A 144,179-nucleotide genomic window follows, 5' to 3' on the forward strand; every position below is an offset into this window, starting at 1 on the left:
GCACGAATCAAAACCGGCCCGGGAACCGGTGAACGAAGTCATAATAAGGCACGAGCGGAGTCGTGAGCAAACAAATGCAAATCATACTTCAAAATAGTCTTTCAAAACAGAGTAATCCCATAAGTCATTTCATAATACAAAATAATCGAATACTTAGTCGATATAAGGTTTCATTTCACAAGACGTTTCCAAAATAGTACGTATAGCTCAAAACGTAACTTAGCGCATCGTAATATTCAAAACATATCCCGTAGGAGGAAGTTCCAAAATCGAAAGTAGCATGTCAAACTTTATTTACAAAGATAGCCCAATAAGACAAATAGGGCGTTTCGGGGTAGCGGGCCCACCTCGAGTCAAATTGAGGTGGCGAACATATTTATCGAACGTTTATAGGCCAAAGGTCATACATAATCATTTCTAAGTTACCCGACCACATTTCGATAGGTTTCGGACGAGTGGTGGCATTCTAGCCAAAATAGAGCCCTTAGGCTTCAATTGAATTGAATGAATAGTAACTTTTCTGTGGATCGGGTTTCGAGGAGCAGAAATGCTCCGGAAGTTCTCATATTCGCCTATCATACTAAGATATGCCAAACGAAGGAGTGGGAAGCTTTACATACCTTACAGACGTCGTATGCTCTCCCAAAAGTCAAGTCCCGTTTCGTCCGAAATCTGCAAATGGTCAAAGTTACCAATTGAGATTCTTAGGCTTAAAAATGCCTTTAACTTCATTTTTGCCTACCGAAATTTCGGCAGCATTTCCCCTATAAATCTAACATCCCCGAGGCTTAGCTCGGCTCAAAATACATCAACAACAACAACCCAAACATCATCAAACAATATAAACCATATTCAAACTTCAAAAGCCTACTTTACTACACAAGTTGGAAATCTTTCATTCAAACTTCAAAATTCCAAATCTATATCCATATTATTGTATTCATTCACTCATTCAAGATTATGCCATCACATTCCAAATGCATTCCAAGCCATACACGAAATTGCCCAAAATCCCTTACTTTCCATAATTCTCCCAAAACACCAAAACTTACAACGAACGTTCTAACTTGCGTCGTTTCATTCCGAATTCATTAACATCAACCATAAATCATATTTAAAGTCCTTAGCATCAAAGATATACAATGATATACGTAAATATACAAAAGGCATACACTTTCCGATAATGTCCGAAATCATTTTCCAACGCCAATTTAATTCATTAATCAATCATTTACGTCCTAAATGTTATAACGACGCCACAAACCAACTAAACAAGATAAAATTCCTATGCCTTTTCACTTCATGAAATTCACGGCTACAACACCAACACACACACACCCACGGCTTTCTATAAGCATCAAAGTTACGGGATTCTCGTCTATTCTCAATCCTTAACATATTCATATCAATTCTCTAACATTAAAGGGGAAAAATTCTTACCTTTTCTTGAAAACCCGACTTGTCGTAAACGTAGTTCTTGTGCCAAACTAATTATACCCCGTTGAAGAGGGTCTTGAGCACTTCACAACTATGTAGAAAGTAAGATTTTTGGATCAACAACAAAGCTTGGGAAATTTTTTTCTCTTCTTTTCTTGCCTTCGGCCGAACCCTTGTTTTGTGGTGTTCTTTGATTTTTTTGTTCTTGTTCTTGATAATTACAACCCAAGACTTGATATATATCACAATATAGGTCATGTGATAATCACATGACCATTTAAAGTGGGCTTAGACCATGTCATGGCCGGCCACTTCACCTCTTTGGGCCCAAGTTTTTGGTTGTCCAATTCTTGGCCCAATTCACAAAAGTCCCGTTTTGTAATTCCCGAAACTAATTTCCGAAATTCCAAATTTACCCTCGGCCTTCCCCGAGGTCTTGACATTAATGATTCCATAACCAACATAGTCATATTCACTAAAATCAAATTATGTCCTTATAACACACAAGTCGTAATTATTTCTCGATTTCCAATTATACGAAAACACGGGACATAACATTCTCCCCCCCTTAAGAACATTCGTCCCCGAATGTTAAATAAATCTTATGAAGACTCACAAACATAACGGGAAAACCATTTTATATATAAATAGCACACATGGTCCATCCGTTCATTGGTACAACAAATACAAAGTCTAGATTACAAGAGGCGTAGGGAATAAATGGGGGTATCTCTTATTCATCTCATCCTCCGCCTCCCAAGTCATCTCTTCCCGGTTACTGTTGCGCCACAGAACTTTGACAGAAGGCACCTCCTTAGTGCGCAATCTCCTCACCTGACGATCCAGAATAGATACAGGCTGCTCGTCATAAGACAACTGCTCCGTCACCTGAAGATCATCTACTGGGAATATCCTGGAAGGGTCACCAATACACTTCCGCAGCATAGACACATGAAACACCGGGTGCACGGTCTCCAAATCGGATGGCAAGTCTAGCTCGTAGGCGACTGCGCCTATCCTCCGAACAATCTGGTATGGCCCGATGTACCGCGGACTCAACTTACCCTTCCTACCAAATCTCATAACGCCCTTCATGGGCGACACCTTCAGGAATACCCAGTCGCCAATCTGGAACTCTAACGGTCGACGTCGTCTATCAGCATAAGCTTTCTGTCGACTCTGAGCAGCTAATAGTCGCTCCCGAATAAGCTTCACCTTATCGACAGCTTCCTGGATCACATCTGGCCCAATCAACTTAGTCTCGCCCACGTCAAACCAGCCAATAGGAGATCTGCATCTCCTGCCATAAAGGGCCTCGTACGGAGCCATCTGAATGCTGGAGTGATAACTGTTATTGTAGGCAAACTCTATAAGCGGCAAATGATCATCCCAGCTGCCCTGAAATCAATAACGCAGGCCCGTAACATATCCTCGAGCGTCTGAATAGTGCGCTCGGCCTGCCCGTCGGTCTGAGGATGAAAAGCTGTACTGAGGCTCACCTGAGTCCCTAATCCCTCCTGAAATGACCTCCAGAAATTAGCTGTAAACTGGGCACCTCGGTTAGTAATAATAGATACAGGGACTCCGTGAAGTCTGACTATCTCTCTGATATATAATCTGGCATAGTCCTCAGCCGAATAAGTAGTCCGGACCGGAAGGAAATGGGCCGATTTCGTCAGCCTGTCCACAATAACCCAAATAGAGTTGTACCTGCGTAGAGTACGCGGAAACCCAACAATGAAGTCCATATTAATCATCTCCCATTTCCAGGCTGGAATCTCCATCTCCTGTAACAATCCACCGGGCTTCTGATGCTCGATCTTGACTTGCTGGCAGTTCGGGCACTGACTAACAAACTCAGCAATGTCTTTCTTCATGCCGTCCCACCAATACAAACACCTGAGATCCCGATACATCTTAGTGGAACCAGGATGAACAGAATACCGTGCATAATGTGCCTCGCCCATAATCTGCCGTCGTAAGCCCGCAATGTCCGGTACACAAAATCTGTCGTCATATAATAATACTCCTTCAGGCGAGATTTCAAACTGAGTCTTTGCTTTATTAAGGGCCACATCTCTGTACTGAATCAAAAGAGGATCCTAAAACTGGCGCTGCTTTACCTCCTGAATAATAGATGACTCAGCAACTGGACGAACAGAAATCCCAGAATCTGCCAAACGAACTCCGAGGCTGGCCAGCTGATGAATATCACGAACCAAATCTCTCTTGTCAGATGGAACATCAGCCAGACTGCCTACGGACTTGCGGCTAAGCGCATCAGCTACCACGTTGGCTTTCCCCGGATGGTACAGAATATCAACGTCGTAATCCTTTAGTAGCTCAAGCCATCTCCGCTGCCGCAAATTTAGCTCCTTCTGCTTAAAAATATACTGGAGACTCTTATGGTCCGTATAGATATCAACATGGACCCCATATAAATAATGCCGCCAAATCTTCAAAGCATGAATCACCGCGGCCAACTCAAGATCATGAGTGGGATAGTTCTTCTCGTGCGGTCTAAGCTGTCGGGAAGCATAGGCTATGACTCGACCGTGCTGCATCAATACACATCCTATCCCAATACCAGAGGCGTCACAATAGACAACATACCCATCAGATCCCTCTGGAAGAGCCAAAACTGGTGTTGTAATCAATCTCTCCTTCAGCATCTGAAAGCTGCGCTCGCAGGCATCTGTCCACTGGAATTTTGCTGCTTTCTGGGTAAGCCTCGTCAGTGGTGCTGCAATAGAAGAGAAATCTTCCACGAACCTGCGATAATACCCAGCCAATCCCAGAAAACTGCGCACCTCTGTCGGTGTAGTAGGCCTGGGCCAATTCTGCACAGCCTCAATCTTCTGCGTGTCGACCAGAATGCCGTCTGCGCCGACAATATGGCCCAAGAATGCCACAGAAGTCAACCAGAACTCACATTTAGAGAATTTAGCATATAGCTTCTGCTGACGGAGAATGCCAAGTACCGTCCTCAAGTGATTTGAATGCTCCTCGGCTGATCGCGAGTAAATCAGGATGTCATCAATAAACACAATAACAAACGTATCCAGAAAAGGCCGAAATACCCGATTCATCAGATCCATAAATACCGCTGGAGCATTAGTCAGCCCGAAAGACATAACTCTGAACTCATAATGCCCGTACCGGGTCCTGAAAGCAGTCTTCGGGATATCTGACTCCCGTACTCGCACCTGATGATAACCTGAGCGCAGATCTATCTTTGAAAATGTCTAGCACCCTGCAGCTGATCAAACAAATCATCAATCCGGGGAAGGGGATACTTATTCTTAATAGTCACCTTATTTAGCTGCCGGTAGTCGATACACATCCGCAATGACCCATCTTTCTTTCTGACAAACAATACCGGCGCTCCCCAGGGTGATGTGCTGGGTCTAATAAAGCCCTTATCCAGCAAATCTTTCAGCTGCTCTTTCAACGCCTTCAACTCAGCTGGTGCCATCCTGTACGGAGGAATAGATATAGGCTGCGTATCCGGCATCAACTCTATAGTGAAATCAATCTCCCGCTCAGGCGGAAGGCCAGGAAGCTCGTCAGGAAAAACATCTGGAAACTCACTGACGACCGGAACAGACTGAAGGGTAGGTACCTCCGCGGCAGTATCGTGCAAACGAACCAAATGATAGATATAACCCTTCTGGATCATCTTCTTAGCCTTGAGGTATGAAATAAACTTACCCCTCGGCGATGCAGTAGATCCGAACCACTCGATAACTGGTTCCCCTGGAAACTGAAAACGGACTACCTTTTTCTGGCAGTCGACATTAGCATAACAGGAAGACAACCAGTCCATGCCCATAATGACGTCAAACTCAAGCATGCCTAACTCTATCAAATCAGCCTTAGTGCTACGATCATAAATGGTCACAGAACAATCCCTATAGATCTGTCTCGCTACAATAAAATCCCCAACTGGCGTAGCTACCTCAAATGGCTCTATAGGCTCAGACACTATCCCAATCTTACTAGCAACGAGCGGGGAAATATATGATAAAGTAGAGCCAGGGTCAATCAATGCATATACAGATCTGGAGAAAACCAGTAATGTACCTGTGACGACGTTTGGCGAAGCCTCCTGATCCTGGCGGCTGGCCAAAGCATATATACGGTTCGAGGGACCGCTAGAACCTGAAACGCCACCGCGGCGTCGACCGCGTCCTGCCGGTGCTGGCATACCTCGCCCTCCAGGGCGTGCAACAGATGGAGCAGATGATGAACCGGCGGCTGACCCTGTCTGCTGAGCAACACTACCAGAACCGCTAGCCAATGGACAGTCTCTCATAAAGTGACCCTAACCACCACAAGAAAAACAAGCTCCAGTCGCTCGGTAACACTCCCCGGGATGAGACTTCCCGCAATGAGGACAACGGGGCCTGGGTGGTCTGGCCTGGGTGGGACCCCTGGATACCTGTGAACCTGCCACTCTGGAGCTCTGACCGGCCCCAGGCGGTCCCGTACTATCGAATCTCCGGCTGCCTGACTGAGTACTCCGGCCGGAGGGAGGAAAATGTCTATCTGACTGCTGCTGCTGAGGCTGTCCGCCTCGAGAATCTCCAGAATAACCTGTGGACCTAGCCCTCTTGGGCGGCCTCCTATCTCGATCTCTGCCAGCAGGATCAGACCTGCGACGGTCCTCCATACCCATCGCATAGGCCTGAAGTCGGGCAATGTCCATGTCTGTCTGCAATGACACTGCCATACAGCTATCAACCAAATACCGGTCCAATCCCATAACATATCTGTGCATCCGATCGGACATATCTGCTACCACGGCCGGTGCATATCGGGCCAGAGAATCAAACTCAAGATTATACTCGCGAACACTCTGACCCCTCTGCTGCAGACGTAAGAATCGATCAGCCCGCGCCCGCCGTAACTCTGGGGGCAAAAAGTGGCGGGTGAATGCTATCACAAACTGATCCCAAGTGGCTGGAGGGGCACCCTCTCCCCTAGACAACTCCCAAGTCTCGTACCAGTGGGTAGCCACATCTCGAAGCCTGTGTGAGGCCAGCTCGACCGACTCAGTCTCTGAAGCCCTGACCAAGTCCAGTGAGCGTCGCATCCCCCGAATAAAGTCATGGGGGTCCTCATCGGGCTTAGACCCGAAGAACTCTGGAGGGCCACATAACAAAAACTCCCGAACTCTCAGGCTGTCCCGCCTGTCGTCGTCATCCTCGTCCCTCCGCCCGCGTCTGCGAGCCTATCCTGCCACCAATGTAGTCAACAACTGTACAGCCTCTCTCAGGGTCCTATCCTCCGCCCCTGGCTGAGGAGCTGGAGTCTCAGGTGCGGGTACACGGACCTCTGGAGCTGCTGAAGGTCCTGCTCCAGGCTGTACTAGTGGGGGTGTAGCAGACCCCTCAGAATGAGGCACATCCTCAGGCAAATCATAAACACGAGCCCGGGTAGCTCGCTGTGCCTGGCTAGTCTCTCCCATCCTCGCTTTGCCCTTCTGGGCCGCCGTTGCCTTCTTCGGAGGCATCACTGCAAGCACAATAGCGAGTCAGATCAAAATCATCCTAATAGCATAGCTCTATCGCACGATCTAAGATTCCAAAGAAAGTAACATCCTAAATGCCCTGTAGCTTCCTGTTTATAGATGTGGTGCACAACACATCGATAAACAAGACTCTACGAGACACGGCCTGTAGACATTCCGAGGACAAACCGCTCTGATACCACTTTTGTCACGACCCAGCCCCGTGGGCCGCGACTAGCACCCTACCTGGGTACCCAGACCGAATCACATATTCATTATCAAATCCAAACTTATTTCCGAATTTTACGAAATCATATCAAACGTAATTTATATCAAAATATGTCTTAAGCGGTCGCACCAAATCAAAATGCCATATCAAATACAAACTGAGCGTCGGAATAGACATCGCCGGTCAAAAGTGGAAACGTAAGCATAAGGGCCATTTGGGGCCATCATAATGAACAGACCGCTTTAAGACCAGAAAACGAAATCAAACCAACACATACAGGACCCTCATCCCACATATATGACTACAAGCCTTTACGAATTCAAAACAAAGACATATGGCGAGACAGGGCCCCGCCGTACCTAAATAGTCAAATGTACAGAATATATACAAAGCAAAAGGAGTCTGTACCAAAAGTGGACTCCGGATCAAAGAGGAGTACTCCGGAACGGTAAAGAGTGAAGCCTACTGTGGAGGATCACCAGTGTCTGTACCTGCGGGCATAAAACGCAGCCCCCGAAGAATGGGGGTCAGTACGAAATATGTACTGAGTATGTAGAGCACGGAGTACAGAAATATGGATCAAAACCGAAAGCAAACCGAATGACAAAGTGGAGTACAAATCGGTATGTCAAAATCCGTATCAAAATCATATATGTATACATAATGCAAACGAAATCATGCAAACGCTTAGAAACGTGGTCGCCACTCCGACGCTGGCGCCACACACAACATAACACCAGAAGGTTTCAAATCTCCGTACATCCCCGAACACAAACATAATCATAGGTGAGCGTATCGCATCACGAGCCATATCACAGCATAACTCCAAACGGAACCCGGCCCTATGGCGAAGCCTCGGGAATCGTAACACAGCATGCGGCCGAATTATCATAAACCGCACGAATCAAAACCGGCCCGGGAACCGGTGAACGAAGTCATAATAAGGCACGAGCGGAGTCGTGAGCAAACAAATGCAAATCATACTTCAAAATAGTCTTTCAAAACAGAGTAATCCCATAAGTCATTTCATAATACAAAATAATCGAATACTTAGTCGATATAAGGTTTCATTTCACAAGACGTTTCCAAAATAGTACGTATAGCTCAAAACGTAACTTAGCGCATCGTAATATTCAAAACATATCCCGTAGGAGGAAGTTCCAAAATCGAAAGTAGCATGTCAAACTTTATTTACAAAGATAGCCCAATAAGACAAATAGGGCGTTTCGGGGTAGCGGGCCCACCTCGAGTCAAATTGAGGTGGCGAACATATTTATCGAACGTTTATAGGCCAAAGGTCATACATAATCATTTCTAAGTTACCCGACCACATTTCAATAGGTTTCGGACGAGTGGTGGCATTCTAGCCAAAATAAAGCCCTTAGGCTTCAATTGAATTGAATGAATAGTAACTTTTCTGTGGATCGGGTTTCGAGGAGCAGAAATGCTCCGGAAGTTCTCATATTCGCCTATCATACTAAGATATGCCAAACGAAGGAGTGGGAAGCTTTACATACCTTACAGACGTCGTATGCTCTCCCAAAAGTCAAGTCCCGTTTCGTCCGAAATCTGCAAATGGTCAAAGTTACCAATTGAGATTCTTAGGCTTAAAAATGCCTTTAACTTCATTTTTGCCTACCGAAATTTCGGCAGCATTTCCCCTATAAATCTAACATCCCCGAGGCTTAGCTCGGCTCAAAATACATCAACAACAACAACCCAAACATCATCAAACAATATAAACCATATTCAAACTTCAAAAGCCTACTTTACTACACAAGTTGGAAATCTTTCATTCAAACTTCAAAATTCCAAATCTATATCCATATTATTGTATTCATTCACTCATTCAAGATTATGCCATCACATTCCAAATGCATTCCAAGCCATACACGAAATTGCCCAAAATCCCTTACTTTCCATAATTCTCCCAAAACACCAAAACTTACAACGAACGTTCTAACTTGCGTCGTTTCATTCCGAATTCATTAACATCAACCATAAATCATATTTAAAGTCCTTAGCATCAAAGATATACAATGATATACGTAAATATACAAAAGGCATACACTTTCCGATAATGTCCGAAATCATTTTCCAACGCCAATTTAATTCATTAATCAATCATTTACGTCCTAAATGTTATAACGACGCCACAAACCAACTAAACAAGATAAAATTCCTATGCCTTTTCACTTCATGAAATTCACGGCTACAACACCAACACACACACACCCACGGCTTTCTATAAGCATCAAAGTTACGGGATTCTCGTCTATTCTCAATCCTTAACATATTCATATCAATTCTCTAACATTAAAGGGGAAAAATTCTTACCTTTTCTTGAAAACCCGACTTGTCGTAAACGTAGTTCTTGTGCCAAACTAATTATACCCCGTTGAAGAGGGTCTTGAGCACTTCACAACTATGTAGAAAGTAAGATTTTTGGATCAACAACAAAGCTTGGGAAATTTTTTTCTCTTCTTTTCTTGCCTTCGGCCGAACCCTTGTTTTGTGGTGTTCTTTGATTTTTTTGTTCTTGTTCTTGATAATTACAACCCAAGACTTGATATATATCACAATATAGGTCATGTGATAATCACATGACCATTTAAAGTGGGCTTAGACCATGTCATGGCCGGCCACTTCACCTCTTTGGGCCCAAGTTTTTGGTTGTCCAATTCTTGGCCCAATTCACAAAAGTCCCGTTTTGTAATTCCCGAAACTAATTTCCGAAATTCCAAATTTACCCTCGGCCTTCCCCGAGGTCTTGACATTAATGATTCCATAACCAACATAGTCATATTCACTAAAATCAAATTATGTCCTTATAACACACAAGTCGTAATTATTTCTCGATTTCCAATTATACGAAAACACGGGACATAACAGAAAATGTGAGGTTTTCACAAGAAACAAATGAGAGACCAGTTCCCTCTTCACGAGGAACCCTTGAAAATGGACCTATGACAGCTCATGTGTGGGATGAGGCACCAAGATCATCTAGGAGAAACCTAGACCTGATCCTAAGTTCTGGGCTTGTGTGGAAACAAAAGATTGTGGTCCGTCTTGTGTCGCCTTCTAAGACAGGTTCCATTATTGTCTATGGCGTCTCTAATCTCTTCTAGGGTAGGAGTCACTTCAATATCACCGAAACGGAACAACATTTCTTTGTCATCCCACCAATACCTCTATTATCTCGGGGCGACCTTTCATTGTCATAATGGGTGATCGTTCTCTGGTGAGCATCCCCCAACCATTCATACCAGGCCCTCAATAATTCTGGAGCCTCAATGACAATGTGAAAATGGATTCTTCATTCCATCTATGAAACGAAACACAGTTAAGATTACCCCCGTCCCCATAGTATATTTGGTTCATCACATAGGCACGAACATGTTTCCACATAGCACATAAATGAGATGTGGTGTTTTTCGGGTCATAGACCGTTCGAACACAGGGTAGTCACTCTTAATGGGCCTTAGGTAGGTCTGCTATACCCAAGGCCCGTTTAGGTATAAATGCTCTAGTTCAATAGGGATTTGGCTTGACTCTATCCTAGTTTTTCTAGAGTGGTTTTTCACGAATGACCGGGAACCCGAGCGGACAACTGGGGATGAACCGTTAGGGCAGTTGGACGACCGCGTACCAACCCCACCTCAGAATTGTTCGAAGAGAAAATTTAGTTTTATAATGAAGGAACGACCGCGTGCTCCGCGAAGTCGCCTTTGGAACAAAGTGTAAAAATAAATGCCAGGAGTGGCGGAGTTATAATATGCATGCAATGACAGTTAATAATTGTAAGGAAGTAAACACATAGACAGTTAAGGAAAATAAAACTCATATTATTTTAGAGTCCTTATGGTTAGAGCCAGTCAGTCTCCAGCGGAGTCGCCATCTATAACGATTCTCTTTTTACGCGGGTTTAGGGTGGGAAAGGCTACTACGAACTCATTGGTGCTCTTTCGAACTTTGTTTTTAAAAGGAACGCCACCTAATTTTTTAGGAAATTAGGAAATCAATTTTGAAGGATTTATTCAAATACAGTGAAAAATCCTTCGTAATCCAGAGTTCTAGGTAAAGGTTCTGATAATCCCCTGGAGAAGGTGTTAGGCACCCCAGTACTAAGGATCCGTATTATACGGTTGACCTTCGAATTCCAAAGTATGAGCATTTGCCTAATCTGTCTATCTTGTGTTTATTCTCGCAAACAAGCAGTCAATTTTTTTGGTGATTTGCATATCATTTTTGGAAAGAAGTTTGAACATATCCGCTTTATATACACGGTATCATAGTTTTGGATTTATTATATCCGTATACAAATAATCTTCCTTTATATGAGGAATATATATTTTTAGGGGTTTTTATAAATAAAGTGGTTATGATTCTTGCTTATACTCATACTCCGTCTCGGGTTGATCCGTCTTAATACGTTCAGTCTTATTCGGAATTCTTTATATTATGACGGTTTTTATATGAAAATGGTGTTTTTCTATTTTAAGAGGTGATATATATTGGCTGTATATACTCACCTTTTGGCATTTTATTTGACCCAAATTTATTAAGGAGATGAGGGGTTTGTTTTTCAAAAGAGAGGGCATAGTGAGTTTTAAAAAAAAACAACATCTTTTTGCTTTATTGAAAATCATAAGCCCAATTCTGGTGAAAACTTACTTGCCTAATTTTAAAACGCTATATTTCTGGAAAATTTACATAAAGGGAGTATATGCCATCTGATTTAATAAAGTCTCGTGGCTTAAAACATTGTTGAACATTTTATTTCCTTTTTCTTTTCTAGAAAATGGTAAGAGTTTATCAGAAATCCCCTTTTTCTTACAGTAGCTTAAAAATCGCTAGCACTGGATCCAATTGCCATTCTAGTTTGAAAACGCAAAATTGATTTAAGACTTATTTAGGTAAAAAAAAAGCAGCTTGTGTACCCAATTTTAACTTAGCGGAGAAATAAAACGTTATAGAGATTTGTCGTGGTTTTGGAAATCGTTGGGGACCTAAGGTCGTCTAAACGGCGTAGGAACCGTTATCCTAAGACGTCTAATCCATAAGTTCACTATAATATGAGTTGCATACATTTACAAATACATACAGATAAAATCATGCATATATGGGATTAAATTTAAATTAGGGGCGTACCAAGCCCCTAGTGGCCATTTTCTCCCATGGTTGGGCCTTTTGCGCGCCTCGCTATCATTTTTCACCATAGACTCGATCTTAATGAGAATGAGAAGTCAAGGCCCAATAGGGGATGGTTTTGACCCGAGTGGTCATGCGAGTGAGGAGGAGGAAAGAAGAAAGGGACTCGGTTAGTTTATAAACACTGAACTTATCACTAAAATAATAAAACTATACACAATATAAAAACAAGAAAAGTACTCACATTATTCTATACTTACCCCATTTCTCCTTCAATGGATTTTCCTTGGTTGGGGATTTTGTAATGGCATGGGGATTGAGTACTTGCCTTATATTCTTGATGTCGCACAAGTTCCAAGGGGCTTCTAAGAACCCCATGCATGGCTAACACCAAGAAGGCTTGGACGACCCCGAACTACCATTGTTTATCCTTAACTAATGCATTCCAAACAAGAGGGAAAGAAAGTATAGGACTTGGAGGTGGTAACAGGTTTCAAGTAAACTCCTAAAAAAACAATAGCCCAATACCATACTCTAAAGGAAGGCATGCATATCAAACAAGGCAAATATCAACACCTAAGTGAGACTAAATAATCAGCATGCATAACAGTAATGGGGCGTATTCAGTTTTACAACTGGATAATGACTAGGATGATACACACAACTGCTGTTAGAGGGAACACATATAATGATCAATCAAAATCATGGACTTGTTACGATAGTCATGGAAAATAGAAGGAGTAAGACTGGAACCCTTTAGGTATATCAAAACAAGTTCAGGAGATTTTAGGTTCAAATGCAAACTAGTCTATTTTCAAACAATCATCTAGCCCAGGACTTTTCATAAATAAAAATGAGAGGTTCCAAATTCTCATGTTTAAACAGCCTATCCTACTTATTTGTTAAGGTTCAAAACCACTGCCCAGAGGAAACAAAGCTTGGTTACACTAGTTCAATTGAGTGCATTCATCTTATCCTAGTCAAACCCGAACCCCCCTCCCCCCTCCGAGTGGTAGGCACAAGTTTTATCGGCCCTGTAGAACCGACTTCCAAGTTGTGCCAGCTTTGGCGGGGCTTTCTGAATTAGTCCTGCAATCAGCAGCCTTTCTAGCAGTCTAGCCCTTGGTTTGAAGAGCGTCGTGAATTCCTTCACAGGTCTTTTCTTAAAAGCTGGACGTAGCGCATTATACGTTTGAGGCGGTGACTGATTTTGGTAATTCTGGGTTTGATAGGCTTGTGAGGGATTATTTTGTGGTGGACGATAATTTTGTTAGGGTGGTGGTTGGTATGTTTTTTGTGATGGCGGTTGGTTAGCAGGGGCGAATACACGGACACTGGGCGGAGCCGTGTATGCTAGCACAGCGGTGGTAAAATCTGGTTGTGTGTAATACACGAGTGCTGAGCTGTACGGAGGGGTAGAGTAATTCAAAAGGGGTGGAGCTTGGTGGGAAGGTGACCGTCCTTTTGGATTTTGGTTTGAAATGTGGGATATACTTGCCACGTCCTTTTTCTTTCTGCGGAAGACCCTCGCAGCAACCTGCCCAGATGCTTTATTGAAGATACTGACGATCTTTCCAGATTTGCGGCCATCTTCTATGGCCTCTCCCATATTTACTAATTCAGAGAATGGCCTTCCAGCCATGGACAACATCATATCATAGAAATCTGGCTCCTGTGACCTGATGAATATGGAAATGAATTCTCCCTCGCTCATTGGTGGCTGCACACGGGCCGCTTCGACCCTCCATCTGCTGGCGAATTCTCTATAGTTTCCCGTCGACTTTTTCTTGTCCTTCTCGAGGTAGTAACGGTCTGGTATGGTCTCGATATTGAACCGAAACCTTTCCATGAAGGATTCTGCCATGTCTTCCCAGCGGAGCCATTGGCGCATGTCCTGTTTGGCAAACCATTCAGCGGCCTCACCGGTCAGGCTACGACTGAATAACCGCATGATCAAGGGTTTATTTCTTTTTACTTCGACTAACTGGTCGTAGTACGAACATAGGTGGGCTTTGGGGTTTCCTGTCCCGTTGAACATTTTGAATTTTGGGATTTTAAACCCTTCTGGCAGGTCCAGATCTGGATGTATACATAAGTCGTCATATCTTAGGCCCGTCGCCTTCCTTGTGGACCTGTTGGACCTTTCCAATGATTTCTCCATCTTTCTCTCCATATCTTTCTCCCGCCTGTCCTGTTCAGCCCTCCAAATCCTTTCCATCTCTTCGTAGTGGTCCAATTCCTGGTGTCTTGGGGAGTATTCATTTAGGATGTTGGGAGTGAAGAAGGATACTTAGGGGATGGTATGGTTGAACGGGATAGTGGATTAAAGAACGCCGGCTGAGGGACTCGGTACGAGGGGACTGAGTGGGTGGTCCCTGGGACTTGATCATTTTTAACCGGCGGTGGCGTACAGTAAGAGGGACCAGTATAGTTCGGGTTGACGATGTTCAGTGGAGGAGGCGCAGTTCCTGGCGGGTAGATGGGAAAATAACCGAGCACTGTAGAGCTTAGCGAGGTAAAAGGAGGAGAGGTCTTTCTTCCTCCAGCGGAGGCATTCTTTTTTGCGTCGGCTGTTTCCCTTCTGACTACCTTCTCTTAGAGAGTAGCGACGGTAGTTAACAGTGTTGCAATTACATCCTCCTAGGATGCGGCCTCTTGCGAATCCTGGGTGTCCCCATTGCGGAGAGCGAGCTCATTTCTTGTTTCTTCGGTAATACCAATCATTTTGTCCTTTCCTTTGTCAGAGAGGAATGCTAACGTGGCTTTGGATCTTGTGAAATATGCCAGCTTTTAATATCACACTAATTGGCCCCTTTCTATAAGATAAGAATAACTTGGGGGTAAAGAAAGTTAGTTTCCGCACACCAAACATAAAGGCAGAATATCACATACAGGTATTTAATGCACAAATAGCATATAAGGTCGTATATTGAACCTTGGGTACTCTTGATTTGATGTTCTAAAGTCTTTGGATATCGCGGGCTTTTATGTTCGAGTGGATCTTGGTTTGGTGGCCTCGCGGTTGACTTACCATGGCGAACCTTTTGGGCTTGTCATTTAGGCGAATGGGGAATTTATAATTTGAAGCAGGACGGGACCGAGTCTTATGTAGACAGCCTACGTATCTCACCGTGGGAAATCAGGCCCTACGTAGTTCGATTACAACGAAGGATATGCATTTCTTCCTAAACATCTTTTGACTATTCCTAGCTACAGACATCCCCAGACCAGGCCCAACTAGGGCTTCCCGCATATCCCTCTATTGGAACATCAGGTCGGCGCGGTTCCTTTACATTTTTACGAGGGTGGGGGTAACATTTGTGCAAAAGACGGGACACCTAATATCTACCCAAAATAGTTTCTGCAAGCATCTGTCCTTACGAGCTTTCTTTCTCATGCTGAATCTTTCTTTACTCAGAACCATGGTGGGAGCAGGACCAAAATATATCTGGTCCTGATCATATTTTCGAGCTCAAGCTTGAAAGCATGGCATCCTTCAATATCATGCCCCCTGGCTCCAGTATGGTACAAGCAGAACTTATTTCTGTTAGGTCCTAACGGTGCGGGCTCGTAGACAGGTTCCACAGGCCTGATCTTCTTCAATGAAGCCAAAGTTAAGAAGAGGCGAGCACATCACTCCTAAAAAACTGTGAAATTGTACCGCCATACTTGGGTCTAGGGGGTAACTCCCTTTCCTGAGGTGATGGGGTCATGGACTAGGAAAGTATGTGGCCCCCCATAAAGTCCTGATGATCCTATCGTCTATGAGACTGACAATCCTCCTTCTTAACGCTAGACACTCATTCAAGGTATGCGCTGCCTGAGTGAGATGAAACGGGCATCTTTTGTAGGCGTATACCAAGTCAGGGACCAGTAATCTAGCCCTAGTGGTGCAATCCATCCCAGCGGCCATCATTTTCTTGAATACCTCCTTACAAGTGACGGGCAACGGAGCTACTCTGAATGGAGAAGATCGAGCTCTGAAGGCTATGCTCCATGGAGCTGGCGTAGGGAGATTTGCCCTTCCAAAGTTCTCTGAAGCCACAGCAGAGGCGGCAGGCATCAACATGGGCGAAGGCCCATAGAAATCTGTTCCTTCCTCAGTGAGGGCATATAACTAGACTAGTCGTTCGCGTCATTCCCTTGGAACTCAGGGAACATTTCTAATGGGTTCTCCTCTCCTTCGGTCTCTATGTTGATAGGCTCCGTCTCTTCTGTGTCTTGAAGTTCTTCCTCTTCCTCCTCAAGTTCCTCTTCCTCGTCTAGTTCCTCTTCTTCTTCCTCCGATTCCTCTTCTTCTTCCTCCGGCTCTTCTTCCTCCTCCGGCTCTTCTTTCTCAACGGGTTCAAGGTCTCTCTCCCGGGGCTCAGTTCCCTCCTGTGGATTCGGTACGAACATCCATGGGTCTGAACCGACCCTTTGATCCTCGTTGGTTCCCTCTAGGGTTCCTCCTCCGGTGTTACAGGTCTTCTTTCTCGTGGGATGTAGTTCAGCACCAATTCCCTCACCTCTTCAGAGACATTTTCATAATATTGTTCTTGGGGTACGCCCTCCGGCGGGTTCCCAACCATGTCCAGCAATCCGTCTACCTCCTCAATCTTTTTCGTTATTTCTTGGAGGTGTTTCTCCATTTGCAGCACTTTGCCTCATAGCATCTCGGCTGTCTCTCCTAGAGTCCGTATTTCTTTCCCACCTTGGTCTGCCATTGCAAGTCAACCTTTAGTGGAGATAAGTTCGGGTAAGTTTCAAACCTTATGGTTTTTTTTTCGGGTATGTAGTTTAGATTATTGGATTAATTTTTCCCAAGCTCAATACATGATCGTACACATAGCACGCAAGCATGCGAAGCACGTATCAGATAAGCACGTAGTTTATAGGCATATATACTACTCGCGTTCCTATGGCCTCTAGAGTCAAGGCCTTCCTAGTAGTTTGAAACATGTAGGTATCATTTGTGAAGGTGAACCATTGCCCCAAAAAAAGCCATCATAATTAATAATAATAGTAATATCTTTCCCAAAGGGATTACAAAAGTGATGACAAAAGCCGGCATGGGGCTTATATAAAAAAATCAGGAAAATCAGCAACCAAGGAGGTCCCCCGGCGGCTGATGTTGAGGCTTGGCTCGTTCTGGCCTTCTTGACCCTTCGAAGGGTAGTCTGGATACGAAGGCGTGCTTGATAGAGCTCCACTCTGACAATTACTGGTTTGTTTCTTCCAGGATCCTAGCCAAATGCTCGTATGTACCTACCAAGGATTCTTTTATGTGTTTTTTTCTTGGGCTTCCTGGGGAGGTGCGTGCTCTGGCTAAGGCATGAGAGCCAAGTGTCCCTTTAGCTATGCACAATACCCGGGGTCGCACCCTGCTAGCTATGCACAATACCTGGGGTCGCACCCTGCTTTGAGCCTGTCTGGAGCTAGAGTGTCTGGGCCCTAACTCACACGGCCATTCCATTCCCTGAGGATCACACCAGTGTGCCTGATTTTCTGTTCGGTATGCTCAATAATGAACTGCTCGGAGTTTCCTACCTGAGGTATCACTTGCCTCCTATCGAATTGTCTTAAAATCCTGTTCCTCGAACCCCGACTAGCATCACAAATGGGCAATTCTTGCCTCGGACTACCACAGTCTCATATATAAATCAGGGAAGATCCAATGGATCCGATCTTCAGTCAAGTCGGTGAAGAATTTAGCCTAGGAATTTTCGGACATCTACCCGGTTCTGTCGACTCCAACCCTCAACCTCTTTGGCCATGTTAAGGTGTTTGATGATCCACCATTGTAGCAATATATTACACCCTTGGAGTATCGAAAACGATTTCAGCATTTGTCTAGAGCTCGGAAGATGTCAGCTAATATGATGGGTGCTAGGTCAAAATACCTCGCCCCTTGATCTTTGGTTATCCCGTGGAAGATTGCATGGGCTAGGTATATCACCTTGGTGTGTATGGACAATGATTCATCCTGTGAAAAAACCATAATGCCTAATAAGGCTATGGCGAAGGCTAAAGGTCTAGCGGCTTCCCACTCTTCTCCACTCTTGAATTCTCTTCGATATAGGGTGTATCCAGTGACGTCTTCGAACCTTCGGCATAGATCCTTGAAGGCTATAGTGGGCCCTTGTGCCCAGGACGCTTCGGTTAGAGCAAGAAATCACATAATCTGGCTGATGGTAGGCGTGTGTGGAAACAACAGATGATGGTCCGTCTTGTGTCGCCTTCTAAGACAGGTTCCATTGTTGTCTATGGCGTCTCTAATCTTTTCTAGGGTAGGATTCATTTCAATATCACCGAAACGGAACATCATTTCTTTATCATCCCAAAATCCCACTAATAGCTCTATCAGCTCCGGGCGACCTTTCATTGCCATAATGGAGGGAAACTGTGCTAAAGTGCAGTTGATCGTTCTCTGGTGAGCATCCCCCAACCATTCATACCAGGCCCTCAATAATTCTGGAGCCTCAGTGACGATATCAAAATGGATTCTTCGTTCCATCTACAAAACAAAACACTGTTAAGATTTCCCTCGTCTCCATCGGATCAATGGTTCATCATATAGGCATGAACATGTATCCACATAGCACATAAATGAGATGTGGTGTTTTCGGGTCATAGACCGTTCGAACACAGGGTAGTCACTCTTAATGGGCCTTGGGTAGGTCTGAGATACCCAAGGCCCATCTAGGTATAAATGCTCTAGTTTAGTGGGGATTTGGCTTAGCTATATCCTAGTTTTTCTAGAGTGGTTTTTCACGAATGACCGGGAACCCGAGCGGACAACTGGGGTTGAACCGTTAGGGCTGTTGGACGACCGCGTACCAACCCCGCCTCAGAATGGTTCGAAGAAAAATTTAGTTTTATAGTGAAGGAACGACGGCGTGCTCCGCGAAGTCGCCTTTGGAACAAAGCGTAAAAATAAATGCCAGGAGTGGCGGAGTTATGATATACATGCAATGACAGTTAATAATTGCAAGGAAGTAAACACATAGACAGTTAAGGCAAATAAAACTCATATTATTTTAGAGTCCTTATGGTTAGAGCCAGTCAGTCCCTAGCGGAATCGCCATCTATAACGATTCGCTTTTTACGCGGGTTTAGGGTGGAAAGGCTACTACGAACTCGTTGGTGTTCTTTCGGACTTTGTTTTAAAAGGAACGCCACCTAATTTTTTAGGAAATTAGGAAAATCGATTTTGAAGGATTTATTCAAATACAGTGAAAAATCCTTCGTAATCCAGAGTTCTAGGTAAGGGTTCTGATAATCCCCTGGAGAAGGTGTTAGGCACCCCAGTACTAAGGATCCATATTATACAGTTGACCTTCGAATTCCAAAGTATGAGTATTTGCCTAATCTGTCTATTTTGTGTTTATTCTCGCAAAGAAGCAGTCATTTTTTTGTGATTTCCATATCATTTTTGGAAAGAAGTTTGAATATATTCGTTTATATACAGGGTATCGTAGTTTTGGATTTATAATATCCGTATACAAATAATCTTCCTTTATATGAGGAATATATTTTTTTGGGGGGGGGGGGGGGGGGGGTTTATAAAGAAAGTGGTTATGATTCTTGCTTATACTCATACTCCGTCTCGGGTTGATCCGTCTTAATACGTACAGTCTTATTCGGAATTCTTTATGTTACGGCGGTTTTTATATTAAAAGGGTGTTTTTCTATTTTAAGAGGTGGTATATATTGGTTGTATATACTCACCTTTTGACATTTTATTTGACCCATTTTTTTTAAGTAAAGCCACCAGAAAGGTGGAATTTTATTGAAAAGAAAATTATGTACATATCAATCCAAAAGTGATTGATCAAAGAAAAGAAACAACGAAAAAGAGGGGGCAGGGGGGTCAATCCAAAAGTGATTGATCAAAGATGGAAAACAGCAAAAGCTATGAAACAAACAACAAGTGAAAACGGAAATACAGATAGAGAATGTAACAGATTAGTAACAACTAATAATCTAAGGGCTTTGACTTGATAACATCTATCACACCTTCAAAGTCTCACAGGTGGAATGTTTCAAGTCATGTGAATCATTCTTCAGGCAATCTTGAATGTAGTTGTTTTCATCTATGGGCATCTTCTGCTGTATATGATCCAGGCCTCTCAAACGTGTACCACTACCAAACCAGCATGAAGCATATTATGGAATGTTATAACATCCATATTAAGGAATGAGCATGATGAGCACACTAATACCACCCTAACACAGATGCTACATCAGTCCATACTTCAGTCTGCATATTGGAAATGGCTCTTTTGTATGCCTGATCTTCAGTCTAAAGCTCTATCTTGTCTTGTTCTTATTCTCAAATTTGGAATTCCAGCCTTCTCTATGTTCAATATCCTCCTAGCTTGACTTGGTAACTCATGGAAACTATTAAAGTGAATTGTACCTGCAAATTCAAAAACCATGTTAGTTAAAAAAATCAGCAAGTCCATTCCCTTCTCTGTGTATATGCACCACAGTCACCATCTGATCTCTTCTCATTCTTTGAATGTCCTCTACCACCATTGAAATACCCCCATGGGATTTTCCATTCTGCAGCAAGGATCATCTTCATTGTCATTGAGTGCATCTCTATAATCAGTGGGAATAGTTTCTTATCTAAACAATATCTCAACCCCATTCTAATAGCCTCAGCTTCTGTTACCAAATTTGATCCATCCTGTAACCTCTTAGCAGCAGCATAGACCAAATCTCCCTCCTCATTCCTGATGTAGCAAGCAGCAGAACTTGGCCCTGGATTACCTTTAGCAGCTCCATCAGTATTACATTTAAACTATCCAGCTGCAGGTCTCATCCACCTGATCACTTTATAAACAACTGTAGGTTTATACTCTTCAAACTGCACAATTTGATGCCACCTTTTTGGAACATCCAGCCCAGGGTGTCCTTGCATAACAAGTGTATGTTGAGATTTATATCATATATTACCCTATTAAAAGTCATGGTGCCTTCATGTAATTGATTGTTTCTCCATTTCCATATTTTCCAAACAATAAAAGCAGGAACAGCTTTAAAAACAAGTTTAAGCTTATAATGACATTTTGCCTCCCACCAACTTCTGATAGCATGTTTAACTTAAACTCAATTCATGGTCAATCCAGCTGCTGCATTAAAGAAACTCCAAACTTCAGCAACAAATTCTCCACAAAGAAATAAATGATTAATGGATTCAGGCTGAGTAGAATTACAGCAGTAACATTTAGAGACTATAGCAATGCCAATGCTTGCCACCACCTCATCTACTGGCACTTTAAACTTCCAAAGTCTCCATAAAAAGAAGGAAATCTTGAATGGCACACCCTTGATCCACATGTTATGAAAAGGCACTGTTATATTGGCTCTTTGTCTCAGCAACTCCCATGCACTAGATACAGTAAACTTTCCTGAGCTAGTCATCATCCACCATGGTGTATCCCATTCATTAGATGCATGCTTAATGTCAGTTTCCTGCATTATATGCTGCACAATATCTTCAGGGAATAACTGCATGATTTTTTGGACATTCCAGGTGCCATTTGACATTAATTCAGCCACATCTTCAACCTGGTCATTAACTGGCCAGCTATGAGGAACCACAAAGTTAAGAGCACCTAGTTTAGTCCAATTATCAAACCATACATTAGAACTCCCAATCTTAGGTTCCCACCATATTTCTTGCTCAGTACTGTCTCTTGCCTCTAACATCATCTTCAAAACCTAAGACTCTCCCTTCCATTGTACTAACTGAGGGATCTATTCTCTTGCAATACTTATTTCACATGTAGTTAGCCCAGAGAGATCTAGAAGTTCTAAAATTCCACCAAAGTTTAGCACATAATGCTTTTGACATGTCAAAGATGGACTTGAACCCCAACCCTCCTTCATGTTTAGGTAAACACATAGTAAGCCATGATGACCAGTGTCTGCTTCTCTCTTCTTCCTTGTTATTCCAAAAGAACTTTGCAAAGATCTTATGCAGCTCTTTTATAACACATTTTGGTGGCCTAATAGCAGATAGTATATGGATTGGAATGCTTTGGAGACACTAGAGATTAATACTGTTTTTCCACCATAAGACAGCATTTTCCCTTTCCAAGTTTGCAACTTGTCCTTGACTTTCTTCAACAGATCAGTATAATCAACTTTTTTCTTCCTTGCATGAGTAATTGGACAACCAAGATATGTAAAAGGGAATTGACCTCTCACAAATCATGTTACTGCTTCCACCTATTGAATTAGCTGATTTGATAAATTGTTGAACATATAGAAAGAAATTTTCCTCTTATTTATCAATTATCCAGATATTCTTTCATACTCTTGAAGAGTGTCCATGATCAGCTGCAAGGAATTACTCTCCGCAGATGAGAATATGATGGTATCATCTGTATAAGCAAGGTGGTTCAATGCAGAACTCTACTTTGGCATCCCATAGCCTGTAAAAGCTGACTGATCAAATGAGAAGTTCAAATCTCTTGAGAGTACTTCTGCAGAAATGATGAATAAAGCAGGAGAGAGGGGGTATCCCTACTTGACTCCTCTTGTTGAATGAAAGAAACCATGAGCATGGCCATTCAACAGCACAGAATACCAGTTATTTGCCAATAATCTCCATATTAAATCAATGAATACCTCAAAAAATCCCTTTTTTTTTCATTACCTTACAGAGGTATAGCCATGAAACTCTGTCATATGCTTTTTCCATATCCAACTTAATAACAACATTGGCAGGATTCCCTCTCTTCCTTATGTCTGTAACAATTTCCGGTGTCAATAATACATTCTCAATAATATTTTTTCCCTTGACAAATCCTGATTGGTTAGAGGATATCACAGCTGGTAACAGGCTATCAAGCCTGTCATGCACCACTCTAGAGATGACCTTATTAATGAAGTTGTTAAGGCTTATAGGCCTCATAACAGGAAATGATTCCGCCACATTTTTTTTTGGCAACAGTACTAAGTTGGTGTGAGTAATTGACTTAGGAAGGGTCTGACCCTCAAAGAAGGTTTTAACTACATTCACCACATCAACTTTGATCACTTCCCAACACTTTTGATAAAATATCCCAGAGAAACCATCTGGTCCACAAACACTGTCACCTGATAATTAAAAAATAGCTTTCTTCACTTCTTCCATAGTAGGTTGGTCTGCAAGTGTCACAACCCAACCCCGTGGGCCATGACTAGTGCCCGACCTGGACACTCGTATACGTACCTATTAGATATAGTCAACTGAAGCTAAAATCAATATGGAAACTTGCAAAAGAACTCCAAAGGTTCATAACATCATCATATTTACATATATCCAAATAACCGGTCTCCTGGGGAGTTACAACTGATCAGAACATAATATGATACGCAAGCCGACAAGGCTGCCATAATATATCAACATGATACGCAAGCTGACAAGGCTGCCACAATATATCAACACGATACGCAAGCCGACAAGGCTTCCAATATATATCGTCACCATACGCAAGCCGACAAGGCTGCCATTACAGAAGAGCATATCCATAGCACATCGTACAGACACAGTTGAACAACTTATACACAACCCACACATATGTCTACAGACCTCTAAGAGTATCGATAATGAAATATGACGGGACAGGGCCCCGCCGTACCCCTGGAAAAGCATATATATATATATATATATATATATATATATATATATATATATATACATCATAAGATCTGTACCAAAAGTCTAGACTCCGGAACAACGGAGCACTCCAAGACAGCCGAGTAGAAGTCCTATGCTGAAGGGTCACCAAACCGACTATCTCAACCTGCGGGCATGAAACGCAGCCCCCCGAAGAAAGGGGGTCAGTACGAGATATGTACTGAGTATATAAAGCATGAAATACAATAAAGAGGATCATCACTGAGATAGAGATTACAGGAGACAAGTATGTCAATCAAAGATACCATTATACTTGCCTTATGAGATGTAAATCATGCATGTCAATATCATATATCATACCCGACCCATTATGGGACTCAGTGAATAAAGTCATATATTCCATCCTTGGCGCCATAAGCACATCATCATATCATCATATCATCATGTCATCATATCATCATATCATCATATATATATATATATACCATACTCGGCCCTCTAGTGAGGGACTCGGTGAACTATGCAGTGAAACGGTGCAGGAAAACATACCCAGCCCGGGACTTGATGAAAGACATATTAAGGCATGCACGAGCAGAGTAGTGAGAAACCATATGCAAACTAAGTCATATCTGAGACTCAATAGAATAATCAAAATAAACCATCATTTGATAATCAAGACAATAATCATATCAAGTACCCTTCGAATGTCACTATGGATTATATCAAAATAGAACTTCTGGAATCATAGACACGTATCAACACATAATGAAACAGCTTCTGGAAATCAAGAACATTAGCCATCCTACTGGCTCTAAGAATAGGAAATTCTTTGGAATCATATACACGTCGTCTGTTTGTTTCATAAAGATCACGCCAAAAAGAAAGAAGGGTTAGCTTTACATACCTGTTATAGGTTAACCGTAACCAAGTTCGCTTCGTCGACCCTTTGGCCTATTTAATATAAAATTAACGCTATCGTTAGTAAACTATACTTTCTAGCTTATAAATCTACAACCAATCACTTATAGGAATCATTCTTTAGTTCATACTTTCTTGATTAGGATTTTGGTTAGTTAAGAACATAACGGAAATCGGGCAGCATTTCCTTTATATAACTCGCCTAACCCGAACTTCCAATTAATCTCCTGTTATCACAGCAATACCAACAACAACAATAGCACCCTAATAACCTCTCTTAATTCCTTTTCAACTCACATCATTGACATCTAAGATTATACAATATGCAGACCATTATACGTTTCGTATACGACACCTCATGCACTTGTTTTCTTCCAAATTTACGAGCCACATTAACAACAACACAACAACAACATCAACTATCATCCATGTACAAGAAAATTACTTCGATATCATCTCAATAACAGCTTGAAACAGCCCACCAAGACTACAACATTAAAAATCAAATTTTTGACATTTACTTCGCCAAACTACAAACACACGAGGAAGAGTATAATTTTGTCATGGACAGCAACACCTATACATATTGTTGACACCTAATTTTGGCTCGACGTGCTTAAAATTAACGTTTTGGGGGGCCCTGATTCGTTAAAGAGCACAAAATACATTTTTTACACATTTTTACATTTTTTGACAATTTATTGATGATTATCCTTATTTTAGGAATTTTATCAATTTATTGTCCAATTTCAAGAATCATTATTTTGCATATGTACAGCGTAATATTACCATTTTTTGTGCAATCAATTGTTTCTTAATTTTATAGCAATACATTTTTTTATCCTATACATTAATATTTATATTTTATACATACATTATTATTTATACATGTATTAATAAACTATATTTTAGTACGATCTATCAGTGTAGAAAAATTGGAGCAATTAATTTTTTTTAACGCAGAGCAAAATTCAATCAAGTCAAGGTCTCATCACCTCTTTAAAAAAATTTGACATTTGAGGTGATGGGTGGGGGGCAAAGGGGTGTGACACTTTATGTTTTTTTGGATAATAAGATGGGCCATTTTGTCAATAAAAGAAAAGGAAGAGTCCATATTTTTCCATACACTCCAACATCAAATTTGTTTTTACTAAAACCTAAATACTTCTCTCTTCTCCTTCACCACAAACCGCTGCCGCCCCTCCACGCCGGAGTTCCGAGCTCCGGCGAGCTCCAAACCACAACCGAACCCCGTTACACCAGTCTCCACCACCAGCCACGCTCCACTAGCCCACTACGCCCTCCGTTCTCCAAACCACGCCCCGCTGCCCCACTTCGTCTCTTTCTCTCTCTCTTCCCGTCGCCACCGACAACCACCACAACTCCACTGCCAACTCCAGTGAACTCCACCAACAACACCACCAACACAACCAACACAATCTTATACACACAACAAAAACATTTTCAGATCTTGCTTTAAACAAAAACCCTAACTTTTTTGCCTCTAGGGCAGCCGCCTCTCCACCGTCTTCGCCGGCGAACTCACGTCGCCGGAGCAACCAATAACGCCACCACTGAACAGCCCACTTCGTCTTCTCCAACAACCCCACTGTTATGCGTTTTATTTTTTATTTTTTTTCATATATTATTGTATGTGTATCTATTTGTTTTATGTTTTTTTTTTTTTTGGACTGATTTCTTACAAGATTTTATGGGTGTTGTTGCTGTCATTGTTGGGCTGTTTTTGAGCATTTTCCGGTGACTTCTATGTTGCCGGAGAATCTCCGTCTTGTTTCTTGTTGTTGCTGCTTATTTTCACTGGTTTTGTTTTTTTTGGCTTTTCCCCGCGACGTGCATTTGTTTCAATTTTCCCTTCTATCTTCCTACACCCACTTTCTGCTGTGAAGTGTTGAATTATGTATTCAGCTGATGACGATACAACTCAGTGGTTACTTGAAAGCAAAAGCAAGAATGGCCTAGGACAGTACCTTAACACGCTATTTTGTTTCCACAAAGTAAAATAATTCATCCTTTTTCTATTTCCATTAACTCTATTTGAGATTAAAAAAAATGCTAACTTTTACCCTTGGTGTAAAGACTATGAATAAACCAGAGTTGATTTCAATTAGTTATTATCTCATAAAGTTACTGAAGGAAATTGGTTGATGAAGAAATTTCCGTCGATTTCCAAGGCCTTCCATGTACAAAGACGGGTTTTTTATTATTTTATTTTAAGTTTATTCATTATTTCTTTAATTCATCCAATAGTTATTTATTCTCTTACTAACATTTTTACTAAGTCTCATGCAGGTATCCGGAGTTACTTCTCGAAGATGACACTCAAAAGAAGTTCAAATAGCTTCTCAAATTCTTTGTTTATATTTTTTTTTACATTCTTAAAATTATACAAAGCATAAAATGTAGTGAAACTTTACTTTTTAGGGTGCAGGTTGGTGGTATTTATTTATGATCTGCTTATGTGATTTAAATTTTATGTGTTTTAGACAAATTAACATTAGGCAGTTATTATTTTTCGTAGCTAATATTCTTATAGTTATCACGTTTCGCTAGAGTTTTAATTTAGTAGCTTAGCACACTTAAGTAAATAAATAGGGTGATTTGCCTCAATATTTAGGCTTTAGGTACTCTCATAATTAATTGATTAGGTGTACATACTTAGCTAGTTAAATTAGTTAACTCACCTTGCGGGCAGAATAATTTCATGTTCATTCCTTACACCTTTTCACATACTCAAGCTCTTAAGTTGTAGATAACCTTTTTAAATAATTGTTTATATCACATATGTTTAAATCTGTTTTTTATTTTATTTTTTATTATTCAAAGAAAATCGTTCATTGTTAAGTAAATACCTTTATAATATATTCACTTAAAGCTAAAATTGTTAGTCACTGTAATTGCGCACTTTATTTACTTGTAAATAATCATGTAATACGTATTTTTATACATATGTAAATACTTACACCTCTTACTACATAAACATTCATGTTAGTTATTCTTAGTCTAAATTCTATTAATTTTTGTAAATAATAATCAGGCCTTTTAACACATCCCTCGTATAGTTAAATTGGTCTAGCCGGGAACCACATTTGTGGATTCTGAAGGATGCCTAACACCTTCCCTTCGGAATAATTTGAACACTTACCTAAAATCTCACTTATTTTCGTAGACCATGTTAAGCTGCATATATTAATAATTTATAGGTACCCTAGTATACCTTAAATGCTAGGTGGCGACTATGTACATAATTAATCATTTTAGAGCTCCATAAGTTGTGCTTTGTTTAGCCTTGGTAAAAATAAGGTGCAAGACATATCTATCACCATATCTCCAGCCCTTCAATCATGAACAAATCACCCTCAATTACCATACAACAATCACGACAACATTAATCAAATTTAATCCGCCATTGCTAAATTGAAACAACACCAACACGGTCCAACAAAACCTTAACGTTCACATATATAATTTCTTGCATCCAATCCCACTTAATAAGAGTTAATCCCTCAATTACAACATCATCTAATCCAATTACACCATAAAAAAAAGGACTTACCTTAATTTAATTGGAGCAAATTCTACACTCACTTGCACCAATTGCACTATCTCCTCTTCCTCAATTAAATTCCTTATGTTGCTTCCACCTCCTTGGACGTGTAAAGTACCTTAGGAATTTTATTTTTTTAGGAGGATTTCCATGGCCGTAAGCAGCCATGGCTAAACTTTGAATTGTTTTCACAAAGTGAGAAGAGGAACAAAGTGATAGTTCATTTGAAATGTAAATCCTTAGTCATCAAAGGCCACATATAGGCAGCCCCTAAATCCTACACGTTCCCCACATAATGAATCATCCAATTTTGTTTCATTTCATTGTATTTTTTTTTAAACCGGTCGGGCCCACTTTAATTATCTAATTAGCTACTTAATTAATCTTAATTAATCACTAATCTCCACTTAATAATCTAATCATAGTTAATTAATCCCTAATCTCCATTAATATTTCTATACTAATTGGAATTTATAACAAATCGTGCACTAATTAAAATCGAGGGTTAAAAGTCCTTGAACTTACGTTGATTAACTGACGAATAATTCGACGTACAAAAATACGGGGTATAGCATCCTTCCCCCCTCTGGAACATTCGTTCGCGAATGTTAAACTAATCCTGCGCTCCCAATATTTCCTTAAATGCCCTTTTTATTGAATTATGCCCTTCACGTGTCTCTTTCGTTTGTCGATTCCCTTCAATTTGTTATAATGCATTCCAGATCTCTAAGTAACCATTTCCATAATATTTTTTCTTTCTGTTGCTTCTCGAGGTAATAATTCCACGTCATTGTCTTTATGGTTGACAGTTGTATTGCCAGCTCTTCTGCTGAAATGTTACTCTCTCTCATCTGCATACTGCTCAGTTGTACTGGCACTGATTGATTCTGACTTGTATTCATAGTGCTCTCGGTCATAACTCGGCTCTCTTTCTTCTCCTATAGTTATTTTCCTAAGATGTATCGTTCACTTCACCTTACCTCTTAATCCTTAATTAAGATTTTATAACGCGCAGATGTTCCTCATCGATTCATTAGACTTTACAATCTTTGGAGTATTTATGTCTCCGGCAACCTGTAGACCCTTCGTAACTCTACGAATAAAACGAAATTTCCCAAGATGTAATATTATTTTACTTCAATAACCTTACATCGCTCTGCTGTTACAGTCCATATTCTGAAATCTTCAGCATCATGTATCACTTCTCGACTTCCTTTTAAAAGATTTTAACTGTCACTTTGCTTTTAGCACTTAATCTCCATCTTTAGAGTTGGTTATCAAGTAGCGCTGAAGTTTCCTCATATTATGACTTTACACAGCTGCCCTGTGCTCCAACTTTTATCAACTGGTATAATTCTGAAAGAATTTTTTTTGATTTGATATATAAGTTCATTGTCTTCTGGTAGCCAGCTCGTGCTGATCTTCTCGCTTAAACCATTTTATAATTTCCCTTAACCCAAATTGTAACACTTTAGGCATATTATCTCATGTCATTTCTTTATCTTTAATTCAAACTCTTCTATTGTCTCTTTACCCAGATCTTGCTCTTAGTTTCTTTGTCTCACATTATATTGTAATCCTTACACGAATATGCGAAGGTGCTCAAATCAGCCCGAGAAATACCTTAGTGTCGTCTCACTAGTCTTTATGCAGACCTTACATTCTTCTCTTATATCATTCAATTGATATCGGGGCTCAACTATGGCTTTTGTCCTCAGTACTAATCCTATCTCGGTACTTTGGTTCAAACCATCTTGCACCTTTCCCTAATATATCCAAAATATTGTAACCACATTGTTATTACTGGATCCTTACTCTTCTTATCAAGTACTCACTTGGTCTCATTCTTAACATACAAATGTGCTTAGATCACATAACTATTCTTGTATAACTTGTACAAAGTACATCCGATCTTAGTCATAGTCTTTCCTTCTCCTAATTCATTCTGCTTTACATATCTTATTTGTACTAAAACTCACTTGCTGTCTATCTTGTCGTATTCCTTTCCCTTCTTTTATTCACCATTTGATTTTCTCATATCCTACTATAGGAGATTTCCTATCCCTTCTCCTTTGCTACTTCTAAGTTACAGTATCATTAGCAAACAACCCCATTGCCGACGTCTTAACCTCTAATCCAGTATAGCATTGCTATCCTTTATAATATCTCTTAAGTTACTCGTTACCATTCTTTCGTCGTACTCTTTCTTTTCGTAAACACCCACTTTTTTAATGTCATATCATTCAAGGTCTTTACAAATAATTCTCAGTCCTGTCTCATATACCATCCTTACTTCTATCCGTTTATTGCTGGCTTTCAGATCTTACTAGCTTGTTTCAGCAAGGGATCTCACTTGAAGTTTAGTATCCACATCAAATACATTGCAGTGTCGCTTGTTTCCATCTTATACCTATATTTCTCTCACCCGCTTCCCCCCTTAAGGGTGTACTTATACCATTATCTATTTACATTCGGCTCTATGTCCCCATTTCCAATTTCAACTTCATCTGATAACTCACTTGGTATACTGTACCATGCCCATGTCTTTTCTTTATAATTTATAACTTTGATTATACACGTACGAAACCTTAAAAAAAATCTCGAAGTGATGAGAACCTTTCTATGTATAGTACAAAATCTCATCTGATAATCTGTAATCAAATAATCTAACTAATGTAGCAACTCATCCAAAGTCACATTCCATTCACTCCAATCAATAATTATTTAGTACTTATAATCGTTCCAAATTCTCGATTAGGTAGCACTTATATCCCGGTGATAAGTATCCAAGGCTCTCTTGTAACATTATCTTTTCCCCAACCTATATCATCTATTTCCTTTAATAAATTCACAATACCTCATTTGTTCCTCGGGCTTACAGTCCTTATCCTTTAAGGATTTCACTCTTTCCGAGGTGAAGTCATATACACGCGGTACTCCTTTATGCCTTATGCTCTTTCACCCTTGTTGTGTACCCAACGCTAACTTCTAACTTACTCAAAATCATATCGAATTCGTCTTAATAATGGTCTTATCTTACCACCTTGTCGTTGTACTGCACCTTTAAGTTCGTAGCTATATATTTCCCTTTCTATTTCATACTCGTACTAGATTGATCACGTTTATATTAGGTGTTTCCTTTAGAACTCCTTTTATTTCTCCAGTCTATGTCCATCTTTTATTTTGTGCACGAGGAATCTAATGCTACCCCCGTATCCTTCGGAAACCACTACTCCTGCATAATCCCTTTCTCTTTTTCAAAGTGTATTTCGTTCATCCCTATTTGTTCATATCGTCCCAATCATTTTCTGGCACTCATTCCGCTTCGTTGCTCGTCTCTTTATAGTTTAGTGCTTCACTGTTCCGCCACTTATATTACTCGTGTCCCCGGCCATACATGTTATAACCTATTATTGCACTATTATCTCGCTCGCTTCCTTATTATTTCCTTCTTTTAATTAACTCCCTTTTCTTTTCTTTTTTTTGTGCTCGCTTTCGTTCCCGTTATCGCATAATCTTTATTCTGAACTTTCCCTATAGAACTTTATAAGTCTTTTTCATTCGTTCCATACCTTGCCGATTTCACATTTGCCTTTACACTTTAGTCGCATAGATCACGTCATATCTTTTAGCCACTTCCTTGCTAGGCTTTACTCATTTTTATAACAATCCTTATTATATTCACATAATATCCTGTTCGTAATCAATCCTATAGTGTAACACTTCTTAACCTTATTCGCGATTCTTACTATGATTTAATTACACTCTGTGGAGTAGGCGTACTTAAACTTTCACCCTTTCTGATCAATCTTATCCTTACTGTCTCACAAGCTGTCTTATCAATATCGTCATATTTGTCGTAATTCTTCCTCCTCCGTACTTTTATCTCAATCATACTATTACTCCTTTTAACTGCAAACTCGTCGTAATTTATCCCTACTTATCAGTTCACTCAATACCTCAATAAAACGTTCCGTTACGATTTGCCACCTTTTTCTACATCATCCCTTAGTGTCACAAGCTCTTTCCAATTTATCCTAGCATTTCATCAATAATGCATGAAACACATGATCTAAGACAGCCCACAAGTTTGAGTTTTCCTTCTACAAATTCCATCTCCAATTAGTTGATTAAGAACTAATAAACTCAAGGACATAAAGATATGATGAAATGTTACCTCAAGAACACAAGAACGCTCCAACTCCAAAATTACGTCACCATGAAGCATCTTCCAAAACCACCACAAGAAGAAGAACTAGAATCCGACAAGCACCACGAGACTTCTAATGCTTGATTCACATAGTTTACTTCCAGATTTATTCTTAGATCATGAACGAACTATTTAGTTCATAAACTACTTGTTGTATGCTTTGTACTCTTCAAATAAAAGTGAAACTTAATTGTGGACGTTTTTGCTCTTCAACATGAGCCTCTTCTAAGGTGACATATGGCTGGAAAGTATCCTGGTCCATTCAAATGAATTCTAAACTTTGCTGCTCATATATGCTTCTTCGAAATAACATTTCCCAAATAAGAATGATGCCTCTTACGGATGACATGGAGGGTATCTCTTAAAGCTTTAATCCAACATGATAAATTTACCCTAACGATATCGACCTCATACTTACTATTACTATCAATTCAATAGTTAACTTTATTTCTCGAAGTCAGACTTGCAACTTAGTCAAATCCTATTATTACTGTTGACATAGCTTTTCAGGACATATTACAAACTTATATCTCATACTCTTTTTATTTCTAGGAAATTTTTTGCAGAGTTTCCTCTGTATTTCTTACTATCCCAGAACCTGCACGTAGGAAATACCAACAATGCCTAACAGGGCCAACATATATACGTATGTATCATATCATATCATAGCCACACAGGGCTCCCAATTTCAAGTAAAAGTATAAAGATGTCGAAACTTACCTCACATATCACACCTCGAGACGTACCTGATCCTTTAATGATCTATCCTGTTATACCTTCCTATCTACCTTCCGTTTCATTCTTCAACTTTACATTTCAATCATACTTCAATATTCTTACCTTATCCGACATGCACCTTTCGCACCGTTGCTTACCTGTGTACTTTGTAACTTCCAATATCATCAGCCACTTTCTTTTGTCGATGCCGTTCTTTAGCTGAAATCAAGGGTTAGTATAAGGAATTTCATTTCCTATGGCTGGGCTCTATCGCACGATCTTAGATATGAAAGAAAGGTAACATCCTAAATGTCCTATAGCTTCCTGTTTATAGATGTGGTGCACAACACACCGATAAACAAGACTCTACTAGACACGGTCTTTAGACACTCCGAGGATGAACTGCTATGTTACCACTTTTGTCACGACCCAACCTCGTGGGCCATGACTAGTGCCCGACCTGGACACTCGTATACGTACCTATTAGATATAGTCAACTGAAGCTAAAATAAATATGAAAACTTGCAACCTCCAAAGGTTCATAACATCATCATATATACATATATCCAAATAACCGGTCTCCTGGGGAGTCACAACTGATCAGAACATAATATGATACGCAAGCCGACAAGGCTGCCACAATATATCAACATGATACGCAAGCTGACAAGGCTGCCACAATACATCAACACGATACGCAAGCCGACAAGGCTGCCAATACATATCGTCACCATACGCAAGCCGACAAGGCTGCCATTATAGAAGAGAATATCCATAGCACATCGTACAGACACAGTTGAACAACTTATACACAACCCACACATATGTCTACAGACCTCTAAGAGTATCGATCGTGAAATATGACGGGACAGGGCCCCGCCGTACCCCTGGATAAGCATATATATATATATATATATATATATATATATATATATATATATATATATATATATATATATACATCATAAGATCTGTACCAAAAGTCTAGACTCTGGAACAACGGAGCTCTCCAAGACAGCTGAGTAGAAGTCCTATGCTGAAGGGTCACCAAACCGACTATCTGAACCTACGGGCATGAAACGCAGCCCCCCGAAGAGAGGGAGTCAGTACGAGATATGTACTAAGTATATAAAGCATGAAATACAATAAAGAGGATCATCACTGAGATAGAGATTACAAGTGACAAGTATTTCAATCAAAGATACCATTATACTTGCCTTATAAGATGTAAATCATGCATTTCAATATCATATATCATTCCCGGCCCATTATGGGACTCGGTGAATAAAGTCATCATATGACATCCTTGGCGCCATAATCACATCATCATATCATCATATCATCATGTCATCATATCATAATATCACCATATGTATATATACCGTATCCGGCCCTCTAGTGAGGGACTCGGTGAACAATGCAGTGAAACTGTGCAGGAAAACATACCCGACCCGGGACTCGGTGAAAGACATATTGAGGCATGCACGAGCAGAGTAGTGAGAAACCATATGCAAACTAAGTCATATCTGAGACTCAATAGAATAATCAAAATGAACCATCATTTGATAATCAAGACAATAATCATATCAAGTACCCTTCGAATGTCACTATGGATTATATCAAAATAGAACTTCTGGAATCATAGACACGTATCAAGATATAATGAAACAACTTCTGGAAATCAAGAACATTAGCCATCCTGGTGGCTCTAAGAATAGGAAATTCTTAGGATTCATATACACGTCGTCTGTTTGTTTCATAAAGATCATGCCAAAAAGAAAGAAGGGTTAGCTTTACATACCTGTTATAGGTTAACCGTAACCAAGTTCGCTTCGTCGCCCCTTTGGCCTATTTAATATAAAAGTAACGCTATCGTTAGTAAACTATACTTTCTAGCTTATAAATCTACAACCAATCACTTATAGGAATCATTCTTTAGTTCATACTTTCTTGATTAGGATTTTGGTTAGTTAAGAACTTAACGGAAATCGGGCAGCATTTCCTCTATATAACTCGCCTAACCCGAACTTTCAATTAATCTCCTGTTATCACAGCAATACCAACAACAACAATAGCAACCTAATAACCTCTCTTAATTCTTTTTCAACTCACATCATTGACATCTAAGATTATACAATAGGCAGACCATTATACGCTTCGTATACGACACCTTATGCACTTGTTTTCTTCCAAATTTACGAGCCACATTAACATCAACACAACAACAACATCAACTATCATCCATGTACAAGAAAATTACTTCGATATCATCTCAATAACAGCTCGAAACAGCCCACCAAGACTACAACATTAAAAATGAAATTTTCGACATTTACTTCGCCAAACTACAAACACACGAGGAAGAGTATAATTTTGTCATGGACAGCAACACCTATACATATCTATCACCATATTTCCAGCCCTTCAATCATGAACAAATCACCCTCAATTACCATACAATAATCACGACAACCTTAATCAAATTTAATCCGCCATTGCTAAATTGAAACAACACCAACACGGTCCAACAAAACCTTAACGTTCACATATATAATTTCTTGCATCCAATCCCACTTAATAAGAGTTAATCCCTCAATTACAACATTATCTAATCCAATTACACCATAAAAAAAAAAGTTCTTACCTTAATTTAATTGGAGAGAATTCTACACTCACTTGCACCAATTGCACTATCTCCTCTTCCTCAATTCAATTCCTTATGTTGCTTCCACCTCCTTGGACGTGCAAATTACCTTAGGATTTTTTTTTATTTTTTTTAGGAGGATTTCCATGGCCGTGAGCAGCCATGGCTAAACTTTGAATTGTTTTCACAAAGTGAGAAGAGGAACAAAGTGATAGTTCATTTGAAATGTAAATCCTTAGTCATCAAAGGCCACATATAGGCAGCCCCTAAATCCTACACGTGCCCCACATAATGAATCATCCAATTTTGTTTCATTTCATTGTATTTTTTTTAAATCGGTGGGGCCCACTTTAATTATCTAATTAGCTACTTAATTAATCTTAATTAATCACTAATCTCCACTTAATAATCTAATCACAGTTAATTAATCCCTAATCTCCATTAATATTTCTATACTAATTGGAATTTATAACAAATCGTGCACTAATTAAAATCGAGGGTTAAAAGTCCTTGAACTTACGTCGATTAACTGACGAATAATTTGACGTACAAAAATACGGGTTATATTATCCTCCTCCTTAATCATTTCAGGAACATGATTAAGAATAGGAGAGTCTTCAATCTGATCTTCTTGAGAAAACTGCCTATGATAGAATGAAATAGCCTCATCATCAACTTTGTCAGCTTCCTCTAACCACACACCATCAACATTTTGAATTCTCTTGACTTGGATTCTATTCCTCCTACCTTTGACCAAACTATGAAAAAACCTTGTATTTTTATCACCTTCTGAGAAACTGTCCATTCCATCTTTTTGTCTCCAAAATTCTTCTTCATAATGCAAGTATAGTTTAAGTTCAGCTTGAGCCCTTTGCATCACCATCCTATTCTCTTCTGAAGGACCCTTCTCAAACAGTTGTTCTTTAATTTTGACTATATCCTCTCTGATAACCAGTTGCTTGAAGATGTCTCCAAAAGTCTCCTTACTCCAATTACTTAAAGCAATTTTCACCTTCTTCAGCTTGAGTTTAAATGATAAGAACACATCTTCAGATAATTTTTCTTCCCACTGTTGTCTAATAAGGTCTAGAAAGGATTCATGTTCCACCCAGAATTTAAGAAATCTGAATGGCTTACAATAGTTCTGAACCTGATCCCCACAAGTCAAAAGTAATGGAGCACAATCAGATCTTGTTCTAGACAAATGTTCCACCTCTAAATTGCCAAACCAGTCTTAAAATAGCTCATTATGCAACATTCTATCCAGCCTCTTAAAAATACAGTGATTAGCAGCCCTACCATTCCACCATGTGAAAGGACTTCCTTTAAAAGGAATCTCATGCAGTTCACAAGAATTCATGCAGAATGCAAAATCTTCATACTCTTATGGCAAGACTGGCAAACCTCCTATTTTTCCTCTTCATTTAAAATGACATTGAAATCACTACCAATCAGCCAAGGGAATGCCATATTACTAGCCACACCACATATATCATCCCACAACTGCAATCTATCCCCTTCATTACATTTAGCATAAACCATTGAAACCACCATTGCTTTGTTCAGATCTTGGAAGAACAATTTAACAGTAATAGATTGTTCAGTATCCAGAAGTACTTCTACGTCCACTTTGCCTTGAACAAAGAACCAGATTTTACCATTACAATTGAAGTTGGCATAAGGCATACTATGTTTCCTTCTATACTTCTGAATCTGTCTCTGATGTTGAAAAGGTTCCATCAGAGCCACCAACCAAAATTTATGATGTATGTGTAACAGTTGAACTCTATGGAAAGCTTGTTGAGAATTCACTGATCTGATATTCCAAAAAAGAGATTTAATAATCATTTAGAAGACTTCTTTAAGTTACCCCTTTTTGGCATGATCTTTACTGCTTGTTGACCTTCTGAGACACCTTGTTTCTTCCCCTTTTTTGCCCTTTTACCTTGTGTTTTTGGAGAAATTCCTGCTTCTTTACAGACGTTTTGAAGAATCATTTCTCCAAGTGTACTATCAGCATTTTCTTTCATTTGATTGTCCAGGACCTTATTTTCCTTCTCATCTTGCAGATTATGAGAAACAACATCATGCAAAGTTTTGTTAGGAGATAGCTTTTTACCTACATTCAGTGGCTGAACTTCCTTAATTTCAGGGACAATAGCCAGGGCCAAATTTCCTACCTGGGAATAAGAACTTCTCTCATGAGGGTAAGATCTAACAATCTGCAAGTTGTTTGGACAGGTATTATCCAAATCAACCACAAATTCATCCTTCTTATTTTCCTGATAAATTTCAGCTGCATCCACCTGGTGACTGTCTGAATCTTCCCTTGACTTACAGTCTATGTTAAAAACTACTTCTTCCATATGACACTTAGTTTCAGTATTCTCTTCATTCATGCTGTCATCCACCCTCTTAGGGACTTCTGACTTCCCTTTAGATGATGACATATTTGTAGGAGAGGCTTGTGTTGTCAATTTCTTTACTACCATGAACCTCTACTGAGCTTATGTCAACATCCTCCACCTCATACATCTCTCCAAGTTGCTTTAGCTTCTCAATCTGCTTTGAAGTAACTTGATCCTCCACCATGTCTGATGGCCTGTAAAGGTTAGGCACTACAAAACTTACAGTTTTCTCCATACTTACTGCATGAGCAGGTACTAAGTGTGATTCAACTAGCCCCACTTCATGCTCCATCTTGTCAACCGTTCCAACCACTGGAGCATTTTGTAGAGCAATCAATTGTTGACCATGAGAAGTGTTGATCACAACATCTTGTTTATTTTGCTCATCATAACTAATCAACTCCTGATCCTGAGGGACAGCAGCATTGTCAAGTTCATAATCTTCACCATTGAACTCACCATTGTTTCCATCATTATCATTGGCTAGACTAAGATCTTGTAACACATCAAACTTGTTTTGAATAATCACCATTGAATCCTTATTCTCTTTTGTATTCACCTGTAACACCTCTGAAGCTACATTATCCTGCTTAGGACCATTGAGATCTCTATTGTCTTTAATAATATTCCAGTTTCCAGGAATGCGAAGAATCTTTCCACTGGATAGCATCCTAGCATTAAACCTCCTACGAGTATGATGAAATTGTTTCTTCTGAGGCTGAGGAGCCTGAACATCCTTCTTGACCGTCACTTCCTTGCCTTCTCCTGCAACATCAGGTGCTACTTTCTCATCATCCTCATCAAAGGCTATTAATTCAGGGTGGAGTGTCCAACATTCACTCTCATTGTGGCCTTGCAACCTACATTCTTTACAATACTTTGGGAGGTAATCGTATTGAATCTTCACTTTATCAACTCTAACTTCCTAAGTTTCCTCATCCTCTATCTCCATATCTACATAACTAGGGATATTTGCTAATAAGTCCATGATAAATTTAAATCTCGCACAACTTGGCCTTGTGCGATTTATAGTGGCCAGATCCATTTGTAAAGGTATCCCAACAGCAGAAGCTAGAGAAAACAAAGCTTCATTCACAAAGACCGTAGGTAACAAATAAGGAAAAGATATCCAAGATATAACCTTTGATGTCTCTTCATCAACTTTAAACTTAGAGTCACATATTAAAGGCCTCGTTTGATACGAATAACCATCTCTTGACGGCAAGTAGTATACACCCTTCGAACATAGATTAACAAAATCCTCCTTTGTTGATAATCTAATAAGGACATGTCTATCACGAAACAATCCAATCTGGCACTTTCCTTTCATCCCATATTGCTCAGGGATAATTGGCCTGAGTTCCTCCAATAATGGCCATCCATATGAGAATTTTCCAACGACTGCATGCTTCAAATCCTCCAGAGATTCCATATGATCCACCTCCTTTTGTGTCCAACGATGTACAGGAACACCATTACGATAATCTACCTTCTTTACTTGAATACTTGATGTAGGGTTTTGCATGGATTTAGGGTTTATAGGTTGAAAGATTTTTCTAAAGTCTAGTTTATGAATTGTCGGGTCATTGCGGGCATTGTCAATGGTTGGAGCGGGTGTAGCAGAAGTCTGGCTAACCAACTATTTGACCCAAATTTATTAAGGAGATGAGGGGTTTCTTTTTCAAAAGAGAGGGCATGGTGAGTTTTTTGAAAAAACAACATCTTTTTGCTTTATTGAAAATCATAAGCCCAATTTTGGTGAAAACTTACTTGCCTTATTTTAAAACGCTATGTTTCTGGAAAATTTACATAAAGGGAGTATATGCCATCTAATTTAATAAAGTCTCGTGGGCATTCGACCCACTTTTTTGTGTACTAAATTGAATTGTGGCTTAAAACATTGTTCAACATTTTATTTCCCTTTTTTTTTCTAGAAAATGGTAAGAGTTTATCAAAAATCCCTTTTTTCTTACAATAGCTTAAAACTCGCTAGCACTAGATCCAATTGCCATTCTAGTTTGAAAACGCAAAGTTGATTTAAGACTTATTTAGGTAAAAAAAAAAATAGCTTGTGTACCCAATTTTAAAAATAAAACGTTATAGAGATTTGTCGTGGTTTTGGAAATCGTTGGGGACCTAAGGTCGTCTAAACGGCGTAGGAACCGTTATCCTAAGACGTCTAATCCATAAGTTCCACTATAATATGAGTTGCATACATTTACAAATACATACAGATAAAATCATGCATATATGGATTAAATTTAAACTAGGGGCGTACCAAGCCCCTAGTGGCCATTTTCACCCATGGTTGGGCCTTCTGCGCGCCTTGCTATCATTTTTCACCATAGACTCGATCTTAATGAGAATGAGAAGTCCTATTCGGCCTTTGGCCCAATAGGGACTGGTTTTGACCCGAGTGGTCATGCGAGTGAGGAGGGGGAAAGAAGAAAGGGACCCGGTTAGTTTATAAACACTGAACTTATCACTAAAATAATAAAATTATACATAATATAAAAACAAGAAAAGTACTCACATTATTCTATACTTACCCCATTTCTCCTTAAATGGATTTGCCTTGTTTGGGAATTTTGCAATGGCATGGGGACTGAGTCCTTGCCTTATGGTCTTGATGTCGCACAAATTCCAAAGGGCTCGTAAGGACCCCAGGCATGGCTAACACTAAGAATGCCTAGACGACCCCGAACTACCATCGTTTATCCTTAACCAATGCATTCCAAACAAGAGGGAAAGAGAGTATAAGACTTGGAGGTGGTAACAGGTTTCAAGTAAACTCCTAAACAAACAATACCCCAATACCATACTCTAAATGAAGGAATTCATATCAAACAAGAAAAATATCAGCACCTACGTGAGACTAAATAATTAACAAGCATAGCAGTAATGGGGCGTACTCGGTATCACGATAAGATGATGACAAGGATGATACACACAACTGCTGTTAGAGGGAACACAAATAATGATCAATCAAAATCATGGACTTGTTAAGATAGTCACTGAAAACAGAAGGAGTAAGACTGGAACCCTTCAGGTATATCAAAACAAGTTCAGGAGATTTTAGGGTCAAATGCAAACTGGTCTATTTTCAAACAATCATCTAGCTCGGGACTTTTCATAAATAAAAAGGAGAGGTTCCAAATTCTCATGTTTAAACAACATATCCTACTTATTTGTTAAGGTTCAAAACCACTGCCCAGAGGAAACAAAGCTTGATTACACTAGTTCAATTGAGGGCATTCATTTTATCCCAGTCAAACTCAAGATTTCTCACAAACAGGTCCAGAACAAACACAGTATTCTCATAAAAGAAAAAAAACACTGGGAGGGCCTCACAGACAGCCAAGGCTTATGACCATGTTTAAAACTTTTAGAATAACATATTCAGAATTGGCATCCTTTAAAAGTTATTCCTCTTTATTAACTTGAACACACCACAAACTGGTACATAAAGCAGGACCCTTGATTAATAGACAAGTGAGCTTGAAGAAAACTTTTTAAAGGGAGGGAGGTCTTAATGGACAAGTCATATGTACACTTCAACCAGGCAGCCTTACAACAGTCTTGGCTCCTGAAAGCATTCCTTCAACATATTTTAAACCACTCCAAAGCCTTTTCCCAAAGCACAGAAGGGGAGGAAGAGAAAGGCAAGAAATGAAATCATAGCATGATCACAGTTTTGGCGAACAAAGAAACCAAACATCACATAAGGGACAAGCCTAAACCAATAAACCAGGTTGCAGGTCTCAAATATCAGTCATGGATGATGCAAGTTAGAAAAAGTAGACAAAGGCATATGGCCAACAACAAAGTAAATGGCACATAACACACTTGACTACAACTTCTCACAGATGGACTCAGGTCTACATAACACAACCATCAGCCCCATTTTCCCTTTACACACAATCAAATTTCAAACAAGTAAGGCTCGGGAAAACCTACCAGGTCTTTCAGACAAAAGGGATTTTTCAGAAAGGGGCAAAGTGGGAATCACATGACACTCAGACTTGACCAGTATTGACAGTAGCTTATTTTCTTCTAGGTGTGCCTTTCCCTCCCTGTTAGACACAGTTAAGCTGTTCCAAAATCACCTTGTACCTTTGTGTATCCCAAAGCTATGAAAAAAGAGTTCTAAAAGAAAAGAATGTGATCTCAGGTTAAGGAAAGGGGAAGCAGGATAGGGTGGGGTCATCACCTCCCCATCTCCTCCTCCTGAATCTCCTTTTCAACAAAGGGATCCTTGGTTCCACTGGTCATTAACTCCAGTTCATGCCCAGGCCCACCTTCACTCTCCTAAGACCTCTTTTCTCTTCTTTATACCCTCCCCGTCATACCTTAGTGACTCCACTAAGGGCCATGAAAGATCTAGGACAATTTAATTATATCACACAGTTTCCAAAATGAACCCAAAAAATCTTTTTATCAAATTCCCTTATAATACTGGAAAACAGACACACCATGGACATATAACAAATGATAATCAAACTAGTTTTTCCTAACAACTTCAGACTTAAAACCAAGATCATAGAAAAGTCTTTGTTTTTTACCACAGTGTAGTTCAAAGGAAAGAGTACACATTTTCTTTTCCATCAGGACCAGGCCACACAAGGAGACAGTCAACAGACTTCCACACCATCATTTTAGCCTTATCACCACTCTTTTTTTTTAAAAGAATTCATCTCTCGATATCAAAAGAAAACACCACAGTGTCCAGAGAAGACCACACAAGGACAAGTTAAATAATATTTGTAACAAAAATCCCAAATATCCCATCATCCTTCCTTCTTTTATCCTTTACTTATCTATTATTGTAACTAGGTGGCAAGTTCTCAAAAGAAAAGGTTTTCCTTCACAAAGTTATGGCCCATGGGCCACACACACATGCATACACTCCTAGCCAAACTATCAACCTTAAAATCCTTCTTTTCCCCCTTTCACCAGAATAGCCATGTTCCTTTTGCTAGGTCAGAAACAAACATAACATTACCTCTTAATCAACCTGTTAGACTAGGTGATTTGCCTCCTCTTTTTATCAGGCATGGGCCATCTTAGAACTGCCGTGAACCTAGCTTATTATAGCAACCTTAGAAAAACCTTTGAGACTCAAACACTTCATAACCACACGCTCCACATGTTCTACTCAGAGGTAGTCTAACAAATTCCCATATTTACCACAAATAGGACAACCAAACAAGAAGCAGAGCTAAGTGAAGTACCTTGATCAAGTTAAAACCCTTCCCCCCAGAATCACCTTTTAAAACCTTTGCTTCAACATACACTATTGTGACCCCAAAATGCCAAGTTTTATCAAGTAAGATTTAGGTGAGACAACAGGAATCAGGCTAAACCAGTTGCTAAGTGAAACAAGTGGGAATCCACAAATAGCACACAGGACATTTTTTACTTTTTTAGAACCAAAGTACCATTAAAGAACAGACATGATCTAGTCAGGTCCAGCACATGACAACTTCAACTTTCAAACAAATAAAATTATTTAAGAGAAGACAATGTGATAACCAGACTAGGTCCAATTCTTTTTAGACTTTTCAATCTTTCCAACAGGTACATAATCAGGTGAGACGCTGACAACCAGGCTAAAGTTCAACATAATGAGCCTTTACTGTTTCTTGACACAACCACATAAAACAAGCAATAATCAGATTGGGTTCAAATATAATAAAACTTGACTTTCCTATGACACATGTGATCAAGCAGGACAGACTATGATCAAACTAAATTCAATACATCAAACTCCCCACTAACACATAACCACATAAGAGAAGCAATGACCAGACCTGATTCAACATGGCAAACCTCTGACATAACAAGACCTCAACCTTCCCATGAGACATGTGATCAAGCAAGGAAAACTATGATCAAGCTGGGTCCAAGACTTCAACTCCCAACCAACACATGACCACATAGAACAAGCAATGGCCAGATTAGGCAATTTACTTAAGAAAGACCTCTTGACCCCCCCCCCCCCCCCCTTATTATCCTCCAGACCAAGACAAACCTCCAAGTGATAAATAACAAGACATAAAGCAAATCAAGTCATTCAAAAGAGCTTGTGACTTCAAACTAACCCCATGAACCTAGTTTATTACATGAGATACACAGGACTAGACCACTCATGATTTCAACAGACCCTCTTAACCCTAATACAGAGCACAAGACTTAGACCAAGCAATAAATTAGTATAAACTACAACCCAGACCCTTACATAGAACACTTAAAGATGTCTAGACAGCCATGATAAAACAGGAAATCTAGAGGAAAAACCATATTAGACAAACCCCCTCAACTCAAACTATGGTCCCAAGCCACACTTAAAGGTCCTTAGTCACAACTGAACAGCCAAAGGTATAAGCAGGAGAGGCAAATGAAAATCTAAGTGAGGCAGGTTCATCAGCTGAATATTATAGCCTAGATTAGGTGTAAGGAAAAAGGAGCAACTAGTCACAAAGCATGAACAGAAGTCCAGACTAAGAAGCTGAGTCAAAACAACCTATCAATTTGAAACTATTCTATAACTCACATGAAACTCCCTAGGTAAGCAAAATGCAGACAAGATCAAGAGGGAACCACAATTAGCATATCAGGTTCTGAGCTTTGTCTTGAACTACAAACAATTGTCTTAACCAGGTATAACATGGACATAAACTGAAAAGAAAGAGAACAGACTAGCATATGGACTCAGACATCTATCCTAAACCACACACACACACCTCAACTAGGTATAGTGTAGGCAGAGTCAAGATATGAAGGTGATAAGATAATGTAGTGATTTAAATCCTATCATAAACCATACAATGATGCTACCTAAACATCACACAAAATAGAAGCTAAGCACAAAGAACAATAGCTACTTAAGCTTCATCATAAAATCTCGCATATTCTTATTAACTAAACACAACATAAGCAGAATCTAAGTATGGAAACAATGAACTAAAATACTAACTTAAACAGAAACTTATTAACATGACATGACATAAATGTAAAGCATTAAACTAAAAGGCATTTACCTTTTATGAGTGCAACCGGGGTCAAGCGATGGATTTGGAAGCCCTTGTGCTCCAACGCCAAACTCAAACCACCACGAACACCACAAAACAAATAAAATATAAATTTTAGAATTGGGAAAACTTAAGTTTAAAATGAAATTTTGACTTTGGAACTCTTAAGACTAAAAATAGCGATTTTCAGTCTCTTTGTGGTTTCCAACCCCTTTTCTCAAATAAATGGGGGTTTCTATTTATAGAAACCCCCAGAATGGCTCTTAGAACTCTAACCAACGATGTGGGACTTGCAAATTTTATGCAAGTCTTATTCATAAACTCAAATACACGGTTCAGATCTATGGTAAAAATGAAGTCAATGGTTCAAATACACCAAGACTAGCAATGATGATGGAAATACATATAAAAATGGGAGGTAGTACCTTTAAGGGCCTGTTTGGCCGGGTTTCTGGTGAGAGAAGGACGAAGCTATTAATTTTTCATCCTCTCCTTCACGTCATGCGCTCCCACGATGGGACAGGGCTAAAAAATAGGGCGGGGTAGGTGGTGGAACAGGAGGCGGCACTAGGGTTTTACCCCTAGCTTCCTCTCCTCTCTTTTGTTTGCAACAGACCCTTAGGGTCATTTTTTGTGAAACGGGTGGGAGGAGTATAATAGTCCCCCCCCCCCCTTTTAACTCCTTAATGGAGTGGGTCCTGGTCCTTTATTTTTTCTAAAAAAAAACGTTGGGCCCATTCTTTTATTATATATATATACACACACACACACACCATGTTATGTCCCGTGTTTTCGTATAATTGGAAATCGAGGAATAATTAAGACTTGTGTGTTATGAGGAAATATTTTGATTCTAGTTGATGTGACTATGTTGGTTATGAAATCATTAATGTTAAGACATCGGGGAAGGCCGAGGGTAAATTTGGAATTTCGAAAATTAGTTTCGGGAATTACAAAGCGGGACTTTTAATGAATTGGGCCAAGAAGCCTTGAAGTGGCCGGCCATGGCATGGTCCAAGCCCACATTTTTAAAGGTCATGTGATATACACATGACCTATAGTGGATATATATCAACATTTCCTTTGTAATTATCAAGAACAATTAAACACTCCACTTGAAGCTATACTACTCCCTCTCTCGGCCGAACCCTCTATAGGAGAGAAAGAAAATTTTCTAGCCTTGTTGATTAATCCAAAAATCTTAGTTTCAACATATTTGTGAAGTACTCGAGACGCTCTCTGACGTGATACAATTTGTTTGGCACAAGAATCACGTTTGCGGCAAGTCGGATTTTCAAGAAAAGGTAAGAATTTTGCCCCTCTAATGTTATGGAATTGATATGAATGTGTTAAGGATTGAGAATAGACGAGAATCCCGTAACTTGGATGTGTGTGTAGAAAGCCGTGTGTGTGCATGTGTTGGTATGTGGCCGTGAGCCATGAATTGTGGAGGACAAGATGAATTTGATTTCGTTTAAGTTTGTTAGTTGCGTCGTTGTGGACTTTATAACTTAAATGATTGTTTAGTGAATTGAATTGGTGTTAGAAAATGATTTCGAAACATTATGGGAAAGTGTATACCTTTTGTATAATTGTGTATATTGTTGTATATATATGATGTTAAAGACTTTAAATGTGACTTATGGTTGATGTTAATGAATTTGGAATGAAACAATGCGAGTTAGAATGTTCGTCGTAAGTTTTGATGTTTTGGATGAAATATGGAAAGTAATGAACTTCGGGAAATTTTGTATATTGTTTGGAGTGTAATTGGGATGGGTTTGAATAATCTTGAATGGGTGAATGGATACAATAATGTGGGCATAAGTTTGGAATTGTGAAGTTTGAATGAAAGTTGTCAACTTGTGTAGTAAGGTAGAACTATGAAGTTAGAATGCGTTGATTGTGGTTTATGTTGTTTGATGATGTTTGGGTTGTTGTTGTTGATGTATTTTGAGCCGAGCTAAGTCTCGGGGGTGTTAGATTTATAGGGGAAATGCTACCGAAATTTCGGTAGCCAAGTATAGCCCAAAGATTAAGATGTTAACTTTCATGAATAGTAACTGGTAAAAGTGACCATTTGCAGTTTTTGGACGAAACGGGAATTGAGATTTGACGAGCGTAAGGCGCAATCCAGGTATGTAAAGCTTACCTTTCCTTCTTTTGGCATGTCCTAGTTACACTAGGTCAAGATCGGACCCTCGGGGATAATTCTGCTCTTGGAAATCCGAGTTCAAGTTTGGGCACTATTCATTCAGCGCAATTGAAACCTATTCCTTACATTTGGTTGAAAGAATGTTCAAACCTTCATAACTTTTGCTATTGTGTCCGAATCTCTCCGAAACTTTCGTAGATGGCTTTATGGAGCCTAAAGTCCGTGATTTGTGTCCGCCGCCTCGATTTGACTCAAGGTGGGCCCGTAAGCCCCGAGGCTTCCCTTATTTGATTTGTTTGACTCACTTCCGTCCGATATGAAAAGTAATTGTTTGCCTATGACTCAAAGGTCCGTTTGAAATCTCCTACACCATTATGGAACGTTTTGCACTATGAATGATACTAGATTTTCGGAAAATGATCTGGGAGTTGCTTTTCAAAGGTTTTGCAGTTTGGAACTTCGTAACTTCTATACATTAATTTTGATCGACCTGACTCCTACTCCGAGCCTCTTGGCGTCGGTATATGCCTATATGTAATTATATGTCGAGTCCTGTAATTTACTTTTAATATGCATATGGTCTCTGCACTACTCCGTTCGTGCCATTCGCTATGATTTCGTTCGTCGGTACCCGGGCCGGCTTTGTGATCGTGCGCGCTATACCATATTCGGAAGTATGATGTGTTACGGTTTCCGAGGCCTCGCCATAGGGCCGGTTACCGTCTATGGAGTTATGATGTGATATGGCATTTGACATGTTCTGATGATGTGATATGTGTGTGATACGATTTGTCTGGAGACTGTACGGAGATTTGAAAAACTTCTGGAGTATGATGTGTTGTGGCACCAGCGTCGGGAGTGACCACGTTCCTAAGCCCTATACATGATCTTTTATTTGCATTTGTACATTTATCTTCCGTACAGGTTTGATTTGCTACTTTGACGTTTGTGTTTGTTCCTTCTGACTCCAGTTATGATTGTGATTTCTGTACCTTCTGCTTTACATACTCAGTACTTCTCCCGTACTGACCCCCTGTTCTTCGGGGGGCTGCGTTTCATGCCCGTAGGTACAGAAGCTCGTTCGGGTGATCCTCCGGTTTAGGCTACCTATTCTGCTATTTTGGAGGGCTCCCCTTGATCCGGAGCTTAACTTTTGGTACATACCTTTTGATGTGCGTGTGTTCTGTACATTTGTGGCTGTGTGGGTACGGCGGGGCCCTGTCCCGTCATATGTTCGCATGTTCTATTTTGTTTTAGAGGCCTGTAGTCATGTTTGTGGGTCGTGGGTCTGGTGTGTTTGTATGTGGATCTGTTTTGCGTTCTTAAGCGGCCCGTATGCTACTATGGCCAAGACTGTCCATGAGTTCGTACGTGTGTGTGTGCATTTGTGCGATGTATATTCCGCCACCTTTCTGATTTTGATATGACTGTTCTGCACGGGCGACCGCTTAAGATAAGTGTTCGATCAATGTTTGTGTGACGTCTACTACTAGTTTTCAGTTCGAACAACGTATGTTAAGTCTGAATGAGTCTTAACATGATGATCTGGTTTGTGAGTCTGTTTGGGGTGCCTAAGTAGGGCACCAGTCGCGGCCCACGGGGTTGGGTCGTGACACACCATGTAGATTGGTATATACATGGTGTGTGTGTGTGTGTGTATATATATATATATATATATATATGTATAGAGGGTTGGGGAACAATAAAATAATAAATAAATAAAGAAAAAATAATTATTGGTACATCAGGACTTAAATAATTTAAAACATGACTCATAAATAAAAATAAAAATCATTTTGCAAATACTAGTTTTGAATTAATTAACCAGATAAAAGAAAAATTAATCAACTACGCAAATGCACACAGAATCAAGATTTAAAAGGTAAAATGATTACTTCTTTTAATTACTCAAAGTACCTTGGACAATAAACTGGAATAAAACTATTCATTAAACTAATTTTCCTTGATTTAATTAATTAAACAAATAATTATCCAAAAGGGTTTTCTTGCCCCTTTCAATAAAAAAATATTCTTTGAATATCATCAATTTCCACAAAAAATTAAAATTACCCTGGAGATTTCTTTGTCAATTTAAAAGGGTGAAATATTATCCCAGCTGATTTTATTTATTGTCCAAGGACTCTGAGCCCTTAATATAAATTACGGGAGGTCAAAAATTAGGTGTCAACAACTAAAACTTCGGTATTGATACAACTTTGGCTCACTACATTAGTTTTGTAAGATCGCAATAGTTCATCGTCAATTTCAACAAGGTTTGTAAGTTCATTGAGTCGGTAAGACTAAGTAAGAGGGATTACTTAATCTTCTAGTAGGGACTAACCATCCACTCATTGCAACCTTATACATGGCTAAGTTATGTAGAACCTGTATATGTGTGTCCTCTGATGATATATGTATGAGGACTAGGTTCTTTAGCTCATGACATAATGTTTCCATCTTTATCTCTACATAGTCTCTTCCTCCTTGTAATTCCAACCTTATCACTTCATAATTTTTCCTTCCTTATAATTTCTCCTCCAACCTTATCACTCTATTATTTTCCTTTCTTATAACTCTGCATCCAGTACCTTCTAATAGGATTGTTCTTTGATAAGTAAAAAAACAGTTCTTTTATAAATAGTGTTTCCTAAGTGGCAACTGGGTATATATCTATGTAAGAAGCTTTCAATTTTCCTCTTGGACCATCTTCAATCTTCTATGGTCATATAATGATTGTGCCTGATATATCTGATGTTCGCACATTTCTATATATGAACTGAATGTTCCCCCTTTTTACATCATCAAAAATAATAAGCAAGTACAAGAGCTCTGACAACATAAACTAGTAAAAACCTTAAGAGTAATATTCGTGCGCACAACTTTAAGTCATAAGACCCAGACCAACAGATTGTAACATATAATTATTTTCATGACCCAAATTACCGATCGTGCGGGCACCCACCTTATTATCACTAGTAGGTGAACCCTTACCCGTTAACCCACTAATCACTAGCCAATTTTAACTTCTTTAATCATTTATGCTTAAACAATCAATGAACATGTGAAAGAATAAATAGTCTACCAAGTCATAGATAATAAATAATACAAGTGCGGAAGTCTAACTATTACATCCCCAGAATTTGAAAGTCATCGTACAAGGACTCTAACCAATAATGTATAAATGATGAAATATATGTCAAATATAATAATAAATAATGTCTGGAATTTAAAGTAGACATTTGGAAAGAGAGATCTTCAGGTGGCATGGCATGGATAGAAGCTCACCCTCGGATCTGATCAAGCTAACTAGCTTCAAGCTAGAGATATGGTCTGGATGAAATCTCTAGAAAAAAAAAATTGCACTCAAAAGGGGTGCAGCAAGGTAGTATCAGTACAAACACTATGTAGTGGTAAGCATCATAGGCTGACTAAGATTAGTTCACACATATAAGTATAAAATCAACAAGATAAACAGATAGATACTTAATACTCAAATTCGAGTCACAGAATATCCTATAACAGAGTCACAACCTAAGATGAAGCTTCTAAACCACAAGTCTATCAAGTCTCAATAATCTCACCTGATAATCGCAAGTCCAAGTTCCGTCCCTAGGTAGAGTTACTAATCCACAATTTAACTCAGTCAATGGTCATATCTATATCATAATAGCCATTCAACAAACCATACCAAAATTATAACTAAACGAGCATATAATAATGCAGAATAAAATGTAATGATGTGCAATGCAAAATACGATGAAGTGCATGCAATGCAATGCAATGCAATGCACTGGCCAAATACCTCACTCCTCAGTCACTCGTCACTCGTGTACACACATGCTTTGGTGTCTTTGCCCAATAGTCATGACCTGCAGGGGACCCATGGTGTCCATGTACCACTCGTTCCAGATCTTTGCCCAACGGTAACGAGTCTCCGGATCTTTGCCCGCGGAGGATCTTTACCAAATCATATCATATAATATCACATCACCCGGAACCATTTCCCATCGGGCATTTAAAACATTTTTCTCTTATAGATACCATAAATCTTTCATTAATCAGTTCCAAACCATTTCCATCATGTATGAATGTATGAATGCATAAATGCTAAATCAATCCAATAAATGCCAACGAATATGCTATGGAATTCACAACACTATAAGCCCTATCAAGACTTATGTAAATCAACTCTACAGTAAGCATGATCAATCAATGAAGTCAAGTGCAAATAAAGGTGCAAGTCACAAGGCCATAAACCATCCGAGCACTTTCGATAAATCATCTCAACTATGGAATGAATCATACAAACCATCTCTGTCAACATAAAGAGTCTATGTCCCTCTTTACTTCCAAATATAACTAGTACACCTCACAACTAACTCTTGTATCACCAAGGTGCTCTATTTTCTCATTTATCATCATCAATACCAAGTTATAATCCAATATTAATATGCATATGAATGAGTATGTATGTCATGCACGATATCATTATCAACAATAAATGATAATCAAGATTTCATCTGAGTACTATCATAAGTTTATATCACAATTCAAGTCTAAACTCATTATCCTTCCTTTCTCCGATGATATGTGTCACAATAAGAGAGAATTGAATACAACACGACAATTTAGGCAATAAGTCTAATTACAATAACAGGGCAACGAGTCACCATCAACAACAATCAATTTAATAGAAATCCATCCTGAATCTCCACAGTATGAATACAACTACACCTCATATCAGTACATAAAGTAATGGCGACGAGCCCCACAAAATCAGAAGCCATACCATCCTAGCTAGTATCCAACCAACACCATGTCCGAAGACCTAATCATACTTTCTCCCGTAAATTCTACACAATACATATGTTTCGCTAATCAAAGTCGAATTAAAGTAAGCCATAACCTACCTTGAATGCAGAACAGGAGCCACGAACTACTCCACACCAGCCTTCTCTTTCCAAAGCTCCTCAGAACGGTCGAAGTCTAACAATATGATGCTAAGTAAGCAACAAACCATGTATTTAAACAAGAACAACAATTTGGGGAAGAAGACCCACTTACTTCTACCCTTTTTAATGGATGAAATCATCCTTTAATGGTGAATTTATCATAACTTCTATCTCTACAATTATTAACCTTCAATTTATGAGTTTCTAATCAATTTTACCCTTTCAAACAGATTTTAGGACAAAGTTTCCATTTTTATTAGAACCCTAAGTCTCAAAATAATAATCTATACTCCTAGATGATTAATCAACAACAAAATCAACAACCCATTAATTATTTAAGGGTTTACTAATTCTATGGTTCTAGGATTTTCACCAACCATTAATGGACCTTAAACTAATCATGGAACTTGAAGAAGAAAGGAAAAGGAACAAATAAAGGTGGGGACTTACTCTCCAAGATGCTTTCACCAATGAAAGGAAAGAAGTTTGCCTCTTTCTCTCTTAAAAACTGACTTTGGGGTCTTGTGGGTAATGGTTCGGAGTTGGAATATAAAAATAGGGTGTTCTCCCCCCATCGGTCGCTACGGCAGTCCCGCTACAGCGGCCCTAAGTCCGCTACAGTGGACCTGCTGGAACAGTCCGTACAAAAATGGTCATAACTTCCTCATACGGAGGCGAAACACAATAATTCTTTTTGCTATAGCTTCGTAATTAAGCTACGGATCTAATGGTTCAATCCTCACACAAAACAAAGGTCATTTGATCAATATGGAGCCTTTTCTAGCCAAATACCTACGGCGAAAACATCGAATACAAGCGCGACAAAACCCAAACCCATCTGAAACTCTTCGGAACCTCACCAAAAATTATGGATATGTTCAAAATCATCATATTAACTTGTTGGAACTTCGAAAACATTGACACGGGGTCTCCCTAACCTGATGTTGACCGTGGTCAACTCTAACTCGTTAACTTAACTAGCTTCTCCATCAATAACTCAATTTGCACTCAAACCTTGCGGGAACCAACCAAATGACTTTATTAAGTCATAGATCATACCAACGGGACTTAGGTGAGTACATATATTCGCTTTTGTACTCGTTTTGTTCAGTTTACTTCCCCCTCTCAGTCATCCTTGTCCTCTTCTTTCTTTCCCCCGACTTTATTTGAAGTTAGTTTGATTTTTTAATACCTGATTGAAAACTTTTGTTTTGTTAATCCCTTTACCCACTAGACACTAACTCTTCCAATGTATCTTCATGTTCGGTGTCTTACTCTTCTTTTTTCAAGTCTCGCTTCTATATCCTTCCCCTGGGCCACTGTTTGTGTTGTATAGTAACAAATCTTTTATGACATGTAGACATGGATCCGACAAATAAAACAAAATTAAAGAAGACTTATATCATAAAATCAACCCACCCACTCACAAATGAAAACGGGTCTACATCTAAAACCCCTATTTCCCCTCTTCAGAATACATCTTCTTAGTTTTACTAGTATAGAGTTATGAATTAGAAAAAGAAATGTTTGTTAGTCTTTCCAGTTTTTCTCATATAGAGTTATGAATTAGAAATTTATAGATTACCTTTCATACATTATGTGTATTTGAGATATCCATTTGAAGATTTCATATCGTGAGAGATGTTTCACCCAAGATTCGAGATGTGAAATGGTTCTCAGGCATCAAGAATACGAATGAACTAAAATTCTCCTTTTCTTTATGTTAGGAGAAGTAATCTAAGATTAGTTCAATGCCTTCCTGAATAACCAGTGCTTGAAAAGATTTGAGTTTTTGTCCATAGATTAAACTAATAGTGATGCTCACAAGAAAAAATGAAATATCTGTAACATTCTAAAGAAGAGATTCAGAAAGCTGGTATGATTTTCATTATGTGCTCTTTATATAGTTTGTGATGATTAGTGCTAGCCATAATATTCACAAAAATTAGGGGAAAAAAGGGGATTTTATGATGTTTTATGCATCCTCTGGTAGATAATTGCATGCACTAAAAGTCGAGATAATGTTATTATTTGTGGGTGGGCGGATAGGGTGTATATGGGTCTTCTCTAATTTTATTTTATTTGTGGGTTCATGTCTACATGGCATAAAAGATTAATTTATATTGTCATGTGAGATGTTTTTATGAAAAAATTTAGCTGAATGATTTTGTAAGAGAAAAGTCCTAAGATGAGTGTCTTATTGATACAAAACTAAGTTTAATAATTTTGCTACATAATTTCTCATAGTTGAGTGATCTTTTGAGAAATTTACCAATAGTTTGGTTATTAAAACTTACAAAACAGTGATAGTTTAGAATTTTTTTAACCTATTCACTGGGAAAAAAAAAGTTCCACATTACCACTTGGAAGGAGTTTTTGGAGCGTGATGTTCACGTAACATGTTATATTCCTCTAGGGGGTATTTTAATATGAATTCATCATAGCTTAGGGGATTCTGAGAACACCCAATAATTTAAGTATGACATTTGCAAATAGTGACAGTTTTGGGTGGGGGAAGGGGGGGGGGGGGGGGGGGGTGTTTTCCCAATGTGTTGCATTGTAAGTGAAAAGCAGTTGCTATTGAAGTCTGAAGCTTACAAAAACAAAATCCATAATCAAAAAGCAATTTGACCTTTGACCTGGTACAGAGCTTTCTTTGGATAAAGTCTATATCCGAGACATTATTTTTGCACTCCAGAATGTAGAAAGAAAAAGCAAACATGACAAAGTTCATGGTCCACAAGAGATTACAAACAATATTAGTTATCCCTCTGCTCAGATATGGAACCAGTTATAACCTTGGGCGAATATTCTGGGCCGGTTGGCTGCTGCTGCGTGATACAATGTATATTTCCACCTCCCAATACAATTTCCCTTGCACCTTCAATTCCTACAACCTGCACCAAATAATTCAGTTTTTATTACTGAAACATGAGGAAATATTGGGTGTAATAATGAGTTAAAGCATGAATCGACTGCAATTGATGAAGTCTTTTCATTACATATTTCTTGTTTAGTCGCGACTCACTTATTTAAGTACACATTAGCACCACCCAATTACAATGCCAAATTAGCGGGTGCTAAATGATAATGGAATTATGTGCATGTACGCAGGCGGAGTAGGTTCCGTTTAACAATTACTATAATGCATGGATGCATAAGAACATCAATAGTCATTATTTATAATGATATGCTTAGTCTTGTTTGTCCCTTTTTTTCAATGTACTCTAACTATGAGTAAGTGGCTTTGTATCCTGATCAACTGAGATCACATCAATATTTACTGCAACGGTAATTTCGTATACTGGTCTTTCCATTATGTTCAATAACTAATGACCCTTGCAAATAGCAACCAGATCAAAGTTCTTTGCTTACCTCATAACCTGGAAATGCCAGGGAGAGGACTCTAATAGCTTCTTCATCCCATTTTTTATCCCCAAATTGGGGAGTAATAATTGCACCGTTAGCAATGTAGAAGTTTACATATGAAGCAGCAAGCCTTGTACCTGAATTCCTAGTTTTAGCATCCCCATCCTGCTAAGACAAAAGTAGGATGACATCAGAATGATTGACTCCAAGAAAGAACTGAGAAAGATGCTTGATTTTCTACTTTCAGATTGTAGTTCCTCAAGAAAGTAAGTAGAATAGCGAAGCTGGAAAAGTGCTTGGGGGACTTTGGAAAGATTACAATTGCATGAGATCTATAATGTTACTAATATGATGTTCCTAAAGATATAATTTTGTTTCTGAGGATCATGTTTTTCAAAAGGACATAGGTGTATATCCCCTGAATCGTCAATATTTCAAGCAGCCGTTACAGAAGATCAAGTTACATTCTGTATTTTCACAGAACATGAGCAAGAAGTTGTTGTTGTCAGTAATGCAAAAGGATAGTTGTTTCAATTAATTATATACAAAGATTTATGATTACTGTTCTGTCAGCAAAATGAAAAATTAAGTTTCCACAGAGAGGAAGACAACATCATAAAAAACAAATGTAATCCATATAGAGTAATCTTTAATCCAAAATTTCACTGATGAATATCCCATGAATGTTTTGCATATAAATAGAAAAAGAAAGAGAAATAACTCCCCATGCCTAAATCACATTAACAAATTCTGGCAAACATCGACTTGAGATGCATTGACTTTTTAGACAGCTCTGCAATTTCTTTATTATTTTTAATTTATGAATGACAGCTGTGGAATGTTACCAAAGAGGTAACAAAAACATCACCTGAAATAATCCATCTTCCTCCTCGTCCGTCATATAGAGTGGCCCAGGTACATGGAGTTTGATTACTTGTATTTTTCTACCATTGGCATCAGAAGTATTTTCAAGAATAGAGAGGGCTTCAATGGATATTTCATACTGAGGATCAGACTGATCAACAGTCCAAGACAGCAAAACAACACCAGGCTTCCCAAAACAGCACATGTTGTCAATATGACCATTTGTATCATCATCACCTGCAACATCAACAGTAAACAAAAGCCTTAACTGTTCACTTCTGTATGATTATTTTTTAAAAAGAAAGAAAAGGAAAAGGAAACATCATCAAGGTCCAAATGCATAAATTTTGAAAGATAAACAATAAAACCACGAATTCATTGAAAGGTTAAGATCCCAATACGTTATTCGAAACAACACTTAAACTCTCTAATAAAAATGTTTTATAGGTTAATAAACTCTTAAGTAACTAGAAAATTTCAATATACCAACTTTGTTCCGATTACTAAAGTTAATGATCATTTTGTGCAAATCCCTTTGGATTGTTAATTAGAGAAAAGATTTGAACGTGCTTCTGCATTATAATTAAAATATCAAGTATTTTAGATTATTTAAGGGTATTTTGATCCTGCCACAATGTTATAACCGACTCAGTAGTCAATTCTTTTCTTATCTTCAAGGATTCTAGTAATTTCTTCTTCGCAAATATGAAAACAACATAGATATATCTAGTTTTAAAGACTTCTTTGTAATGAAATCCTTGTAATTGGCTCAGACCTAAAGGTCAACGCCATTAAGTTAGCTAAATTTATACTTAATATTTCTAGTAACTAATAATAGCCTATCTTCCAAGAACATTAATTAAAAGAGTCAACTATAATGTGATTTAGATTTTGAAATTTCAGAAGATAATAGCAGCATCTAAGGTTCCTTGCAATGTGAAGTTATGTACAGAATATAACTATTTCAATATAAACAAAATAAAATTCAAGATGCTACACCAAATGGTCTAGAAGACTAGAACAGCAATACATCTCTCAGACTTATACTTCACTTTATAACTGCTACCTTAATTAAGAGGAACAAATGTCAGACATAAGTTAAAAAAGAACATTCATAGGACGAATATAAGACTCCCAAGAAATGAGATGCCCAACTTCCAGGAGAAAATGCTCAATCAAGTTTTGATCAGTATTTTGTCCAAAAAAATCTTCTTCTTCTTTTTTTTCCATATCAGGTTCAATTCTTAAAACCTTACACACTTGTTTAACCCCAAACTGCAGTTTACAGTCTCTTTTCCCAAAATTCCTCTCAAAGGGCCAGCTTTTACAAAAAAGTTTCGACCAAAAAGAAGTCTTGGAGACCTCCAAGTGGGAACATGCACATATCAAAAGGCACCGATGGAAACAGCCGTGCTAATTAACCTATGAAATTTCAACATTCTCAGGGCTGTTTTGTCTTATGCAAAAATGAGAATGGATACGCATCATCCTAATCACACAACCAAGGATAGAACTTTGTTAAATCCAACACCACATGAAAGCATGGACTTTTGTAGGTCAAGGACACAATTCAACTATATTAACTATGTGTACAGAAAAATAGAAGTTCATGAGCAGGATGAATACCAAACAACCCTCGAGGCAGCCAAATAACCTTCCTGACCCCAAGATATGCTTTTAGTTCATTCTCAATCTGTTCTTTAGACAAATGGGGATTCCTGTTTTTGTTCAGGAGGCACTCTTCTGTTGTGAGACAAGTCCCTGAAGAGAAGATAAAAGAGGATAAGACAGCATGCTCTTTGCATCTAAACAACAATCATAAGAGTGGTATCTGAATTTAGAATACAATATGAGATTCAAGGCAAACAGATGAAGACACCCCATGGAACTGGATAACCGTGTAAGTAGATGAAAGTAAATTACCGGCAGAACCATTCAACTCTTTTTTTCAGCATTCCGAATTCAATTTGGCACATTCGATAATTTGTATTACTAGCTATTAGATTACAGATGTCATTTAGTTCAAGAGTTAATAAATAAGTTTTGTACAGATAAGCTATGTGGCTTTTGGCTTCCATACTTGCTTGCTTAATATCTTACAGGCAGATGATCGGGAGTTTGTCTATGACTGGTGTTTCATAAATAGATCACAGCTAACGAAATCAACTCTCTAATTATTACTCTGAAATGGAGAAAGAAGCTCACTTTCAAATTATAAAGAAATCAAGTCGAGTTCATAAAATTAATAAAATGTATCTACCTTCTCCATCAACGTGAATGCTTCCACCTTCAAGAATCATAGAGTGCTGAAACCTTGGGACCTTTTCAATTGCCAAAATCTAAGCAAACAGAACAGAATGGTTAACTCAGTGAAGAGTATCTAATAACCAATAATGTACTATCAACAAGATATATTTGCAGCATTAGAAATTTGCAGACCTTTCTTGCAACAAGAAGGTCATGACTCCAGTCTTCGTAACAGCCATCATCAACACCTAGATATTTCAAATATCACAATCATGAATGTGTTTTGCCAGAGAAAAAAAAAAAAAGTGCTTTGCATCAATCCAAGGGCAACAATATCTTACTGAATATGGTTTTGGGACAATATTACTATGGCAAGACAGAACCAAAGCACACATGCCACAACAACAACAACCTACCCAGTATAATACCACCAGGTGGGGTCTGGAGGAGGAGAGTGTACGCAGACCTTACCCCTACCTTGTAAAGGTAGAGAGGCTGTTTCCGATAGACCCTCGGCTCAAGGAACAGAATATTAAACACAGAAGATAAATATCCTGAGCCCTTCAATAGATCGTCAAACTATATTTCTATGGATTCCATTTGACATGACAAGCTGTAGAATTATCGTTTCATATGCTGGAACTGGAATGCTAAGAAATCCACAAGCAGTTGGGATGGGAAAACTCAACATAAAGTATCATCATGTCAGATTGGCTATTAGCTAAACTATCTGATGATTAACATTTTGAGGAAAAAAGATTTTCTTAGTGGGATCAATGAGAATTTTCCCTTGACAATAAATACACACATTTCTGATTCTAGCGCATATAGCTTTTAAGATCACCCGATGGAGGACTAATAGTTTTCTACAAACAAGATAATCATGAGTTCGAACTTTTAGTCCCGTAAATTGGACACTCTGAGTATATTTGTTAAGCCTCCCAAGAAAAATATAATAATTAATGGAAATCGGATTGTGTGTCGTAACTAACAGTTGAAAACTCCTGGGACAGGATACTCCAATTGATAACTTTTGCATGAAAAAAGAAAAGCAGCATAGAAGTTCCTCAAAGATATCAAGAGTGGGATCCATATCTCTCACCACCCCAGCTATTGAAGGTCCAATCAATCCCTGCAACACTTGACATTACATGTTCTGCATTTGCTGCAGTATTTCTGATGACAAACTGCAAAGATAGAGATAGAGCCCGTTTGGATGGGCTTATGCCTATAAGCTGTTTGCAGCTTATAAGCTAAAAAAAATAAGTTGGGGTAGTCTAACTTATTTTTTTTGGCTTATAAGCTGTTTTAAACAGCTTATAAGCTGCTTTAGATAAGGTAAGTCAAATGGGCCAAATTATTTTTTTGAGCTTATTTTAAGCACAAAATGACTTTAAGCTGACCAGCCAAACACTCAAAAAAGCTGAAAACAGCTTATAAGCAACTTAGAAGCAACTTATAAGCCAATCCAAACGGGCTCATACATATTTCATGTAACTCCCTATGTGGTGTGACGGTTAAAAGTAAATACAATTTGAACTCCACAGAAAGGAAACAATAGCTCACAGTTGGACCAGTATCACGAAACCAAGAATCATTCATGTTCATCTCCACAACCCTGACATGTTTAGGCAACAAGCTGCGTGCATTTTCCCACTGTTCAACATAGATATGTGTTAGAAACACAAGCTAGGGGAATATGATTCTTTTTAGCACTAAAGGAGGACTATGATGATGTAATAAGAAAACATTTTTGGTGCCTTCCAAAAACTGCCAACCTGAGCAGCACTAGCACAGACTGTTACTGGTTCAAATCTTGAAATAGCAGATGCTACAGTTGCAAATACACGCTGACCATGCACTGCATTATTTCGCCAGTTATCTGGACGCTCCTACATCTCAAACATAAAGCTATCAGCAAATAGAAACCCAAACTTTTCTCTGGTTTTCTTTTAAGCAATTATTATGCTCCGCGAAAAATTAAGCCTAAAAGGGAGGGAAGGAAAAAGAAATAAAATTGGGAGATAGTACTAGTTGAACAGGGAAGAAAATAGTTGCCTTTTAAGAGATTTTAATCAGTCATGTCAAGATGTCAACCATACAGATGATATCATAAAATGTCCTTAAGAAATGTGAAATCTGCGGATTTAAGAGTTTATGGGTTCTGGCAACTCTTGTTAGCCATCAAACCCACTACCCATTTATGCGATTGGGTTCGCAGTTTATATGTGTGCATATAGCGGATTCCCCAACACATATAGAGGGTGTGGGCCAAAGCTACTTAGTTCTGCCGAACCCGTATAATATACAACACATCCACCTCTGGCCGTACGCTACTAAGATGGAACTCCAATACAAAGTTTCAAACAGAGATTTCTGACACTTACGATACGAAAGGGAACTAAAGACAACTTTAACAGATAATAGAAAGGAAATCAGGAACTGGGATCGTAGTTTGCTGATGAGATCAAGTAAAGTTTCTTCTCACTTGCAACAGAACAGTTTTTTTTTTTTTTTTTTTTTTGGGAAACAGGTTACATCTTGTATTATAGACCAGTACTTGGGAAGTACTGAAAACCCCTTTACAAGAGAGAAAGGAAAAAAAAGAAATTTAAACAAAAGTCCTTGAAGCATAGCTGCAATCCGGAAATGAATCAAGAACATCTAGGATTGTCTCTGTATCTTCAGGGTATGCATTTGTATACCAAAAACAAAGTAGCATAACAGAGTTGAGCTTGATCATCTGCATTGTACTACTTCTATTCTCAAAATATCTGGCATTCCTTTCTTTCCAGATTGTCCACCATATACATGCTGGGATGATCCTCCAGTTTCTTCTGCTCTTTGCCCCAATCCCAGCCTCCTCCCAGCTAAAAAGAGTCTCAACAATATTGCTTGGCATTGTCCATAACTGGCATGTGACCTTGCAATATAGAAATAAGTGTCGGCTTCAGCTTCAGTCCCACATAAACAGTACTTTGAGCTTGTAGTTGTTGGTACTGTTCTTGCTTATCTTAATTTTTATTTTTAGTAAAAGTTTCATTATTTTGTTTCTTTCTTTTTTAGGGTTAGGTAAGTTAGCTGTGTGGATATGTATGATGATGGCCCATCGTGGACGTTTGTGATACAAAATGGAATTTGAGGAGAATTCTAGCTAAAAACTAAGCTATATTAAGGAGAGCTAAAGGTTGATTTTGATTGATAGCTCTAAAATAATTACACCAACAGAATATATATAATACCAGTGTAGTCCCACAAGTGAGGTGTGAGATGGATATGATGTACGCAAACCTTATATAGAGGTTATTTCTGATAGATTATCGGCTCAAAGAAAAAGCAAGAACAGTATCATAAAACAACTCAAATTCAAACATAGAACCTATTCCAAGAAAGAGTAAGGGGCATAAAACTTTCAGCCCATAACAAGTTGAAGAAATAGAGAGTTCTTACAGGCCAACCCATCCAACAATGAGAGTGAGGTTCCCATTCTGCAGGCATACGATATCCATTTTCAACCGGTGTTCCTTTCAAATCCATCACTAACCTCTTCTTCTTCAGCCCCAACACAAGCTTACATATGTTGATATTGTGTTTTATATGAAACCATCAGTGCAAAAAGATAGCAAAAGTGCTTGTGAAACTGTAAAAAGAATCTTTTTTTTTTTTTGTAATTCCAATGAAGATTCTTCAAATAATGTGTGCTGTGTAATTCTTTCTTTTTCCCCGCTTTTAGGAATTATTAAAATATTAAAAAGAAGGGAATCATCTGATGTGATCCTTGATTAAAGTAATTAAAAAAGTTAATTGATATTGCTTTCACACTACTTTTAAATTCTCCTCTGCTCTCTAACAATGCTCCGGCTGTTCACTTTTACTTGTCATATTCCAAAATAGATTTTTATTTTTACTTGTCACTTTTAGTCTATCAAGATAATTATTTTTTGTTTTAGTCATAATATTAAATATTCACTTCAAATCATTTTTTTAATCCAACAAAAATATGCATCAATTAATACGAGTACATTGATAAATTATGCACTCTATTTATTATTTTTTAAAAGGTGTGCGTAGTCAAAAGTGGACAAGTAAAAGTAAACAGAAGAAGTATTAAATAGGGATAAGGAATAGTAAAACATCTAAACTATAACGAAATTGTCGCGCACCTAAACTGGCAAGGGCCCTATAACCCCCTAAACGTATTTTTTTTATATTATTTGAACTTATTTTTTTCATACTATTTACCCCCTTCATTAATTTTCTTAAAAAAATAAGTTAAAACACCATATATGCAAACACGCACTTATCCAAAACCAAAAAAAAAAAGGATCTTCATATTTTTTCATTTGAAACGATCAGACCTCATCCTCTCTCATCCCTTCGCCATCTTTCTTTCACTGTCACGATTATCTTTTTTTTCGTGAATCACTTGATCTCAATTCCCTTTTGTGTACTTAAACATAGTTCTTTATTTACGGCTATAATTTCGTTGAGACGGTGAAAGGAGAACGAAGGATTTGAGAGAAGAAGTGAATTCAGTCATTTGGGTATGAAAGGAAAAATACATTAAGACCCTTTTTTTTAGTTTTGAATAAGAGCGTATTTGCACATACTGTGTTTTACATTTCTTTTTACTAGGTAACTAGTGAATAGGTCCGCGCTTCACGCGATAAGAAAAGACTATTAAATTCATAAAATAAATTCTTATAAATATGGAATATTACAATTAATTTATATTTTAGATATTTAAAACACCTTATTCTTTATGGAATATTTTAGAATTAAGAAGAAGAAATATAGTAATAAAGAAAAGCATTTAATATGAAATAAAAAAAATAAAAAAAAAGATAAGAAAAAAAGTAGCTAGGCGAGAAAGAAGAGGAACGGAGTGAGGGCAATCAAAAGTGCAATACAATAACTGCAGAAATGATACAAATGCCGAGGAAGTGAGGGTATAACCAAAGGTGACAGAGGAATTGGAAAAATTATACAAATGGTTTCACTACAACAAAGTATAAAAATGGCAATAAAAAATTTAATATTTGACAACTTATTTTTATTGTTGGCAAATAAACTTTTTTATTGCCAAACAATTTAATTTTGTTGTCATAATATTGATTATTGTTGCAAAAAGTACTTTTGACAACAACAAAAAACAATTATTGCACGTCATTACAATAACAGCCGTTGGAAAAAGTTTATGCAACAAATTTGGTGAAATGTGCACACACTCCGTAGTTAATTGATTGGAGCAGCAAAATTGCAAAAGCTAATAGAAAGTCGATGCCCACACAATTTTAGGGTCCGGAACCAAAATGCCCCCAAAAAATATATTTTGAACCAAAATACCCCAACAAAAAAAAATGTTACCAAAATGTCTTTAGCGCAGTAATTTACTGCGCTAAAGCAGTTAACGGGGACGGCTCCATTAACTGCTATATCGCAGTAAATTACTGCGCTATAGTCCCTCTTTTTTTTTTCGGCCCTTTTGGTTAACCCTTCTTCCATTACACTTTTTAACGTACTTTGACCATAAATTAATCATGTTTTGGGACTCCGAAACTTCAATATTTTATATAGAACCCTCCTTATTTTTGTGCGATTAATAAGGTAGGATCAAACATCAACGATACACAAAAGTTCGGATGGCCGTTTTAGTGGTTGAAAAGTGCTCGAACGCCATTTTCGATTGAAGGCTCGGTGACATTAACTTGAAGTTCTTTACGAATACTTAAACTTGTTCATTAATAATAATCAAAAGTTAGTCAAAATGACATCATTCATACAAAAAAAAAAAAAAACTTAATTAAATTGCATCATTCATTCATAACCTTGAGTAGATGAAAATACTTAACATATTAATATTCTTCAAAATAACAGCATAATCATAAATTAAACTTACAACTAAAATCACAACATTCTTAATCATCATCAGAGTACAAGTCCTTAATATCGTCCTCAGAAAAATATTGGCGGTTTCTTAAGACACATCTTTTTTCAGTAGCAGTTAGTTCTCTACCGGTTGATGATGCTTGTTCTTCGGCCAACTTTAGCATGTAAAATCTACATCGTCTTGCCAGCATTCTGTTGTTTTCTTTTCTAATCCTTTTCACGGCAAGCTCGCAAGTTTCTAGACCTACTTGAGGCATGGTTAAGGAGTACCTTGTTGGGATTGGAGCGTTGAGATTTTTCAAGTCACGAACAAGACGTTCTGATTCGGCAAGCCGATGTGACAATTCTCGGCATAAACTGCAATAATATTCCCGCGGATCTGAATATTTCACACAGCAGAAATCATCATTACGCTCTATAAGAAGGTGGGGATTTAGCTCATCTAGTTTGAAATCACTGGTATCGCTCGAAAAACTGCTATGATTTGAACTTTCATCATCACTGCTATTTGGTTCTTTTGGAAGGAGTAAAGACCAAGCTGAGTTTCTACTAATTGACATTGAATATGGTGTAGTCTAATAACAAAAGAAATGGCTACTTATATAGTTGCAAACCCCCAAGTAGGGGGGGGGGGGGGAGGGTCTTTATGACCCTACCTACTTACCTTATTGTAAGAAAAATATTAATCTTCATCGGACATTTCACAGTCTGAATCCCACTTGGATCTAAATCTTGTGCTACTATGTATACCATATTCTACCCTATGGTAACGTATTTGCATCCGATTGTTCTCTTCGCGAAAACGATTAAGATCCAAATTAAACTCTTGTGGAGTTCCGCGAGGCATTGACATAGCACGTTTTTTTGGGCGTTTAAGCCCTACTGACGCTAACTTGTGCTCCAGTGCTTCAGCTTCCCTAACACGCCAATCCCACTCCTCTCTCATTTTATTATTGTATTCTCGATTGAATCTGTCGTTAGGGTTATTTGAGTAATGAAAATCATCATCACCTAGTTCCCAGGTCCTACCTATTGCTTCAAAGATGTTTGCTGGAGTGAACGATATAACACGATTAATATCTCTAAATTGGAAAAAAAATGACATCGTAACTCAATTTTGTGTGGAATGTTGTGTTGGTAACAGTTATTCGTCAAATTACGTTATATAAAGTTTGATTCGAATCATGACGTTTTTTTGTTTGACAGTTGAGGTGACAATACGATGCAGCGGCATAGCGCAGTAAAATATTGCGTTATACCGGTATAACGCATTAAATTAGTGTGTTATTTTGACATAACGCATTATTTTACTGCGTTGTGAGGCTCTGTGACAGAATAACACAGTAATTTACTGCGCTATTCTGCCATAACGCAGTTATTTCATGCGTTATGCAACACTCCATACTTAATTTGATTTGACGTAACACTGCAAGACACTGTAATTGCATGCATGCGTTGGTTCTATATTCAAACTTCAAATCCTATTAATACTGAGTTCGTATAAGGCAAAAAAAGCATAAAATTCTAAGTTTCAACTAGTTTTAGCATTTTGTATTCCTCCTCAATTATTCAAAATATGGCAGATGTTCCAAGAATTAGAGTTTCTTTATTCTGGGACGGACAAATTATATTCGAGGAAAATAATTTGCGATATGATTCTCCTAAGTTTCCACTTGACTTAAAATTCTCAAAACTACTCCAAGCCTTGTATAATAGACTACAAGTTAGTAGAAGTGATTTTGATCTAAATATAATTGGAAAATATCCAATGTCATTTATGCCGCAAGGTGTAACTAGTTATGGACAGTGGTACATTCAAGACGATGATTCTTTGACTGATTATTTGAAGGCGCCTTATGATTATAGGCAATGCATAACTTTAAACGTCCTTGAAATGTATATAGAGAAGGTGCCCATTAATCGACTTGAATTCATGGCTAGGGCTCCTCAGGAAGCCCGAAATAGACCTCGTCGGGAAGCCCCGTCTATAATTCAGGCCGAAGTCACTCAAGCGGAACCTACTAATCAACACAATTACCCGACATGAGTACCTATGAAAGCATTTTGACTAGTCAAATGCCTCTGGATAGTTTAAGTAAGCAATTTGGCGGGCAGTGGTAAATATTCATTTTTTACAATATTATTATTATTATTATTATTATTATTATTATTATTATTATTATTATTATTATTATTATGTGTAGTGGCACTTGAATGCTACTAATGATGTCGATTATATTATTTAGGGGTTATACACCTGATATGGATCATATCGGACGGTCTCCTCAATGGGGATGGAGGAATCAGGTTGGAACATCCTCAGCCTATCCAACAACTCAAAGCGATGGTCCTTCCTCAAGTTTCAGTGCAGTTGATTACTATCGGTACGTCTATTTTTTTTAACATCAATAGTGTTATTTGATGTGTAGTAGTTAAAACACCCTAATTTCTTATGTAGGGAGAATGTGATGGTTGCACCAAATTATAGGCAAAGGCCTGCTATGGATGGTCCGGATTATCCGAATTATATAGTGACATCATCCAGCGATAGTGAGGAAATACCTAATGCGGAGGAAAGTGACGATGAACAAAGTGACGATGAGATTGAGGTTGGAACTAATCCTCAACATCAATTAGAACTGTTGCAAGACATGATGGACAGTCCGACACACGAAGAGGAACTGAATTCACAGCAACCATTTGAACAGCAATAGTCGACTCCAGTTCAGCCGCAAAGCCAATTTCAACAGCAAGAGTCGACGCCGATTCAGTGGCATTCCGATGAGATCCCCTATCTTGATCATCTTCAAGATCGCCCAGATGCCTTTGTCTTTACTAGGGATGATGATCATATTCGGCGAAGTTTGTGGAAAGAGCCAGTGGATCTTTTAAAACAAAAGGCTCATATTGAAAAAGGGATGATTTTCAGCTCGAAAAAATCATTGCATTAAGATTTATTGCATATGATTTTCAGCTCGAAAAAATCATTGCATTAAGATTTATTGCATCCAGGGGATGAGGGAGTTTAAAGTTGATGATTCCACACGAAAACTTTGGCGATTTGTCTGCAAGCGAAAATATCAAGGCTGCGAATGGATGCTCCATGGTAAGGAAACTGCTGAAAAGATGTGGACTATTTCAAAGTTCTACATAAAGCACACTTGTGATATGGGTGACCTCCCAGATGATTATTGCAATCTAGATACTAATTTGATTGCGCGTGTATTAGTTGGCGACATTGGATAAACCCAAGGTATCCCCTTCGCCTAAGTTTATTTTATTTTTGGTGTTAATATAATGTTCCTCGTTGTTATATATATTTTAACTTTTTCAGGTTCCCTATTAAAGATTGTATTACAGCCGTCCTGAAAGTATATAGCAAAACTGTTACTAGGAGGAAGGCGTATCTTGGGCGTAGGCGTGCACATGAGATAGTCTACGGCAATTAGGAGGGCTCTTTCAAGAAGTTGCCGAGATATATGGCGGCTCTACAACACTTCAATCATGGTACTGTTGTTGAATGGAGGCTCAAATCGAAGCCTGGTGTGCCCAGTAATATTTTTGATTTTGTGTTTTGGGCATTCAAACCATGCATTGATGGTTTTGCTCATTGTCGGCCTGTAATATCAATAGATAGAACACATGTGTACGGGAAGTATGACATAAAGCTGCTAATAGCAGTTGGAATGGATGCAAATGGAGCTATATTCCCTCTAGCTTTTGCAATTGCAGCTAATGAGAGCATTAGTACGTGGGGTATGTTTTTGGACTACTTAAGGCAACACGTTATTAAGGATGGCATGGGAATCTATGTGATATCAGACAGAAATGCTGGCATATTGCACAATATGTTCAATTTGCAGGGGTGGCAGCCACCCTTTGCCTACCATCGTTATTGTTTAAGGCATTTGAAGGCAAACTTCCAAAAGGCATATCGAATCCCAGCACTTTGCAATTGGATGTGGGTGGCTGCAACAGAGCATCAGGAGAAGAAGTTTAACCTGCAGATGGACAATATTAGGCGGGCGAATGAGGAAGCCTTCCACTGGTTGAATGCAATTGATAAAGACAAATGGACATTACCCCAGGATGAAGGTAGGAAATGGGGTATGCTGACAACAAACAGCTCTAAGTCATTCAATGGCTTGTTGAAATCTGCACGCGGACTACCCGTCACCGCAATGGTGAGAATGACATTTAAGCAGGTTGTGGAGCGGTTCGTCAGTAGATCAAAAGAGGCCAAAGCACATGCAACAGAAGGTCTAAGATGGATGCCAAAACCGTCAAAACTATTCGAGTACCACAAATATAAGGCTCAGAAACATGACCGGATGGAGTACAACCCTGCAGAGCGCATATTTGAACTCACAACAAGTGTGCACCAAGGTAAAGGAGGTAACGTCCACACAATTTGTGAGATTCCAAGAACATGTACATGTGGCAAGTGGCAATCATATCACATTCCATGTTCTCATGCCTTCAAGTGTTTTATCACAATGGGAAAGAACGCCTCCTCGTACATGGCTGAGGAATATACAGTTGAAAATTATGCAAGAACGTATGCTGGAAGGTTCTACCCACTTGGCAGTGAGAGCTATTGGCCACCGGATCCATTTTCAATGGTTGCAAATAAAGCATTTATCCGTAAATTCAGAAAGAATGCATACTCGCGTATTCATAATGAAATGGATGTTCCACCAGGGAGATACACTCAAAAATGCTCATTTTGCAATTATGTTGGTCATGATAAGCGCAAGTGTCCCTTACGACTTGGTGGTCAAACTACATCTCGCGGTGGAAATACCTCTCGTGGTGGAGGAAACTTTCGTGGTGGAAGTACCTCTAGTGGTGGTGGCACATCTCGCGGTGGTGGCGGAAGATCAACTCAAGGACATTAATTGATGAATGTTTTTTAAGTTTATTTCTTACTTTGATGATTGTTTTTTAAAAAGTTTGGCTTTCTTATTAATTAGTATGTTAAGTATTTTCATTTACTCAAGGTTATGAATGAATGATGCAATTTAATTAAGTTTTTTTTTTTTTTTTTTTGTATGAATGCTGCCATTTTGACTAACTTTTGATTAATTATTAATGAACAAGTTTAAGTATTCGTAAAGAACCTCAAGCTAATGTCACCGAGCCTTCAAACGAAAATGGCGTTCGAGCACTTTTCAACCACTAAAACGGTCATCCGAACTTTTGTGTATCCTTGATGTATTGATCCTACCTTGTTAATCACACAAAAATAAGTAGGGTACTATATAAAATATTAAAGTTTCGGAGTACCGAAGCATGATTAATCTATGGTCAAAGTACGTTAAAAAGTATAATGGAAGAAGGGTTAACCAAAAGGGCCGAAAAAAAAGGAGGGACTATAGCGCAGTAATTTACTGCGCTATAGCAGTTAACGGAGCCGTCCCCGTTAACTGCTTTAGCGCAATAAATTACTGCGCTAAAGGCATTTTGGTATCATTTTTTTTTTGTTGGGGTATTTTGGTTCAAAATATTTTTTGGGGGGGCATTTTGGTTCCGGTCCCCATAATTTTACGTCTTCCATCAGGTTCATTCCCTTCCATGGAAAACAAAGTTTAAAAAGAAACCGGAGTAAATACATGTTGTACACAATGAACCTAGCAAATCACCACAAGGAGAAACTGCACCAAGCAGTATATACTTATCTACATTCCATGACCAGAATTCATTACAGTATTTCTTTTGAAAGGAAGAAAAATTAATAGTAGACTAATGAATTTATATCCAAGATCTTGTTAATGTGACAAAAAAAATCATATCTCACAGAGGGTTTAGGGACAATAAACCCATTATTGACGAAAGAAATATTCAATGACATAGAGATATTAAGAACCTTGCTCCAAGCTGGGTACCTAAAATCTGAACTTACACATTTTGAATATTATCTCAGAATATTCAAAGAGAAAAATACTTAACTTTGTAAACGAAAGAAGTTCAGTATTTCATGAATAGTTGCAGAATCAAATGTCAAATAATACACAAAAAAAAATGCACAATAAAAACTGTAAATCTAGAGAAAATGATACCTTATGCATAATGAAAGGGTACCCCGAATTTTAACCTTTGGTTCAAGTGGCATCTTTCGTGCAAGTGCAATCTTCTCTGATATATCCATTGTGACTTAAAAGATCTAATTCTATTACTGGTATTACTGCATAATCTTTCTCCATAGAATAGAAATAAATTATTCCCTCACTGACCAAACCGGCATGATTGTAGGCACACAAAATAACAATTAATGTCACTTCCTGAACAACCCTTTAGAAGAAACAAAAAGGTAAAATTATCATCAGGAAAAATACCAGAATATATCAAAGAAAGTGACAAAGGCTTGAGATGGTTGAAAGTTGTAAATCTGAGCTCTTTTCAGAACATTGCACAAATATTCATCCTGTAAAGAAACTCCTAATTAAGAGGGGTAAACAAATGTGACCTTTGGGGAAAAAAAAGGAAAGTAATGGTTGATATTTAAAAAAAATAAACAACCTTTTCCAAAGTACTGCACCTTTAGAGCTCTAATTAGCTCAATTGTGTAAAAAGGTTGTAACTGTTTCATCATGTTAATTAGAGTTCGACACTTTTGTAACCCAAAAAAAAAAGGAACCAAACTGGGCTTCATGCACAGATTCTATGCGTGAAACCCATACCAAAAACCCCCGACCCCAACCTTTATTCATGCTCTTCTCTTTCATTTCCTGCATCTTCACCCTTTCAACACACTTTTGCACTTCCAAAAACATGTCTCAAAATTTTGAAACTTCAATGTTTGCTATACAACCCGATATTTGTGAATGCAGTTATTACTGTAAACTAAAAACATCAAAGACCCAAGATAATTCGGGTTGCCGTTTTTGGCGCTGTAAAGTACCCGAAATAAGTGTTTTTACATTTTTTAGTGTTTTTTTCACGTTATCCATATATTTTACTTTAAAAAACTGATTTTCTTGTAATGTTTATAGGATATGGGCGGTTGCAAACACTTTCGGTGGGAAGATAGCATTCACGTGGATAAAACAGTGGCGGCGAAGTTTAAAATTCACTTTTTCATAGTGATACCGCGACTTCACGTATCTCTAGAGATACCACTAAGTTGGATTCGCAATTTAAGCTTGTGGAAGCTGAAGAAAAAATTGAACGTTTGGAGGTCTTGCTCACCGATTCCGAAAAAAATGAATTTTGCTGAAGGCTAAACTTAGAGAGGCTCAACACGAGAAAATAGCTTTGAAATAAAAACTTAAATTGTGGAAGATTATTTGTGCTATCTTGTTGTTGTTCATTATTATATGTATTTTGTTTATTAAGTTTAATATTTCTATGGATTATGTTTTTTACTAGTTGTACCTTTTCCCCTATAATGTAATCCACACCCTTTATGTACTAATTTATTTGTGTTTCTTTGTGAAATTGTCAATTAATAATAGACTTTAACAATAAACTTTGAAGAATTAAAAACATACCAAACTAATTCAAATTTATGACTTCATCATAAAATAAAAATACAAATTAACAGCCTTAGTCCGAAACTTAAATGACCCATAATCTAAGACATTGAGCCTAAATAGGCCCTAATCGTCATTAGAATAGAAGTTTTCAATATCGTCCTCAGAACAATATTGGCGGTCTCTTAACACACACCTTTTTTCAGGAGATGTTAGTTCTCTACCAGTTGATGATGCTTGTTCTTCGGCCAACTTTAGCATGTATACAACGTCTTGCCAGCATTCTATTGTTTTCTTTTCTAATCCTTTGTACGAACATCTTGCAAGTTGTTGGACCTACTCGAGGCATGGTTATTGAGTACCTTGTTGGGATTGGAGCGTTGAGATTTTCCAAGTCACGAACAAGACGTTCTGATTCGGCAATGCGATGTGACCATTCTCGGCGTAAACCGCAATAATATTCTCGCGGATCTGAATATTTCACACTGCAGAAATCATCATTACGCTCTATAAGAAGATGCAGATTTAGCTCGTCCAGTTTGAAATCACTGGTATCACTCGAAAAACTGCTATGATTTAAACTCTCATCATCACTGCTATTTGGTTCTTTTGGAAGGAGTAAAGACCAAGATGAGTTTCTACTACTCGACATTGAATACTTTGTAGTCTAATAACAAAAGAGAGGGCTACTTATATAGTTGCAAGCCCCCAAGTACCCTGGGGGTCTTTATAACCCTACCTACTTACCTTATTATAAGAAAAATTTAATCTTTATCAGACATTTCACAGTCCGAATCCCACTTGGATCTAAATCTTGTGCTACCATGTATACCATATTCTACCCTATGATAACATATTTGCATCCGATTGTTCTCTTTGCGAAAATGATTAAGAGCAAAATTAAACTCTTGTGGAGTTCCGCGAGGCATTGACATAGCACCTTTTTTTGGGCGTTTAAGCCCTATTGAAGCTAACTTTTGCTCCAGTGCTTCATCCTCCCTAACACGCCAATTCCACTCCTCTCTCATTGTTTTATTGTATTCTTGATTGAATCTTTTGTTAGGGTTATTTGAGTAATGAAAATCATCATCATCTAGTTCTCATGTCCTACCCATTGCTTCAAATATGTTTGTTGGGGTAAAACATGTAATAGAACCAAGATTACCAAATTGGGTGTAGAATGTCATGATAACTCGTTTTAAAGTGAATACTAGTTGTTTGTCAATCACGTTATATATAATACTGCATTTTTTGACCGTTTATTTGAATTTAATTCATATTACGCAATGCTTCAATGAGCAAAAGAACATGATTTGACAACACATCATGCATGCCAATTTCAGCTTTTTTATGACACGTAAAGGACCGATTTGATAATACAATGCTGCATTTTTTACCGTTTATTTGAATTTAATTCATATTACGCAATGTTTCAATGCGCAATAGAACATGATTGGACAACACATCATGCATGCCAATTTCAGTTTTTTTATGACACGTAAAGGACCGATTTGATAATACAATGCTGCATTTTTTACCGTTTATTTGAATTTAATTCATATTACGCAATGCTTCAATGCGCAATAGAACATGATTTGACAACACATCATGCATGCCAATTTCAGCTTTTTTATGACACATAAAGGACCAATTTGACAATACAATGCTTCATTTTTTACCGTTTATTTGAATTTAATTCATATTACGCAATGTTTCAATGCGCAATAGAACTCAATATGAATCTATTTAAGAAGAATGTTGGACGAGGTAAAAACTCATCCATTTCATAAGTTTAAGTCTCTTAAGTCATTCAAAAAAACCTCTCTTAAGTCCTACAAAAAATGGCTCAAGATATTCCACCAGTTAAGGTTTCAATACATTGGGATGGTATTATCCTTGATGACAATAGTACAGTTCGTTACAATAAAAGACCAAACGTTCATGTTAAATGTCCACTTGAAATGTCTTATGAATCACTAGTCACTTACATATATGAAAAAATGAAGGTTAGTATAGATGAGTATGAAATCTCTATATCAGGCAGATATCTACAATCAGTTTCCAATAGTATAGTGCTTTATGGTAGGCATTATATCAATGATGATGATTCTTTGAGGGATTATTTGAATGTGCCAGAAGAATTAAAACATTTAGTCGCCCTTAATGTTCTTGAGATATATGTTGAATAGATACCCCGAGAGATCCCGCAAGAACAGCCCAGTCAAGCGAACACGTATGGAGATTTTAGTTCTTACGGGGGTATTTTGAGTGGTCAGGTGCCGCTGGAAAATCTTACCCAACAATTAAATCAAACTTGGTAAATATGCATTCTTATATTATTATTTTGTGCAGTAGCACGTGTTTATTGTATGTATTGGTAAATAACCATTTTTAAATTTTTGTAGGGGTTATAGGCCTGATACGAGTAATATTGGGCAATCATCTCAATTTAGTGGAGCAGCTCATTAGTATCAGAACTCTCAGTTCAGTGGAGCTGATTATTATAATAATTCTCAGTTCAGTGGAGCTAATTATTATAATAATTCTCAGTTCGATGCAGCTGATTATTATCAAAACTCGCCAGTGGTACCAACTGTGGATGAAAGGCAGTCCTCTTAGTTTGGTGGAGTTGATCATTCTCCACACCATGCTCATTATCAATATGTGTAGGTTTATCACCGTGATGTTAAATAATTAATATATATATATATATATATATATATATATATATATATATATATATATATATATATATATATATGGAATTTAACATATGCTTTTTATCGTGTAGGAGGAGGCCTTTCTTAGATAGCGTTAATTGTCCAAGTTATGTGGATACATCAGAGAGTGATGGCGATGAACCAGCTAATAATGCAGAGGTAACCGATGATGAAGATAGTGAAGGGGATGAAGAAGATACACATTTTAGTCCCTAGAGGCAACCAGAACCAAATCACCACCACGCACCACCTCCGATGGCGGAAAACCCAATTCCTGACAGCCTAATGCAGTGGCATTCTGACTATATTCCATATCTTGATAGTCTCCAAGGTCGTGAGGATGCATTTGTCTTCACAAGAGATGATGATCAAAGTCGCCAAAAAACGTGGATTGAACTAAAAAATCCCATGACTGATGAATGCGTCCTTGCAAAGGGAATGCAGTTCACATCAAAAAAGATGTTGCAACGGGCTGTCAGAATGTATTATAAAGGATATGAGGGAGTTTAAGGTTGATGACTCAAACAAATCGGTATGGAGGCTGATTTTTAAGCGACATACTCAAGGCTATCGGTGGTTGCTTCGGGGAATTGCTAAGCCTGATGGTTTGTGGGAAATCACAAAATTCCACCCTAAGCACACTTGTGATATGGGACAAAGTCGAGTAGATCATTTTAATCTAGATATAAAAATGATTGCTCATGTGTTACTTATACACATTGAGGAAACTCCAAGGTAACTTATCTGACCATTTACATTATATATCTTATAGCAATTAAAATATCATTGCTAAATGTTATTTGTTTAAACTTATGCAGGATGCCTATCAAAACTTGTATTAGCATGGTCCACTCAAAATATAGTAAAATCATAAGCAAGAGAAAGGGATTTCTCGGGCGTAGACGTGCGTTTGAGACGATCTTTGGAACTTGGGAATCCTCTTTTTAGGTGTTGCCGGGGTATGTGGCGCCTCTAAAACATGCTAATCCTGACACTGTTGTACAGTGGCGGCTTTTAGAGGGCAGAATTTTCGACTTCGTCTTTTGAGCATTCAAACCAAGTATTGATGGTTTTGCTCACTGCCGGAATGTGATACTGATAGATGGGATGCATGTATATGGACGATATGACATTAAGCTCCTAATTACAGTAGGATGGATGCCAATGGGTCAATATTCCCTCTTGCTTTCGCAATTTCCGCCAACGAGAGCAACGAGACATGGAGGATGTTCTTGAATTATCTGCAAACTCATGTTATTAAGGGTCGTCAGGGCATATGTGTCTTATCGGATCGTCATAAAGGTATATTACACAATATGCGCACTCTGGAAAGGTGGCAGCCTCCACATGCTTACCATCGATATTGTTTAAGGCACTTAAAGGCTAATTTGCAAACAAAGTTTGGAAATGGTATTGTAAACAAATTGATATGGGGGGCTGCGATGCAGCATCAACAAAGAAAATAGGCTGCAAAAATGGAGCTGCTAAGGGAAGTGAGTGAAGAGGCATATGTTTGGTTGATGAAATTAGAAGTTGAAAAATGGACTCTTTATGCTAATGGAGGAAGGAGATGGGGCATGCTCACAACGAACAGCTCGGAGTCTTTCAATGGACTCCTCAAATCTACTCGAGTACTACCTGTCACCGCAATGGTAAGACTAACTTTTAGGAAGGTCGTAGAGCGATTTGCAGATAGGACAAGGCAGGCCAGAGCTATATTAGCCGACGAGAGAACATGGATGCCAAAGCCCTATAAAAAGATGGAGCACCATAGAAGAAAGGCAGAGGGTCACCAAATGACTGAGTATGACGTCGTTCAACGAGTGTATGAAGTTAGAACGGGTTATTGCGACGGCAAAGAAGAAACAAACATATCGTTACTGAGCATACAAAATCATGCACTTGTGGTAAGTGGCAAACGTACCACATGCCATGTTCTCATGCAGTCAAGTGCTTTGAGAAAATGGCCAGAAATGTAACTGATTATGTGGCGGAGGAATATAAGGTCGTAAAATATCTTAAAGCATATTTCGGCCACTTCCGTCCCCTTGGTGATCAAGCTTATTGGCCAGCCGCGCCGTTTTCTATGATTGCGAACAAGAACTATATCCGTAAATTGAGAAAAAACAAGCTAACCCGTTATCACAATCAAGTGGATGTTAGTGAAAAGACTTACTCTCGCAAGTGCTCGACATGTAACCAATTTGGGCATGATAAGCGTTCATGTGGGCAAAACTCCTGTGGTGGCAGCAGATCTGGAAGTAGAAGAGTGTCTAGAACTTGATTATTTTTTTTAAGTCGATTGTAATTTAATGATGTATTTCGTTGCTAATGGAATGAAAAAAAAATCAATTATTATGAACCTCTCGTATTGGAATTATTTTTAAATATTATATTTATTTTTTCACATTCAAAAGGTGTCGATTACACAATACAATAACAAAATAAAAAAGACATAAAAGGAAAAAAAAACTAATACAAAGCAGAGTAATTTTTTCTTTTCTATCTTTCTTGAACCAAAAAAAGTACTTTTATAGCTTTGGGAGTAAAACAAAAGAGATTAATCAAAACCTTATAAAATATGACACTTAAACCTAAATATAACAAGTTTTCAAACGTACTTCGGAGCACTTTACAACCCCTAAAACGAAGATCCAAATATATATGTATACTTGATGTAATGAACCGATATTATTGTACACTAAAAAAAAATATTAAGTTCTATATAAAATATTTATATTCCGGTGTTTTGAAACGTGACTAATCTTCGGTCAAAGTACGAAAAAAATCTTAATTTTGAGTTTGAATTCCAAAGAATAAAGGTTGGGGTCGGGGGTTTTTGGTATGGGGTTCACGCACAGATTCTATGCGTGAAAGGACCAAAGTGTAAATGTACACTTTGGCCCTTTCACGCACAGAATCCGTGCGTGAAGCCTAGTTTGGTTCTTCTTTTTTTTAATGGGTTAGTTTGGTTCCAAAAATTTTTTTTGGGGTTACAAAAGTGCCGGGTCCTGTTAATTATGGCAGTGTTTCATTTTTAACACAGTACATGATATACAGTAGTTAATATTGAGTAATTTATTTAATTGAGAAAAAAGATAAATATGATTCTAGGCCATAGAGAGGTGCCACATCATCTTGCTTATGCCTGACTTTTTATTATATATAAATTTGTGAAGGAGGTAAATAAAAATAATATGAAAAAATAAGTTCAGGGGGTCATAGGACTCTGGCATAGTTTAGGTGTGTAATTGATAATTCCGGCATAGTTTAAGTGTATTCCTATGTCTTTTTCATGTTCAATTTAATTTAATTAAATTATCCTTCAAAAGTGAAAGTTGGTTCATGATTTGAGATGAGAGGATACAGGAAACAAAATTATTTTATCCCTTATATAACTGATACTAATTGTATGAGATTCTTTTTGTCTCGCAACGTAATGGACTTGAAGTTTGTGGATCAAAAATATAAGAATTGAGTTCACTTTTATGAAAGAAACAAGTCACAGACGTGAGTTGGTAAGGTTTCCCGGAGAGAAAGGTAAATTTTTCAATTGGCTTGGTTAAATTTTGTCATATTCTGTATATCGTGACACTGTGCAGATCTCAAGGCACCATTTACTCTTTGTTTTACTGTTTTAGCATCATATAATCAACTAGTTTGCATCCGACTAAGAGCCCGTTTGGATTGGCTTATAAGTTGTTTATAAGTTGCTTATAAGCTGTTTTCAGTTTTTTTGAGTGTTTGGCTGGCCAGCTTAAAGTCATTTTGTGCTTAAATTAAGCTCAAAAAAATAATTGAGCCCATTTGACTTAACTTATCTAAAGCAGCTTATAAGCTGAAAACAGCTTATAAGCCAAAAAAAAATAAGTTAGATTACCCCAACTTATTTTTTTTAGCTTATAAGCTATTTGCAGCTTATAGGCATAAGCCCATCCAAACAGGCTCTAAATGTGCACTACAGGCCAGTTATGAGATGGACTCATTTCGTTTGATTTCCATCCTACACTTGCAAATCATGGGCATGACGAATTCAGCCTGAGGTATCTATTGTTACAACAATACTTGTTTGTTGTCTATGACTCCATCTTTAGCCCTACGTAAGTTAAAAAAAAAAGAGAGAGAGAGAGAGAGTAACAGCTTGTCTTGGCTAACATTTGAACAAGATATGTCAGAATAATGAGTATCAAACTACTTTACTCCTTGTTTTGATTATGGGAGACATTTACATTCGAAGTATTTTCACTAAGAAAGTTAATATATCTAAAAAAGATTGACTTTTCTTGAACAAGAATAGCTTCGCCTTTGGGTGTCATGTGGGGGTGGCAAAACGAGCCCAAACCCATTTGACCCGCCCAACCTGCCCAACCTTTAATGGGTTTGGGCTAGAATGATTTTGAAGATGAGCTGATTTGGGCTAGCCCAAGTTGACCCATGATAAATCATCAACCCAAACTGGCCCATCAAATTAGCCCAAACTGACCCATTAATTGTCCTCCATTCATAAGTATAAAAGCTATCAAACATGATTAACTTCTTTTTTAATTATTATTTAAATTTATTTTTGTAATTATTTGTATTTTAATTTTTTTTATTTTCCTTATTTTAATTTTTTTTACTAATAATGTTTTATTTTTGAGTTTTTAAATTTTGTTTTCCTGAGGGTCTATGCTTACCCATTTTTCGACCCACCCATATCTGATACACGTTTGCCACTCTTAGTTATGTACAAGATAACCATAAAAATATATAAATAAGACAAAGGGGTAAAAGAGAGGAATCTGACAAAATCACTACTCATTACGTCAATTAACATTTAATTTTCTTTTGATTTACTTTTCGGAATAACTTCATTTATAATTTATGTACTAGATAACTTATGAGGAAATATTTACGGTGAATATCTTTATTATATTGAGTAAAAGCATGGGTTTGAATTTTTTTTATATCAAAAAAGTATTTAAATTTGATTTTCAAAACACCTTTTATTTAGAAAAGCATGAGTGATAGAATATTTGCAACCAAAGAATATCAATATTTTTAGTTTCTCAAAATGTTGAAAAGGTGGGTTAAGTTGGGCGGGTTGGGTTATGACCCTTCATTTAGTCCATCTTGACTCAGCCCATCTTAACCCAAACAAGTTTTGGGCAGGATTGGGCAAGCACATCTATAGGTTCAACCCATCTTGACCCGCCCAACTTTAACCCAAATGACTCATTTGCCACCCCTACTATCATGCCACCATAAAGATAAATTATACATATGCAACAAAGGGGCTCTTTTCCAAGACAATGCATATCTGCGGCAATAAAATGTGTGGACAATTCGTGGTATCTTGTGGTAACAATCGTCTACATGTTCAAGACCATCTCATCTTAAAGATGAGTAATACGGCAAATGCTTACTGAAAAACTTGAGGATGCATGTTACTAAAGAGCAATAACTTGGAACTGAGATGTAAAAGAATACTACTGTAGAGACTATTATAACTTGCAATTGAGGGAGAATTCCTTTTTTGAATAATCAGTGTATACATACTTTATAAGTGACTCCCAAGTTGAGTCTCTATATAAAAGTCAATTCAAAAAACTTACTCTATTATGTACTACTCTTTCCTTTTCTTTGAAATATATGATAATACACTAACACTTCCTATAATTTCAAATTTCAATTCTATTCCCATTATTTTACACATTTCTTATGGCTGCTGCCTCGTACACATTACAAATGTCAGCAAAGATATTATCTCATTCCCACTGTTCGTTCCTCATGTATAAGACGTTAAAATCCTTCAACTTTAGCTTTCGCTTCATTTCGTAACCAGTATTTGTTATAGGGACTATAAATATATTAGTTTATCAATCATCCTCCCTGATCCCATTTTACTAAATTGTCACACTGCTGCTTTATCCATTGCACAATGTGTTGTTTACAGGTTATCTACTTCATGCTGATGGCAACAAGTCACACACTTTAGAGCAAAACTTGGATATGGATACATAGCAGCACCTTTGAATGAAGTTCCAGAATTTAGACGGGAAATGGAAAAAAAGAAGAGGCGCAGCTCAGCTTGAAAAGATTAATACTAGAGCCATTACTAAAGTTGAGTACTAGGGAATTAGGTACAAACTCCAACATCATAATGTTGATAATCAGAACATCGAGGATGCCATTTCACCAACTTCCGATACAACTTGATCATAATCTGTTTTCAGTTTCTCTTGATCCTCCTGGCTAAGTTCTCCCTTGGCAGGCTTTGTCTGCACCAAAACACAGCAAGTTGGTCTCTTGGTGGCTCCGGCATTTGCAAGATCCTGAAACAGAGTTGATGACCACGTAAAGTTTGTAGCTAACATAGTGCATGGCATAGATAAAGCAAGCGGAAAAAGCATGCATCACAGCGCCTTTGTAATAATTCAACATGACTAAGTGTTGGATATGGAGAACATTTTCCAGAAACATTTTCCACTTTTCCCATACTTGGTTGGTCAAAATTTTTAGAATTCATTTTTCTCTAGGAAAACTTCCTTAAAATGAGGAAAATAATTTCCTTAGTGGACAAGTTCCATAAGTGGCATTCTACATTGATTGTGTCCTCTCCTCCCCACCCTCCAATACACCTCATCTTCACCCCCATCCTCCAATACACCTCATCTTCACCCCTACCCCCCACCCTACCTCCCATAGTATTTGTCTAGATTATACACAAATCCCTTTAGGATAATATTTTTTGCTCATGTATCGCACACAATAATATAAGTAAAAAAAACCCACTTATTTTCCTAGAAAATATTTTCCTTCGTACCGAATACACCCCAAGTGATTTAAATTCTGATAAAAAACACAGCCTTATTATTGAGTTTGAGATGGCCAACAAATCCTAGTAGTCTAGGAAAGAATGCAATAGAAGTATAATGCTTCCTGACAAGAACTCGCGGAGCCAAAGAAGCGTACGATATGAAAGAGGGACACAAAATGAAAAGGATTATACACAAGCACTATAATACAGCCAGTGTTACAGGTACAAAGCTGAAGGAAGCAGCGAATAGTAACTAGTGAAAGAACAGAAAGAAAACGTATTTGACATAATAGCATGAAAATTCAACTTACTTCTTTTGAGGAAACGTAGATGTATGGTATATCAGCTTCCTCACATAGGATCGGAACATGGGTGATGACATCTATAGGAGATATATTTCCAGCTATAACACACACACTGTGATCACCAAAAACAAATAGATGATGAGAGATGTGGAAAATCCATAATCAACAACATATGCTGTTTGTAAATTTATATGCCGAAGCACAAATGTTCATAGCAACTGTGCAAGTTCAGTATCATGGCTGAAAACAGTGCAGACAAAATTCATATCAAGGTAATTAAATTACATTATTCATAAGCAAATTTTTACTGCTGAGAAAAGTTAACCTTTGATTACATGCTATGATTAGACAATGTCGATATAAAAGCAGAGTGATTCCCATGAACAGCTTGAAGGTGTACATATACCCCAATATATTTTATCACAACATATTTCCCATTCTCTACTAACATAAGTGAATCTACAAATGTATCCAAAGTTCTTTTACGTAGATAAATTTTCATTCCAAGTCCCCGGGTAGAGGGGCAATATAGTTACCAAGTCATACTATCTAAATGCAGGTCTCACTCAGATCAAAACGAAGGATGCACTAAGCCAGAAATAAACCCTTAAGTCATATAGCTCTAATATGTGTACTGAGAAACAGCAAATAAGAGGAAAAAGTTCCTCCATTCCAATTTCTCCACCCTTATAACCGAGAGAAAATATTTCCATGAGTGTAACATTCTTCCTTATTTCCCTGTCCATAAGTAACATTGCGTAAATGAGAGCATACAAGTAATCTAAAGCAAAACCTTGAGACATTAAAATCATTATCTGACATGTTAGAGGGATCATTGGTACATATTTGCCATTGGATTTAGGATAAACAAAAAATTCATCTAACTTTAAGCGCGAAATATAACACATAATACCAATCAACATACAGATTAAACTTTTTTAAATGAAATAAAGCCAAGAAAAGTTGACCAACCCTTTTTGACCGCGTCGAATGCTCTTTACCACCTCTTTAACGCCCCTCTTCAAGCACTTTTTCTCAGCAGCTGAGACCACAATAACGTAGTTCAATTAATCAACCACACAACAATATCAACCTTGTTCAGTTTGGAAATTACAAAAACGTAAAAAAGAAATATCATTTCTTGTCTGGATGAACAAACATTTTTTCAACTACAACTTTTTCAAACATCTACTATATAGCTCTTTCAATTAATGGTACTTTATCGACAAAACATAGGGTGTGTTCGGTATGACGGAAAACGTTTTCCTATTTTCCTTTGTTTGCACTAAATATCTTGGAAAACATCTTCGGAAAATTTGAGGAAAAACATTTTCCGTATCAATCAAAACACAGCAGGCATTTCCAACCCACCGCCCCACCCCACCTCCCTATCCCACACCTACCATCGGAAAATATTTTCTTGCTGTCATACCAACCACACCCATAATGGAAGTCCGAATTAAAAGAAGAAAAAGATTGATGCTTTCAGCCCATAGTACCAAACTCAACACATATTTGAAAGAGAGAGAGAGTGGTTTAAGTAATACCTCGCCTAACAAGTTTGAAGATGCGTTTGTTGAGTGTTTTGCCAGCAAGAGGTTTAGCAATAGGAGCTAAAGCCAACAGCTTTTTCTGCTCCTTTTCTTTTTGTGCACTCTTCTCCACTTCACTATCGATACCACCCATTTCTCTTCTGTTTCCTTGGAAGGAATGCTAAGGGGAGAGACTAGGAGGGTTTATGAGGAATATGAATCGACTAGAATGCTAGGGTTTAAGGTCTATAAAATTGGGCCGGTCTGTGTTTCTTTCTTAATGGGCCTGATTAATTGAAACCCAATTACACTTTCCAATTAGCATAAATTTGATGTTTACAATATGAAGCAATTGCATGGTTTTCCCTTCAAATGGGCTAGTCTTTAATTCTTTCCCTTCAAATTCGATTTTGAACATAAATTTTTCGACATAACTTGTGAGATATTATAATGTAAAAATATAAACTTATGTCGCATGAAAAAATTATTTGCCTTGAGGGCCAAAAGTGCAAATGACCCATACAATATTTAAAGGGATATTGACACCTATGTACAATCTTCAATTGATATTGGTATATTTGTTGTCGAAGAATATATTTAGCAATTGAAGCGCAAAAACTTTGACACTGTATAGAGCGAAAACCAACTAGACAATATGAGATTTTAAAGATTCTCCTCCTAATATCACTCTTGAGAAACGTATGCCCTTTTAAAAATTAATATAGTCATTTTCATCCCAGATTAAAGAAGAGAAGTTGTAAAAATCAAGAAAAAAGGAAAAACAATTTATTTATTTTTTTGTTGGATTGAATAGGTGTTAATGGATATTGTTGGAATTGGTTGAAAATACGTGGAAGATACTATATACAAAATTTGACGAAGATTAAAAATGATTTTGACTTGTCTCCTGTAAAAAATTATGCCTAGAAAACTTTTAAAGCGAAATGTGTATATCATGTATATCAGTGTTTATCACATCAGCTTTTTTTATTGTCATGACACAGAACTATGTGACTGGCACTTGACACTCTACCCGATCCGAGTAGGCCAACTCATATTTTCAATTATCTCGATCTGATTATTTAGCTACTTATTATTCTTACATTATTTACTTTATGTTCGTACCATGAAAGGATTAATTGGATTTTGATTGATTACATTTCTTATGACCCAATTTTTACAATTTAACTGTTTCACATAATAAACAAAATTTAGGTTAGACACTATTTTATGACTTGATTGGTGTCTAGAAGTACATGTTTTTACGCATCACATTTATTATCCTTTACTTATGTTTTAAGTACATTCCAACCACTTTATACTTGATATGTGTGTTTATTGTGTGTAGGTTATGATTTGATAGCAAGTTAATATTTTGATGCAAAAAGAGGTGATATGACTAAAGTGTGATTAGAAGTCATTCTTGAGTGTTCGGAATGACCTAAGCATTCGAGGGCCAAGTACGCATGAAAAGCAGTTAAAAAATTAAAGTGTCACATAAAATCGTACCTTCACAAAAATTGAGCTGCAGAAGATCACAACAAAAATACACAGTCGCCTTGCACTAGGAGTCCTCCCATGCATCGTAGCTTCACAAATTTCTGCCAATTCGAGTCTACTTTGTGCTCTGCAAAGATAAATACATGTTGTCCACCTTTTTTATGGAAGAGAGAAGAGGGGGAAGTCATGTTCTAGGGGAGACAAGTTGTCTCAAAGAGGGAGATACGACAAGGGCTCAAATGACGGCGCAAGCATCATCGATGTTAAGCTTTCTTTGATCTCTTCTCTTATAATTTGTTAGTTCATAGGGTCGTGGTGCTCATGAATATTGCAGTTTGATATGAATTGATTATACTATTATTTATCACCATTCTTTGATTTAATTGGTTTGCTTACTCAATCATTCATCTATTATCTCTATGAGTAGCTAACATAGAGGGACGAACTATCTAAATATCTATTAAACTCTGCAAGGGGGTTTAGATAGCACACGGGAATGAATAGGGCAAGTTCGGTGATTCGTCGATTTGTCCGGCATTGATCAACGATTCTGACTAACTTACAATTAGCAAGTGATTGACTAGTTATAGACCTTTAATTAGTACACCTTGCTTATTCGATACAAGAGTTATACATGCTTCCTTATTATTAAAAGCAATAATGGGAACATAGATGTTTCAATAGCTGGGGTAGGCGACGGTCGAGGATGCCTCCTGAGCAAAATAATATCAACCATAGTAAACTAGAGTTATAATAAGCAAATTTCTTTGAATACTCAGTTAGCAACCGTAACCCTAAGATCTCACGCTCCCTTGAACTCTTCTCGTTTTCTTTATTTGTTATTTTATATTGTCTTAGTAGTTTAGTTATTATATTTACTTCTTACAAGTTCTTGAATAGATTACCAGTAATTTTTTGATTTCATAAATTGTAAAATCACAAGTCCTCGTTGGAAACGATACTCTACTTATCATTTTATTACTTATCGACCATATACATTTGCGTGTTAGTTGGAACCAACCAAGATTAAATGTCAGTAAAAATAGCCACATGGCTATTCCTTTCCAAGAAAATCAAACGAGTTGTCAAATTGTAGAAACGAATCTTCAAAAAGGCGGCAATTTGAGCCCACCTATGTGTGACATGGAAAAGTCAAATGAGGCCACTCGTTTGAAAGGTTTAGTTTGATTTATGAACAAGCTATATTGAAATTAGAACATGAGAATTAAATAATGGTATAATTATTAAGTGAATATATTTTTATTAACAAATACTTAGTATGTTGGACCTAAAAATAATATTTACGAGATGTATTATAAATATATGTTTGATTGAAACTTGATAAACTTGGACAAAACTTATTTTTAATTTAAATCTTGAATTTTTAAAAAGATTTTGGGAGAACAGATATGGAGAAGGTCAAATACTTTTATTGGTTATTTGGTTGGTGGATTATAATTTGGGAATAAATTGAGAATATTTTATCCCATATTTGCTACTCGTCCCTTCGTCTCAATTTATATGAGGGTGTTTGACTGGGCACGAAGTTTAAGAAATAAATGAAGACTTTTGAATCTTGTGGTCTAAACAAGCCAAATAATTTTTGTGGCTAGAAATCATTTCATTAAGTGTAAAATGAAAATTCTAAAGTAAAATTGTTGCTAAACATAGAAATGTGTTATTTTTTTTGGGACTGATTAAAAAAATAGTGTCATATAAATTGAGACGGAGAGATTATAATTTTCTATTTTAGGATTAACGATCCCGCGAATATTATTGCACATAGAGTGTGGTATAATTTTTTATACTACATTCTATTTGGGATAATAATCTGGGGATAAATCAATAAAATAACATATTTGCTCTTTTCCAAAGCTTTCCTCCCACATTTAAAAAAATAAATAATAAGGTTAAAATTAAAAATAAAAGTTTATCTCAATTTATCAATTTAAACCAAACACACATTCTAATTATATTTCGAATATCACATCTTTAGTCCAATGAATCAATCATCTACCAATAAAAAATATATCCACTAAATAGCGTGGTTATTTACTCCGGTTAATATGTGATAGCATGTTTCTAAACCAAACAACCCCTCTTATTTTATCCTAAAATTAGTAATTTCGAGATTGTTATCCCACAAAAAGATCACAACTATGATATAAATAATCTCATAATTGAAATTTTCGAAATTAAAAATTCTAACAAATGCAAGTAAAATAATTAAACATTTTATTCGTGATTATAATCTCTTATCCTCGTACGACACCGAAGGAATACGAATTACGAAAGGTATTAGACAAAACTAGTTTGACATTTTCGCCCAAATGGAAAAATTACAAATATACTACTACTATTAAGTACAATATCTCTTTCTAAAGTACAACATCCTTAATCCCACAAACTGTTGTAGTGAGCAGTTTGTTGGTTTTTTATTTGTGGAATTTTTGAACTTCACTAGCAAATAAAATTTTGAAATTGGTTTTTGTTTGAGTTCTTCAAGCAAAATTTGCAACATAAATAAATAAATTCCAAGTTCAATTTTTTGTAGTGGTTTGGATGCGTATTTCAAGTGTTCTCTTTTTCTTCAAAATTTCAATTATGAACTTTTTTTTTTCCCCAAATCTTGAACTTTCATAAAAATTTCCCCCCAACGACAACTTCAAATATTGTTCAAGTGGTGATAGCTATTTCTATTCCCAACTGTTGCGGCGCGATATACGTAGGACCTGTCACTATATGATAGCAATACTATTTTTGACAATAGATAATAGGACCTTAAGCATCTTGCATTGATCTTGAGCCTTGAGGTTTTTCAATTACAATTTGTCAAACATTTTCTTGGTAAATTTGAAGCCCAAGACTTTTGTAATCCAAAAATAAATTTTTGGAATTAAAATAACCCATTAAAAAAAAACGTAAATAGGCTTTACGCACAGATTATGTGCGTAAAAGGACCAAAGTGTAAAGAAGTCGAATATATCAGCCCCTCCTTCTTCCCCACTGGTCCCCCTATTCAAAAAAAAAAAAAAAACGAAAATCACGAAAATCAACCATTAAAGGTCCCTTTCCGAGGTCCCATGCGATCAAAAACAACGTTTTCTTATTGATTTCCAACCCAAAAGTGGTATATTGAAGTCTAGGAATAAGTTTCTTCGCAATAAAGCAGCGTATAATTCAATCCAAAAACTCAAAATCAAAGCTTCAATCTAGGTATTTCACTACGATTTTTCTATTACATTATTAACCTAAGCTGAAGTGGTGATAGCTATTCCTATTCCCAACTGTTGCGGCGCGATATACGTAGGACCTGCCACTATATGATAACAACACTATTATTGACAATAGATAATAGGAGCTGAAGTATCTTGCATTGATCTTGAGTCTTGAGGTTTTTCAATTACAATTTGTCAAACATTTTCTTGGTAAATTTGCCATACTCTTGCTCTTAGGTCTTCCCTAACTTTTTTTTTCTTTCTTTCATGCCCGTCTAACTGATATTTGCTAGGATCAGAGACAAATTTAGGGTTTTAATTAAGTTATATTGCGTGGTTATTAAAATTTCGTGTGTAAATGTGAATTTAGTACAAATATATATAGTTTAAGTCGAGCGTAGTGGGTGTAGCAGCTACAGATACATGTTGTATTGGAGAAGGCATGAACTATCAGATTTGGTATAAAAATGTCCTCTGTTTACCTATTCGCTTTAAAATGTCCTTGTCGTCAACCTATTGGCTCTAAATTGCCTTATTTTTAACGGCCCCATTTAAAACTATAATTAAAATTTTTATTTATTACGTGGAACGATTCTATTGGATAACTTTAAAATAAACTTAATTAATTAAAATCCAACCAAAACCTGGATCCACCTAAAACTCATACATGCCCCGCCTAAATGCCCCGTTAAATTGAAATGAATTGCCAATAATCTTCCCTGTTCTTCATCTTTCTTAGACCGATCATCATCTTCATCACCAATTGTATCGAATTAATCTCATCAAATTGGAAAATTCCAAGAACCAAAAAAAGAAGAACAAAGAAACCGAATTAGACTAGTACAACAGTGCCGGTTTACCAAAAACTTCACTCTACTGATGCATCGCAAAATCATAAGTGCTGCAAATCTCCACCCTTTGAATTATCCATCAATGTCAACAACTTAAAGCAAATTTATAAGTAGAAGAAATAACATACATCAAAGGAGCAGAGGAAAACAACAAAACCCACCATGAAAATTCTTCAACATAGATCAAATTTCACAAAATTCCAGCAAATTGGCAAATTCAAAGAATCAAAAAGAAAAAGAAAAAAAGCAGAAATGAAAAAACCCATAACCAAAAACTCGATTCGAAGCAATTGATACTTGTAATGCCTCCTATTTTCCAACCCCAAAAATGCAGAACCTCAATCGGATTCCACAAAATCCAAGTAATTTTGCAATTCTAACAAGTAAGTTAGCAGAAAAAAGAACCCAAAGCAAAAACCCTTTTTTGTAAGCTATGCATCAGGTAATTCCAACTATCTCCCAACCCCAACAAAGGAAAGTCCTTGATGAAAATGCTTCAACATAGAACAGAAATTCTACAAACTATAAATAAGTTTTCAATATAATTAATTAATGGAGCATTTAGGCGGGCGGGTATGGGTTTTAGGCGGATCCGAATTTTGGGTTGAGAGGTTTATTTTAAAATTATCCAATAGAATCGCGCCACATAATAAATGAATTTTAATTATAATTTTAAATGGGGCCTTTTAAAAATAAGGGCAATTTAGGGCCAATAGGTTGACGACGAGGGCATTTTAGAGCAAATAGGTAAACAAAGGGCATTTTTGTACCAATCCGATAGTTCAAGGGCATTTTAGGCCTTTCTCCGGTGTTGTATTCATACTACATTTATCCATACCTAGGATCCTCACAGCTCCCCTCCTTGCTCCGCAAGAGAAAATTAGATAAAAAGGTTAATTGTATTAAACACCATTGTAATATGACTCAGTTTCGAACACTCTCTGTCTTCTAAAATCAAATACTTAAAAGCTTTGCACTATGAAAATTCTATATTTATACCCTTTATGAGGTATATCCATAATTAAGTGTATTAAAATACTTAACCAATTATTAAAAGATAAATTAAATTATACATAAAATGTTTTTGCATATTTATGCATGTTGGAATATAAATATAAGGATGAATTTTTTATTGAATATTCATGCCTTTAAGAAAGTAAATACTTTTAAAACGCGTGTGTGTATATATATATTTGAAATTCTAAAATAAAAATACTAACCTCTAAGTAATTTGTGTTCATATTCTAATTATAAGTTTTGAAAGATATGTGTTCCACAAATTTATTCTCTTTTTTAATTAAAGGCGTGAGTAATTTTCAATTAATATATTTGTCTTCTTTTAATAAAGAAAATACGTAAAGCTATTTTTTTTAAAATTTCTCTTTTAATAATTATGTTTAATATATACATATATACTTTATTAGGAGGTAGAAGTGTTGGATTCCTATAATATAGGAGGGGTAAGTATTTGATTTTAAATAAATTAAGGTGCTGGTAGTTTAATTTGGTGTGGGGATTACGTTTATACTTTCTATAAATACCAACAGTATTTTATTCTTTTCATAATTGCTTCCTCACATACATGGAAATGACGACAACTATCAAAAAAGCATCCATGATAGGGATATTGATAGTGTTTATTTTTTCTTCTTCCCTTGCTTAAAAGGGTGGGCACAGTTTGGGCTAACCCGAAATTCAAATCAAAATCCGAACTTTTTAAATATTTAGTTTGGATATTTGGATTATAGATTGGACTTCGGATTTTATTTTTAAAATTTATGAATTTCAGATTGGATATGGATTAAGTACTACGGATTTTTGGATATCCAAAAATTCAAAATTTTTATACCTTATATCTAGCCCTACCTATATCATATGTGCCCAGTACTAATAAGTCTAATTTCTGAGGGTCCAATAGATTAGTACCTAAGGCCCTCCCCATTAAAATATTAAGTCCAATATAAGATTCTCTATTAAATCAAATATAATATAGGGTTTTCTTACTTCTCAAGTCTCAAAAGTCTCACGTTAGTGTCACCCACGACAGAGTTCTTTGTTATTTTTCCAGATGACTACTTAGATTTTATTTTGTTCATTTCTACTTTTCCAGAATGCTTTTATTTTGTATGGATTTATTATGTTGGACATGACTTGGATTTGTTAATCCTAATTGAACTAGAAGACTTTTTTTATTGAGCAATTAAGATTTAGATTTACCTCCGTGGAACTAACACATGAATTCATTCCTAATAAATTTGCCTTAAGTCTCAAGAGTCAAATCCGAAAATCCGAAATATCCAAACCGAATAATCCGAAACCGAACTTAAAATATCCAATCCAATCCGAACTTATTTGGATTGGATTTGTATTACAATTTCTTCAATCCGAAAACTGAATATCCAAACCGAAAATTTTATATCCAATCTGATGGCCCGAACGCCCATCCCTACTTGCCTATTCTCTAACTCCACCACCACTTCCATTTAAGAAGCTCCAACTTCCTTTGGGAACAGTAGGCCCTGAAGCTATCGCTTTTGATCGTAAAGGCAACGGACCATACAAGGGTGCGGGTGATGGCAGGGTACTCAAATACCAAGGTCGACATATTAACTTCACTGATTTTGCTACCACATCACCATTAAGGTAAAGCACATCAACTCTCTCTTTTCTTTTTCACACTTAATTCTATTTATCATTGTGGAGACAGACGTGTGAGCATATTAGGAGAGACATGATTAGGAACTGAAGTATTAGGGATAGGGTTGGAATGGTCTCCGTGGTGGACAAGAAGAGGTAAGCGAGGCTGAGATGGTTCGGGCTTGTGCCGAGGAGATGAGCAGCTACCCCAGTGAGGAGCTGGGAGAGGCTGGCTATATATGATGGGTCTGAGGGGAGGTAGAGGTAGGCCAAATAAGTATTAGGGAGAGTTGATTAGATAGGACATGACACATTTGCAGTTTACAGAGGACATCACCCCAGATAGGAAGATATGAAAGTCGAGAACTTGGATAGAATGTTAGTAGGTCAAAGACAATTAGTGTAGAAAGTTAGAAGGTAATTGAATGTTTGAGAAAATACGATCTCTTGCTCTCTTACAATTTGAATAGAAGAAAATGATCTTTTCAGATCTCTTATGCTTTTTTTTTTCAAATCTCTTATGTGAAAAAAAAAAATGAAGATCTCTTGTGGAAAGGTCATAAACTAAAACAAGTTTGTAAAGGACTAAAAAAATCATTTTTCCCTGTCTAGTTTTCCTTATCAGTATTATTACTATTACTCTCCTACTATCCTATTCTTTGGTTTTATTATTTTCCATTATTTCTTTGCTTCAATTATCGTATTATTTGTTGTTGCTACTATTTCTTTTCTCCATTATTTTCATTATGGCTTCTTTAATATTGTATTTCCTTTCATACCTGATTTGATATGCTTTATGTTATACCTCGTAAGTTTTGTACATTGAGATTCGCTAGGTGCTAGTCGTTCAATTGTGGACCTTGGAGTTACCTCCAAAGATATATGAGATTATATGTGGTTAACTTATGATTATGAGAGACAATTTTGGTCCAACTTGGAGAAACGATATTTTGTAGTATATGAGGAGTTTTGGAGAAAAGCAAAAGTCTAAGACGAAGTTCAAAAAGTCTAGTTTCCAAACGCAACAAACCGTGCATCGATCGGACATCGAAATCAAGCGTTATGCTCATTTTAAGACAGGTTGCCAGAGCAGGGATTAACTCTGCGAGAACGCACCTGGGGGTGGCGCGAACGCGCAGAGGATCCTGGGGACAACTCAGCGCGAACGCGCTGAGCAATTTTTAAGTCGGTTGAGGCAAATTCTGGAATGTTATAAAAGGGGGCTTACCCCCCATTCTTCATTCCAAACACCCCAAATTCTCTCTGAAATTCTAGAAACTTTCCCCCAACTCCCAAACACCAAATTTTAGCCCAAATCAAGTTTAATCTCTAGATTTAGGTTCCGATAGCGTATAGTTGCGATTATAATATCGTATTGCGGTAAATCTTGGCTTGAAATCAGGGGGATATCAAAGATATTGCGGTTCTAGCGAGAGTAAGGTATGAATCTCTCTTTATTGATATTGATTTAAGTTTATTTACGAAGATAGAGTTATTAAATCATCGTATGATGGATTAATTGGTTGAGAAATCGGATAAACATCGTGTGAGATGTTTTATGGAGTATAGGGGTGTTGATGATGATGTTATTGATATTAGTATTGTTGTTGTTGTTGTTGGTTGTTGGTTGTTGGTTGTTGGTATTGTGATTTCGGGCTAGGGATATAAACAGGGGAGATGCTGCCCGAATTTCAATAGATTCTACATAGATTTCATTTGAAGGCTTGAAACAAGCATACGAAAATAAGCCTGACAATAGTATAATTTTCTTGAATATAGATTCACGAGCTTGGGATGACAAGCGTTCAGTAGTAAAGTTAAGACGACCGAAAAGGTATGTTAAGGCTGTCCCTTCTTTCATTTTTGGCATGATCTTATGATATGAATCAATAAGCGAGTAAATGAGCTTCCATATTACTCTACTCTTAGAAGAATTAGGAGTACTTATGGGCCCTTATGGGTCAGTACAAGTTCAGTTTGAGCTACTTATGGGCCCTTGTTATTTAACGTTATTCAGATATGAGTATAGGGGTGTTTGATAACTAAAGATCAGGCACTCGTCACGACTCATGGATTTGGGTCGTGACAGAAGTGGTATCAGAGCAGTTCTGTCCTAGGGTTGCCTACAGACGGTGTCTAGTAGAGTCTTTTTTATGGGTGTGTCGTGCACCACATTTATAAACAGGAGGCTACAGGACATTTAGGATGTTGTCATTTTTTCTATCCTAGATTGTGCGATAGATCTATGAGATAAGGATTTCCTTTCTAATAACTTGTTCTGATTTCAGTAATGCCTCATAAGAAGGCTACAACTGCCCAGAAGGGCAAGGGTGTGGCTGGTGAGGCCACTAGCCATACTTAGCGGGTTACCAGAGCTCGAGGTGAGTCTCAGAGTGAGAGCCTGTCTCAGAATTCACATACCCTACCTCCAGCACCTGCCGCAGTGCCCCCAGTTCCTCAACCAGATGTGCCGGGCCAGGATGTACGGGATGCTGTACAACTATTGGCCAGATTGGTAGCCGCTCAAGCTAGGTGGTAGGGGGATGGCGTTGACCAGACAGACCGAGCTGGTAGTGCGAGGGTTAAGACTTTCCTCGGATTAGACCCTCTAGAGTTTTCTGTATTAAAGCAAAATATGGACTCTCAGGACTTTATTGATAGTATGCAGAGGACCTTGAGGGTTATGCACGCGGATGAGGTCGAGTCCGTGGAGTTGTCTTCTTACCGGCTCTGTGATATTGCGGTGTAGTGGTATTGGACATGGGAGTTGTCTAGAGGAGATAATTCCCCTCCAGCCATTTGGCGAGAGTTTTCGGATGCCTTTATTCGCCATTATTTACCACCAGAAGTCTGATGGGCCCCATCAGATAGGTTCATGTGTATTGAGCAGGGCAGTATGAGTTTTGTTCAGGAATATTGTGTACATTTTAATTCCTTAGCTAGATATGCCCCGACAATGGTGGCTGATATGGAGGATCGAGTTCATTATTTTGTGGCTAGTTTAGGGCCACATTTGATTGACGATTATACGACGGCTGCGTTACAGCCGGGCATGGGTATTTCTCGTATACAGGCTTATGCGCAGAATCTGAAGGATCGTAAGCGTCAGCGGAGGACGGAGCGTAAGCGTGACCGGGGTCGTGGTAAGAGGGCTAGATCTTTAGATATCTGGGGTGAGTTCGTAGGAGGACAGAGACAACAACATTCCTGGTACCCATTCCATTCAGCAAGGAGTACACCTCGGCGGTTTTCAGGTCTGAGATTTGACCGATCTTCTTATTCCGGAGTGGGCCAGAGTTCTTGAGTATCAGGTTCTCAGTACAGACTAGAGTCAGGCCAGGTGAGACCACCCTTGCCCCGGTGTGCCCAGTGTGGTAGGCAACATACCGGACAGTGTCGATTGGGATCAGACGCTTGTTATGCTTATGGTCAGCCAAGCCATAGGATAAGGGAGTGCCTGACAAGGAGTGGTGAAGGCATTTTTCAGCCTACGGGGTCTATAGCTGGTTCATCTTCATCTGTACGCCCTCTAGGGAAAGGTTTGCAGACCCCAGCAGGACGAGGTAGAGGGAGGAGCGGAGCATCTAGCTCGAGTGGGCCACAACACCGCGTCTATGCACTAGCCGGTAGACAGGATCGTGAGTCGTCTCCTGATGTTTTCACAGGTATACTATCAGTCTCTTCCTATGATGTATACACATTGATTGACCCCGGATCTACTTTGTCATATATTACTCCGTTTGTTGCTGGTAAATTTGGGGTAGAGCCTAAGTCAATTAAACCTTTTGAGGTGTCCACGCCAGTTGGCGACCAATCATAGCTAGGCGGGTGTATCGGGATTGTGTAGTTATAGTGTGTAACCATCATACTGTGGCCGATTTGATTGAATTTGATATGATCGGTTTTGATGTCATCATGGGTATGGATTGGTTAGCCTCCTGCTATGCTAATGTTGATTGCAGAACGAAGGTTGTCTGGTTCCAGTTTCCAGGCGAACCAGTTTTAGAGTGAAAGGTAATGCTGCTTCGCCAAGGGGTAGATTTATTCCTACCTTTCAGCAAGCAAGATGATTAGAAAAGGGTGCATCTATCATCTGGTTCGGGTGTAGAATGTAAAAGCAGAGTCGCCAACCCTCCAGTCTGTTCCCGTGGTTAATGAATTCCTAGAGGTGTTCCTAGAGGAGTTTCCAGGCATTCCGCTGGAGTGGGAGATTGATTTTACTATTGATTTATTACCAGATACTCAGCCAATATCCATTCCTCCTTACAGAATGGTACCTGCCGAGTTGAAGGAGTTGAAGGAGCAACTGAGAGATTTACTTGAAAAGGGCTTTATTAGGCCAGTACATCGCCGTGGGGAGCACCTGTATTATTTTTAAGAAAGAAGGATGGCTCCTTGCGAATGTGTATTGACTATAGGCAATTGAATAAAGTGACTATAAAGAATAAGTATCCACTTTCGAGGATCGATGACTTATTTGATCAGTTGCAGGGTGCCAAATATTTTTCGAAAATAGACTTGAGATCGGGGTATCATCAGGTTAGAGTGAAGGAGGAACACATTCCGAAGATGGCATTCAGGACTAGATATGGGCACTATGAGTTTCGTGTCATGTCTTTCGGGTTAACTAATGCCCCAGTCGTATTCACGGACTTGATGAACCGTGTTTTCATACCCTTTTTAGATTTATTCATGATTGTATTTATAGATGATATTCTGGTTAATTCACTGTCAGAGGCTGGGCATGCAGATCATCTACGCGCAGTGCTTAGAGTTCTTCGAGATAGAGAACACGGTTATGGTTGAACTCTGTGGCTTTTCTTGGTCACATTATTTCAAATGAAGGCATTAGAGTGGATACTCAAAAGATTGAGGCTGTAAGGAATTGGCTAAGACCCACGACCCTAACAGAAATCCATAGTTTTTTGGGTCTATCAGGGTATTATAGAAGATTCGTAGAGGGATTTTCTTCTCTTTCAGCCCCATTGACTAAGGTGACTCAGAAATCAGCTAAGTTCCAGTGGACGGATGCATGTGAGCGGAGTTTTCAAACATTGAAGGACAAGTTAACCTCAACACCCTTCTTGACTCTTCCAGAGGGAATAGACGGCTATGTGGCATATTGTGATGCTTCAGGTGTTGGGTTAGGTTGTGTATTAATGCAACATGGAAAAGTTGTTGCTTATGCCTCCAGACAGATGAAGAAACACGAGAATAACTATCCAACCCATGACCTTGAGTTAGCTGCGGTGATCCATGCCTTGAAAATGTGGAGGCACTACTTATACGGTGTGCATGTTGATATTCTGTACCATCCTGGAAAGGCTAGTGTAGTAGCCGATGCTCTTAGTTATAAGTCCATGGGTAGCCTATCGTATATACAACCAAAGAAGAGGGAGATGGTTCGTGAAGTTCGTCGATTAGCTAGCCTTAGAGTTCAGCTGTTAGATTCGGGTGATACAGGAGTTATGGTTCAAGACACAACAGTGTCATCTTTGGTAGCTGAGATAAAGGAACGCCAGTACGAACATCCTGTTTTAGTTCATTATCGGGATACAACTCCTCATAAAGAAAAGACACCTTTCGTGATCACCGGAGATGGAGTACTCAGGTATCGAGGCAGATTGTGCGTTCATGAAGTTGCAGGCCTCCGTCAGTAAGTTATGGGGGAAGCCCACTATTCTCGCTATTCTATTCATCCGGGCACAACAAAATGTACCATGATCTCAAGGAAGTTTATTGGTGGGATGGTATAAAAAAAAATATAATAGAATTTGTCGCTCAGTGTCCAAATTATCAGCAAGTCAAGATAGAGCACTAGAAGCCTGGATATTTGTTACAGGCTATAGAGATTCCGACATGGAAATAAGAGGTAATTAATATGGATTTTATTACAGGGTTGCCCTGTACTCTGCGGAAGTATGATGCAATATGGGTCATAGTTGATAGGCTTACAAAGTCAACCTACTTCTTACCTGTCAAAACTACTTATACGGCTGAGGACTATGAAAGGCTTTATCTTAGAGAGATTGCTTTATCTTACAGAGATTGTACGACTTCATGGTGTTCATACAACAATTATTTTAGATAGAGGAGCGCAATTTACAGATAACTTCTGGAAATCTTTCCAGAATGGATTAGGGACCCAAGTGAGTCTTAGTACCGCATTTCATCCGCAGACAGATGGACAGGCGGAGCGTACTGTACAGACACTTGAGGACATGCTAGGATCTTGTGTGATCGACTTCCGAGGTAGCTGGGATGATCATTTACCTCTTATTAAGTTTGCATACAATAACAGTTACCATTCCAGTATCTAGATAGCTCCTTATGAGGCTTTATACGGGTAGAGATGTAGATCACCTATAGGATGGTATGAGGTTGGAGAGAATCGGTTAGCAGGCCCTGACTTAATATAGCAAGCAGTTGACAAAGTGAAGGTGATTCAAGAAAGGTTATTAGCAGTGCAGAGTTGACAGAAATCCTATGTAAATAATCGGCAGCGCAAGTTAGAGTTTGAGGTAGGCGACTGGGTTTGCCTGAAAGTTTCGCCTATGAAGGGAGTGATGAGATTTGGAAGGAAGGGTAAGTTAAGCCCTTGATACATTAGGCCATAAAGAATTACTCGTACAGTGGGTAAGGTAGCATATGAGCTAGAATTATCTTATGATATAGAGTCTATACATCCAGTGTTTCATGTTTCCATGCTCCATAAGTGCATAGGAGATCCCTCAAGAGTCATACCGATAGATGATATCCAGGTGACTGAGCAACTATCGTATGAGGAAATCCCTGTGGCTATATTAGATGGGCAAGTCCGATGGCTACGAACCAAGGATGCGACTTCTGTTAAGGTACTCTGGAGGAATAATAATGTCGAAGAGATGACCCGGGAGGCGGAAGAAGAGATGAAGAATAAGTACCCACATTTGTTTCCGTTGTCCCAGGAGGCCCAGTTTGAGACAGCATCATCCCTAGGTATGGGATTTATTTATAGCCAATGTGATTGGTCGTGTGAGGCAATATTGTTGTATATTTTAGTATGTGGCCCTGTGCAGCATTATTTTGGGTTGCTGTGCAGGATGCTAGTGGTATAGTTACAGGGGAAACTCTAGCAAAATTTTTGTAGAATTCCTAAGAGTTTTAACATTCGAGGACGCATGTTTCTAGGGGGAGGGGGGGGGGGGGGATGTTACACCTTGTAAGTTTTGTACATTGAGATTCGCTAGGTGCTAGTCATTCAATTGTGGAAATGATATCTTTTAGTATATGAGGGGCAATTTTGGTCCAACTTAGAGAAAGGATATATTTTAGTATATGAGGAGTTTTAGAGCAAAGCAAAAGTCTAAGACGATGTTCAGAAAGTCTAGTTTCCAACGCAACAAACCATGTATTGATCGGACATCGGAATCAAGCGTTATGCTCATTTTAAGACAGGCTGCCAGAGCAGGGATTAACTCTGGGCGAACACACCTGGGGGTGGCGTGAACGCGCAGAGGAGCCAGGGGACAACTCAGCGCGAACGTGCTGAGTAATTTTTAGGTCGGTTGAGGCAGATTCTGGAATGTTATAAAAGGGGGCTTACCCCTCATTTTTCATTCCATAAACCCCAAATTCTCTCTGAAATTCTGGAAACTTTCCCCCAACTCCCAAATACCAAATTTTAGCCCAAATCAAGTTTAATCTTCGGATTTAGGTTCAACAGCATATAGTTGCCATTATTCAATAGCGTATAGTTGCCATTATAATATCGTATTGCGGTAAATCGTGCCTTGAAATCAGGGGGATATCGAAGATATTGCAGTTCTAGTGAGAGTAAGGTATGAATCTCTCTTTATTGATATTGATTTAAGTTTATTTACGAAGATAGAGTTATTAAATCATCGTATGATGGATTAATTGGTTGAGAAATTTGATAAACACCGTGTGAGATGTTTTATGTAGTATAGTGGTGTTGATGATGATGTTATTGATGTTAGTATTGTTGTTGGTTGTTGGTATTGTGATTTCAGGTTAGGGATATAAACAGGGGAGATGCTGCCCGAATTTTGACAGATTCTACATAGATTTCATTTGAAGGCTTGAAACAAGCATATGAAAATAAGCCTGACGATAGTATAATTTTCTTGAATATAGATTCACGAGCTATTGAGGACAAGCGTTAAGTAGTAAAGTTAAGGCGGCCGAAAAGGTATGTTAAGGCTGTCCGTTCTTTCATTTTTGGCATGATGTTATGATATGAATAAACAAGTGAGTAAACGAGCTTTCGTATTACTCTACTCTTAGAAGCATTAGGGGTACTTTAGTTTTTGATGTTTCTGTACCCCGCTTATAATTGTCCCTTCTGTTCATGGGTCCAGTATATATATATATATATATATATATACGCATGCATATTGACCCGTGACCAGAAGGCGTTATATACGCGTATATTATATGTATACAGGGTATGTAAAAAAGGATAGGCTTTATGTACGCATTACCACCTTATCAGCTGGTGCACCTTGATGATAATATATGGATCGGGCCGTACGTTCCTCGGCACTATTATATATGGATCGGGCCGTATATTCCTCGACATTATTATATAGCATATGGATCGGGTTGAACGTTCCTCATCACTATGACCTCTATATATACATGAGCATGATTATCATTGAGAGCATGCACGTTATGCGCCCACAGAGGCATTGTCAGTATACAGATTTATGCAAATGTTTTTAGACACTCAGTCATACAGGTGTAGCTAGACAGTCAATTAATTTCAAAGATCAGATTCAGTTCATGATTCTTATGTTTATGTTACTTCTATGCCTTTCATACTCAGTACATTATCCGTACTGACTCCCCTATTGCTCAGGGGGGAGGGGGCTGCGTTCATGCCCGCAGGTTCAGGTAGACAGAGAGAGGATCCGGCTTAGTAGGCTTCCCCTTTGCTGTTGTCAGTGCGCTCCACTCGATCCGGAGCTGCGGTCTATTTTGGTACGTTATTTTGGGATGTATATGCATGCATGGGTATGACGGGAGCCCTGTCCCGTCCTTTCTACAGCTTGTACTCCATTAGAGGTCTGTAGACAGTTGTACATAGGTGGGATATTATGTAGCCTTGACGGCTCTTATTTTGTTATAAAGTATATGTAGCGGCCTAATTGGCTTGCATCTTTCTTTCCATCTTATATATTTGTACAGATTATGCAGAATGTATGACGACATTCCGTCATGAGTTAGTATAAGTTCGGTTTGAGCTACTTATGGGCCCTCGTTATTTAACATTATTCAGATATGAGTATAGGGGTTTTTGGTCACTAGAGATCAGGCACTCGTCACGACTCCTGGATTTGGGTCGTGACACTTTAGGTGGTATAGTAACTGGTATATGGACCTCGGAGTCCCCCATAGGTCATGACTATAAGGCATGTCCTATAGCATGTAACTTGGTTTGTTTGTTGGCTTGTGTTCATAGGGCCTTAGAATGATTTTGAGAGTATAAGTATAAAAATGTAGAAAATTTCGTGCTCACTGCCTAAAATGCATTGCTGCAGTGAGGAGGTGTCTAGCTACAGCGAAGAGGTGGAATTTTCAAAGGCTCGCTTGAGCGAAGTTGGTTCTCGCTACAGCGAGGCCGTTGCAGCGAAGCTGGGACCGCTGTAGGGGTCCTCATTAAGTCAGAAACTTGAGTTAAATACCTTATTTCGACCCAACTCCACATATAACTCCAAAAATAGTTCCCAAGAACCTTTGAGGTGAATTTGCTAAGGCAAGGTCAATAATCTTCATCAAGGTAACTTTCCACCATTAATCTCGTTAGTTCTTTGATCTTATTGACTTCTAGCACCAAATAAAGGCTAGTTTGGGGAAGAATTGAAAGGTTAGAACACCTAAGTTCATGAAACCCTAGAATATTAATGGTTTTTTTTTATTGTTGTTTAATCATCTAAGAGTAGAGATTATCACTTCATAGCATGAGAATTGGATATTCAATGATGGAAATTAGTTGTTGAGACCTAGGGTTCCAGTAAAAATGGGAACTTTGGCTAAGACCAATATTTGTAGGGTTGAATTGATTATCGAACCCATAAAGTGAGTTAATACTCCCTTACTTACTTAGTATTATGATTTCTAGACTTTGAACGTTCTGAGGCATTGCGAAAGGGGAAGGCTGTTGTGAAGTGTTTCTATTGCTCAAATCTGTTTTGAGGTAGGTTACAGTTTACTTGAGTTAGACTTTAATTAGTTGATTGTATATGTCATAGAATTTATGGGAGAATGCATGTCTATGTCTTTCGACTTGGAGTTTGGTAATCGTTGTTAGTTGTATGATGAAATTGTTTAAAATGCTTCTCCATTATTGAAATAGATAAACTTGAATTGCATTCTTCAGTCTGTTGAAAGGAAGGTGTTCATATATACCCTTCACTGATTGATTGAGATAACTGTATAATTATGCTATGGTTGAGCAGAGTTATTGGTGAGTTTTGTTATGACTTGTGTTACTATTACTGTACTGCATTGTTTCTGGCTTTGATATGTGTTCTTGGGTTATTCATTATGATTCGATTATGAGGCATTATAGATGAGATTTTGAGATAAATATACATCTATTAAGGCACATTAGAGGGTGACGATGCAACCTCGTTGTGACCTCGTGGTCCGAGGTTCTTTGCGGAACGAGTGGTACATAGACACCATGGGTCCCCTACAGGTCATGGCTATTTGAGGAAAACATTATCATTTAGCATGCGTGTACAAATATGTGACAGAGCTGGAACTTTATTATTTATTCTACTCCTTTTGGCTTGAGCATTGGTGTTTCATTGTTGATAATTGGTGACTTATTCTGAAAGTGGATTAATTGAGGATCTTATTTGTGATACATGTTTGTTGTGCCTGTCTGCTTATTTAATTTATTTTATGTATGTTTGCATGATACTAATCTTAGTCGGCCTATGATACCTACCAGGACGTGTTGTTTGTACTGACCTACACTTGCTGTACTTTCTTTGTGAGTATAGATTTTGAGCCAGAAACGTCTTCTAGACCTTGCATCTAGTTCAGGTTATTTGTTAGAAAGATCAGAGGGTGAGCTCCTATTCGTGTCATGTTAACTAAAAATCTTTCTTTATTTCAGATGTCTATTTTCATCCCAGACATTATGTTTAGATAGTAACTCTTTTTTTTAGACATTGTTGGTTAGAGTCCTTGTACAATGACTTTCAGATTTTAGGGATGTAATAGCTAGACTTGATATTTAGTTTATTTTATTGTCAAAAATTTTATTCCATTATTCGTGAGTTTATTAATTGGTTTAAGTAATTGGAATTGTCTTGATAATGGGTTAAGGGATTGGTTCGCACACTATAGGACTAGTATGGGTGCCACTCACGTCTGTTTGGGACGTTACAAAGTTGGTATTAGAGCTTTAGGTTCGTTGATCTCATCATACAAGGACATGTCTACTAGAGTCCTGCGGATCGGTATGGAGATGTCTGTACTTATCTTCGGGAGGCTATGGGACACTAGGAAACTTCAATTTCTTTCTTCCTTTCGTGCTACTTGATTCCAATTGGTATCTGGATGATTTAAATTAGTATTTGACTTTTCTCTCTATTCTTGCGTAGATGGTGAGGACTCGTGCAGCAGCAACGACTAACGAGGTACCCACGCCGGCCGCTGGGGCAGCAGCTCGCGGGGGAGATCAGGCTGTTAGGGTCGCAGTTCGAGAAGGTGGCCAGGTTAGAGGCCGTGGTCTTGGTAGAGGCAGGGGAGCAGCACCACCAGCCAGGGGCAGGCCTCTTGCGGCTGGTTAGCAACGCTGAGTCCCCTGAGCCTTTGGTTGTTCAGGATGAGGCAGCAGAGTTCACAGCAGTACCAGCTCAGCCGGATATTATCGCTATTCCAGTGCTGTTAGATGTTGTGTTCCGAGTGCTGAACCTATTGAATGGTTTAGTAGAGGTAGGTATGTTACCAGCTGTGGCAGGTAATTAGGGTGCGAGAGCTGGTGGTCTGGCTCAGGATCCAGTTGAGGTGCCAGGGGCACAGCATGCCGCAGCTATGGCTCCACGTTTGGATAAGGCCTCAGGACCTGAGGTATTACCTAGGGCACTGGGAGGACCGGTGATGACAGGTGACAAGCATGATTGGTTTTGGAGGTTCACTAATATGAAGCCTCTAGAGTTCGGTGGTACTGAGGCAGAGGATGCCTATGAATTCATTATTAATTTTCACGAGAGGATCCATAAGATAGGGGCAGTTGAGAAGTATGGAGTAGAGTTTGTGACTTTTCAGCTCATGGGAGATGCAAAGTTATGGTGGAGGGCATTTGTAGAGTGTAGGGCAGCGAATTTGCCTACATTAACTTGGACTCAGTTCTACCAGATTTTTCTTGAGAAGTATGTTCCTCGTACTTTGAGGGAAGGAGGCGTAATGAGTTCAGTAATATTGAGCAGGGAAATTCTTCTGTGGCTACTTACGAGTCTCGCTTTCACTCCTTGGCTCGTTATGCTCTCCAGCTTTTGCCTACTGAGAAGAAGAGGGTTAGACGTTTTGTGAAGGGGTTGAATAATTCCCTTTCAGTTGTCGGCTCTTTAGCTGGTGACCAGGGGTATTTCTTTTTAGGAGGTTGTGGATCACGTAAAGATTGTTAAGGGTGTTCGTCAGGATGGCTACAACAAATATGCAGAGAAGAAGGCTCGAAAGGGTGGTAATTTCAGTGGTACGTTTTTTAAGGGATAGGGACCCCAGAGTTACTCGGGTCGTCAGGATCAGCAGACTATGCTGGTTTCGATTGGAGGCTCATCTGGAGTTGTTCAGTACTCTATAAGCCAGGTAGGGGACTCTCAGCCCCGAGTTCCAGATCAGGGAGGTTTTTCAGCTTTTTCGGTGTGAGTTCAGAGGTTCACTCTTGATCTTGCCTGCTTTGAGTGTGGCGAGCAAGGGCACATTAAGAGGTTTTGTCCTAGACTTAGACAGGGTAACCAGAACGGTCAGTTTTAGGCTCCCAGGCCCAGTTGCTTTGGTTAGAGGAGGGGGATCTTTTGGTGGGAACTATACTCAGGTAGGGTAGGATGGTTACACAACAGGTAGAGGTGGTGCTCAGCCCAACAGGGGCGGTTATCAGTCTGGTAGGGGTGGTTCTCAGACATTTCAGGGGGACCGAGGAGGTTTTCTGGCTAGGGGTGGGTGTGCCCATTGTTATGCTATGCCAGGCAGGCCAAAGGGCGAGGGCTCAGATGCAATTATCACAGGTACTATCTCAGTCTGTCACCGATAGGTTTCTGCACTATTTGATCAGGGCTCCACATTTTCGTATGTGTCTACTTTTTTTTCTAGGAGTTTTTATACGACTTGTGGCTTGCTTAATATTCCTATTCTTGTGTTTACTTCGGTCGGATATTCTGTGGTTTTAGATTAAGTGTTTTTATCTTGCACTGTTACAATTATGGGTTATCGTACCTGGGTAGACTTAATGATTTTAGACATAGCAGATTTCGATGTTATTCTGGGTATGAGTTGGTTATCTCCCCACCGTGCGATCCTAGACTTCATGCTAAAACCGTCACCTTAGCTATGACTGGGATACCTAGACTTGAGTGGAAAGGAAACCTTAATCCCTCTCCAAAGAAAATTATCTCTTATGTTCGTTCTAAGAAACTTGTTCAGAGGGGATGTTTGGCTTATTTGGCCCATATTTGTGATATTGATGCTGAGAATCCACCACTTGAGTCAGTTCCTATAGTTTGTGAGTTCGCAGAGGTATTTCTTGCGGACTTACCCGGTATGCCACCAGACCGTGATATTAATTTCTGTATTGACTTAGAGCTGGGGACTCGCCCTATTTCTATCCTTCCATATCGTATGGCTCCAGCAGAGTTGAGGGAATTGAAGGAACAACTTTATGACCTTCTCAGTAAGGGTTTTATTCGCCAGAGTGTCTCTCCGTGGGTGCACTCCTATGCTTTTTGTGAAAAAGAAGGATGGGACTATGCGGATGTGCATTGATTACCACCAATTAAATAAAGTCACCATCCAGAATAAGTGTCCTATCCACACATTGATGATCTGTTTGACCAGCTTCAGGGAGCATGTGTGTTCTCTAAAATTGATTTGAGATCGGGCTACCATCAGTTAATGAATTGGGCTTAGGATATCCCTAGAACAGCCTTCCGGACTAGATACAAATATTATGAGTTTGTTGTCATTTCTTTCGAGCTCACTAATGCCCCTGCTGGTTTTATGGATTTGATGAACCAAAATTTTAAGCCATTCTTAGATTCTTTTGTTATTGTATTTATTGATGATATATTGATTTATTCGAAGAGCAGGGAAGATCATGAAAAACATCTAAGAGTTTTCCTTGGATTGTTGAGGGATAGGGAGTTGTATGCTAAATTCCCTAAGTGTGAATTTTGGCTTGATTCGGTGTCCTTCTTGGGACTCGTCGTTTCGAAGGAGGGGATTATGGTTGATCCCAAAAAGATTGAGGCCGTCAGAGATTGGGCTAGGCCCACAACGGTGATAGAAATTCGCAGCTTCATGGGTTTAGCTAGTTACTACCGCCGGTTCGTGAAGGGGTTTGCTTTCATTGCATCATACTTGACCCGTTTGGTGCAGAAAAAAGGTACCTTTTCAGTGGTCCGATGAGTGTGAAGAGAGCTTCAAAAGCTCAAGACTTTGTTGACTACAACACCGATTCTTGCTTTGCCCGTGAAGGGTAAGTAGTTTTTGGTTTATTGTGATGCTTCCCGTTCAGGTTTAGGTGTTGTGTTGATGCAGGATAAGAGGGTTATTTCCTATGCTTCTAGGCAATTGAAGATTCATGAAAAGAACTATCCCACTCATGACTTTGAGCTGGCAGCAGTGGTGTTTGTATTGAAGATTTGGAGGCACTATCTTTATGGTGTCCCTTGTGAAATATTCACTGATCATCATAGCCTGCAGCACATGTTTACTCAGCAAGATTTAAATTCTAGGAATCGAAGATGGCTGAAATTGTTGAAGGATTATGATATTACTATTTTGTATCATCCTGGCTAGGCGAATGTAATGGCGGATGACTTGAGCAGGCTGTCAGCTAGTATGGGCAGCTTGGCTCGTTTGGTCACTTCAGAGCGTCTGTTGGCCATGGAGGTTCAGGCTCTGGCTAACAGTTTGGTGCGACTTGATTTATCCGATTTTTGCAGAGTGTTGGCTTTTTTTGAGGCGAGGTCATCTCTTCTAGATCGGATTAAGGAAAAATAGTGTGACGATTCGGGTTTATGCAAAATTCGGGACAAGGTAATGAGTGGTGAGGCCAAGGAGGCCGTGATTGATGAAGAGGGCGTGTTGAGAATTTAGAGGCAAATGTGCATTCCTCTAGTGGATAACTTGATTTAGACGATTTAAAAGGATTCCCACAGTTTTGGATATTCTATTCATCCATGATCTACAGAGATGTTCCGTGTTCTGAGACAACATTACTGGTGGGCTAAGATGAACCGTGATATAGCTGATTATGTTTCCAAGTGCTTAAATTTTCAGCAGGTTAAGTACGAGCACCAAAGACCCGGTAGTACTCTTCAAAGGATGCCCATTATCGAATGGAAGTAGGAGAGGATAGCTATAGATTTTGTGGTGGGTCTTCCAAAGACCTTGGGTAAGTTTGATTTGATCTGGGTCATTGTCAACATGTTGACTAAGTCTGCACATTTTATTCCGGTCCAGCTTACTTATAATGCCGAGAAGTTAGCCAAGGTATACATTCATGAGATTGTTAGACTGCATGGGTGTCACGAGCCGACTCGGGGCCACGACGAGCACCCGGTGCTAACCCACCCGAGCACCCTCTTAGCTTACTCTTATACTTACATCTAAGTGAGCCACATAATTATACATACATTTCCATTCATTCATAAACTAGTCCCAATTGGACAACGGTACATTTATATCACCATAGGCATCTATGCCATATCAATGTACGTGGGCCAACGTGGCCGACAAAATGATATACAAAACATAGGCCGACAAGGCCGGACATGTCTAACCATATACACCTGACTACGAGCCTCTAGGAAGAGTATAACACATCACATGATCGAGACAGGACCCCGCTATGCCCATAATTATATACACAAAAGAATGAGTACCCAAAAGCTATGACTCCGAGGGAAATGGAGCTCCGCTATGTAATCTCTGAATAAGCAGCTATGGATCAAGTCTGTCTCCCTGTGCACCTGCGGGCATGACGCAGCGTCCACAAACAAAAGGACGTCAGTACGAAGAATGTACTGAGTATGTAAAACATGATCAACATCAATGTAAAAGCATCATAGACAACACATGAAGTGGCATAGGAGGGAAGACAATAATATCATCATCATGGCACTTACCTGCCTTTCATAGGAACTTTCCATTTCTCATGCGTATTTCATAATAGGGCTCGTATTCGTATACATAGTCTTTTCACATTCATATTCATATTATATACATAGCCATGCACTTATATACATACATAGCGTACCCGACCATAAGGTTCGGTGTTTCATACGTACTTGGCCAACCAAGGCTCAATGTTATTTCTACCTGGCCCTACCAAGGCTTCAGGGTTATCCGTACCATCTGCAGATGTGTGCACGCGTTACGTAATCATATACATACATATATATATACATCCATATACATATATTCTACCCGACATTATAAGCTCGGGGTGTCATTATAGCCCTTCATAGGCACATGTGAATATAATAGCCCGTAGGCACCTTTAGCATCATTATTATCATCATCGTCATCACTATCATCATCGTTTTCGCTACATCTCTATCTTATGCTTACTTGTCAATGGGGTGCGTAGTTCATTGGGAGCACGTATCGAGGGTTGTGAGCTTATGAGCTCGGAGTGTCAGTCACTTGAATACAACATACTCCTATAAAGGATTTAAGAGTTTGGCCAAGGAACCATGCCTTATGAAAGAAGGGTTAGCCTTACATACCTTTTCGTCGGACTATTCTACACTTGCACGCTTCCTTCCAATGCTAGCGTCTATACCTTCATTAGTATCATAACAATGGCCATTAGTCATTCACGTTATCCACATTATTTAGACTCCTTAATTTGCCTCTAATTCACCCATATTCATGGTCATAACATCCAACTTCGTCCATTCGTCTAAAGTGTCTAGTTCATGATCTTAGTAACATTTATAATGCATTCATATCACAACACAACAACATTCATGATTCAATTCAAACTATTCCTCAAAATGCCACTATTCATCATTCATGACCTACTTGACCATATTTTATACAATCCATGTATTTCAACTCTTCAATACCTTAAACATCATGTAAAAATCATGAATCTTACCTTAGAAGTTGTAGGAACAAGCTTTGGTTAATAATACTCCACTTTGAGCAAAACCCTAGTTTTTCTCCATTTGCATTTCTTGACTTGAATGGTATTTAATGGCTTGCTTACACTTGATTCACTTGTTTATGTTGTTGGTGGCTTATATTCCTTGAAAACTTATGAAATAAATGTAGAGAGATGATTCTAGAGAGAAGTGGTGTAGTGTAGAAATGAAATAAAACAAGTCTTGGTCCTTATATTTAATGAACTGAAAATCTGTGCTGGGGTGAACAGTGGTCGTCCATGGAGGTTTACGGTTCGTATTTCAGTTTACGGACCGTCCCTCGTGGTCGTCTTTAACCTTAAGCAGCGCCAGAAACTTTAGGCTGCATGCATGGTGATTTACGACCATGGTTTACGGGCCGTAAATCACTTTACGGTCCGTCCTCCTGGTCGTATTTTACCATTTCTCCACTGGGCAGAAAGTCGAAGCCTTGCATGGCAGTTTACGACCTTCCAGTTTACGGACCGTATACCAGTTTACGGTCCGTATTTTGCAATTTACGACCACTGGGCAGTTTTGCCAACTTTCAACTTTTCAAATTTCTCGACTTTTCATTCTAATCATTCTTGTCCATTTACGCACATTGCTCATGAAACATTATACTCTCGCACTCCTCGCACATATCACTAGTTCGTTCACTTGCGTATCAACGGGAAATTTTCCGAGGTGTAACAATGGGGTTCCTATTTCCATCGTATCCGATAGGGGCACGATGTTTACATCTCAATTTTGGAAGCATTTGCATTTTGAATTGGGTAGTCAGGTTGACAGCTTTCCACCCTCAGATGGACGGTCAGTCCAAGTAGATCATTCAGTTTCTTGAGGACATGCTTCATGCGTGTGATTGATTGATTTCGGTGGTCGTTGGGACCAATTTTTATCATTGGCGGAGTTCGCTTATAATAATAGTTATCATTCGAGTATTTTTATGGCTCCGTTTGAGGCACTTTGTAGGAGGAAGTGTAGATCATCTATTGGGTGGTTTAATGCGTTCGAGGTAAGACCTTGGGGTACTGATATTTTGAGAGAGGCTCTAGATAAGGTCAAGATGATCCAGGAAAAGCTCTTAGCAGCTCAGAGTAGGAAGAAGCAGTATACGGATCTAAAGGTCCGGGATCTTGAGTTTATGGTGGGGGAACAAGTGTTGTTGAAAGTCTCACCCATGAAGGGTGTGATGAGATTTGGGAAGAAAGGTAAGATTAGTCCTCGATATATATTAAGCTTCGTCATCCTTAATGCTTCTTTAGTGTTTATCTGCTATATACGTGTTCCTATGGTTGTTGGCTTGTGATACCTAAAGGGTACTAATGTTGTACTTATACTGCACTTCTGCACTCTTTTTTTTGATGTGTAGATATAGATCCCTGTTCCAACTCAGGACCTAGTGGATGATCTCGAGGCTTGAATTCGAGACATTTCAGGGTAAGCTACATAGTGACTCGTGGCCCCTAGATATCTCATCTTTGAGTGTTCTTCAATTGCTTGTTTCTAACAGTTGTATTTCGTCCCACTGGACATGTATCCAGATGCAACGACCCGCTTGGTCGTTGATACGCTCAAATTACACCTATTAATGGTATAACGCGGACGTTGTCAAATATAGTAACCCAACAAGGTTGGGGTCGAATCCCACAGAGAACAATATGTAGGTGATTTAAGCAGATTAGGAATTATCACTAACAATAGCTATGCCCGAACGCATCAATGGTGGTTTTTGATAAGGTTTTTATAAAATATGGAAATATAAATTCTAATCTAGAAAGCAAGTAAATCGATCAATGGCAACAAGAATAGAAGGAGGGAAACTACTTCTCAAGTAACGATCCAATCTATTTCACGGATTGTAAATAATAGCAAGTTTATGTTATTTAGCCTCGGATAATGACTCTAAATTAACTTCTTCCGAAGATTAACTAGACTACCCAATTGAAGATCCCTCAAGCAATTAGGAGCATTAAGAACACCCGAATATGGCTACAATTGGTATTGCCTATTCCTAGGTCAATTTCCATTAGATGAGGGTTAACGCCCCAAATTCATGTTAATTATCCTATCCCAACTCCGTTTTTCCTCTTCCGAGTTTCAAACAAAGTAAATGGGCGAGTTCAAAGGTTAGCTAATCCAATGAAAACATTCAAGAATAATTAAAATAGCAAAAACTTACTTGATTAAGAACAATGCAAATGAATAAATAAGCACAACAAGAGTGTCAATCTTAATTGTCACCAAGAGATTTCCATCAACAAGGATTAAAAAGAAGAAAGAACAATTTTTGTAGGAACCCTAGCTTGCAACTTGTGGGAGCTGCCAAAGATGTCTAATATTTTGCCCTAATTTTTCTATTTATATGAACTGGAATGGAAGACATCATCAAAATCCGAGTTCTGGTCGAAATTTCCCGAAAACCCTTCAGTGCGATCGCGCCACGTCACTGCGCGATCGCGTGCAATTGCTTTGTTTATGTATCGCGAACGCGTGAAGAAGTATCGCGATCGCGCAGGGTCACGGACGCGCTTGACCGCGAACGCGTGAACTTACTGCGCGTTCGCGCAGAGTCACGGACGCGCGTGACTGCGAACGCGTGAACTTACTGCGCGACCACGCAGAGCAATATTTCGCCAATAATTTCCAGAACCTCCAGTTATTTCCAGTTTTGCAAGTTTTTTGCTTGTTTTCCATACTTAGGCTCTAGGGACCTCGTATTACCTGAAACATGACAAAAACTACGTAAAATGACATAGACTTGCTTAAAAACAAGTAAAACTTATAGTTAAAAAGCATCGATTGTGGTGTAAAATCACGCCACATCAGTCGTTATACGTAATTTTACCATTCTACCCTTGCTAGTACTTTCCCGAGGTTAGGAATAAGCGGACCTAATAAATTAAGGTGTGTTTTATGTTGTGTTTTGTGACTTATAAGTGACTATGTGATGTGTTTTTAACTTGGTTTGTTTGTTAGCTTGTGTTCATAGGGCCTTAGAATGATTTTGAGAGACTAAGTATAAAAATATAGAAAATTTCGTACTCACTCCTAAAATGCATCGCTACAGCGGAAGGATTTATGCTGCAACAAGACCGCTGCAGCGAGGAGGGGTCTCGCTGCAGTGAAGGGGTGGAATTTTCAAAGGCCCGCTGCAGCGAAGGTTGTTGCTCCCAAATGCACACACAAGTGTACGTGGTCGTACAAGTAATATAGTGATTATATAAAATTTGATGTCGAACCCACAGAGACTTATGACCAATACTTTCACGAAAATAAACTTTTGCTACTAATTATGCAAGTATTGAATAAAAGCTTTGTTTGTTTTGTAACTTAATGCCGAAAACTAAATAACTAACAATGGAAACTAGAATTTTGCTAAGAACGTCTTTGAGAGTTGATTTTATCAAGATTTTCGAAATATTCCAGGGTCGTGGTTGGTTCACCAATCCAATTGAGTCCTTCAAGTGTCCTACCTTAGCAGCTTTGTTCACAATTGTTAATATACCAGATTATTAATCTCGTAGTATTCTTTCGAACCAGTACTCGCCGATTCAAGATAATTCGCCTCCTATATTCATATGGTATTGACTTATTAAGAACGCAATAGCAGCACGATATGTAATTGATTGCGGTAACTAAGTATATTCCTATCCTAGTCACAAATTGTCACGACCCGGCTAGGGGCCGCGACGAGCACCCGGTGCTACCCCACCCGAGCACCCCCTTATCGTACATAACATAACATCTAGGTGAGCCATAAGTCAGTTCGTGCTTTTCTTATCGTTAATCATATTGATCCCATTAGACGACCATCATCATTTAACATATCATAGGCACCTATGCCACATAATAAGTACAAGGCCGACGTGGCTATCAAAAGATATACATAACATGGGCCGACATGGCCGAACATCTCTACCCACATACACATGACTGCGAGCCTCTAAGAGTATGACATATCGTATGAGCGGGACAGGACCCCGCTATGCTCATAATTATATACACAAAAGAATAAGTACCCAAAAGCTACGGCTCCGAAAGAAATGGAGCTCTGCTATGCAATCTCTGAACAAGCAGCTATGGATCAAGTCTGTCTCCCTGTGCTCCTGCGAGCATGACGCATCGTCCACAAACAAAAGGGACGTCAGTACGAAGAAGGTACTGAGTATGTAAAGCATGATCAACATCAATATAGAAGCATAATAGATATCATATGAAATAGCATAGGAGGGGAGACAGTAATATCATCATCATAGTACTTACCTGCCTTTCGTAAGACTTTCCATTTCATACGTATTAGTACACCTACGTCATCATCCGTATCCCATAATAGTACTCGTACCATACTTGTGCTCATATTCGTATACATGTCCTTATTCGTATTCTTATACATATTCTTTTCACATTCATATTCATATTATATACATAGCCATACACTTATATACATACATAGCGTGCCCGACCATAAGGGTCGGTGTTTCATACGTACTTAGCCAACCAATGCTCAATGTTATTTCTACCTGGCCCTACCAGGGCTTCAGGGTTATCCGTACCATCTACATTATGGACTTACTCGTCATACGAGGGACATAGTATAATCATAGTACATATCAAGAGTCGTGAGCTTATGAGCTCGGAATGTCAACCATGTGAAGACAACATACTCATATAAAGGAATTAGGAATTTGGCCAAGAACCATGCCTTATGAAAGAAGGGTTAGCCTTACATACCTTTCCGTCGAACTACTCTACACTTGCACATTCCCTTCCAATGCTAGCGTTTATACCTTCATTAATATCATAACAATGGCTATTAGTCATTCACATTATCCACATTATCTAGATTCCTCAATTTGCCTCTAATTCACCCACATTCATGGTCATAACACCCATCTTCATCCATTCGTCTAAAGTGTTTAGTTCATGATCTTAATACCATTTATAACACATTCATATCACAACACAACAACATTCATAACTCAATTCAAACTATTTCTCAAAATGTCACTATTCATCATTCATGACCTAGTTGACCACATTTTCTACAATCCATGTATTTTAATTCTCCAATACCTTAAACATCTTGTAAAAATCATGAATCTTACCTTAGAAGTTGTAGGAACAAGCTTTGGTTGATAATACTCTTCTTTGAGCAAAACCCTAGTTTTTCTCTATTTGGATTTCTTGACTTGGATGATCCTTGATGATTCCCTTATCCTTGATTCACTTGTCTTAATGTTATTGATGGCTTATAATCCTTGAAAACTCATATAATAAATGTAGAGAGAAGTTTTAGAGAGAAGTGGTGTAATGTTGTAATGAAATAAAATAAGTCTTGATCCTCATATTTAATGAATTGGAAAATCTGTGCTGGGTGAACAGTGGTCGTCCATGGAGGTTTACGGTCCGTATTTCAGTTTACGGACCATCCCTCGTGGTCGTCTTTAAGCTTAAGCAGGACCAGAAACTTTGGCCTGCATGCATGGCGATTTACGACCATGGTTTACGGGCCGTAAATCACTTTACGGTCCGTCCACCAGGTCGTGCTTAGCCATTTCCTCGGCTGGCAGAAAGTTGAAGTTGGGCATGCCAGTTTACGACTTCAAGTTTACGGACCGTATTGCACTTTACGGTCCGTATTTTGCACTATACGACCACTGGGCAGTTTTGCCAACTTTCAATTTTTCTCATTTCTCGACTTTTCATTCTAATCATCCACATCCCTTTACATACATTTCCCATGAAACATTATACACTTGCACCCCTCGCACACATCATTAGTTCATTTACTTGCGTACCAACGAGAAATTTTCCTAGGTGAAACATTCTACCCCCCTTAGGAACATTCGTCCTCGAATGTTAAAGGCTTGGGGGAATTCTATAAAAATTTCACCAGAGTTTCCTCTGTAATGTGGCACTACCACCCTGCCACAACAACCCACAATAACAATGCCTCACAGGGCAATAATACAACAACACTAGAAATTTGGCCACACACGACTTGATTGTATAAAAGGGAAAACATGCATACCTTATGATTTTGACGTCTCATCTTGGACTTCTTCCAAGGGCTGAAATAAATGTGGGTATTTGGATCGCATATTCTCTTCCACTTCCCATGTTATTTCCTCTCGATTGTTATTTCTCCACAGAACTTTAATTGAGGCCACTTCTTTGTTTCTAAGCCTCCGTACTTGCCTATCTAATATGGCAATGGGTATTTCATCATAAGTTAGCTTTTCTGTCACTTGAATATCATTCATTGGGACGATCCTCGTAGGATCTCCAACACACTTCCGAAGCATTGAGACATGAAATACTGGATGGACTGACTCCAAATCTGGAGGTAGATCTAGCTCATAGGCCACTTTGCCTATTTTGCGCACAATTTCGTATGGCCCAATATACCGGGGACTGAGCTTCCCCTTTTTGCCAAATCTCATCACGCCCTTCATCGGCGACACTTTCAAGAATACCCAATCTTTCACTTCGAACTCTAAGTCTCTTCGACGATTATCCGCATAGGACTTCTGACGACTTTGAGCCGCTAGCAACCGATCTTGTATGAGCTTAACTTTCTCTATTGCTTGCTGGACCAAGTCTGGCCCTATCAACTTAGCTTCTCCGGTTTCAAACCACCCAATTGGGGATCTACACTTTCGCCCATATAGAGCCTCATACGGTGCCATTTGAATGCTAGAATGATAACTGTTATTGTAAGCAAACTCAATGAGTGGCAAATGGTCATCCCAATTTCCTCCAAAATCTATCATACATGCCCGTAACATATCTTCAAGAGTCTGAATAGTACGTTCAGCTTGCCCATCGGTCTGGGGGTGAAATGTCGTGCTTAGGCGCACTTGGGTCCCTAAACCTTCTTGGAAAGACCCCCAAAACTTGGCTGTAAACTGAGTTCCTCTATCGGAGATAATAGATACCGGAACACCATGGAGTCTCACTATCTCTTTAAGATAAAGCTTGGCATAATCTTCTGCCATATAGGTCGTTCTGATCGGTAAGAAATGCGCTGACTTTGTGAGCCTATCCACGATCACCCATATAGAATCATATTTACGTCAAGAACAGGGTAACCTTGTAATGAAATCCATATTAATCACTTCCCACTTCCAAGTTGGGATTTCTATAGCTTGCAATAAGCCACCCGGCTTTTGGTGTTCTATCTTCACTTGTTGGCAATTAGGACACTGAGCTACGAATTCCGCTACGTCTTTCTTCATCCCATTCCACCAATATATAGTCTTAAGATCATGATACATTTTCGTCGCTCCGGGGTGAACGGAGTAACGGGAACAATGAGCTTCTCTCAAAATCTGATGGCGTAGACCTGCCACATCGGGAACACATAACCTGCCTCGACATCGGATAACTCCGTCTTCCGAAATGTCAAATGATGACTCCTCCTTCTGAGGGAGTGTATCTCTGTACTGCATTAGCATGGGATCCTCATATTGTCGCTCTTTTACTTCCGCTACTAACGATGAAACTGCTGAATTCTGAATAGTAGCTTCGCTGCTACCTGAGTCCACCACTCGGACTCCTAGGCTAGCTAACTGCTGAAGATCACGGGCCATCTCTTTCTTTTCTGGTCGTACATCACTTAGACATCCCATCGACCTACGGCTAAGAGCATCAGCCACAACATTTGCCTTTCCGGGGTGGTACAGGATTTCAACATCATAGTGTTTTAGCAACTCTAGCCATCGTCGTTGCCGCAAATTCAACTCTTTCTGCTTGAAGATGTACTGGAGACTCTTATGATCTGTATAAATATCCATGTGGACACCATATAAGTAATGTCTCCATATCTTTAAAGCATGGACCACCGTGGCCAATTCTAAGTCATGGGTAGGATAATTCTGCTCATGTTTCCGTAATTGTCTAGAAGCATACGCAATCACCTTACCATTTTGCATCAATACACAGCCTAGCCCGACGCCTGAAGCATCACAATAAATAACATATCCTTCCAATCCCTCTGGAAGTGTCAAGACTGGGGCTGAAGTCAGTCGGTCTTTCAACTCTTGGAAACTACGCTCGCAAGCATCTGTCCATTGAAACTTTGCTGACTTCTGAGTCAACTTGGTGAGCGGTGCAGAAATAGAAGAGAAACCTTCAACAAATCTTCTGTAATAACCTGCTAAGCCCAAAAATCTACGAACCTCCGTAGGAGTCGTGGGCCTTGGCCAAGTCTTCACAACCTCAATCTTTTGGCTATCCACCCGAATACCATCAGCTGCAACAATATGGCCCAGAAATGATACTGAGTTCAACCAAAACTCACACTTGGAGAATTTTGCAAACAACTCTCGAGCTCGCAGAACTCCAAGGACTGTACGCAGATGCTCCGCATGATCCGTCTCGGATCTAGAATGCACCAGGATATCGTCGATGAATACAATCACGAATAGATCCAGAAAAGGTCTGAATACATTATTCATTAAGCCCATAAACGCTGCCGGTGCATTAGTTAACCCAAACGACAGTACTCGGAACTCGAAGTGGCCATATCTTGTTCTGAAAGCTGTCTTAGGGATATCTTTCTCCCTAACTCTTACTTGGTGGTACCAGAACCTCAAATCAATCTTTGAAAACCATTTGGCACCTTGCAATTGATCAAATAAATCATCGATCCTCGAAAGAGGATACTTGTTTTTAATCGTCACTTTATTCAATTGCCGATAATCAATGAACATTCTCAAGGAGCCATCCTTCTTTCGGACGAACAATACGGGTGCTCCCCACGGGGATGAGCTAGGCCTAATGAAGCCTTTATCAAGCAAGTCCCTCAATTGCTCCTTCAACCTTTTCAACTCTGCGGGTGCCATCCTATAGGGAGGAATAGATATGGGATTAGTGTCTGGCAACACATCAATCACAAAATCGATCTCTCGCTCAGGAGGAAGGCCTGGAAGCTCTTCCGGGAACACATCCGAAAATTCGTTCACTATCGGAACTGACTGAAGAGTCGACGACTCATCTTCTACATCTTGAACTCGTACTAGGTGATAAATGCACCCTTTCGTGATCATTTTCCTTTCCTTTAGATAGGAAATAAACCTACCTTTTGGTGATGCCACATTCCCTTTCCATTCTAAGACTGGTTCTCCCGGAAACTGGAAATGAACCATCTTCATTCGGCAATCAACATTGGCATAACAAGAAGCCAACCAATCCATGCCCATAATAACGTCAAAATCTACCATTTCTAGCTCATGCAAATCAATCATGGTACGACGATCACAAATCACAATCACACAATTCCTATATACTCGGCTAGCTATTACCGAGTCACCCACGGGTGTAGACACCTCAAAAGGTTTGATAGACTCCGGCTCAATTATAAATCGACCCGCAATATATGGAGTAACATATGATAGTGTGGATCTCGGATCGATCAAAGCATATACATCATGAGAGAATACCGATAATATACCTGTGACCACATCAGGAGAAGACTAAAGATCTTGGCGTCCAGCCAAAGTATAAATACGGTGCTGAGGACCGCTAGTACTGGGAGCTCTGCCTCTACCTCTACCATGGCCGACTGGCGCATGTGAACCTGGCCCCGTAGGGCGTACAGATGCCGAAGATCCGGCTACCGACCCTGATGGCTGGGTCCTACCTCTACCATGTACTGAGGGGCAATCACGCATAATATGGCCTGACCGATCACATGAATAGCAAGCGTCTGAACCTGATCGTCACTGACCCCAATGCAACTTTCCACACTGAGAACATCGTGGTACGGGTGGCCTTGGCTGGCCTGAATCACCTCTAAACTGAGACCCCGAATAACCCTGACTCGGCTCGGAACGAGTAGATCTGTCAAATCTCTGCCCCGTGAACTGTGGAGGTGTACTGGTCATAGAATAGCCTGAATGGCTGGGAAACTGCTGTCTGTGTCCGCCCTTGGACTCGCTCCTCGAACCCGAAGGTCTGGCCCTCTTGTTATGGCCCCTATCCTGCTCACATTCATTTCTCCGCTGCTGTAGGTGTTCCTCTAATTCCTGAGCATGTGCCTGAATGCGTGCAATATCCATGCCATCCTAAAGGGACGCAGTTAAGCATTTATCCATCAAGTGTGGCCCTAGGCCTTTCACAAATCGGTGCACCCGATCGCCTATATCTGCTACCATGGCCGAAGCATACCTAGCCAAGGAATTGAAACGAAGACTATACTCTTGGGCGCTCATACTGCCTTGCCTCAAATTTAAGAATTTATCGACTCTAGCTCGCCGAACCTCTGGGGGCATATAATGATGGAGAAAAGCGTCAACAAACTCTTACCATACCGGTGGAGGTGCATTGGCTCCCCGCGAAGCCATCCAAACCGTATACCACTGGATTGAGACATCCCTCAATCTATATGATGCTAGCTCCACCGATTCGGTGTCTGAAGCATGTATCAACCGGAGCGTCCTTAGCATACCATCAATAAAGTCCTGGGGATCCTCCTCCAGTTTCGACCCAAAGAATTCCGGGGGTTTCAAAGCAATGAAGTCACGGGCCCTTGCACTAACAGCCCTGTCACCTTGCCCTGCGCTTGGCCTCTGAGTCTGGGCCGCAACCAACTGAGTCAACAAATTAATGGCCTCTGTCACGTCTTGGCCCGAAGCATTCGGTGGAGGAGCTGGAGCTGGGGCTGAGGCTCCCACGTGCTCCTCGGTAATAGGCACTGTCTGGGTGGACTGAGATCGAGCCGCACTCTGGGACTCATCTTCCTCTACTACCGGTTGCGGTGCTCTTTCAGCCCGGTTTTCTGCCACCGTCTTGCCCTTTTGGGCTGCTGTAGCCTTTTTCTTTTTAGGCATCTCTGAAATACACAACACACGATTTAGGAACAAGAATTTCTTACATCATAGCTCTATCGCACGATTCTTATGAAGAAAGAAGGTCATATATTCCTAAAATGTCCGCAGCTTCTCGCTTATAAGTGTGGCGCACTACACACCCATAACCAAGACTCTACTAGACACGGCTCGTAGACACATCCTAGGACTGAACTGCTCTGATACCACTTTTGTCACGACCCGGCTAGGGGCCGCGACGAGCACCCGGTGCTGCCCCACCCGAGCACCCCCTTATCGTACATAACATAACATCTAGGTGAGCCATAAGTCAGTTCGTGCTTTTCTTATCGTTAATCATATTGATCCCATTAGACGACCATCATCATTTAACATATCATAGGCACCTATGCCACATCATAAGTACAAGGCCGACGTGGCTAACAAAAGATATACATAACATGGGCCGACATGGCCGAACATCTCTACCCACATACACATGACTACGAGCCTCTAAGAGTATGACATATCGTATGAGCGGGACAGGACCCCGCTATGCCCATAATTATATACACAAAAGAATAAGTACCCAAAATCTACGGCTCCGAAAGAAATGGAGCTCTGCTATGCAATCTCTGAACAAGCAGCTATGGATCAAGTCTGTCTCCCTGTGCACCTACGTGCATGCCGCAGCGTCCACAAACAAAAGGGACGTCAGTACGAAGAATGTACTGAGTATGTAAAGCATGATCAACATCAATATAGAAGCATAATAGATATCATATGAAATAGCATAGGAGGGGAGACAGTAATATCATCATCATAGTACTTACCTGCCTTTCGTAGGACTTTCCATTTTTCATACGTATTAGTACACCTACGTCATCATCCGTATCCCATAATAGTACTCGTACCATACTTGTGCTCATATTCGTATACATGTCCTTATTCATATTCTTATACATAGTCTTTTCACATTCATATTCATATTATATACATAGCCATACACTTATATACATACATAGCGTGCCCGACCATAAGGGTCGGTGTTTCATACATACTTAGCCAACCAAGGCTCAATGTTATTTCTACCTAGCCCTACCAGGGCTTCAGGGTTATCCGTACCATCTACATTATGGACTTACTCGTCATACGAGGGACATAGTATAATCATAGTACATATCAAGGGTCGTGAGCTTATGAGCTCGGAATGTCAACCATGTGAAGACAACATACTCATATAGAGGAATTAGGAATTTGGCCAAGAACCATGCCTTATGAAAGAAGGGTTAGCCTTACATACCTTTCCGTCGAACTACTCTACACTTGCACGTTCCCTTCCAATGCTAGCATTTATACCTTCATTAATATCATAACAATGGCCATTAGTCATTCACATTATCCACATTATCTAGATTCCTCAATTTGCCTCTAATTCACCCACATTCATGGTCATAACACCCATCTTCGTCCATTCGTCTAAAGTGTTTAGTTCATGATCTTAATACCATTTATAACACATTCATATCACAACACAACAACATTCATAACTCAATTCAAACTATTTCTCAAAATGTCACTATTCATCATTCATGACCTAGTTGACCACATTTTCTACAATCCATGTATTTTAATTCTCCAATACCTTAAACATCTTGTAAAAATCATGAATCTTACCTTAGAAGTTGTAGGAACAAGCTTTGGTTGATAATACTCTTCTTTGAGCAAAACCCTAGTTTTTCTCCATTTGGATTTCTTGACTTGGATGATCCTTGATGATTCCGTTATCCTTGATTCACTTGTCTTAATGTTATTGATGGCTTATAATCCTTGAAAACTCATATAATAAATGTAGAGAGAAGTTTTAGAGAGAAGTGGTGTAATGTTGTAATGAAATAAAATAAGTCTTGATCCTCATATTTAATGAATTGGAAAATCTGTGCTGGGTGAACAGTGGTCGTCCATGGAGGTTTACGGTCCGTATTTCAGTTTACGGACCGTCCCTCGTGGTCGTCTTTAAGCTTAAGCAGGACCAGAAACTTTGGACTGCATGCATGGCGATTTACGACCATGGTTTACGGGCCGTAAATCACTTTACGGTCCGTCCACCAGGTCGTGTTTAGCCATTTCCTCGGCTGGCAGAAAGTTGAAGTTGGGCATGCCAGTTTACGACTTCAGGTTTACGGACCGTATTGCACTTTACAGTCCGTATTTTGCACTATAAGACCACTGGTCAGTTTTGCCAACTTTCAATTTTTCTCATTTCTCGACTTTTCATTTTAATCATCCACATCCCTTTACATACATTTCCCATGAAACATTATACACTTGCACCCCTCTCACACATCATTAGTTCATTTACTTGCGTACCAACGGGAAATTTTCCGAGGTGTAACACAAATCCTAGCCCAACTATAGGAATAATCACATCACAATCTCTTTACTCCTTCTCCAAACTACCAACGTCTTTCCCAAGCATGTATATCAATTAGTAAATAGAACTCAACTATTGTGCAGACTATCAATAAATTAAGCATGGAAGTAATGATAAAATTGCTTACGAACACACTACTAAGATTAAAATACTTGTCAAACGTCAATAATTATGGCTTCACTACAACCCCAAAATTAAAGTATTTAGTTACACATGATTCGAGAGTAGATGACAAAATTCATGGATGACATAGGGTTTCAATGTCAAGAAAATAATAATAAGAGAGAAATAAAACCTAGAAAGAGTATCACAAGTCTCAAAAATTGTCCAAATCTGCCTCTCTAATGTTAAAAACAACTATTATAAGCTAGGGAAAATATGAGATAAGTTGGCCCAATCCCGATCAAATTAAGAACTGACACCTCTAGTGTGCTGGCTGTGTGACGCATAGCCAGCGCGTGGTCTTCCTTGTGCTTTGCTCACACGATGCACGACCAACACATGGGTTGTCTGTGATAGAGAGATAGGGTTTTTGTGCGCTGACTGTGCGACGCATAGCCAGCGCATGGGATCCTTCAGTGGTTTGATTTTGCCTTTAAGTGTTGAAATCTCCTTCTGCTCACTCGACTAACCCGCACTGCCTCGTAATCAACCAGAATTGCTTGGATTACCCCTCATTGGGGCTTGTTGTACCTATTCATGCAAAAATACCAACATAAGCTCATATACAACAATTCTCATTCAAATTCACAATTAAAATGCTAAGAAAGAGAGTGAGAATGACACTAAATCTAGATATTAGTGCCAAATATCAACAACCCTCACTTAGACTTTGTTCGCCCTCGAGAAACCACTTATCAAACATTCCCTAGTACTTTACACAGCCACGCCACTCAAACAGGTCTACATCAAGATTCGGTCAATATGAAAGTTTCGAAATCGCACTAAAACACACACATTGAGCCAATTCTCTCAAAAGTCATACCAAATGCTTCAAAACAACCATTTTTCTCACATTTTAAAACATTAGCAACTAGACCTCTCAGGAAACGATCCATTTAAAAATAAGCATATGACTCCAGACACCATGCAAAACATAACGAGTGTGCTACTTTACCGAGTAATAATACTTCACCCATCTCTTATCGATTATGTGCCCTCAGCCAAAGAGAGTTGTCCATATTTCTCACAAATTTAATGATGTTATTTCAGTGGACATAAGATGCAAACAATATCGCTCACTCTCACAAAGAATATCCAATGCTCAAACATGACGAACCATAGGCTTGCCCTTAGTGTAATCGTTTAGCTAATTAGAGTAAGTTAAATCTAGGATCACTAAGGACTTGTATGGTTGTAACGTAGGATAAGGAAAGGGTAGGATACATTTTGGAAATAGTGACTTACCTCCCTAAGCACTTGTAATACCTTACAACATATTCATTTTGCATAATCCTTCATCAACCATACTTTTCGACCACAAACTACCCATTCTATCCATCAACACCCATTTGTTTTCTCAACTTTAAGCACCATCCTATTTTCGACAAGCTAGTGGGAAACACTATTAAGAAAGCAAACGACTAACTAGAAAGTTTCTGTTTTCAGTTCTTTTTATTTTTTATTTTTAACGATTGTATTTCCCACTACTAGCACTCAAAACATTCAAGTACATCGATAGAATTTATTTCAACTTTATTCAACACACCCTTCCTTAATTTCACATCCCAACTTCGCTTTCCTTAATTAGCAATTAAAATGCTTAAGGAGTAAAAGGGGATCAAATTGTGGTCTAAAAGAACAAAGGGGAAAGGCTAATCGACGGCTGTCAAAAGAAAAATGCTAAAGGCTCAACGGGGTTGACTATGGATATATACATACAAAAGGGTAGGCAAGTGACTTTTCAAAATTCGGCTAACAAAGAAATGCCTAGATCACTTCCTAAACTTATCACTCATTTTCGCTTCACGAACACATTGGGCAAGTTCTAGTCATCAATATCAAGCATGGATCATACACGACTTTCCTCACATCACACAAAACAGAATTGTACAACCCTCAAATCAAGAAACAATTACACATTATGCCAAGTGGGTCATGCATGAGTCAATGCAATTCAATACCAAAGTGTTTCAAGAGAGGTTACTTCTTTTCACGCATGTTTTTTTTAAAAGAAAAACATCATCAAGTCCAACTCATGGTTTTCACATTCTACCTAACCCGAGCACCTAGCATTCAAGTGGTCTTACAGGCTTGACTCCTAGACTCCTTTACAAAAAACTAAAATATCTAATCCGGTTCAAAGATCCCTCCTAGGGAAAGAACCGAGGCCATAAGAAAACCCAAGGGGGTGGATGGTGTGTGCACTAATGAGGGACTCAAGAAGCTATAAAGAAAACCTAAATCAAGGAAACTAGAAATCTTTTTGAATTTTTTTTCCGACTCTAAGACTCAACAACTATAATAAGAAAATCTACGACAACTTGATCACCATCATTAACCACAAAAATGTTGTTACAAGGGACGTATTTCCCATCCCACACTTAAATCATGCTTTGCCCTCGAAACATATAGATGGAAAAATTAAAAATAAAGTAAGGCAAGAAATACTCCTTGGGATCACTAGGTCCTAGTCATCATCCTCATCATACTCAGCCTCGCCATCAGACGACTCAGTTTCTTCTTCCTCCTCATCATCAGTATCTTGTGCTTGTAATTCTTCTTCACTATTCTCCACTATCTCGGTTGCTATGAGGTCAGTGGAGCACAAATCCTTATCAGCTGATAACTTTCCCTCCTCTCCAACTAGAATCCATGAGTAAGTGGTGTGAGGGAACTCCATAAACAGACTGGAGACATCTAACTCGAATTGCTCACAATCGGTCATCACAATCTTGTTGATTTGTGCCAGTACAGTAGATTGAGCCGATCGTTCTTGGGTTGGGGTTAGGTTGAGCTTAGTGCTCTGCTCAGGAGATTTGACATTAGAGATGTCAATTATGTTGTTTGGGCACTCGAGCACCTTGTCATGTACACTCTCCAAATGAGGTGCCACCCTCTACAAGTATGCTGTGAGCGTGTTCCTGAAGCTCAGCTTAAGGGACTTTCCCTCCCTGACACGAATTATCTCCTAAAGGATCCAATAACTAATGCTGACAGGTTTCCCTGTCAAGAAGAAATACACGATGGCTACTCTCTCCTTCAGCATAGTAGTGAAATGGCCAAGTGGCATAATACAGTAGTTCAGCAGCCTTATCCACACTCGAGCATCCTTCATAAAATCCCCCATCAACATTGTTTTGTGTATCCTTGGGTCCTCTCTATATCTATCCCACTTGGCCTTGGAATCTGGCCCATATAAAGTTTCTCAAATGGCTTTGTAGTCCGGCCTTTTGATGAACTCGAGCAAGAGTTCCACGGGAAAATCAGGGACTCCCAACTGTGCACACAACGTGGAGGCTGTTAGAGACACAAATTCATTCCTCACTTTGATTGAATGATGTAGCTCACCATCCTCTGTTCGTACCAAGATGATATTTGCATATAGCTCCAACATCGGGTCAATATTCACCTGCCCTGGATTATCAAACACAGAGCTCCATCCCATTTCCACTATTCGGTTGAAGATTCCCCGAAAATTCTTCTTCAACGCCACTTTGTTAACAGGCTGTTCATGAATATACTTGTTATTCAGAGGAAGTCTTTTGTTACACCCCGTGGGTTTGTATGTGAAAATTTATAAGTGTTAGACGTTCTAAGTGTGGATACTGGAGTACCCTTCAAGGATATATGATATTATACGAACTAATCTTATGGTCATGACGGTTTACGTTCATATAATAAGCTACGGGAAACTCAGGGACCAAGAAAATCGAAGAAAATAAATTTGTCAAGAATTTGGAAAAAGTTGACAGAATTTTGGAGGGGTATATCCCCTAGTATATTAAGAGTTTTAAGGTGTTTCAAAAGCGTAAAATGAAGTTCGTCGAGTCTAGTTTCCAACGCAACAAACCGCTCGTCGATACGATATCGAAGTAGAGAATTATGGACGTTACAAGTTCAGTTGACCGAGCAGAAACGCGTGCTACAGTACTGCTACAGTATCGACTTGCTACAGTACTGCTACAGTGATCCCCCGAATTTGAACTAATATAAAAGGGGCTTTCCCCCTCTTTTTCAGCCAAAAACCTCTTCCAAAATCCTCTAGAAATTTCCCCAAGTTCCAAACCCAAATTTCAAGCCTAAATCAACAATAATTCCCGAATTCCGATTCAGGCAACGTATAGTTGCGAGTATAGAATCGTATAGCGACGCGTGTGGTTCAAGTTTAAGGTGAATAAAGTGAAGTTCTTCTACTATAAGGTATGTTATTGCTATTATTTACATGATTAAGATGATATAAAGGTTTAGCAATTCTTGGAAAGGAAAGAATCATAGGAGAAAAATCATAAAGAGTTGAATATAATTCTTTGATTATAGTATTATGGATGTTGTTATGGTTGGTTTGAATATTGGAGAAACATCTTGTGGGATGTTTATGGAATATTTTGGTGTTGAGAATATTATGATTAATGTTGGTATTGATGTTGTTGTTGTTGGTTGCTGAAGTACTATTTTGGGCTAGGCATATAAACAGGGGAGATGCTGCTGAAATTTCGACAGATTCTAGAAAGATTTATTTGAAGGACTAAGACAAGCATTGAGTAGTTAAAGTTACCGAACAAAAAGGTATGTTAAGGCTAAACCCTTTCTTTTTAAAGGCATGATTTTTTTGTTATAAACCTTTATGCCATATCCATAATATCCTTGCTTCCACAAATGCTAGAAGTCTATTAATCTCATGGTCCTTACGATATTATTGAGCTTATTCATGATCTTGAGACTATTCTTTGTGATTGATCTCGCCTTATAATACTTGTTCTTTCGAGGCGAGATATAGCGATGACGATTCTATTTCTAACGATGGTTGATCCTTTAAGGAAGGATATAGTGATAATGATAATGCTAATGATGATGCTAATGATGATGTTGATTTAATTTATGTATTTTTATGTATATGTATGTATGTATGCATTGCATCCCACTGATCAGTTGGGTATCACACCGAGTCCTGAAAGGGTCGGGTACGGATGACACCGAGTCCCGAAAGGGCCGGGTACAGATGATACTGAGTCCCGAAAGGGCCGGGTACGGATGATACCGAGTCCCGAAAGGGCCGGGTCCGGATGACACCGAGTCCCGAAAGGGCCGAGTACGGATATGATAGATGTATGCATAGTAAGTACGTGTGAATGCATATGTATGTATGTTGTGTATGGATGTGTATGACATGTTTTTCCTGTAGACTAGTAGTTTACATGACAGAGATCTTAAGAAGAGTACGAGGTATAATTACTTACTTTATCTTATGTTTTCTTCACTTTGATATCATACTACCATTCATGCCCTATATACTCAGTACATTGTTCGTACTGACGTCCCTTCTTGTGGACGCTGCGTTCATGCCCGCAGGTGCAAGTCGACGAGACGAGGATCTTCCGCAGTAGGATGCTTTCAGGTACCAGTTTTGATTGGTGAGCTCCATTTCTTCCTGGAGCACTGCCGAGTCTAGATATATATATATATATATATATATATATATATATATATATATATGTACGATTTTGTCCAGGGTATGTCGGGGGCCCTGTCCCGACTTGTATACTTCAATGATGTTCATAGAGGCATTTGCAGAAAGTTCTTGTGTACAACTTAGTCATAGTGTGAGAGTAGTAATATCGGCATCATGGGTCTATTGTACCTTTACTTATGCATGATATTATGTTCATATTTAGCCTCTTGATCTTATTGTTTCCATTTGAGGGACGAAGGATGTAAGTTATAAGTTGGTTCGCTCGGTTCCTGTATGGTGCCGGGTGCCAATCACACCTTACCAAGGGTGGGGTGTGACATCTTTATACCATTCTTCCATACACACAATCCTTAAAAATATGGGATGAGGCCTTAGAGGAGAAGCTCGAGGAATGGGGACTACCGGTTGCTTGCTACTATAGGTGGTTGCCCCTTTCTTAGTGGGGGCGACCTTGCCCCCTCCGGTTCTCTTTGATCCTTTTGAGGGGCCTGAATCATCAACCTTTCCTTTCCTTTAGTCACCATTGTACATGTTTAATTTGACAACGTAAACAATCCAAATTATCATTAGCAAGTTAAGCCCAAGTCACTTATTACAAGTCGTGTGTTCATGCATTAGATTTTCAACTTTTTCACTTTTCGGGTACTATCGTGGCTTTATTGACTTTTCAAGTTCATCCTAGGGTGAACCACCCCACACTTAATTCAAACTATGGTACAAAAATTGAAACAAAGAAGTTAACTATACTTATGCTAAAAAAAAATAAAAAAATAAATAAGGAAGTCAAACATACTAAATGAAGAAAATTCATGTTTTCGGACTTAGGTTGGTGGTTCACCCTTTACTTCTCAATTTTTCGAATTATGGGTGGTAATGGTGGTATTCAAGGGCTTGTATTGGTGTTTCGATTTCAATTGCTACTCAAGACTTCACAATATCACAAAAAACTTGGTTGAGGATTTTGTACAAACACCTTGTGGGCATAAAACTATCCCTTTGAGTTTTGCAATAATGGAGGGTTGAAGAACGCTTTCTTTTGCTAGGGAATCATTGTTCTAGCCTTCATTATCCAATTTAATCACAACAATACCAAATCCCCCCCACAAATTCTCCCAACCTTATAACCCTATTTCATCAATCTCAAATTTCAACACAAAGGTGGAAAAAGGGATGGGATTTCATAGATGAAAGATGAAGATTTATTACCTTTTTTGTGTTATGAGATGGTACACCCAAATTTATTGAAAGCTGAAAGGGTTTTGAGAAAGTGTTTTAGTGTTTGAGGTCAGTTTAAAGAGTGTTTGGAGAGGGAGAAGGAGTTTGTGAGAAATGGGGAAAATTTGGGGAGTCTTGCTTGTTTTGTTCTTAAGAAAGAATTTGAAACGGTTCGACCTGTGCGCTGGCTGTGTGTCGCATGGTCAGCACAAAAAACCCCACTCTCTGAACTCTATACTCAGCTAAATTTGGCCCTGTATCGTACTTATGCGCTAGTTGTGCATCACACACCCAGCGCATGAAAACACCCTCTTTGAAGTTTTAACTTAGTCAAATTTTGGGTCTGATTAACTACTTATGCCCCGGTTGTGCGTCGCATGCCCAGCGCATGAAAATAGCTTCTCTGAAATTTTTACTTAGCCAAATTTTGGCTCTGATTAACTCTCGTGCGCTGGTTGTGCGTCGCACGCCCAACGCACAATATACCCCTCTCTGAACTTTTTACTTAGCCAAATGTTTGGCCTACTTACCTGTTGTGCGTTGCTTATGCGACACACAAGCAAAGCACACTACAAACCTGGAGCTCAAATTTTTGTATTTTGTTCTCGATTCGCGTTCCCGGTCCTTTAACCCTGTAACATGAACAAAAGTGACATATATGCTACAAAAGTTGGTTTGCCTCCCAACCAGCGCCTTACTTAAGGTCGTGGCATGACTTTTTTTGTATTATTCTTTTATTTTATTTGTTACATTACAAACTCGAGTTGCTTCCCGAGAAGGGCTTTATTTAACGTCGCGGTATGACGCATATCCTTCTTTACTCATCATTAAGGAGCACTCGCTCCTTCTCGTTGTCAAATTTACTGCCCTAATATCGCTTGAGATGCTGTCCATTTACCAAGAAGTTGCGCACCCCATCCATAGTTTGTATTTCGACAGCGCCATGGGGTGTGATTTTTGTCACCACAAACGGTCCAGACCATCGGGACTTACGCTTGCCAGGACATAGCCGCAGCCTAGAGTTACAGAGTAATACCTGCTACCCTGGCATGAATTCACGATGTTGTATATACTTGTCATGTATTCTCCTTGTACAACCTCGCATTCTCATACGCTCTCATTTGAATTCCTCAAGCTCGTGCAACAGCAACAACCTCTTCTCTCCTGCTAAGCTCATATCAAGATTAAGCTTTTTGATTGCCCAATATGCTTTATGCTCTAACTCAATCGGCAGATAATACGCCTTCCCGTAATCTAATTTGTAAGGAGAACCTCCGATGGGGGTCATATAAGCTGTGCGATATCCCCACAAGGCGTCATCTAACTTTATCGCCCAATCCTTCTTCTAGGCGTTCACAATTTTCTCTAAAAACAATTTCACTTCATAGATGAAAGATGAAGATTTATTTCCTTTGTTGTGTTATGAGATGATGCACACCAATTTCTTGAGAGTTAAAAGAAATTTGAGAAGGGTTTTGGTGTTTGGGGTCGGTTTAGAGAGTGTTTAGAGAGATCGACAGAGTTTGTGAGGAGTGGGGAAAATTTGGGGAGTCTTCCCTGTTTTATTCCTAAAAAGGAATTCGAACGGGGTCGACCCATGCGCATGGTCAGCGGACAAAACCCGACTCTCTGAACTCTATACTTCGCCAAATTTTTTCCCTGTGTCCTACTTATGCGCTGGTTGTGCATGGCACACCCAGTGCATAAAAACAGCCTCTCTGAAGTTTTAACTTATTCAAATTTTGGCTCTGATTAACTACTTATGCGCTGGTGTTGTGTCGCATGCCCAACGTATGAAAATAGCCTCTCTGAGGTTTTAACTAAGACAAATTTTTGCTCTGATTAACTCTCGTGCACTGGTTGTGCATTGCACGCCCATCGCATAATATACGCCTCTCTGAACTTTTTACTTAGCCAAATTTTTGGCCTGCTTACCTATTGTGCGTTGCTTATGCGATGCACTAGCAGAGCACACCATAAACATTGATCTTGAATTTTTATATTTTGTCCTCGATTCGCGTTCCCGCTCCTTTTTTAGCCCTGCAGCATGAACAACAGTGACATATATGCTACAAAAGTAGGGTTGTCTCCCAACTAGCACCTTAGTTAAGGTCGTGGCACGACTTTTTTTATATTTTTCTTTTATTTGAATTGTTACATTGCAAACTCGGGTTGCCTACCGAGAAGCGCTTAATTTAACGTCGCGACATGACGCATATCTTTCTTTGCTCATCATTAAGAAGCACTTGCTCATTCTCCTTGTCAAATTTATCGCCCTAATATCACTTGAGACACTGTCCATTTACCAAGAACTTGCGCACCCTATCCATAGTTTGTATTTCGACAGCGCTATGGGGTGTATTTTTGTCAACACAAATGGTCTAGACCGCAACCTAGAGTTAAAGAGTAATACCTGCTGCCCTGGCATGAATTCACGATGTTGTATATGCTTTTCATGCCATCTCTTTGTCTTCTCCTTGTACAGCTTGGCGTTATCATACGCTCCCATTTGAATTCATCAAGCTCGTGCAACAACAACAACCTCTTCTCTCCTGCTAAGCTCATATCAAGATTAAGCTTTTTGATTGCCTAATATACTTTATGCTTTAACTTTATCGGTAGATAGCATGCTTTCCCGTAAACTAAACTGTAAGGAGAAGCTCTGATGGGGGTCATATAAGCTGTGTGATATGCCCACAAGGCGACATCTAACTTTATTTCCCAATCCTTCCTCTAGGTGTTCACAGTTCTCTCTAAAATTTGCTTCATTTCTCTATTTGATATCTCTACTTGTCCGCACGTTTGTGGATGGTAAGCTGTAGAAACCTTGTGCTTCACCCACTATTTTACCAAGAGGTTCTTCAACAAACTGTTGTAGAAGTAAGCACCCCCATCACTAATTATCGTCCTCGGGGTTCCAAACCTTAAGGATATGTTCTTTGCACAAAATTCACCATCACCTTTGTATCATTGGTTGGAAGAGGAACTGCCTCTAGCCATTTTGAAACATAATCGACAGCAAGCAGAATATACTTATTCCCAAAGAATGGTCGGAATGGTCCCATAAAGTCAATGCCCAAACGTTGAATATCTCTACCTCCAATATGTTTGTTAACGGCATCTGATGCCTCTTAGAGAAGTTTTCAGTTCGTTGACATCTGTCATAATTTATAGCAAATAAGTGGGCATCTTTGAAAAGGGTCGGCTAATAAAAATCAGATTGTAGTGCCTTAGATGTCGTATGATCACCTTGAAGTGCCCCTCACATGGGGAAGAATGATAACACTCCAGCACTTGACTCACCTCGGTTTGTGGAATGCATCTCCGCACTAACTGATCAGTCCCTTACTTAAGCAAATATGGCTTATCGCATATGTAGAACCGTGAATCATGATACAACTTCTTTCTTTGTTGTGAAGTAGCTTTAGGTGGGTACACCACACTTACTATGAAGTTCACAATATCAGCATATCATGGGACTTCGGCAGCAAGAATAGTAAATAGCGGCTCGTCTGGGAACGACTCTCGGATTTGAACATCCTCCACAAAATGATTATGGTTTTCCAATCTAGACAAGTGATCAGCGACTTGGTTCTCAACTCCCTTACTGTAATGACCCGTTTGGTCGTTATAGTCTTTCTAACATTTTTGCCCCTTTCCGAGCTTGGTTAGCTCATTTTTGACCTGAGGGGACTGTTGACAGACTTCCCGAGGTGTCTAGACTTGATTCGGGTGACTTTTTGTGAAATAAGGGCTTTAAACGAAAAAGAGTTGACTAAAGGTTGACTTTTGGGTACACGGACCTTTTTCAAAAATTCGTCGATTCCGAGAGGTCCGGATGGTCATTTAAAACTTGTGTGTATATCTGGTTCAGTTCCCAATGCACTCAGATGCATTCTGGGACTTGGGTTGGGAAATTGGAATTGTGGTACCGGGGGTTGGCTCGATCAACGAGACCTCGGTTGGAATTTCGAGGCCACGAGCGTGTTCGTAACATGTTTTTATGTGGGTTTGTGTATGTGATTTGTGAACATATGACCTCAGGAATTGGGAAGTTTCTGGTGTGTGGTGCCCGGTTTGGAAGCACCAGCATCGCGACAGCTATACCATTAAAGCGGTCACCCTGCTGCTGGAGCAGTCGTTGCCATTTGGGCATGATCGCTGTAGCGGTCAGGGTACCGCTGGAGCGGCCTTTGCATCGCGAGGGTGGCTGACGGGCAGGAGTTCATTTAATGAAGTGTTAAAAGCCCTTAGTCTATCATTTAATACTATTCCAAAATTTGAGCACTTGGGAACTATTCTTGGGGTTTATTGGTGAAGATTCTTGGTGGTAAGTTCTCCTAACCCTCTTGCTATTTCATTGTTCTTATTCATCTTAGAATTCCTTTTCTCTTGATAGTCCCTTAATAATGGAAGATTAAAGTGGGTTTTGATGGATTTTCTAACTAGGCTTATTTATGATGAAATTGATTGAGTTTATGCTAATATCTAAGGTTGTTAATCATATATCTCCCTTATTAATGTTGAATTCTTGAATCTAAGAGTTAGGGTTTGTACCCAAAATTGGAGGTTTTACTTGAAATTAGAAATTAGGTGAATCCTTGAGTAATTTAGCAATTAGTTGTTGGGTTTTGATCACTCAGTGCTTAATTTGATATTTTACTCCCGAAATTTTCGTTTGACCTTGTGGGCCCCGTTTTCCCAAATTCTAGGGTTGGCTTTTGAGCTAATTTGACCATCCGAGAGGTCCGGATGGTCATTTGAAACTTGTGTGTATATCTGGTTCGGTTCCCAATGCACTCAGATGCATTTTGGGACTTGGGTTGGGAAATTGGAAATGTGGTACTGAGGGTTGGCTCGATCAACGAGACCTTATTTGGAATTTCGAGGCCACGAGCGTGTTCGTAACGTGTTTTTATATGTGTCTGTGTGTTTGATTTGTGAACATATGATCTCAGGAATTGGGAAGTTTCTGGTGTCTGGTGCCCGCTTTGGAAGCACCAGCATCGCGACAACTGTACCATTAAAGCGGTCACCCTTACCGCTGGAGCTGTCGTTGCCATTTGGGCATGATCGCTGTAGCGGTCAGGGCACCGCTGGAGCGGCCTTAGCATTGCCAGAGCGGGTGATGGGCAGTGAGTTCATTTAATGAAGTGTTAAAAGCCCTTAGTCTATCATTTAATACTATTCCGAAATTTGAGCACTTGGGAACTATTCTTGGGGATTCTTGGTGAAGATTCTTGGTGGTAAGTTCTCCTAACCCTCTTGCTATTTCATTGTTCTTATTCATCTTAGAATTCCTCTTCTCTTGATAGTCCCTTAATAATGGGAGATTAAAGTGGCTTTTGATGGATTTTCTAACTAGGCTTTTTAATGATGAAATTGATTGAGTTTATGCTAATATCTAAGGTTGTTAATCATATATCTCCCTTATTAATGTTGAATTCTTGAATCTAAGAGTTAGGGTTTGTACCCAAAATTGGAGGTTTTACTTGAAATTAGAAATTAGGTGAATCCTTGAGTTAATTTAGCAATTAGTTGTTGGGTTTTGATCACTCAGTGGTTAATTTGATATTTTACTCCCGAACTTTCCGTTTGACCTTATGGGCCCGTTTTCCCAAATTCTAGGGTTGACTTTTGAGCTAATTTGAATGATGGCGATATGGGTATCGATCTTCATGATTTCTAATCTATATTTCGAATACTCCTAGACTTTATTGATCTTGAGTCTCAGCGGAAGGGGAAAGCAAATGAGTGATTTTTGGTGTTTGCTGTTCAGCCATCCAGGTAGGTTATGGCTTACCCTTGGTGAGACTCGTGTAGCGAAGCATATATTTAGATTATATTATCGAAGAAAGCATGTAAACCTTCGGGTATGAAGTTGGGTTGGATATTGTATTAGGTTGGGCCCTATTGTGTGATTGGGGCTAGCCACCCCGTTGTGTTGTGATTGAGTTGTCCTATTGTTGTGGGCTTGATGCCGCATAGAGATAGTGGATATTGGAGACTATTGTGACAACTTTTTCATGATATTGTTGGCGCACCCATGTTTGGTACTTGTGATATTGATCTGATTATTCATGTTGACTCATACATTGCACGCATTCACATCTCTCATGATATATTGTTGATACATTGTTGGTACTTGATGAAACATTATGATGAACTGAGCTTAGTTTGCATGAGAGTGATATGAGTAGTACGATATTCTATGGTTGTCCCGAAATCGTGGATTGTGTGTGAGTGATGTGAATAGTCCGATGATTGTCCCATAATCATGGATTGTGTGATGTGAAAGTCCGATGTCCGATGATTGTCCTGAAATCATGGATGAGTGAGTACATGGACTTTGCGGGTCCCCCATGGGTTGTGCTACCGGGACGTCGATACTTCCGTCTGGAGTACATGTGTACACTGCATTGCATTGCATTGGCATTCTTACATCATTGCATTGCATTGCATCTTGGCTTATATTAAGATGATCCATTGTTGTACTTGTGTTGATTGATTTCGGATTAGGTATATATTGAGAGTTGGCATACTTGGGTTTAGATGCTTCCTCCTAGGTGATGACAAACACTTATTTCTGATTGCGTTTGATTTATACTTGTTGATTTATCTGCCTATCCTGCTGTATTTTCTGAATTATGTTAGCTATACTTAGTCGGCCGATGATACCTACCAGTACTGTGGTTTTGTACTGACCTGCACTTGATGTATTCTTTTATGAATGCAGAGTTCCAGGTTGGGTCTGCTTCTATCTCCCATGGCTGATAGTTACCATCTGCACAGTTTCGAGTTTCTAGGGTGAGCACGAGACGTTCGCTGCCTTGAAGACTCTTCTTATTATGTCTTACTTTTCTATTTGGAGACATAGACTGATTTGATGTATTATTATATTCCAGACTATATATTTTTCCATTAGATGCTCTTGTATGGATTAGACCAGACCCTGGGTGTATTTCCATATTTTTGCACTATTTCTATTATAATATCGTAAGACTTACGTGATTATTTTCCTTCCGCTTAAATTGATTTAATTGTTTATGTCTTTACTTTCGTTGGTTCAAGGGTTCGCTTACCGAAGTGGAAAAGGTAAGTGCTCGCATGGCTTAGCCAAATTGAGTCATGACAAGTTGGTATCAGAGCCCTAGGTTACTCGGTCTATAATACAAGAGTGTGTTTAGTAGAGTCTCGTGTATCAGTACGATGAGCTCTGTATTTATCTGCTAGAGGCTATAGGGCATTTAGGAAATATCACTTCTTTCATGCTACTTTATTCTAATTGGTATCTGGAAAAATCAAATTGGTATCTGAATTTTATCTATTCTCTCAAAGATGGTGAGGACTCGTGTTACACCTCGCACTTTCAGAGCATGAGCACCATGTATTTCACCGTATTAATGGAGTATCGGAGACGTCCCGTGAAGTTTTGAAAGGTACAAGCCATGGGAAGTACGTAATAATGAAGTAAAGAAGAATTATGATCTCGTAAGTCGTGACCCGGAATGGCAATCTTGGAACCAAAGGACATGACCCTTATCAAGTATAATTAATGATAAATATCATGTATGGAAAGTTTCGGAAGATTCCGGGAGCAAGCAAATTGAAGAAAATAAGTTTGTCGAAAATTTTGGAAAATTTGACAAAATTTTGGACAGAAATTTTGGGTCAACTTTAGAGAAGTATATCTCCTAGTAAATCAGGAGTTTTGAGGTGGAACAAAAGCCTAAATTGAAGTTCATTGAGTCTAGTTTCCAACGCAACAAACCGTCGTCGATACGACATTAGAGTAGAGAATTATGGATGTTACAAGTCAGGCTGCCAGAGCAGAAACGCATAGCTATAGTGCACGACACGCGCGCTACAGCACCCGAAAATTCTAGGTCGGTGCCAACTGACCCTAGAACATTATAAAAGGGGGTTTCCCCTTATTGTTTCATCAAAACACCCCTAAAACCTTCCCTAAACCCCTAGAACATTCTCCCAACTTACTCCATAGAATTTTAGCCCAAATCAAGTGAAACCCCAGGATTTAGTCTCGGGAAGCGTATAAGGTCTTGTAGTTTTTGTTCTAAACAACAAATCTCCACGAATCAAAGGAGGCCGCCAAAGATAAATAAAATTTCAAGCCCTACCAACCATGATTAAGGTAAGGATATTCTCTACTATGGGTATGATAAATTGCACCATGAAAATTTAGTTGTTAAAGCTTCTAAAGTCTAGTGATTGGTTGAGAAATTGGGGAAACATCGTGTGGGATGTTTTATTGAACATATTGATGTTGATATTGGTTTTTCTAGTGTTTTTGTTTTGTTGGTATTGTGATTTCGGGCTAGGGTATAAACAAGGGAGATGCTGCCTGAATTTCGACAGATTCTAAAAGGATTTAATTTGAAGGCTTAAGACAAGCATATGACAATAAGCCTAACAATAGAATGAATTCTCTTGAATGTAGATTTGCGAGCTTAGGAGGGAAAGCGTTAAGTAGTTACAGTTAAGGCGACCGAAAAGGTATGTTAAGGCTAGTCCCTTTCATTCTAAAGGCATGATTCTTTTCTTATGAACCCATACATGTTTTCCATAATATTATCATGACCCAACTAGAGGGCCATGATGGGTACCCGGAGCTAGCATACCGAGCATCATCTGCCAGACTTATCATCAAACTCAACCTGAGCATACACAATTCCCAACACAAGCTTATCATGAAACGAACTTCAATTACTCCTCAAAATAAACATATGTGTGTACAAGCCCACGAAGCTACAAAATGATATACATGATATACACTAAGAAGATCATGAGAAGTCTATTGCCTACACATATGTATCTATGAGCCTCTAACTATAGTACTGAGATCATAAGGATGGGACAGGACCCCGCCATGCCCCAAATATGTACACTAAAGAATATACCAATAAGCGGCAACTTCAGAGTAGTGGAGTGCTTCTGCAAGTCTGCTGAATATAGCTCCTAAGCGTTTGTGTCGTCTCCCTGTCTACCTACAGGCATGAATGCAACGTCCATAAAAGAAAGGACATCAGTACGAACAATGTACTGAGTATGTAAGACATGTATAACAATATAAGCAAGAAATAAGAGAACAAAAAATGAAGAGATAACCTGTAACTGATTGCCTCTTAAGGCGGAGTCATGCATGCTAACCTTTACTTTAAAACAACATCATAAACATATGCATATACATAAACTGCTTATCATCATCAGTCCGCGTCCGGTGTAACCATCTCATGCCGCCCACTAGTGCTGACAGCCCGGCCAACTAGGCACGGTGTTATCCATAAACCGCCCACTTACGCCCAATGTAGTGGGGTCTGGCCGGCCACCAAGGCACGGTATAATCATACACATACATAACATAAAGCATGCATGAGAGCTCGAGTAAAAGCTATAACTCGATCGGAGTGACGTAAGGTCGGTACCCTCCGATTATATTATGAAATAATCATCATCACTATGTCTCACCTTGAAGGAACTAGTGTCATGAGGTGAGATGGCCAACGATGAATAACATCAAGGAATTTATGAAATAAGATCATTAAGCTCAAAATAGCATCAATTCATAAGCTTTGGAATCTCTAGAAGTAAAATCATCATCATCATCATTATCATAAAACACATCTTATCTCTTTCTCATAAGGAGCTCTTAAGAATCTTTAACCTTCACCTTTTAGGATGTAAGAAGGTCATGGAGATATAGAGAGAAATCATAATATAGATAGAAGTCATGCCTTTGAAGGAAGGGGACTAGCCTTAAAATACCTTGACGTCTTCTTAATGATTACACATTCGCCTTCCAAGCTCACGACTCTACATTTAAGAGAATTCGCACTAAAATTAGATAAGTGAAGATACGCTTAAGTTTAAGCTAAAGTGACTAAAAGCTAATGAAAATTGAGTAGCATTTCCTTTGTTTCGACAACTTTCTCCGTATAATAAACAGGTCCCACATTGATAGCAACACCCACAATACCATAATCAATAAACTTCTTTGAGTTTAAATATTGTTCAATCCTCAAACTCTTTTTTCAAGGTCATTCATAACTATAATTACAACACAACACCATATTCATCTATATATACTACTTCTCCAACATCCTTAATATCATTCATAACAAAATTATACTCATATCATATTAAGAATCATGACTCAAGTTAACTTACTACTCAAAATATCATTATTCCCATATTTGAGCTCATATTTTATTTCCTTCTCTCATCCAAGTCATTCAACCACTCAAATACTCTTAATAACATGAAATAGATGTAAAACACACCTTTGATCATGTAAGGATGAACTTTGGATGAATATACCTCAGTTGAGAACAACCCCAACTTCAATACCAAAGGGGTTCTTGATTTCTATAAACCCTAGTGATCCTCCTTGCACTTGATCCTCTTGATTCTTGGTGTTTAATCTTTGATTTCTCTTGGATTTGTGTTAATATGGTGCGTGGAATATTCTAGAGTTCTCAAGAGGTGCGGAGAAAATGAGAAATAAGAACTTGGGTCATCTTTTTATTAAAAAAACCAAAGCTAACCGATAGGATTTATACGGACACTTATATGGTCCGTATAATTTTATACGGTCCGTATCTTCACTGTAACTGTTATACGGACCATTATACGGACCATATAAGTGGTCGTATAACTCACCTTTTCCAAAATTATTTTCGTCGATTCGTTTGATCTCAAATCCTTATGGAGTCTTCTTGGCACTTGTTTAACACTTCATTAACCATATAAGGAGCCCTATAACTCCTTCCCAAGACATTACTAAATAATCGTTAACTCGATACTTGCAAAAAGCTCTCCAAACACGACTTATACTTTACTTCCTTCGACGAACTTAGTCTCACCGATTCATCTAGCTTTAAAATCTTGTCGTATGCACTTTAAAGCTACTAAATACCCTCCTTATTGTCATAAGGACTTCATGTTCACCTTAAGCTTGCGGTAGTATATTCACAACACAATGATATGAAATGTCCGAGGTGTAACATTCTCCCCCTCTTAGGAACATTCGTCCTCGAATGTTAATGTTCTCAGGGATTCTAGAAAAATTTCGCCAGAGTTTCCCTTGTAATATGGCACTACCGTCCTATCACAACAACCCAAAATATATTGCCTCATAGGGCTACAACAACAATAACAGAAAGCATGGCCACACATTACCAAGAAAGCATCAAGAATATTACATACCAGAGGACAGTGGCGTCTCGTCCTGAGACTCTTCTGGGGGTGGAAACAAATGCGGATATCTGGACTTCATATCTTCTTCTACTTCCCAAGTCATCTCTTCTCTATCATGTTTTCTCTACAGGACCTTAACTAAAGCTACGTCTTTAGTTCTGAGTCTCCACACTTGCCTATCTAGTATGGCAATGGGTACTTCTTCATAAGCCAACTTCTCAATAACTTGCACATCATCCACAGGCATGATTCTGGAAGGATCCCCAACACACTTACAGAGCATCGACACATGAAAAACTAGATGAACTGATTCAAGCTCTGGAGGTAGATCTAGTTCATAAGCCATTTGTCCTACCTTGCGCACAATCTTGTAAGGTCCAATATACTGGGGGCTCACTTTACCTTTCAAGCCGAATTTCATTACACCTTTCATCGGCGACACTTTTAGAAATACCCAATCATTAACTTGGAAATCCAAGTCTCGTCGATGATTGTCCGCATAAGATTTCTGACGACTCTGGGTTGTCAACAACCGATCTTGAATTAGCTCAATCTTCTCCACTGCTTTCTGAATCAATTCTGGACCTATTAGTTGTGTCTCTCCTACTTCAAACCACCCAATTGGCGATCTACACTTCCTTCCGTATAGAGCTTCATACGGGTCCATCTGGATACTGGAATGATAACTGTTATTATATGCAAATTCAATAAGTGGCAAATGATCATCCCAATTACCTCTGAAGTCTAATATACATGCTCGTAACATATTTTTCAAGGTCTGAATAGTGTGTTCAGCTTGTCCATCGGTCTACAGATGAAATGCTGTGCTGAGTCTCACTTGAGTTCCCAAACCTTCTTAAAAGGATTTCTAGAAATTAGCGGTAAATTGTGCCCCTCTATCTGTGATAATGGACACTGGGACATCATGAAGTTGCACTATCTCTTTAAGGTACAACTTTGCATAATCTTCTCCTGAGTATATGGTTCTTACTGGAAGAAAATGAGCCGATTTTGTAAGTCTGTCCACGATTACCCATATGGAGTCATACTTACGCCAAGAACGAGGCAAGCCTACAATAAAGTCCATATTGATCACTTCCTATTTCCAGGTTGGAATTTTCATAGCCTGCAACAATCCTCCTGGCATGTGATGCTCAATTTTCACTTGTTGACAATTTGGGCTCTAAGGTACAAATTTTTCTATATCATTCTTCATTTCATCCTACCAATACATTGGATTGAGATCATGGTACATCTTTGTCGCTCCGGGATGGACAGAATAATGGGAATAATGAGCTTCTTCTAAAATCTGGTGACGTAATCCCGCAATATCCGGAACACATATCCCATTTCGATACCTGAGAACCCCATCTGCAGAAATATCAAATGGTGACTTCTCCTTCTGGGGAAGTGTATATTTATAGTGACTCAACTTGGGATCTTCATATTGGCGCTTTTTCATCTCCATGTCTAAGGACCAAATAGTTGGGTTATAAAAGTAACCCTTGCATTGCCCGAGTTCCTTAAGCAGATCCCTAGGCTGGCTAGCTGGTGGAGCTCACAGACTAATTCTTTCTTCTCCGGCTGAACATCACATAGACTGCCCATAGATTTACGATTGAGAGCATCGACCACCACATTTTCCTTTTCAGGATGATATAAAATACTCACATCATAGTCTTTCAGTAGCTTTAACCATCGCCGCTGCCACAAATTCAACTCCTTCTGCTTGAAAATTTATTGGAAACTCTTATGATCTGTATAAATATCAACATGAACACCATACAAAATAATGTCTCCACATCTTTAGTGCATGAATAACCGCTGCTAATTCCAGATCATGGGTCGGATAGTTCTTCTCATATTTTCGCAGCTGCCTGGAAGCATAGGCGATAACCTTACCGTGCTGCATCAACGCACAGCCCAACCCAACACCGGAGGCATCATAATAAATAACATAGCCTTCTAATCCTTCTAGAAGTGTCAGAACTGGGGCTGAAATCAATCTATCTTTCAATTCCTAGAAAATATGCTCACAAGCATCGGTCCATTGAAATTTTACTGATTTTTGAGTTAGCTTTGTCAATGGTGCTGAAATAGAAGAAAATCCTTCCACAAACCTTCTGTAATAGCCTGTTAATCCCAGAAAGCTACGGACCTCGGTAGGTGTTGTAGGCCTTGGCCAAGTATTTACGGCCTCAATATTCTGAGTATCCACTCGGATGCCGTCACCTGATATAATATGGCCCAGAAAAGTTACAAAATTTAGCCAAAACTCACATTTTGAAAATTTTGCATAGAATTCTCGAGTTCGAAGAATTCCAAGGACAGTACGTAGATGATCTGCATGCTCTGCTTCTGACCGAGAATATACCGAAATGTCATCGATTAACACGATCACAAATAGGTCTAGAAAAGGCCTAAATACATTATTCATCAAATTATAAACATTGCTGGAGCGTTAGTTAACCCAAATGACATTACCCGAAATTCATAATGACCATATCTATTTCTGAAAGCCGTTTTCGGAATGTCTTCTTCATTGGCTCTCACTTGGTGATATCCTGAGCTTAGATTTATCTTTGAAAACCACTTAGCACCCTGCAATTAATCAAACAAATTATCGATTTTTGGAAGCGGATATTTATTCTTTATCGTCACTTTTTTCAACTGCCTATAGTCAATGCACATTCGTAAAGATCCATCTTTCTTTCTTACGAACAAGACAGGTGCTCCCCATGGCGATGAACTAGGTCTAATGAATCCCTTCTCGAGCAAATCCTTTAGTTGTGCCTTTAGCTCTTTCAATTCCGCAGGAGCCATTCTGTAAGGAGGAATAGATATAGGTTCGGTGTCCGATAGCGCATCAATAGTAAAATCAATTTACCGTTCCAGTGGAAGATTTGGAATTTCATCTGGAAATACATCCGGAAACTCATTTACTACCAGGACAGATTGAAGGGTCGACGACTTTGCTTCGGTGTCATGAACTCGGACTAAATGATAGATATAACCTCTTGCAATCATCTTCCTTGCTTTGGGATAGAAAATAAACCTACCTCTTGGAGACGCTGTGTTACCTTTCCATTCAAGCACTGGTTCTTCGGGGAATTGGAACCGAACCATTTTTGTTCTACAATCCACATTAGCGTAACAAGCGGCCAACCAATCCATGCCTATAATAACATCAAAATCTAACATTTCCAACTCGATCAAATCAGCTGTAGTCTGACGATTACATACCACAATCACATAATTTATATATACTTGTCTAGCTATTACTGAGTCACCAACAGGAGTAGACACCTCAAAAGGTTTAATTGGCTTAGGTTTCACCCCAATACGATAAGCAATATATGGAGTAATATATGACAAAGTAGAACCCGAATCAATCAATGCATAAACATCATGAGAGAATACTGATAGGATACCTGTGACAACGTCAGGGGAGGACTCAAGATCCTGTCGTCCGGCCAATGCATAAATACGGGGTTGAGGTCCACTCAAACTGGATACTACCCCTCTGCCCCTACTATAGCCTGTTGAAGTCTGGGG

At 38.9% G+C, this 144,179-nt stretch overlaps 2 protein-coding genes across 4 annotated transcripts; both read right to left on the reverse strand.

Moving 5' to 3' along the window:
- Positions 1-55,103: 55,103 nt before the first annotated feature.
- LOC132603536 (agmatine deiminase-like) lies at positions 55,104-62,751 on the reverse strand. Of its 3 annotated transcripts, none has more exons than XM_060316643.1 (11): positions 62,477-62,748; positions 61,732-61,949; positions 60,805-60,918; positions 60,593-60,682; positions 60,129-60,213; positions 59,219-59,274; positions 59,040-59,118; positions 58,406-58,540; positions 56,784-57,016; positions 55,922-56,080; positions 55,104-55,443 (listed from the first exon to the last, which is right to left on the reverse strand). In XM_060316643.1, exons 4-11 carry the CDS (start codon positions 60,632-60,634, stop codon positions 55,306-55,308), a joined length of 927 nt encoding a protein of 308 aa, XP_060172626.1. In that variant the 5' UTR covers positions 60,635-60,682; positions 60,805-60,918; positions 61,732-61,949; positions 62,477-62,748; the 3' UTR covers positions 55,104-55,305. The 3 variants fall into 3 exon arrangements, with proteins under 3 accessions (XP_060172626.1, XP_060172627.1, XP_060172624.1); XM_060316644.1 differs by having other exon boundaries at positions 60,805-60,924; XM_060316641.1 differs by lacking the exon at positions 61,732-61,949 and having other exon boundaries at positions 62,477-62,751.
- An 18,328-nt stretch (positions 62,752-81,079) lies between these two features.
- LOC132603537 (H/ACA ribonucleoprotein complex subunit 2-like protein) lies at positions 81,080-83,949 on the reverse strand. The gene is made up of 4 exons (XM_060316645.1): positions 83,759-83,949; positions 83,184-83,253; positions 82,218-82,323; positions 81,080-81,421 (listed from the first exon to the last, which is right to left on the reverse strand). Exons 1-4 carry the CDS (start codon positions 83,895-83,897, stop codon positions 81,260-81,262), a joined length of 477 nt encoding a protein of 158 aa, XP_060172628.1. The 5' UTR covers positions 83,898-83,949; the 3' UTR covers positions 81,080-81,259.
- Between the last annotated feature and the right edge of the window lie 60,230 nt (positions 83,950-144,179).

This window comes from Lycium barbarum, chromosome 7, assembly GCF_019175385.1.
Source record: "Lycium barbarum isolate Lr01 chromosome 7, ASM1917538v2, whole genome shotgun sequence".
Classification (NCBI taxonomy): domain Eukaryota; kingdom Viridiplantae; phylum Streptophyta; class Magnoliopsida; order Solanales; family Solanaceae; genus Lycium; species Lycium barbarum.

Coding starts and splice junctions, on each gene's coding strand:
- LOC132603537 (XM_060316645.1), bottom strand. CDS start 83,897: ATGGGTGGTATCGATAGTGAAGTGGAGAAGAGTGCACAAAAAGAAAAG. Junction 82,324..83,183: donor ATTCGACGCGGTCAAAAAGG/GTTGGTCAACTT, acceptor TGGTGATCACAG/TGTGTGTGTTATAGCTGGAA. Junction 81,422..82,217: donor TCTACGTTTCCTCAAAAGAA/GTAAGTTGAATT, acceptor ACTCTGTTTCAG/GATCTTGCAAATGCCGGAGC.
- LOC132603536 (XM_060316641.1), bottom strand. CDS start 62,563: ATGGATTTGAAAGGAACACCGGTTGAAAATGGATATCGTATGCCTGCA. Junction 60,683..60,804: donor TCTGTGCTAGTGCTGCTCAG/GTTGGCAGTTTT, acceptor TATGTTGAACAG/TGGGAAAATGCACGCAGCTT. Junction 57,017..58,405: donor GCTGCCTCGAGGGTTGTTTG/GTATTCATCCTG, acceptor TTGATGTTGCAG/GTGATGATGATACAAATGGT.